The 122,390-nt window shown below is 36.4% G+C and overlaps 1 protein-coding gene and 1 long non-coding RNA gene across 3 annotated transcripts; both read left to right on the top strand.

Annotated features, from left to right (window-relative positions):
• The first annotated feature begins 20,283 nt into the window (after positions 1-20,283).
• Positions 20,284-55,155, top strand: LOC149786502 (uncharacterized). Its single transcript, XR_016424933.1, has 3 exons — positions 20,284-21,067; positions 25,103-25,143; positions 53,634-55,155. It is a non-coding gene; the product is annotated as an uncharacterized LOC149786502 (long non-coding RNA).
• Positions 55,156-62,959: 7,804 nt separating this feature from the next.
• LOC149786501 (putative inhibitor of apoptosis) lies at positions 62,960-100,068 on the top strand. Of its 2 annotated transcripts, none has more exons than XM_089976978.1 (11): positions 62,960-63,370; positions 68,818-68,898; positions 70,799-71,193; positions 72,400-72,557; positions 74,523-74,565; positions 75,848-76,027; positions 78,884-79,059; positions 80,959-81,055; positions 81,191-81,295; positions 85,074-85,205; positions 98,132-100,068. In XM_089976978.1, the coding sequence occupies exons 3-11, from the start codon at positions 70,806-70,808 to the stop codon at positions 98,329-98,331; spliced, it is 1,479 nt and encodes a 492-aa protein (XP_089833104.1). In that variant the 5' UTR covers positions 62,960-63,370; positions 68,818-68,898; positions 70,799-70,805; the 3' UTR covers positions 98,332-100,068. The 2 variants fall into 2 exon arrangements, with proteins under 2 accessions (XP_089833104.1, XP_089833103.1); XM_089976977.1 differs by having other exon boundaries at positions 62,964-63,092.
• The last annotated feature ends 22,322 nt before the right edge of the window (positions 100,069-122,390 follow it).

Below are 122,390 nucleotides of genomic sequence, written 5' to 3'. Positions count from 1 at the left end.
AACTGGAACCCATAATGGGGTAGTAGCTTTATTTTGATACGTAACACATGCTTTGCATTGGGTGTGAAATAGCTTTTGTGTCTTATGAAATAGTATAATGCAATTTCTACCAGCTCCAGGTACCTGGGAACTAATTGTCTGCTTCCGCCAATTTTGTGATCAGACCATTCGGTTTCATGTACAAGAAGGATTATCATGAAACACTCTTTCTTGCATTGTCAGAAGTGTAGAGGGACGAAGAAATAAAATAGTCTGGAAAATATGGAGATGATTTATATGACTTTGTACGAATGATTAACAATACTTATTGTATCAGCAAACTCGCGAATCCAAATAATTAACTAAGTTTGTTCCGAAGTCATGTCAAATATCCCACCACGAACATTATTTTGATACCAAGCTAGCATTTGCAATACTGACTGGCAAGAAAATAAAGAAATAAGTGTTGGATTTTAAGCATATTTGTAATTCTATCGTCCGATCATAAAACTTTAGTTCAAGCTCCAAAGTAAAAAGAAACAACAGTGTTGTAACGTCGCCCTGTTAGTAAGAGGGATGGTTAATTCTGTTTGGCTGGCGTTATCTAGAGGATGACCTCCTCGATAGTATAGCCCGGCGGGAGTGAAAGAAGAATATAATTTTAACAGAGAACCAAGCGAGAATACTGGGAAGAAATAAAGCAATACGAGCCCCCATTGACAAGAAAAAACAAAACAAGTTTAATCAAAATAATTTAATAACGGCAAATCCAATTCAAGTTATATTATGTCAATATAATTTCATAACGAGAGGTGAAAAGTGTGCAATGTCCACGATTCATGTGCATCACCTGCCTTCCCTTTGACCGTATATCAACGTATCCTAGCTCATCCTTCCTAAGCTCTATTCTTTGCCCCTTCATGGACTCCCTGGCACTTTCCTTCTGACCTTGTCCTTCTTTTCCTCGGATTTCTGTCTTCAGACTGTCCCGTCTCTCTCTCAGAAAGGTGTTCCTTACTGCTGTTCTCTTTCAGAACTTGTGCGTCCTAGCACTAAAACCAGTCTTTCTTTTTACGAGATGGCCACCTGGTCCCTTTCTTGTTTAACGAAGAAAAAACTATTCTCTTTAGGCTTTTCACGGTGTCGACTACGTTTCCTCTTCCAGGAAATTTTCAGACTAAAGAATTTCGACTAAGGTCGTTGTACTCCTTAATTTATTCTGCCCAATCGTAGGCAGTGGTCCCTAATATTTCCCAAAGAAATAATTCCTTTTTATCAGGTTTAGACAGCTCTATATCTGTGAATGACATTGCGTAACAATTTGCCTTTGATAAAATAACAGGACATAGGTTCCTACCAAGAGGTTAGAGTTGGTATCTCAAATATTTAATTTCTAAGGACCGTGTTAAGATATCCTGGTCAATTTGACTGAGTTGGAATTCTGCCCCTTTGAAGTTTACACTGACATGGGGGCGATGAACGAAGAAAAGTCGAAGTGACACTTCCCAAAGACTTTTCTGGCTTAAATGCGATAAAATTGTAATGCATTCAACCTTAAAGTTCACTGCAATCTAAAATTCGACACTTCAAAAGTGTCTACATTTAAAATATTTAGAGTATGCGTTGTGAGCCTCGTTTCACTAGGCATCTCAATATGTTTTTCTCAAACTAAAATGTTTTATGTCTTTCTTACTGCTTGGTCTAAAAAATGGCGTTTTCACATACGATATAGCATGCATCAGGATCTAAACTACAGCCATACATTCTTGCTTTTGTATTTTGAGGAACCTTGCCTTATTGCGCAGGAAATTATAAGATCTAAAAATTTGAGGAATTTCTCGATTTCTTCTTCTAAATTAAGAATGTTTCCATGTAGTAAATTAAAAACAAAAACTAAAGCAATGTTGCATCCTTTATATATCCCTACCAATAAAATAAATATTTATATTGTTTTAAATAAAATAAGCAAGATAATGGTAAATCCCAGTTGGAGCAGAAATGTTTAGATTTCTAGTCCTTTCCTTTGATGTTTGCATTTTATTATTTCAGGATTATAGTGTGGAGCTTGTATATAAAGAAACACAGGATCCAGACAACCAGCATTACAATTGATTTTAATCATATTATGAGCAACCTATTGAGAACATTATGGATGTAGAATATAATAAATAATAAAATCGTCAAAAGAGAATATTCATTTGTACTACTTTATCGTGCTTTCAAGAAATGGAAATACTGATTTTCAGTATGAATGACTACTAGTCAAGATTTTCCTGTGGGATTTCCATTGTTTCAATTTGACATAACACTGGCAAAATTTAAAAACGTTTCGAACAAGAATGTAGCTTCCATTTTGAATAGTTTATCAGCGGTTCATGATACTGTGTATGATCAGTTTTCATGTGCATATATTGTTGAATGTACTATCACTATTAGTCTAGATTTAACTCGAAAAGGGTCGAAATCAAATGAATATTTGTTCACAGTTCATCTATCAAATTATCAACATTTGTCAAAACTGATAATTTCTTTATCCCTAAAGTATTGCCTTGTTCCGTAAAATGGACCATTCTTTTCCAAATTAATCACATCACCCTCAGAAGATTCGTCTGTATCCGTTGTTATATATATTTATATTTATTGTAACTAGTGGTACGTGATTTTACCTAATTGTTTAAAAATAATTTTGTATTCACGACTGTAAATTCTACAGATTATCTTTAGTTAAATTTTGCATATGTGACCCGAGTATGTTTAATTTAATAGTACATATGATTTATAAATAGATGCTTATATATGTATTGACAATTATAAATAGTAATATTTATAATAAAACCTGAACAGTGCTTTTGGCTGAATTTCTCGGTGGCTGATGGGGTTTCGATATTTCTAGAACAATTCTGTAACTTCCCATTTGTTGGGATAAGTCACATGAATAAGCCACTTCGACGCAAAATGAGTAGTCCATTCTGTCACTTTGGGTCTCTTGCAAAAAGGAGAGAATTGAGAAACCATTCCGATTTTGGAGTTTTCCGCATTTATTATGTTCCTGTTTGAACTCTGCAGACATTTTCATAATGTATTTAGATATTATTTGAGAAGAAACCATTTGTTTAGACTATTCAGTGGACATAGAAAGTGCTCATTATTTTGACTATAATATTATTCTAGAACTGTTATAAATTATTCGAAGGAATTTTGGACAAAGCCATCGTGACAACGACACAGTTTTTGGAGGACAAATACATCTCACGTTTTGAAATATATTAGGAACTTTGCATTCATTTAGGACTTTCATATACCGTTATAATGATTAATTTGGATTCACGTCAAAATCCTGTATATTCCTCTCACACTTCATGTATAACTTTAGTAAATAAATTGTTTGTTAAGTTTGACAAACCTTGTTGTTTTGCTTTTATCTGTTTTTTAGTTTGTGAAACCATAGAGTCGTAACACCGTGCATCCAAAGTCTTGCAAAATTTGATTGAAAATAGAATCGCCATTTCGGACAACGTTCAAATTTGCACTATCTAACTTTGTCTCTGCATGCTTGGTGCAATTTGTCTTAATGTACAGGGGATAGGATGTCAATTTTGTCCTTCGATTTTCAGTGACAAACTGTTTCCAAACGTTTACTGCTTGCAAGTCAGCTGTAACTAAGTTGCACCGACAGTGGAAAAGGTTCCTTATTCGTCTTAGGTTGCCGAGACCTATTGTTGAACAAATTATTCACAAAGTTATAATCCACTTAGCATTACCACCTCTCCTTTGTGGATGGTTGAAATGTCAAAACATTGTGAACAAGTAGATTTGTCGTCAGACAGAAAAGAAATATCGTTAAAATCAAAATTTCTCTGTGAGTAAATGAAGTTCACCGTGCACGAATCCATCCATATTATTGATTCACTAGCAGTACGAAATAGTAACTGAGCCGCATATGAACTGCGCCACCCAGTAGTCTAGAGAACAACTGAGGTAATTTGGCCGTGTAACAGCACAACGTGTTCTTGGGAAACACCTCTATAGAACTGTCACTGGGTAAGGGAAAGTAAAATTGGTTGTTATTGCTCATAATTCCAGAGTTATGTGACTGTCCGAGGGGTTACTGGACGTCAGAGGCGTGTCTCCGCTCAAAATGGGTTGTTGTTGGAATGGTGACTGGCACTGGCACTGGACACAAGGTTCCCGTTGTTCCCGTTCGAGGTGAATTTCAGGAAGGGATTAGGAAGCAGGTAACCGATGCAACTGCTCAATAAAATGGTCCACAATTGTTTGTCTCCTTGTTGCAAACTCAAATTGGCAATGGCTGCCCCGATGACACAATACGCCACAAAGATTTGGCAGAAAAAGACGATTTGCGTTTTAGGCACTCGCTCTCCACACCACACCCACAAGGGTTGTTTCTGTAAATCTTGCAGAGAAGAACTGGGTGAAGGAGTGGTCGCTACTGTGTGAAAGGGAATGATGGTCACTTCTTTTTATAGTCGATGACATGCGAAGTGTCGATCCAAGAATCAAAACTGGGTGGGTATCCTTTCCAACGTACTTTGACTTCTTTGACACGTCGTTTTCCCACTTTACGGATTCTGCGTTCGAGAATGCTTTCGATGTCGTACACTTCGTCTTCTATTTTTGGTGACACGTTGTAACTCTGGCGAACAAAAACGTTCCTTTGAGCACTTCTTCGTTCATGTCTTCCAATGTATAGACCACAGGATCACGACCATGCACTCGTCCAGTGACACGAAACAATTCGGTGGTCCAGTTAGGTAAGTAATCTTTGTCGAAAGTGCGTTTGATTTTGCCAATGCGTACCCAATCTCCTACGAACAACACTCCACTTTTCCTGGGGACAGATCTCGTTGGGGACGTACCCAACAGGCGATCAGACACCAGCACTTCGTTCTCGGGAGTCACCTCTTGCGGGGCACGTCCAATGCTTCGATGCTAAGACTGGTTGTACGCTTGCACCATGTGCGGTCAGATGTCGATGTACTTGAGAGTGTGGTGATGCGTAAAATATTTCCACATGCGTTCTTTCAAAGTGCGTTGAAAACGTTCCGCGATGCTGGCTTTGGTTTCAGGATTCTCGGTGGTAAAAAAATGAATGTCACGTTTCTTTAATTCTTTTTGGAAAGCTTGGTTCAGAAATTCGGTACCTTTGTCAGTTTTCCATCGAAGAGGGTGACGACCGCTTTGTTTCAACACCCGTTGCAGGGCTCGCACTAACTCGCTGCTCGATTTGGAAGTCAAGGGCACGACCCAGGCAAATTTGGAAAAGACGTCGATGACACAAAACAAATATTTGTAGCCGCGATTGTAGCTGGCCAAATGAGAGACATCGGCTAAATCGGCTTGCCATTGATGATCGATGCCTTCCACTCAAGTGCGACTTCTGGAAAACTTGCGTCGAATGGGTTTGTGTAAAGTGTAAGTAGCTTGTTCTTGTAACCATCGTTGCACTTGAGGTAAACGGAGACTTTTCAGTCGAGTTTTGGCAGCACGATATGATTTTTGAACTCCTGCGTAACCTGCAGGATGGGAGGAATCGTAGTAAAGGCTGGCGAACACAATCTCCATTTTTTGTGTCAATAAGTCACCCACTCTTCGGTGATGCTACTTTGGTTGAGACGAAAGGTTGGTTTGGAAACGGATTTACGTGTCCGATGGGCTACGGGAGTAGAAGTCGAAGGTAGTGGTGGAGGTGACAATGGCATGGCTTAGGTCTTCTTTTCTTTTTTCACTTCTGGTTTCCCTTCTTTCTTTTTCACTTCTGTCGAAGGAGGAGTGGACATCATCTTTTTAACCCAAGCTTTCATTTCTTCTCGTTGGGGTGTGGGGGACGGGGTCAACAAGGATGCTGCAATCTTACTAGACATGGGAGCTGCTGACGGTGTTTGAAACACTTCTCGTATCTCTTCTTCCTCAGGCCTTCGTGGGGAAGCATCTCTAGTGACCGCTGGGGATGGTAGTAGTGGTGGTGGTGGTGATGGTGTGGGGGATGGACTTTCATCAAGGTCTTAAAATCTTTCAGAGTGGGAAGAGCTGTTTCGTCTAAAGCTTTTTGGTGAAAGAGTTGCAGTCGTTGCAAGAGTTGGTCGCACTTTTGCGATTTTTCTGTTTCGGACAAATCTTGGCGATCCATCAAGGACTGCAATTCGTGTTGTAACTGGGAAATCTCGCTCAAATGGGGATTGGGAGGTAAATGCGGGGTGCGTTGTTCTTGCCAAGGATGGCATTCCATCCATCGTTTGTAAGGCATTATAGCTAATTTTCGTCCTTCCATGGGATGTCAGGGGTCAATTCTGAGATCTTGGGACTCTAGAGGGCCTTTTTATCTTGCTCCCACCAGTCCTCCCAACACGGTTCCCAAGACTCCTTTCAGCAATGGACCTAACAAGAGGGGTAAAATTCCTCCACGTTGGACCAACATCTTCTTCTTTTGTCCAAGGGGGATTTTCTTTTGAACCATTTGGCGCAGAACGTGACGATGTTTGCCTAAGCATTGTTTCTGGTGTTTGGACAAAGGGATCGTGCCTTTCAACACGTTTAAACAACATTCGCACACGGTATCGATGGCCTCTTTGGAGGCCGTTTGAATGAGTTTTTTTCGCAGGGGTGGAGAAGCTTTGGACAGGACAGATAACATGTCCCCATGTTTGACTAAACGTGGAGGCAGTCCTTTCCTTTTCTTTCCATGGGGTTTAGAAGAGGAATGTTTTTTGGAGGGGGACATCTTTGCTTGTGGGTTCCTGGACATTCACCAAACATATACTAACGTCGATGACTTAGCACACACTCTTTTATCTTCTTTTGTGAACTATCGCTTTGTCGTAAAGGTGACAATGTTTTTTCCAAAATCGCCAAGGAATCCTCCCCTTTGTTGACGCCACTTTTTCTTGGAACGATTGTATCTTTTCTTAGGGTAACGTCGATGCTTGGCTAAGCGCTTTGTCGGATGACGAGTCTGCCTTTGTCTCTTTCTTTCTTGACTTCTTGGAGGTGACATCTTTTGGGAGTTCACTAGTACCCCTACTTGGTTGCAGACCTTTTTTATACTGGAACGCGTCGCCACTGATTGTCTTTGCGTCGTATCAACTTGAGGACAGGCATGACACGTCGTGCAGGGGTACGCAACGGATTAAATCGAGCCAGTTCATGCTTGGACAAATCCAGTAAACTTTGTAACATGCCCGATCTTACTTGAACTTTGATGTTGGGAGAAGGTACTTTGTGAGCAGTGGCCACTGCCGCTAAATTGGAGGGTCCTGCCACTGGAGAAGTTCTTTGGGTCATCAACGGAGAAGTTCTTGGTGTGATCAACGTCTCCAAGTACTTCTCAGTTCTTGGTGTTATCAACGGAGAAGTGACTGAACCCGAGGCTACCGGAGACGCGGTCACCACCGTGGAAGGTCGTGGTTTGCGAGCGTAAGGTTGCGTCCTGGCCGAAGCGCCTCTCTTGCGACTAGTTTTCTGTGGGCTTGTCTTTTTCTGGGGACTTTATCTCTGTTTCTTTTTCTGGGGGCTTTTCTTTTTCCGGGGTGGTGACTGGTAAAAGGAGGGTCCCGCCACTGGAGAAGTTCTTGGAGACACGGGTCTCCTTGGGGACCTGGTCTTGCAGCCGTGGCTCTTTTTTTTCTTCTTGGAGCTTCGTTTGACTTTTTTCTTGGTGAGAACTTTGGGAGCATTAGGATCCCATCTTAAGAGAGAGCGAATGATAACCTCTCCTAGAGTACCACTCCCTCCAGGTTTCAAAATGATTTGATTTTTGGTCTGAGTGTCGATGCATGGATCGGCCAATTGGGTCAAAGCGACTTTGTTTCGATCCAAAAAACATTTGGTTTGATCAGGAATCTGAATGATCCCTTGTAGTAATTGACGTGCTGTCACCGTGAACCATCGTAAGACTTCTCTGAGACTAGCTTCTAAGACACGTGCCCGTATTTGTGGATTTTTTTCTCGACTGATGGTATACAAGGCACGAATCAATTTGACGGGAAGATGCGACTGAAGGGACGTCATGTTCAAACTGTGTGAGACAGCGAAAAGTGTCTGAGGATTTTATAGATTTTTTTGGTGGGGTTAAGTCGAGGACGGAGACGTGTACAGGACAGTTCCTCCGTCTTGGCACCAGTGGTGAAACAAGTGGGTACGAAATCGCAAATCATTGGGAGTTGTCGGTTTCAAATCGACGAGTAAATAAGCGTGTGGAGTTTGAGTGGCATCGTCGTACGCCTGAGTCAGCCAAGGTGTTCCTAACTGTTTGGCTAAGATTTGTACTTGCGATTTATCTCGATGGCTTTTAAACAAGACCACGTAATGCGCATTGAGACTGATGGTGCGATGGACTTTACTTTGTTGAAGCAAATTTTGAGTGATGTAAACGACACTGGCATTACGGTGATGCCCGTTGCGCGTGAGCCACAGTTTAATTTCTTCTTCGTCTTCTCCTAACATGTCGTCGAAAATGACCAAATGGGTTTGACGGGAGTCAGAGACGATGCCGTCGTCTTCTTTAGAAATGCCTTCACAAACACGATGGAAGCGCCTTGACTTTCTCGCAAGAGACTGTACGCCGATTGCCACTCTTTGTAACACCACACGACGCGTTGAGGTGGATGATCGATCAAATGATGTTTATGTTCGATCAAACGTTTGACGAATTCGGTTTTGTCTGAACCGCTAGGTCCAGTAATAAGCATGTTAAAGGGATGGCGAAGATACAAAGCCTCCCAACTGGCAAAATCTAAGTGTTCGTCGATGACTTTGACAGTAGAGGAAGAGGGAGCAGAGACCGCAGAGGTAGCCATAGTGTTAGGAATGTCACTTGTGACACGAAAACAGACAAGACAAGAGTTTTTATACTTTTTTTCAGGACACGTTTATTGAATGTTTTAAACATGAACACGAAAGACAAAATTACATAAAAGCCAAAGACTTAAGTATAACGATAAACGGCAGATGAAAACAATCAACGTGGAATAAAAACAAGTTTCTCTACAACATGTTTTGGGTAATGTTCTGACCAGTTCTATAGGGGGTAAGGTCACACAAGTGTCCTCCCGAAAGGGTCTTTCAGGCATGTTCACGATGGTCCCGTCCTGAGTGACGAGTTCTTCTTCTTCTGGCACTGTCACTAACACAGGTTGAAAAGTAACTTTTTTCCTTGAACAACTCTCGTGCATACTGGGACACTTCTTGGGTCCAAGCCTCAAATCCCCCTTTTTTCCAGGCACGGACATCTGTCCAATGGGGGTGTAAGTCACAAGCTACACACACATCGTCATACATGTCTTCGGTAGTTAAAAGTTGACGAATCTTTTTTTCCCGTAGAGGTCGAGAAGTATCCAGATGAAAACGCAAGGCTTTAAGCAAAGGAGTCTTTCGCGACCATTTAAGGATTCACGGTATTAATTCCACTCCAATGGTAAACATATGTGATACCAATATCTATAGTTAAATTGCATACGCATTACATGTTGCTGTGTTGTACTGTACTTATTAGTGGCTTATTCTTGTTATTAAAATAATTGTTTTCTGCCTTTGTATCTTCATGTCATCTTTCTATAGCATGCATGCTATACAAAAGAAACAAAGCATGCTGGCATCAGCAAGTATGACATCACAGGGTATCAAATTACATGACGCATTGTATTTTCATCTCTCACTGGCTATAAGACAAGTTTTAAATGTTTTAAATTTCAAAATTGCATTTCTTTTCTTGCTGACTTTCACAGAAATACGATGCAGTGCGTCCGTATTTACATCAATCAAACAAAACAAATAAGTGTGCCACATGACAGGTCAAAATGATAAGAGGCCATTGCCCTTTTGTGACTAAAACAAATACACACACCCATGAAGCATCAAGAGATGCTGACATTCCAAACTTATTTAAACTATCATTACATGTGATTCATGACCCCCAAATGTTAATAAAAAGGTATAAAAGCCAAGGAAGAGTTCCATAAGCTTTATTAGACTGAATAATTAAATAACATTGTGGGTGAGGAAGCAAAGAATAAACACAGTAATTTCTTCAAGCCTGGTAATGTTCCCCACAACGGAGGGGGGGGGGGCAATTTGTATCAATCCAAATAACACATCAACATGAGGTATGTTACATAAGGACAACAAGAGACAAATTTTAAAAAGCTATCCAAAGTTCCTATAATGCTGACATTGATGTTGGAGACAGAAAGTGTATGCACAAACTGTTATGACTCAAGCTATTAAGTATGGAGAAATGTGTGAAAAACTTTGCTATGCCAAGACAAGTTCATGTCTCTATGCAATATGCAAACACTGATAAAACTTGTCACTGAATAAACTACTTGTTAAATTTAAGTAATAGAACTTAATTGCATATTGAAGTTGTCTAATACATAAATATATACCTACATTTACCCAAAGCTCATAAAAAGTTAAGAAAAAGTCTCAAAATCATTACTGTGGCTACATTCCACTATAAGTAGTGTTAAATTACTTACTTTTTAATATAAAGCTGAAAAAATGCATACATTATTGAACAAAAGAGAACAAAGCAAACATTGCAATCACTCAATTACAGTCAAAGGGGAGTTAATACACCTTGATTTGGCAAACCAAATAGCAAGCTCTAATTTACAGCTAAATGATTCCTTACTATTACTTGATGGTAAGAACAGAGCAATGTAGGTTTTATGAATAGCTTTTGTTTCAAATATGAAACCATATTTCTGACATGAAGCTTGTTTTCATTTATTCACAACAACATATATGGTGAACAAAATACATATCGCTTAGTGCATGCAGTAGATTTGGAATAATGTGTTCTGAGACCAGCAGTTGCAACACCCTGAGTATAAAGGTTTTCTATCATGGGACTTGGTACATGAAAAAAAGAGATCTGGTTTGGCGGGAGAGAGCAGTATGTTCACCATGCAGTTATACATCAAGAATGTTTCAACTGTATGAAGAGAAGTTGGGGAAGAAAAACTGCCTGTGTAACTAATGCAATACAGATAGGACTTTTGCAGACTTATATTGGGAATGAAGGGTTGAAAACTATTATTTTAAGTGAAAATGTCCTCCCTGGTCCCTCAACAAAAGGGATGCAGAAAAGTTCCAATACTGTTTGCCCAAAAATGTAATGTACCAATATGAGAAACATGCTGAACATAGAATAGGTGTCAAGGAGTTTAATTCTAGGATAAGAAATAAGACAGGCATAATTGATATTCAATGTGACTCGACATATAATATTTCAATTTACAGGTTGAGGCAATGAAGCATGTGCAGTTTTGTGCACAGTCCTTATTTTTTATAATGTTCTCTGCTTTGATCTGCTGAGTGTGTCTCTAAAGTTAAATGATCAGTACTGATACATAAGTGATTGTGACATAAGTGGCTTACATATAAAATCTCCCCACCCCCACCCCCTTTTGGGGAATTGTTGCATGTGTCAAATGGTATTTGACCATATAGGCCAATCTATGGGTACCATCGTATTAAATTCTGCCATCAGGCCATACTATGCTCTTTTCCCTATGGCTTGAGCTATCTACTTCCACTCTCCAGTGTATAAAACCATCCCCATTTGTCTCTTGTATCGAATGTTTCTCCAAAATCACATGCAAACCATGATAAAAAGATTCCATTATGATTGTCATATGTAGAAACTACCAAATTGATACCCTGGATGCACGTGGTAACCATGGAAACAACAAGCTCCTATTATGGTATAGGTCGCATATAGAACTCACGGTACTAATTCCACTCCAATGGTAAACATATGGAAACACTATCATATTCAAAATTCAATAACTTAAAATTTCTGGGTGCTGATAATGGCATCTATAATTCTTCATGCACATCTAACCTTGGTGCAAGCTTATGTGTGGAGAACACCATATGACCCGCGGCACTTTGTTTACATACATGTGCATGAAACACGTGTTATTGATTCTGCACCAAATGAATCAGGTGCTACTTTCAGTATTGAGTACTCCTGAGTCAAGCCTGTAAAAATGCTAAAATTGTATCAGTAGAAATTTGTCAATATTTTTTGTTACTTTACATATATGATAAGCTCTCAAAAGATATTTTTCCTAAAATTTTAATTTTCATTATTAACCAATTATGGACCACCAAACCTGTAAATACTCTATTATTTTTTCACCCATTTCTAGACTGGTTCACAGTTCTTCCGTATAATTAGTACCGTGTGTCCTTAAGGTCATTTGGGTGGTAAGTACTTTTCGTAAAGAGTCCACAAGGAATCGGCTGGTAAACGAAATCCCAGAAAACAAGTCACTAAGACACACACCACTTGTCGACCCAAACTGATTGGCTTCAGTTTGTCTTGGCAATGGTGAGGTAACACGGGATGGTACAAGTCCGTGGGAGGCAAAACTTTATATTTGATCAAGCCTTCGTATTGTCGAATGTTTCTCAGGTCGATGTGTTCCGTTAACAATTGCGGGTGCCCTGCAGGAAAGCGACAATATTTGCACACGTAGGGATACAGCGAACATACGTCCAAGTATTTGATTTCTTCTCCATTCTCTTCGTCGGCTTGGTACAGCAAACAGGTGGCATTGGTCCTTTCTCCGTACAAACTATCCCTCGGGTTCAGGGGGTCCATGAACAGGTAACTTTCCACGAGGCGTTTAAGCTCGGAATCGGTTTTCAAACGGTGATCGTACTCGTGTTCCCACATTTCCACCACTTGGTATCCTTCCTGTTCTGACAAGTGGCCTGGTACAAGTCTTCCATGGTTCTTTGTAAAAACTGATTTTTAGTGCCACGGTCAGGGTAACAGACGGGGCATCCGTGAAATAAGCAACCGTTAAACTCGTACACGATCTTGGGGTTTTCTAAGTCTCAGCCATCGACCGAATGCGTTCCGATGGTCTTTTTACCCCCTCCGTTGCGGGCATGCTGAATCCATTTGTCTTCTTTGTCGCACAAGTAATGTAACCAGCGTAGGGCTTTGACCGAGTATTGACGTTTCAGGCATAAATCGTTGTCGGTACACTAAGGAACATGCTTTGGCAATGGTGCAAGCTTCTTTCAAAGGATCGACCCCTCCGTGTTCTATGAACAGTTATCGAAATTTTACACAGCATCGCCGTAAAATGTCCACATCGGAACGACAATACTTTAGCATTTCTTCCCGAAAGTCAAAATTGTCTGAGGCGTGAGCCTGGTACCAAGCGTAGAAAGCTTCTGGTTGTTCGGTACGCATGTTGTCGGGGTCGTAGTCTTGAGCCTCAGGCAAATCGGGTAGAACGGCATGTTGATTGGCTTCGGTGTTGAAAAAGTGAGGAAAATACTCTTTAGCCGTTTCTGTCATTCCAAACGTTTTAGGCGTTCGACTCAAAGGCATGGCCAAGTAACTCATCGAATCTTTAAACTGCACTTGTCCCACTTGCATGTAAACGATTTTGGCTCCGTTCAAAGTGACTTTAGGACGCTCGGTGCCATGTTCCATATAGTATCTCAAAAGAAACTGTCCATCATATCCAGAGAAATTGTGAGCCATCACCGTGGCATGACGATGACAATCTCCTTAACGTTCGATGTCCTCTTTACTCCACGTCTTGTCGATGGGGTCTAAGACCCATCGGGTGAAATCGGCTAGCGTGTTCGGACCCCGAAATTTTTTTTCACGTCCTCCAGGAATCTTACTGCAGTGAGGGCAATGACTGAAGATAGGTTCTTGAATGCACTTTTCGCACGCTCGATCAGCCACGCAGAAATTAGGAATGTGAGTGCCAGTCTCTTGCATGCATTCGAAATCGAAAAAGATGAAATTGCCTTTATTCTTGTGTCCATCCTCTTTCTCTGGTTGGGGTTGGTATTTTTGCACGTAGCATTGGTTTTCCAAGTCCACGGTATGGTGAGAAACGTGACATTTTTTCTTTCCTTGACATACGTGTGCCTTGACATTATTGGTACGTATGCCTTGTCCACAGGTAGGGCACAATCTCAGCAGTTGACAAGCACATTTCTGCTGTAAACCTTGCGTCTTCAAATGTTGTTGGTAACAGATAGGGCTGACAAACGTGCGCAGACAAGCTGAATAATGCATTCGTTCTTGTCCTTCGTTCAGACAGGGTGGGGAGGCCAAACATCCTGAGCATTTCGATCCACAATGTTTGTGTTGCTCTCGATTGTTATAGCCACAGTCGCATTTCTCACAGTAATATTTGTATCTCAGGAATCCAGTGATAGTGGTAATGGTATCGAAATGGTCATCGTGATGATAGAGGTGAATGTATTTTCCTTCCTTAAAGTCTTGGCCTCGAAACAACAGAGGTCCGCGCACTTCTTGAGGGTGAACTTTCAAGGTGTAACGTGGAGCTAGGACATTTTGCAATTTTTACATCTCAGGAATGCCACAGAGTGTGTCTTTGGACAGTCCGGCTTGTTGTAACAGAAGTTCTGCTTCATTTCGTTGTTTGGCTCGGTTCGATTTTCGAATGTTCTTCCAGTCCCTTTTCCATTCTACCGTGTCCTTCTTGTCGGCATAGGTTCCTCCCATCACGATAGCCATGGCTAAACACATGTGGTCTTGAAAATTGTTAATTTGGACGAGACTTGTTTTGGTAATGCGAAGGTTGTTGTCCAATAAGGTTTTTTGCGTTGTCCGGTCCCTTGAGGAGGAGAGACGTGGGTCATGTCCAGTGTGGCTTTTCCATCGGTGATGTCAAACTGGTCATTAGATTGTTGCACCTGTTAAATCTTGTCCATGACTTTGGAAGCGGTCAATTCTGCAGGGCTGCTAAACTCGATCCAAACAGGGGAATTCAAGCCGTCGTGTTGTATGGAAAGTCTCAAGCGATCGTCTCCTTTGGGTTGATATTGTCGCTTGAGTGTTGTGAGCAAAGAATCACACATGCCGGTGATGAACCCTTCTGCTTTCTCTAACGGTACTTCGGACTTGAAATCTTTAAACTTCACCGTGTATTTGTAAGCCGTAGTTCTAAATTTTCTAGAGGGACACTTTTCCGTTTCTCGAATGTCATAGTACTTTTCAGGGTTGACTAAGGGTGGTGAACTTTGTTTAGAGGGTTTGGATTCTGGTTCACTCATGTCCTCTTCAAAATCACTGGCATGAATTTGTGCCAAGACTTCAGCCCTTGTACGAGACGACAGATCACGTTTCTGCCTCTTACGTTCTTCTTCTTCTTTCTTCTCAAATGAATTGGATCGTTTCATCTTGATAGCAAAATGTCAAATGTCTAAAGTTTAATCACCATGGGCCACTTTATAGTCATTGCAGACCAGCGTATATAAAGGGTATGTGTCTTGTCCTTTCACTATTCATTTCACTCTCAAACCGAGTAGAACGATGGAAGAGACTACCCCGATCGAACGTTTCATCAGAGCTTTGCTCGGGGTCATTAGAAAATTTTCTTCAGACCAGCCGTCGGACTACTCTCCTTCCTTTCGAGATAAAAGTCAAGATGCATGCTATATCTGTCAGAAGAAAGGGCATTGGTCTTCAGAGTGTCCAGACCGTCAAAAAAGCAAAACAGGGGCTAAAAGAGACAAAAGTCAAGATACCTCTTATCATTGTCAAGAAAAAGGACATTGATCTCCAGATTGCCCTAAAAAACAAGAGGAGCAAGAAGAAGAGGGGGATTATGGAGAGGAAGAAGAAGAGGAAGAAAGTAGACAGGTGAAGAAAAAGAAACAAGAGAAGAAGAGAAGAAAGTGAGGATGAAGGAGAGGAAAAGACTGTGACTGTGAAGAAATTCAAAAAAATGAGAGAATAAAAAAAGAGACAGAAGAAGTCTATGAACTTTTTTAAAGTGCTTTGTTGTGAATGGTGAATTGGATTGTAAAAATTTATAAAATAATAAATTAATTATGAAAGGTAAGTGTCTTTGGGTTTTGATTTTAAAATAAGAACCTATACTCACGCACTCATACACAGACACGTACTATAGGGTAAAATGGTTGTTTGTTTTTTTTGAGTTGTTGGCAACTGAAAGTCTATCTCTTTTCGAGAGACATGGGTGGCCCTGAAAAGGGCCTTTTTGGTGTAGGGGTGAGTTTAAGCAATCAACTTTAACTGCCTTAAGCCTTTGCCACGGCCAAGGCCTACTTCTGATGATGATTTGGTTGTAATCACTAAGGGTGGTACGGTAGGCTTAGTCACAGGGCTGGAGTGTTTAGCTCGGGAAGGTCGTATTCTCTTCGGTCGTGATAAAGAAGTCTGATACATTTGTTTCAGACTTCTTAACTCCGTTAAAATGTCCAACAGTACCGTGACGGTTTGACTTTCACCCTCTTGTTTCTTTGCTGCTTCTTCTTCTTCTTGTTTTTTTCTTACCTCTTCTTCTTGCTGTTGTTGCTGTAGGAGAAAAGCTTGTTCCGCTTCCTTTTGCTGTTATATAAATTTCTCCAATTCGTCTTTCTGTCTTTGTTTAAAATTCTCCCCGTGCGGTAATGAAGGAGAAAGTGGCGAAGGTTCCGGAACAAATTCTTGCGAGGTAAGAAAATCCACAAAATCTCAGTTCGCCTCTTCTGAAAGTAAGTCCGTTTTCCCTTGAGTAGTCTCCACGGCTGGTGCACCCCAATTTATCGTTTTCTGAGTTTCCGTCACGTTGTAAAACTGTCGCATGGATTGACAGTGCACAGATGCTAGCAAATCTACATAGGACATGTGACGTCACAGACTGTTCTCTTCGTATTGGACCTGAGCTGACTAAATTTTGTAAGGCGTGTTTGGATTGGTGAACCATCTCAATCTGTTTCAATCCTTCCTCTCCCTATAAATAAGCGACGTTTGCTGCATTCCTTCACCTGTTCTCGGCGCCCCAACATGTGGATCGACGTGCAATCATCAACTCTTGTATCTTCCATGATGTTACGGACGGACATACCAATGTATGTCCGATCAAAGTGGACAGTTGTCCAAAGGACAGACACCAGCCTGTGGATAAGAAGAATATATGTGGAAAGGCAAGGATGCCTAAAAAGAGTATTAATATATGGCCCTGCAGTCAGGCGCAGCTTGAGGACAAGAAGAAGACCAATGCGGTGCCCTCTGTGTTAACAATAGGGTATGTTAACATAAACCCAAAAGCCCTTTTCAGGGCCACTCATAGGTCTCGAAAAGAGATAGACTTTCATTGCCTACCCTTTTTTATTTATTTTTAAAAAAAAAAAAAATAGAGACCCTCACTGTTTCAATTTTCCCATGTTCCATTTCCATAGACCCACCATGTTCAATTTCCCTTGTCGCTATATAGTCCCAAAATCTATATCCCATGTTAAATTCCCCTTGTCCCTAGACTGGACATTATTTTCTCCCATGTTAAATTCCCCTTGTCCCTAAAGTGGATAGTTTTTTCTCCCATGTTAAATTCCCCTTGTCCCTAGAGTGGATATCATGTGCTTCCCATGTTAAATTTGCATAGTCCCCAGAGTGGATATACCCCTTTTTAACATTAAAGTCCCCTAGTCCCTAGACCGTCCCCTTTCACTACTCTTGTCACTGACAACTAGTGACAATACTTGCTGTCTAATGCATAATCATCCATGCCATACATATATAAGAATTCTGTATAATCTGAATATTTACCTTACTTCTTGTTACATACATACATGCATACATACATATATATATATATATATATATATATATATATATATATATATATATATATATATATATATATATATATATATATATATATATATATATATATATATAATTAAACTGCCAATGTAAACTGCAGATTAACAGTAAAATTGAAGTACATATGGTTGAAAGAATAAACAGAATCCTCATCTCTGTAATGTAAACCCTCTATCTCTCTCTCTCGTGACTAAAGAAGAGATGAAAGTATGGCCTCGATGTGCAATTATCTGAAATTTGCTAAAACAGTATGAGGTCTTTACTGCTACGAAAAGCAGAATTTGCACTGCACTCTAAAATAATAAATGAGCTCTAAACTGATAACAGTGTGAATGAGAATATATAAACAAATTAGGGCCTTAAATCTTGCTTGCAAACGTCTACCCTATTCTGCCACCGTGCGGCAGTGATAAATTAAACAGACAAAATGTTCAAAATAAAATGGGGTGGGAAGGGTCAGCGGAAGAAGAAAAGAAACGTTGTGTAAATACATCTAATTGTATACAATTTGATACATTTAATTTGTTTTGTGCTACTTGCAGGCTACCTCTCTTACGAATGTTAATACTCTGAGACATCAGCTGCTGTCATTTAGTTCGAATGATATTTTAAATAAGACGCCCAAACATCCCGTAAAGTGGTATAACCTCTTGTTGCTAGGGTCAGGGGAGTAGTTGTATTGTAAGAAATTGACATGTCACAGCGCCATCTATTGTTGTAATGAAACATTATTTTATGCTAACATCCTTGATTCTAACTTGCAACGTGCTTGATGCTACAGTATAGTCATGATTTTGGTGCAGTTTGTATAACTTTTGATATAGCAAGTTTTTTAATAGAATGTTAAAACTTGTAATACCTGACATAGGATTGTTCCATACTACAGACTACATAATCAGTTCAATAGCTGGCAAATTGCAAGATACAAGGACTCAGAAGAAAAGTAGATCTAGGCACTTTCAAGCAGCCATTTACAGCTTGCATCAATGAAGAATATAAAAGTCATGATTAGAATTATGAATGTAGCACTTGCAAGCAGCCATTGTCAATAATGCAGAAGGAAAGTAGCACTTGCAAACTGTCACGTACAATCTGCATCAATGAAGAATATAATATTCATTGATGTAATTATGAAGGTAGCACTTGCAAGCAGCCATTAACAATAATGCATCAAGGAAGATTAGAAAATACATGCATACAATTATGACGGTAACCCCCCTCCATAAAGATAAGAATATCTTGGATATAATGTTTGACAATAAGTTACCAGATGAAGCTGGTGCGCAAAGTGACATTAAACATGCGAGAGAGAGAGAGAGAGAGAGAGAGAGAGAGAGTGTACTTTGTCACTGAAATCTTGTACTGAAGTTTACAAAAATCCAGACTATTAAGAAAGACTCTTGGAGTCATGTAAAGATTCAAGGTATGCTTGGAAATGCCCCACGGTTGAAAACAAACTTTACCCAAACACATTTAGTTTTATCTATATCTTAGCATCATTTAATTTTAGAAAAGCTTTCATTCCATCGAAAAAGCGACATCAAATTGTAAGGATTTACATATATTGAAATATCAAGAGAATATAAAAGACAAAAGAAATTAAATGTAGCCGCTTGTTTTCTAACACATGGCATTATCAAGTATGGATAATATGAAATTCTTGTAATATTGAACGATACTCGGAGACATTAGATACATACACCAATAACAGCATTTCCTGTAAGAAGCTTCCAGAAAACCATACGTACATTAGTTCGGTACGGCATCCATAATATATTATGACACTTACGAACGATAGCAACTAATACGTACCCGCATATACAGAACAAAAAAAAATACAGTTACTGTAATCAATGGCGTTCAAATAACAAAAAACGTTTGATTATTTAGCAACAGATAGTTTGTTCGCGTAATGTACACAAATGCTATTCTGAAATTGCAAGAATCATCAGCTTGGTTAAACAATCGCAGACTTAGGTGCAAGTTAGCATTCTTGTGAATACTGTCATTACTTTATTTGATTTTGCCGTAAAAGGATACGCGATTCTTAGATTCATTCACAGCTATTAAATCCCACAAAAATATAATTCCTTCTCTCGAAGGGAAGACGTTTGCTAACACCATAATCAATAAAAAAGGGTTTATAAAGTCAGACCGTCTGTTATAACTGAAGCGTAGACATGTTTAAACTTAAACCGAGTTCAAGCATTATCTGTATAAAATAAGACTGTATTTCCATAGTTGTGTACAAATACAAAGGCGAAATTATTTTAGGTACCAATCTTAATCAAATTTTATGGTCACTTTTTTGCATTGTTTTATAATAGGAAGTCACCGCACTTTCAACTCCTACTCAGTAGTCTTATCCGATTACAGTTATTAACACCAAGCGTCAAATAACACTTGCCCTAGTTACCAAGTGACATGCTTAAGCGCAGAGGTTTAATAACAGACGACTGTAAATAGTGTGTGTGTGTGTGATTTGGATATTAAACGTAGCGTAAACAATTTTTCTGGCAGCCATCCATAATGTTCAATTAGACAATTATTCACTGCCATGTCGACTGAAAGACAGCTACTTCACACTGACTCACGATATTCGGTTTTAGAATTAATATCTAACTACCTTAAAGCAATCAAACGCGGGTTGTCCGCATTATATCAGACTGTCTGGAGTTACTCTGCATATAATGGATATTTTTAGTGTTAGGCAGTTGTGATATGGTTTAACTGGGCTAAGGCCCAGCCGGTTTTCCCCTGGCATTCCCTTGGTTTATTCTGGTATTCGACGAATTAAGTATTGGGTAAATGGACTATATTTCGAACTGCTTAACCTCTGCTGTGCATATCTATGATAGCCCCCCTGTTGATAGTACACAGCAATAATACGTAGTTTCAGTAATCTGGGTAAGGAAAATTCCCACCGACGCAACCAAATGTGTATTTAGATCATGGACGTATGTAGACCAATTAAATTCACTAAAAGTGACATGCTAACCTTCTATCATGTTGACAATAAGAAAACACAGTGTCTGGTTGTAAAGGATATCAACTACGTGATAAATATTTTTTTTTATTATTTGTTTTATAAGACTCTTTATGTGGAAAGGATACGACAGCTCTTGAACAGACTGTGGTATGAAAACCACGAGGTATTCTGTTGTTTTGAAAAGCACGTGTACTCGGAAATTCACATTCCAAGATACACATGTAACATTTAAAAGTGCAGGTCACAATTGTATTTTCCAGTTAATTATCGTACAGGTAGGAAGTGGGAATATTTAGGTTATCAAAATAGATGGAGTATTTTCTTTTTATGAGATTCAAGACTGCATCGAAGCAGGTGGATATATAATTACTAATGGAACTTTGGCTCAGATTTGTTTGTTATGATGACTAAAACTGATGACAAGACTCAAACATCTGACTTGGCAGTGTACACACTCCCAGGTAAGAATTTTGAATTTTTACAATGGCATAAGTATTTTCTTGGTAGTCACTGACAACTGAGATTTTCCCTATTAAATTGTATGTACGTGTACTTATGATGTCTTTACAATGATATTATTACACAGAACAAATCATATTTGATTTTCTAAATAGGCCGATGTGTTGAAAGCTGCTAACAGTGATATCACAGTAATTACTCAGTGTTTGTTTAATATGAATTCAAGGCTCACTCAGCTGTTTCAACTCAGAGATTCATGTACTATTTCCACGGGTATCTTTTTTCGTTGGCGATAAAAATTCCTCTCGCATGCACTCTTCGTGTTCATTAGAGGAAAAATATATTTACAAACAACAGAGGTATGTTTTAGATATTTTAAAATGCAATCGAGAAAATTGTCCGAATATGAATGGCAATTGGGATGAATTTTCTTGACGATAATGACCTGCATATAATATACATTCTATGAACCAAACAATTTTATTTTCAGCGGACAAGTTTCCAATTTATACTGGTAAAGCCTGTATAGAAACTGAAGAAGATGATGAATAACGTCCGTTATGACATGTGTTCATTATATTGAGGTGTCCCCTGGGTTTGGTCTCACAACTTAAAAAATAAATCATTATGTATTTCGAACTTGTAAACGTTGTCACGCTTCACTGCGTAAATTCGAGTATGAAATAAATCTGGACGCACACATAATACATACAGGAAAGAAAAAAGAATAGGATATATCGGTGAAGTTTCTCTCGTATTAGTGATAAAATCCCTAATAATGAGTGGGGTGGAGGATGCTATAAACGTCTCTAACCTCATGGGATAAAGTCAAAAAATGCGCAATTGTTATTTTTCAAGGTCATCAATTCAATGTTATTTACTCACATTTTCTAAGAAATCTTCATGTGTCTGAATTCAATATAGAATTTATTTAACATTATACTGTATTTCCATTTCACATGTCTGTGTAACAAACATGTAAGTACTTTTCAACTCTAAACATTGTATAATGGAGGCGAATCTGGCACTTGTTATTATTGGTGGTATGCACCACCCGCAAATCCCACCCTCCCCACCACCGGTTTAACTTTTCCTCATCATTGTAAGTTTTACCGTAAATTATGTACGTATTATACTTTATTTGTCAATGTGTATACTGCGTACATGAGAACATTTGATTCGTTATAGCTTAATTTGTTTTGGAGGGGCAGGGTTTGTGTTGGATAGTGGGAAGGGTGTTTGTAGAAAAGTACCTGTTTAATCTTCATGGGAAACTAATGTCTGATTATCGTGAATCTCATTAGATTGTAAGTGATGAAAAAAATATGACAAATTCAAATTTCAAAACTGATTAAAAGAAAATAATACACTGTAATTACATATCACGATCTCCAGAAAAGGATATGAAGATGGAAAGCACAATCAAAACCTTGTGTTGATATTTTCCAGCGGGAGTACCGTTGTAAGGGGGCGTAACTGTGCCACTATTTGACGAGATTCGTTGCAGAAAACTACTTCCCTTTTGAGAAAAAAAAACAACAAAAAAACAAAAAAACAAAAAAAAAAAAACAAGCGGTTCACATTAATCGTGTATGTTCATAGATCGACTATAACTCGTGTACTTTAAAATGTGTTATCACAATGGGGGCTAAAAGACGTATTAGTTAAAATTCAAAAATTAATTCCGAGAGGATGGGACAGATACATGAAAACGAAATAATGTCTTTGGTAAAAATAAGAATTACTTCGAAGAGGATTGGACACATGCATGAAAATGGCTTCCCGTTCTCACTTTGTCTATTCTACATTATGATGAAGTAGAAAATAGAATCCAGATGCATTTTGCGAGAGATTTTTTTTATTTGGAAACAGTACACAACAATCTTACCATTCGTGTTGAATTATATCAGTCTGGAAGCGCGTGCTTACAGGGTAAATCAATAAAATGTATTTTGTTCAAATCATTATTTAATGATGACCATATGTTTTGATGTGAACATAGACGTATGCTAATTTGTATAAAGTATACATGGCAAAGTCGGTTAAAATCACATTTCTGGGTCGATCACTATAGCCCCAATGCATGAATGTTAAATAGTTTATACTCAATACATTAAAGTGTACGTTTATTCAACATTAGACTGAGACATTGACAAAGTTCAAAGAGACAAATGTATAATATTTTAAAGAATGACTTTGAATTAGAGAATTGTCTTTGTTACATTTATCTGTTAAATTTAGAGCTAATTCGCGACATTCAGAACTTTAAATCACAGGTTATTGATAGAAAAGGGAGGATTAAAATTATTGGTTGTTTTCACTGTGTGCTTGCCAATAGAAATGAGACACGCATTCCATTCTCTTTCAATAAAGAACGTAATTTCTTTTATCCAATTTGTTTTATAAACACTGATACACTAAAGATGAAACAGCTGTTTAATGCTACAAAAATATGACTAACCTATGAATCGTGCATGTTTATCGACCGTATGAAGAAATTTGTTTTAAATGCCTACCAACATGTAAATATTACATATTGTATGACGTCCGAGTGAATATAACATTGTGTTTTTTTTATTTCTTTCTGTCCTTATTATAAGATTAAATTGGCTGCTCGGATTTACTGCTATATGAGTTTAAAAAGGGTGGGTTCTCTTAGATTGTCCGAGTATTACAGTTTATTACTCCTTTGTTAATCTGAATGCGCATGCAGAGAGAGAGAGAGAGAGAGAGAGAGAGAGAGATTTCTCTGTATGATGATTTATAGTATGTATTAATAAATTCATTTTTATATGGAAAATTAGCTTCTATAATTATGCAGATATAAGGAAATAACCTTAAGCTAATTATATCACTTTGAATGCTTTGACACTGTTATTATCCGTAATTTTGTCTCCTCTTTTCCGCTGAATTCACTACAACTTCATACATAGATACATATATTGCCCAAGTGGTGACCGTAAGCAAGAGGAGTATAATATCTGGTTCTTCTCCCCATGTGTCCCTAGAAAGGGGTCATATGTCAAATATACATAATTTGAGATACATCACATTTTGAACTAGCGAGATTTATTACCAAGCATTATATATGCATTCATATTTCCTACCACGAGCCAAAAAAAAGTATTAACTGCATTTTGGGTTTAGACCCATCCCCACCCCCACCCCCACCCCCGAGTTCACGACCCGGAAGAGGGATAGAGGTGGTAATATTTGATAAGAGGTCTTAAGAGTGGGCGTGTACAATGACGATGAAAATAACTTTGTTATCAAATGCAGTCCGCTTGAACATATTTAAGTAACACGTCATCTAGGAACATAAGCAATAATATAAATAACATTATTTTAGGAGCAAGAACATTGATTTTAATAAGAGAACAAGCCAAGAAGTGTGGTGAAAAATTGGACTTCCAAACGAATTACTAACACTTGCAAAGTAATGGTATTTATGGAAAGTTTGGTTGTGATAATCTAGGTGATCGTCATAATGAAAAGAAAGGAACACATTACCTTTTCTTCGGGTCGGACTTTTATGCTGTTTGTAAACATGCCACGTCCCTTACCCACCAATATTTTACTCTGTGTTAAGCCAATATTATTAAGAAACTGTCATCATCTGTTCTCGCCGTCTGCCAAAAGTCATCATCGTCATCATTATCATCACCGGCATCGTCAAAATAGTCTTCATTATTAAGACGAAGAACAATAACATCACTATACTCATAAATCAAAAATCATCATCATCATCATCATCATCATCATCGTGTGTGTGTGTGTGTGTGTGTGTGTGATTTGGATTTGTAACGTAGCTTTAACAATTTTTCAGTCATATCGTTACAATTTATGTAGTGTTACAGTTTATAGTGATGTAACAAAATGTCCCACCCGGTCACATTATACTGACACCAGACCGACCAGTCCTAACACTAACCTCTTAATACTGAGCACTAAGCAGCTGAAATTACCATTTTTAATAGATTGTTCTTTTGGAAATATAAACGCTTACCCGTCTGAAGTGGGCTGTTTTTTATTCTCAGGTACACGGATTACAGCATGACGGAAAACAGCTGGTTTTACCGTAAGCCATTTGCAATTTAATTTGTTATATACTGAAAATGATCAACGCGTTATAGGATAAAATTAAATTAGCTTCTTATATGTGATTAACATCTATAATTCAGCTCATGGGTCAAACACATTATTTTCACCCACTCGACGAAATATATCGGCTATTCACTCAGAACAAGCAAATGTCCTCTATGTTTGTGTTCAATCTCTCTCTTATTTAAGCTCTTTTGCTCCAAATATATGTTGACGCGATGACCACATATACCAGCAATACATCTAAATATAAATTTTGAAAGAAGAAACCAATGAGTTTTCTAATTATGTTTCTATAGATACTTCAAAGAACATCAGGAATAAGTTAAATCGTGCTTCTAAATTACACTCTGTAACTGTGGCAAATATAAATCAAAGTCTCTTGAAATGATACGGTCAAAAATGAAAGCAGCCATGGCACAGAGCTGTTATTTTTAAGCCTCGTTTTGTGCAAATCCAAATCCATTACTTTCGTAGGCCTTCGTGTACTAGTGCCATAGTTAAGTAATATAAAAGGTTTTGTCGTTGCAAGAACCAAAATAAAATGGGAACACTATTAGGTCATCCTAGGCTTTGTGATACGCTTGAAGAAAGGTTCTTATTATCTGTCAGCCATTTTTGGTTACTTACTTAAAAGTCAAAAGTTCATATGTGTGGGCGCCATTTTGAGCGAAGTTTTATTGAGATTTAATCCAGTACATGCACTGGTATTTTACGACATATACTATAGCCCTCGAAACCCAGTTTCGAAAAAAAATATATCAGAAGACAAAAATATTTCGCCAAAAAGATAACTTGAACTTGCTCTTCATGAAAGCAACGTCGAGACCCCATTTCTCCCCTGCTTTTTAAGATTTTATTTTGTTTGTTTTGTGTTTGCTGCCTTTTAAAGATCTAAAATAAAAAATGAATTAAATATAGCAGAGCCTTCATGCTTATTGAAAATACGTGTCCTCTCACTGATTCAGGCTATGTTATAAAGTGTACTTCAATGACTATGAGAACAATATCTTTGTAATGTGTACACACTGACTAAACTTTACATAAGTGCTATTTGGTCTCTACACTTGTCTGACCCCTTGAAACAGAGTGCAATCTGATCAAAATCAGATGACAGCTGTAATCTACTTTTAATCAGATTAAATCATATTGTTGACTTTGACCGAGTATTAGTGGGTATCCCAGCGAGGAAGTAATGTAACCTGATCGTGACTAGTATAATGCCTGGAAGTTTAAATTTAGTAACATATGCTATTTTATTAATAGATCAGTGTAATGATCTCGTCCTTATGAGAATTCAGTGAGATTGAAAATTAAAGGACTCAAGGTACTTACTCAGTTCCCATAGTAAACCTATGCAAACACCATGATATTAAAAGTTAAATAACCTAAAATGTTTGAGTGCTCATGATCAAACCTATATTTATCAGTATAGCTGAAACCTGGATGTCAGCTTCTGTGTAGAGAAAAGGATATGAGCCGCGGCATTTTCTGGACCTGCATGTGTTTAAAACACATGGTTTCAGTTCCGTACCAAAGAGTCAGGTGCTATCGCTCTTCAATTTAATGCTAAAATGTATTACCAGCCTTGTCATATTATGTAATTAATGGCTAAAAGATCAAGGTGACCATCTATATGTACATGTATTATTACAGAAAAAGATATTTAAATGACAAAAGTACCTAATCTGTCTCCCAGAAGACATATAATTGAAAACTAAAGTATGGTAGAGATGGGTCCATTAAAATGCAAAATATGAACTTTCAAAACATTCACTGCAAGAAATTAGTTGGATGCAAAAGTCATGAGAGTTCATCATTATTAAGCATGGTGGAAGAGACCTAAGTGATCATATCTGAACCATTATGTTTCAAAACACAACTAGGAAATATTATATTGCTTACTGTAATTATTCTATAAATGGTAAATTGTGTCAATGTTTTAACTGTATTGCTTCGATATAAACCAAAGTGCAAAACACTACACCTAACATAGTCAAATCTACACACTGTTCCCCCTTCCCCCTTTTTGGCAACAGCTGATATATCTGAATATGTGTTTAATATCCCACTGAACGTCACTATGCGGTTTAAAAAAGGTATACATTTTTCTTGTTATCCACAAAGAGAACCATATGATCGCATTTACAGAAAAGTTAATTGCACTTGCATATGTAGAGTCACTGTATTGCTGTGGTTGTTTATAGGACTCACGGTACTAATGTAGTTCCCATAACAAACCTATGCAAACACCATAATATTAAAACTTCAATAACTTAAAGGTTTTGAGTGCACATGATCAAACCTATAATTATCAGTATAGATGAAATCTAAATGTCAGCTTCTGTGTAGAGGAAAGAATATGAGCCGCGGCATTTTCTGGACCTGCATTTGTTTCAAGCATGTGGTTTCGATTCCGCACCAAAGCGTCAGGTGATAATTTTAGTAACAAGTGTTTCAAACTCAAGACTGTTAATGGACTGAAATTCCATCAGTAAAACAATGTCTCTATTTTTTCACTTACAAATAGGATAAGCTCTCAAAATATTATTTTTCCTAAAGCATAACTTACATTATTAAGCAATCTTGGCCAGCCAAACCCTTATATACTCTAGTTTATGTTCACCCATTTCTAGACTGGTTCCCATTTTTCCATATCATTAGTACCGTGTGTCCTATAACCACATCAACGTACATCTAGATCTCTTCGAAATGAGGACATGCTAAGAAATATACTGAATAAACAAATGATTATACTATCTCTTTTTCACATTAATTGATAAGTGTGCTGTAGTTTTCAAATCATTCACAAAAGTCTTTAGATATATGTAATTGTTAACCAAACCTATGTTGTTTACTTATCTTCTTTTGCTGATAGCATTTCCTCTCATTAAGCGTTAACATGGAAGTTCCCGCTGAACACCTCTCTATATACTTCCTGTCAAATCAGCAAACAAAATTTTGTTATTTGAAATTGTATTATTAAAAAGGTCTTTTAAAGAAAATAAAAAAAACACCAAACCGCCCTCCCAACACCACCCCCATCCCACCCCAAAACCAAACACACAAAGCAACAACTGATTCTGAAAACGGGCAAGACCTACTTGTAAGGGAGTCTTTATTATGTACTGGGAAGGAAATTAAGGGTTTAGGGACCGAACACCCGTTTCGGGTGGGTGGTGTGCTTGAATTTTATTTCGAGCCGATATATATTGTTTTCCTTTGTATTAAGACAAAATGTTTCAAATAATACTTTCTCTCTCATCACACCCACCTCCCGGTTAAATGGTTCTTTCCTCATAAATATTGTTTTCGCTGAGACTGATTCTCCACAACATTTACAAGAGTTTGTTGAGTGGTGCAGACCAGAATTGACCGGAAACAACCACTTGTATGGTCATTACAGTGGGACCGAAGATATTTTCAAGAAAGACATGTACCCAAAGGTTTGTGTGACATGTCTTTAAAGTGACTGGCGTTTATAGGAGAGTAAATGGTCATTACATATTTGACTTGTAAGGATGGATGTGCTGAAAATGAAGGGATAGTCTGTCTCCCTGCTTCGTATGCTTACTGCGTTCCACTCCGCTTCAGATAGCGCAGACTAGTAATACAGCGTAAGACAGCACATGTTGTATTTGTTGAAGTGCTATCACCCCCAGAACAAAAAAAATAAATAAATAAATATCGGGTGATGTGTCTTACGTTGTAGGACTAAGCGCAGAGCCATGCAGGGAGTATGCGAAGCGGGCAATCAGACTAATAATGGGATCTCGTGGAAGATAGTAGTATTCATATAAATACATTTAGATGTTATGTACCCCAATTAGCAATGGGGTGTTAATTTGTTTAGTTGCCTTGTATCGCAGCAGACTTCAGTGTATTCTTATTGAACATTGCTGGCTTTATTCAACTCTTTATTGATGGCTTATCCTCATTCTTAATTTTTGCTTTTTATACTGTTTACATTGTTACAAGTGTTTTTCCGTACTAACTGTTTTGGATTTTCTAACCAATAGGCAGCTGCGGATAAATGTCAATGTTATCCTTAACGGCAAGTACTCACTACACGTATGCCCATTGCTACCATTTATACACTACTATATATAGCGTTTGGTTTTCCTGGGGACTATCCCAGTACCAATTTTAGCTATTATCACATACCTTTGTATTCTTCAAATATCGTACACTACTGATCGTCAATCACGAATATAAATTATTGTACTGTCTTACGTTGGATTATCTTACTTTAACTATTGGATATATATCTTGGAGACTGTCAATTATTTTACTGAAACCAGGATCTATTCTAAATCAACGTTCCTTTTAACAGGTTTGTCCATCGATATAACAAGGCTTGTAAATGTTTGTATAACTGAGTGTTTATTATATTTCAAGCAATACATGCAGCTGGAAATTTAACTTGTGCACAAACTCCTACAAGAATGCACATCAAAAATTCATCCTTGTACACCATTAGTGTCTGGTTTTTCTCTCTCTCTCTCACTCTCTCTCTCGTTTTGTTTTGAAATGTGATCTCCATACTAATTCGATATCACCGGGATGGATACAAATAACTCTAAACCCTTCTTTGACATGTATTGGTGTAGGGAGTGGTTATAAGAGTGAGGCGTGTCATTTTCAGACACCGTACTATGGCTATCAATCATCGTAACTCCGCCTATTGTTTGACATTTCCTGTTATAGTCCGTAACTCCTAAGCGCAAGATACACAGATCATAAATGTGAGCTAATCTCAAAGACGAATGTCCTATTGAACTTCTCGCACTTTGTATCTTTCGCCCGTAGTCTTTTAAAAAAAAATTTTGACGAGACGAGATGAAGACTGTTAAGCCGATGAACACATTGAAAATCTTATTTTATTCTGTGAAGAATAAGTAGTACAAACAATATATGTTATTTAGAAGACAGCAAAGCGTCGTGTGACTGCTTTATAAGGTAATAATATGGAAGTGTTACCCAAATATACCGATTGAGAGGTAATATTTCCACACAACAAAATAGAAATGAATTCAGATTTAAAAGACGTTTAGGATGCCTATCACATATGAGCAAGAAGAAAATTAGGAAAGGAGACGAACTCATTTTGTTTTGAACATCACATTACAAATTAAAATATAGAGAAATGAAGAAAAAAAAACACACACACACACATACACACACACACACACATATATATATATATATATATATATATATATATATATATATATATATATATATATATACACGCACGCACACATATACGTTTTATGGAACACTGAAAACAGCATGGACAAATCAAGTATAGTATTCATTTATACAAAATATCATAGAAGCATAACCTGTGTTGGAAGCAATGCTCCACGGAATATTTTTGTGATATTATGTCATCTCTTGCAGTGACAGTTTCACGTTGAAGAGGTTTTTAATACTGAAAAGCTGGATATGCTCTAATCATGTGCTTTTGAGATTTTTCATAGTAGTAAGGCTAATATGTATTGATTATATTACTAATGTTTTCTTTTTAACTTCGATCTTATGTGCAACTGTTTGTGTCCCCTTTAACAACTGGCCTATATTCCCTTCAGTATTTGTATCCTTCTCAGATTCAACAACTGTTGCCTATCCCAATATTTTGTAAATTTTAGAGTAACGTTCATCTATGTCGCTTGTGATCTGCTGATACTTTGTCTAAGTTTTATTTCCTTCGATACTCTACTTGTCTGATATTTGAATACAGCAAAAATTTCCGCTAAAAGATTAAATACGATACATATACAATCGCTGAAGCAAACAACACAGTGTCTATTATTGAACACTCCCAGTCTGTTACAACTGATATGTGTAAAGTTGCACGAAAACTACCCTAGATGTCAGAGTTAAGGTTATACTGACATTTGTGCATTATTGCGCTATTAAACCGTATGCATTTGATTTTCTCTTGAACTTTGTATTGTCACAACTAATGTTTTATTTCAGTAGCCTGGATATGACAGTAGTGAAGGGGGATACTCTACGGACAATGGGAATTAGCATTACAGAACCCCTTGGGACAATCTACGGACAAGGGAAATTTAACATGGCGAAAAATCGTGGGACAATCTACGGACAAGGGGAATTTAACATGGGAATAAATCGTGGGACAATCTACGGACAAGGGGAATTTAACATGGGAATAAATCGTGGGACAATCTACGGACAAGGGGAATTTAACATGGGATTTTTTTAAAAAAAATTTTTTTAAAAAGGGGTAGGCAATTCAAAAGACTATCTCTTTTCGAGAAATATGGCTGGCCCTGAAAAGGGCCTTTGGGTTTTCTTCTTCTTCTGCTTCTAATTTCTTCTTTTCCTCCACCAACTTCTTATTTTCTCACCTACACTCTTTTTCTTCTTTTTTTTCTCCTCCTCTTCTTTCTTCTCTTCCTCCTCTTCTTCTTTCTTCCTCTTCTCATTTTCTTCTTCTTTTTCAATTTTTTCATTCCATGCTCTCATCCTTGTCCTTTCTTCTTCATCCTCCTTCTCCTCCTTTATTTCCTTCATTACAGCACTTATCATATCCTTTGCTTTTCTTAAATTATTAATTTCCATTTTTACTCTATGCGGACTATAAGAATAGTGATCTTCAACTAGTCGTACGAGCATTTGTTCTATCATTCCCAAATTGTCAAGGACGTCTTGCAATGATTGAAATTTATCCAGGTGGTTTGAAGCCATCTTCTATGAAGAATGGTTTGAACGACGAATACTGTGGGTTCTTATACGAAAAGCGCGAACGTGAAGGAAAACATCCCCCTAAAACATAAAATGGATCTTACCTAGATCATGGCCCAACATCGCGCGTACGTGAAGGAAAACATCCCCCTACTTTCTCATTTTATATAATATAACCCTAACTATACTCTCCACATTTGCTAAGAAACCCATAATCTACTATTCACACTAACATACCTGAGCTCTTACAAACACAAACACACTAACACACAAACGCATACCCTCACACTATCTTAAAAAAGAGTTAGTGTTTATATACACACTACTCTACCTACACACATTGGCAAATCTATCGTTATTTCTTTTCTAGAGTATTGGGTAGCCCTGAAAAGGGCTGTTTTTTTTTGGAACTTCATGGGCACCTGGTTAATGGTGGCACCTTCCAGGCCTGGCGCCACATACACATCTTATCCCCCAATTACTTTTTACCTTTTGGGGGGGAGAGAGCAGAGGCAGGATATGTCGCTTCAGAATCCCAATTTTCACTCTCTGGGATTCTGAAATTTTTTCTTCTCTCCTTTTCCTCCTCCTCTTCTTTGTATCTTCTCTCCTCCTCTTTATATCTTCTTTCCTCTTCTTCTTTATATCTTCTCTCCTCCTCTTCTTTGTTTCTTCTTTCCTCCTCTCTTATCCTTCCCTCCTCGACAATGGCTTCAGCGGCCAGTTCATTTAATATGCGCCTGGCATATTCCAGATGCACATGAAGTTCCAACAGTTTCTCCAGTCTCGTGTTCATTTTTGGTGTTGATCAATCAACAAGGGTAGCTGGACTGCCGAACGAGTTTCATTTTATACTGAAAGCGCGTACGTGAAGGAAAACATCCCCTAAAAACATAAAATTCATCTTACCTAGATCATGACAAAAAAACAACAACAACGCGCGGACCTAAAAGAAACACTCACTCACGTTTTTATGCTACCCATCACTTCAATAGACTATCCACATACGCAAGGCAATCCAATCTAACCCCAAATATACACCTCAAACAGCCAAAAAACTAACATCATTTTAATCTACTATACACATCAATCTATTTTTTCACTTACAAACACAATTACACAAACACACAAACTCATACCCTCACATTCTTTAAGAAAGAGTTAGTGTTTATTTTCACACTACTCTACCTACACACACACACACACATTGGCAAATTAATAGTTATTTCTTTTCTAGAGTATTGGGTAGCCCTGAAAAGGGCTGTTTTTTTGTTTTGCTATGGCATTCTTTTTTTAGTTTCTAAGAATGCGATGTCCTCTGAGGATAGACTTTCTGGCGATAGGTCTGCTTCTTCGGAAAGAGAAGAAGAACTCTTTGGTGTCGATACGGCAATCGACAAAGCCTCTGTCAGCTTCAGGTTGCTGCTGCTGCTGTTGTTGCTGTTGTTGCTGCTGTTGCTGCTGTCTCTGAAGTCTGTACTTCTCTGTCCATTCTTCTTTTTCCCTGTTCATTTCTGCTCTGAAGAGCTCTTCTATCAGGTCTTCAGTGATTTTTAACATTCTCACATTCTCTATTTCTTCTGGCTTCGGTATCAGACTGTGTCTGACCCTATGCAAATTCACGTAGGCTTCGTTGAGCTTAGCTAGTTTGGAGCACATCTTCGTAGGAGGATGAGTCGACAATGGATGGTTAGACTGGGAACAAACCGGTTCTTAAAGTGAAAGCGCGGACGTGAAGGAAAACATCCCACACACGGTTTTTTCGAGCCGCAACGTTCATGAGAGGGATAGTAAGAAATGAAAGAGCATCAATCCAACATTCTTATAGCTAAACAAAAGACAAAGGCATTTTTTTCAAAACACAACATTTTTTTATTCAAAAATCACTTAACACTAACTAACAACAACTCTAACAATAATCCAACATGATAACATTTAACAATTTTTTCAAATCACAAACATTTTTTTCTTCAAATACTAACTACTTTAAACAAGGCTGACAACGTTGTGAATGAAATTGTGATTTCCACTGTTGGAAATCATTAGGCCATTGATGGACACTACGTTTCCTAGCTTGAGACAAAAGATAAGCATAATGGTCACAAAACCATCGATCTACTTTCACATCGTTTCTAGCAGAAGAACGAGGATCAAAATGAGTCACTAAATGTTCTAAGGAATAGCCCAGGCTGCGATGATGCAGAAAATACACACAATATTGTCCACACACCAAGGAATCTGTGCCTTGTAATTTCACGTTATTGAATCGGGTGGTTTGAGCATTTCTTCTCATAAAGTCGATGATATCGTCTTCCAAAGGGGGCAATCCGTACGAATCGAAATATTCCACACAGCCTTCTTGAGGAAAGTAGACGGCTACCCAGTGGGTTCCTGGGAGATGACTGTCGTCCGTGTTGATCACGTAAGCTTGATGGTCTTTAGGTTTGCGATGAGGGAGTTCATCTTTAGCACAGACGACGGGATTCCAAGAAGCCGTATACGAACTGTGGTTCAAAAGGTAATAAAGTTCCCAGGTATCCATTGATTTGTGTTTTTTTCTTCTTCACAGGTAATAATACGTCGTCAATTCGATCCTGACTTTTTGCTTGAAAATGTCTGACGAATAAACGGTTATTCGTTCTGTTTCCTCACTCTGATTCAGGAGAGTTTCGATACGATGGATCTCTTGAGTGGTTAATGGTGGACAAGAATGTTCACGCAAGTCTTTATACCACTGGTGCAACACGTCTTTGTTCGAGATGAGACTCCAAGCTTCGTCCAGATACTCGTCCAATTTTTCTTCTTGACTCAACATCAGGCATTTATCGTGTTGAATTTGACTGGGATGATCGTTTTGACATCCATAGCAATTTTTCTTGATCAATTCTGTTATTTTGTCGACCAAGTGTTTGGCAAAACAGGAGACTAAATGGGCTTCTTGTTCTGGCCATCTCGACTTCATCATGATATCTTCTTCTCCTTCCACGGTCTCCTTACATTCCATCTCCAAAGTTTCTTCACTAGGTAAAGAGGGACAACAGTCTTCCATGGCTTTCTAGTAATCTAGGATGACTTCTCTCAAACTGTTGATTTCTATGGTATTATCGAATTCTGCATACAGGATGACGTTCACCGTTACATCAGGGTCTCGGTTTGCAAACTGAATTTCCACACGAATCTGGCCTGATTTTATAGGGTGGAAATGTCCCTCGTCGCTGCCTTGGTCTGGAGTGAAATCGAAAGCCCACAAAGCATAGCCTCCTACATAATCCTCGTACGTAATACCGTGACTGGTGTTGGTTCCTAACTGACCGGTGGCTTCGTACAGGGACAAGTACGATCTCAAGTAATTCTTCTTCTCAAAGTTAGGCTCAAAGGGTCGGGTACACAAGGTCTTGCCATCTCGACTGACTTCGATCTTGGACACGCCAAAGTGTTGAAAGTAGAAAGGATTTTTAGCCAAAGCTCCGTTGAAGGCTTCATTTTCGACGATACCAATGATTAAACGCTTGGGTAGCTGTCCTTGGAACAGATGATCTTCGATCATGGATCGTTGTCCCTTGGGAATGGTGAAGGTTTTCACTTCCACGCGTCGTATGGGATACTTGGCTGTCGTTCTGCTCAACGTTTGACTGATGTCGTTACCCACTTTAGGTAACACTTCCACACGACGTACGTAGAGCCTGGCTTCCTCGATGACAGTTTTGCAAACAGTATTACCTATCAAATGGAAAGCGGCACTGCTCCGATTCAGTCTCAGGCGGACATTGACCCCGTTTAGTAAATATTTCTCTTGCAACCACATGTCCAGATGTAAACGATCCATCAGTTCTAAACTCTGTCCATCTTTGATTCTCTTTCTTCGTTCTATAAATCCGTCATTGTTTTCTTTCTTTTCATCAGTTTCTAAATTTTCAAACTTTTCAGCTTCGTCAGCTTCCCATACCACACAGGCATTGAGATGAGTGTTCTTGGCGTCTATTCCGTACGTCAAGAGATTTTCCAGGTACGCTCGATAAGGGTAAGTATCCATGCTGCTGCTGACCAGTTTGTTGTTCAAGTACAAGTCCACTCCGCTAAACAAGGAATGCATGAAATTGTTGACGGGAGCTATTACCTCATCGCCATCTAGGGTCGAATTGTCCTCATCGACAAGTTTGACTTTCAAGTACAAGTAACTGCTATTCAGATCGATGTAATCTTCGGGCTGTCCTTTGATTTCAAACTCGATGGGAGCTGAGGCTGTCAATGAGGAGACGGGGTGAAATTCCACCCATTGGGATTCTTGCATGGTCATCATGGTGGGGGGCATGGCAAACAGATCCAGTTCCGTCTTGGAACAGGCGCAAGATTCTCGGTGCATCATTTTTTGTCTCTTTTCTCAATAATCGAAAACGTCTAAGTCTCGTACGGTTCTTCTTTTCTTGGCCTTTCTCGCTTGAAGTCTGGTGAAGGGGTGTTTTCTTCTTCGTCTCTTTCTGCCTTGTCCTTGCTGAATGCTTGACTCGGTATCGTGCAGGGCATTTATAGGTGTGTCTCGTCGGCCCAAAATGTCTTTACCCGTTTGCAGCAAGACATTTTTGCCTGCCCTCATGAAGGCTTCTTTAGGGTTTTGTTTGTCGATGATGACATTTTGGAGAAATTCTTTGCCTTGTGTCAGTGCCGCATCTTTCAAGGCGTGCAATCCGCGTGTCACCATCGGTTTCAACACCGGGGCCACCGAACGAAAGGCCGATTTTAACATGTCTCCTAAACCGTGTCCTCGCTGTCGAGCCACCCCTCGGTACACTGGATACATGACTTACTTACGAATCGTGAGAGAACCGTTTTTGAAAATGGAGTTTCACCGTGACTTTTCCTTTGGTGAATGGAATATTTTGTCCCAAATCTCCTTTTATAGCAATGTTGACCGTGTCCAAATACGACTTGCTGACGGGCAAATAGTGAGGATGGACAAATTCGCGGTGGACGTGATAAGTGTTTCCACCTTCTTCGTCAGCGTTCGTGGCAGAATCCACTTTGAAAGGAATGACACGCAGTAACGGTACGGAGGTGTGTCCCACCACGTTGTACTCCACCACATCGGAGTACACGAACATCAAATTCAGTCCTTGGTTCAGTTCTACCGGGGCACGAAATAACTTGCTAAAAGACTCGTTGTCGTAAACGATGGGTAATTCGTTTTTCTTGAGCATGGCCTTTCTCATGTCCATGTCTCCGCCCAACATGTCAAACAATTCAGGACAAAATAAAATGGACAGGATTTTACTTCTTTCAAATTTCATCAAGAAGCGACGAGCTGCTTTGTGATACTCCAGGGTGACACTTTTGTTGACATGCTCTAAAGCTTTCAGAAACACGACATTAAACCTGGAGGTTATGGTGCTGACCAAATGTTGACCACTAAAATAATAGCCTGGGGGAATGAACAAGTGATAGATGGTGTACTTTTGTGCACGGGTTTTCTTGTCATATTTGACATTGCTATCCATCCACTGTTGCATTTGCTCGTCATGAACTTCCACATCAAAAAAATTTTGATTGGGAAGGACATTGAGGACTTGGGTTGGGTGAATCATTTCCACTAAAGCCACTTCCCAATGGGCTTCGTGATCTAAGGGGATGGCTTGAGGTAATTTGGCCGTGTAACAGCACAACGTGTTGTTGGGAAACACCTCCATGGAACTGTCACTGGGTAAGGTTAAGTAAAATTGGTTTTGGTGACTCATAATTCCAGAGTTCTGTGGCTGTCCGAGGGAATATTAGTGGATGTCAGAGGTGTGTCTCCGCCCAAAATGGGGTTCTGATTGTGGTTGGACTGGTGACTGGCACTGGCACTGGACACAACGTTCCCGTTCGAGGAGAATTTGAGGGAGGGATTGGGAAGTAGGTAACCGATGCAACTGCTCAATAAAATGGTCCACAATTGTTTGTCTCCTTGTTGCAAACTCAAATTGGCGATGGCTGCCCCGATGACACAATACACCACGAAGATTTGGCAGAAAAAGACGATTTGCGTTTTAGGCACACGTTCTCCACACCACACCCACAAGGGTTGTTTTTGTAAATCTTGCACAGAAGAACTAGGGGAAGAAGGACTGGTCGACGTAGCTGCGTCTGCTGCTGTGTGAAAGGGCATGATGGTCACTTCTTCTTTTTATAGTCGATGACTTGCGAAGCGTCGATCCAAGAATCGAAACTGGGTGGATATCCTTTCCAATGTACTTTGACTTCTTTGACACGTCGTTTGCCCACTTTACGGGTTCTGCGTTCCAGAATGCTTTCGATGTCGTACACGTCGTCTTCTTTTTTGGTGACACGTTGTAACTCGGGCAAATAAAACGTTCCTTTGAGTACTTCTCCGTTCATGTCTTCCAATTTATAGACGGCAGGATGACGGCCATGCACTCGTCCAGTGACGCGAAACAATTCGGTCGTCCAGTTAGGTAAGTAACCTTTGTCGAAAGTGCGTTTGGTTTTGCCAATGCGCACCCAATCTCCTACGGTCAACTCTCCACTTTTCTTGGGGACAGCCCTCGTCGGGGACGTACCAAACAGGCGCTCAAACACCAGCACTTCGTTGTCGGGAGTCACGTCTTGCGGGGCACGTCCGATGCTTCGATGGTAAGATTGGTTGTACGCTTGCACCAGGTGCGGTTAGATGTCGATGTACTTCAGAGTGTGGTGATGCGTAAAATATTTCCACATGCGTTCTTTCAAAGTGCGTTGAAAACGTTCCACGATGCTGGCTTTGGTTTCGGGATTCTCGGTGGTAAAAAAATGAATGTCACGTTTCTTTAATTCTTTTTGGAAAGCTTGGTTCAGAAATTCGGTGCCTTTGTCCGTTTGCCATCGAAGAGGGTGACGGCCGCTTTGTTTCAATACCCGTTGCAGGGCTCGCACTAACTCGCTGCTGGATTTGGAAGTCAAAGGCACGACCCAGGTAAATTTGGAAAAGACGTCGATGACACAAAACAAATATTTGTAGCCACGATTGTAGCTGGCTAAATGAGAGACATCGGCTAAATCGGCTTGCCATTGATGATCGATGCCTTCCACTCGGGTGCGACTTCTGGCAAACTTGCGTCGAATGGGTTTGTGTAAAGTGTAGGTAGCTTGTTCTTGTAACCATCGTTGCACTTGAGGTAAACGGAGACTTTTCAGTCGCGTTTTGGCAGCACGATACAATTTTTGAACTCCTGCGTAACCTGCAGGATGGGAGGGATCGTAGTAAATGCTGGCTAAGACTTTTTCCATTTTTTATTTTGTGTTGGTGTGTTAATAAGGCACCCACTCTTGGAAGAGGCTACTCTTTTTCTCTTGGGGTATTTTCTTGGATTGCAAGGCTTTGCGTGTGCGGCCAGCAATAGGTGTCGAAGAGGAGGATGTCTGAGCGGGGGATATCGGTTCTTGTTTCACTTCTGTCTTCACTTCTGTCTTCACTTTCTTTTTCTCTTGTGAGGAAGAAGGGGTCGCCATCATCTTTTTAATCCATCCAATTCTGGAGGTAGGTGGTGTTGTTAACTTGCGTACTTTTTCTGGTGGAGTTTGAAACCCTTCTTCTTCTTCTTCTTTTCCTTTTTCTGTCTTGGTCACGGGTACTGGTGGTACTGGTACTGGTACTGGTACTGGTGATGGTGCTGGACTTTTCATCAAGGTCTTAAAATCTTTCAAAGTGGGTAGAGCTGTTTCGTCTAAAGCTTTCTGGTGAAAGAGTTGCAGTCGTTGCAAGAGTTGACCATACTTTTGCGATTTTTCTGTTTCGGACAAATCTTGGCGATCCATCAAGGATTGCAATTCGTGTTGTAACTGGGACATCTCGCTCAAATTGGGATTGGGAGGTAAATGCGGGGTGCGTTGTTCTTGCCACCGATGGTATTCCATCCATCGTTTGTAAGGCACTAAAGCTAGTTTTCGTCCTTCCATGGGGTTGTCAGCGGTCGATTCTGAGATCTTGGGACTTCCGAAGGCCTTTTTATCTTGCTCCCATCAGTCCTCCCAACATGGTTCCCAAGACTCCTTTCAGTATGGGGCCTAACAAGAGAGGTAAAATGCCTCCACGTTGGACCAACATCTTCTTTTTTTGACGAATGGGAATTTTCTTTTGAACCATTTTCCGAAGAACGTGACGATGTTTGCCTAAGCATTGTTTCTGGTGTTTGGACAAAGGGATCGTGCCTTTCAAAACGTTCAAACAACATTCGCACACGGTATCGATGACCTCTTTGGAGGCTGTTTGAATGAGTTTTTTTCGTAGGGGTGGAGAAGCTTTGGACAGGACAGATAACAGGTCCCCATGTTTGGCTAAACGTGGTGGCAGTCCTTTCCTTTTCTTTCCTTGGGGTTTTCTGGAGGGTGACATCTTTGAGTCTTTAGGAGCACCTAAAAACACTGATACCCTACTCGGTCACAGGCCTTTTTTATACTGGAACGCGTCGCCACTGATTGTCTTTACGTTTTATCAGTTTGAGGACAGGCATGACACGTCGTGCAGGGGTACGTAACGGACTAAATCGAGCCAGTTCTTGCTTGGACAAATCCAGTAAACTTTGTAACATGCCCGATCTTTCTTGAACTTTGATTTTGGGAGAAGGTACTTTGTGAGCAGCAGCCACTGCCGCTAAATGGGAAGGTCCTGCCACTGGGGAAGTTCTTTTGGGGGTCATCAACGGAGAAGTTCTTGGTGTAATCAACGTCTCCAAGTACTCTTCAGTTCCTGGTGACATCAACGGAGAAGTGGACAAACGTGAGGCTGCCGGAGACGTTGTGGCAGGTCGTGGCTTGCGAGTGTAAGGTTGCGTCCTGGCCGAAGTGCCTCTCTTGCGACTAGTTTTCTTCTTCTTCTGTGGACTTTTCTTTTTTTGAGGACTTTTTCTCTGTTTCTTTTTCTTGGGGCTTCTTTTCTTTTTCCGGGGTGATGGTGGTGGTGTCTGGTAAGAGGAGGGTCCCGCCACTGGAGAAGTTCTTCTTGGGGACTTGGTCTTTTTCTTTTTCTTCTTGGGGCTTCGTTGGACTTTTGTCTTGGGGATAACTTTGGGGGCATTAGGATCCCATATTAAGAGTGAGCGAATGATGACCCCTCCTAGAGTACCGCTCCCTCCAGGTTTCAAAATGATTTGTTTTTTGGTTTGAGTGTCGATGCGGGGATCGGCCAGTTGGACCAAAGCGACTTTGTTTCGATCGAAAAAGCGTTGGGTTTGATGAGGAATCTGAATGATTCCTTGGAGTAATTGACGTGCCGTCACCGTGAACCATCGTAAGACTTCTTTGAGACTAGCTTCTAAGACACGGGCTCGTGTTTGTGGATCTTTTTCTCGACTGATGCCATACAAGGCACGAATCAATTTGACGGGAAGATGAGACTGAAGGGACGTCATGTTCACACTGTGTGAGACAGACGAAAAAGGGTCTGAGGTTTTTATAGATTTTTTTTCATGGGGAGTGAAATGAAGTCGAGGACGGAGACGTGTACAGGACAGGCCCTCCGTCTTGGCACCAGTGGTGAAACAAGTGGGTACGAAATCGCAAATCCTCGGGGGTCGTAGGTTTCAAATCGACGAGTAAATAGGCGTGTGGAGTTTGAGTGGCATCGTCGTACGCCTGAGTCAGCCAAGGCGTTCCTAACTGTTTGGCTAAGACTTGCACTTGCGATTTATCTCGAGGGCTTTTAAACAAGACCACGTAATGCGCATTGAGACTGATGGTGCGATGGGCTTTACTTTGTTGAAACAAATTTTGGGTGATGTAAACGACACTGGCATTACGGTGATGCCCTTTGCGCGTAAACCACAATTTAATTTCTTCTTCGTCTTCTCCTAACATGTCGTCGAAAATGACCAAATGGGTTAGACGGGAGTCAGAGACGATGCCATCGTCTTCTTTAGGAATGCCTTCCACAAACACGATGGAATCGCCTTGACTTTCACGCAAGAGGCTGTACGCCGATTGCCACTCTTTGTAACACCACACGATCCGTTGAGGGGGTCGATCGATCAAATGATGTTTATGTTCGATCAAACGTTTGACGAATTCGGTTTTGCCTGAACCGCTAGGTCCAGCAATGAGCATGTTAAAGGGATGGCGAAGATACAAAGCCTCCCAACTGGCACGATCTAAGTGTTCGTCGATGACTTTGACAGTGGAGGAAGAGGGAGCAGAGACAGCAGAGGTAGCCATGGTATGAGAAATGTCACTTGTGACACGAAAAAACAAACAAGACAAGAGTTTATATACTTTTTCAGAACACGTTTATTGAATGTTTTTTTCAAATATGAACACGAAAGACAAAAATACATACAACCCAAATAGTGATGTACAGGAATATAAAACACAGCAAAGCGATCAAAGTGGAATATAAACAAGTGTCTGTACAACATGTTTTGGGTAACGAAGATGTCCTAGGGACAGTGTGTAATGTTCTTACAGTCTCTACATGAGGTATTGTCACACAAGTGTCCTCCCGGAATGACCTTTCAGGCATGTCCATGACAGTCCTGTCCTGAAGCGAGTGGTTGTTCTCGGTGACGGGTTCTTCTGGCACCGTCACTAACACAGGTTGAAAAGTAACTTTTTTCCTTGAACAACTCTTGTGCATACTGGGCCACTTCTTGGGTCCAAGCCTCAAAACCCCCCTTTTTCCAATCACGAACATCTGTCCAATGGGGATGTAAGTCACAAGCTACACACACATCGTCATACACGTCTTGGGTCGCTAAAAGTTGACGAATCTTTTTTTCCTGTTGAGGTCGAGAAGTATCCAGATGAAAACGCAAGGCTTTGAGCAAAAGGAGTTTTTCGTGACCATTTAAGGCCATGGAGGTGGTAAGTACTGATCGTAAAGAGTCCACAAAGAATCGGCTGGTAAACGAAATCCCAGAAAACAAGTCACTAAGACACACACCACTTTTCGTCCAAAATTGAATGGATACAGTTCTTGTAATAATCGATGGTAATGATCCACGGTTTGAATATGGTCATTGAGTTCCTTCCACGGAATCTGTTGGATGACATGTGACATAAACCGTGGCATGGCAGCCTCTTTTTATATTCTCTTTTTTTCGGATGCAATAGACGTACTTTCTAGCCAGAGATCTTCGTTCTCCAGTAGGGAATCTAAATCTTGCATACTGTAACCGAAACGTCAGAGTTCGTTTAGGTGTTTCCTCTTCCTCTAAGTAGATTCCACGTAAAATATGTTGGTAATCCTTTAACTTGTCTTCCTCAATGTATTGCTGTAGGTGAATCTCGAAGTAACCATAATCATGAACATGTCGATCATTAGCAACCTCAAAGTGTTGAACAATGTCTGACCATTGAAAGAATTTCTGACGAATCAGTTCTTTTATACCATTCAAGTACCAGTGGTTAAAGATCTGGTGACGTATCGGATGCAATTGTTCTTTACGTTTCACTTGTATTTTCACCAGCTCTCGGTAAATGCGTTCTCTCAACTCCACAGGCAAAGCACGAATGTTCTCTTGTAAAGTATCCATGAATAGGTCATACTAAATCCTCTTTGGTCTGACACAAGAAATGTACTCTTTGCACAAACATGGTTTCACTTCAGTGTCGAATTTAAATCGTTGAGTCACTAATCTACACATGACAATTCGTTCAGAAGTTTCCTCTTTCACCAAGTTGACATTGTGTGAAAGATGTTGGTAATTCGTTAACTCTTCCTCTGGAATTCGATGCAATACGTTTACAATGTAGTAAATAGAATCGTCAATACCAAACCATTCCTTTTTATAACCAGGAGGTCGTTGATCAATGTCTGTCCAATGGAACACTTTCAATTGAATCAGTCCTTGTATAGCCTTCAGGTACCAGTGGTTCAAACACCGGTGACGTATCGGATGCAATTGTTCTTTACGTTTCACTTGTATTTTGACCAGCTCTCGGTAAATGCGTTCTCTCAACTCCACAGGCAAAGCACGAATGTTCTCTTGTAAAGTATCCATGAACAGATGATTATGGTAAGAAGTTACTTCAATGTCTCGGCCCCACTAAAGGTAAGTAATGACAATTCGGTGACCATCGAGCATGTTCTACGTAGGCCGAATCTTGCGGTTCCCAGTGGTGAAGTGACACACCGCAACTGAAGCACTTGACTTTATCTCCTTCGCCCAAGTAGAAAAATCCGGCTCTGGCTAATTCTTCGGGGGTCGGTCCTCCCAGATACTTTGGCCATTTTCCTTTGAACGATTGAAGACGATTTTCAAAGTCGCAGTATTCCGACGAACGCACAGGAAACGAATATTCGTTTTTCACAGGTTCGTTTCGATGAGGGTTGAGTGAAATGGGTAGGAGTTTGCTCAGGGCTGGATGACATCCGTAGGGAGGTAAACGTGAAGGTCGACATTCCCCTTTAAAACGAAACCCAGTAAAATGTCCAAGAGGACGAGCAGCATCGCTTTCGCATCCCACAGGTTTGACACGCACAGCATCACTTTCCATGACAGGGGTAGGGGTACTAAAGTTCCCATGATGCTTTACGGCATCGCTCAGGTCACAAGGTACAGCATCGGTCCCATCGCAAGGCTCACAATCGCACTCGTCTGCAAACTCCGTTACGCAATTACAATGGTAACCACATGGACAATCGCAGTTTCCTTCCGGACATTTTCCGTCGCAATGCATGGGTCTTATCCATCCAGTATTAGTCACACTAGAGGAAGATACAACTTTTTTACAATCCCCAAACTGAAACGATGTCTTTTTCAAAGTATTCATCTTGTTCGCTCGGTCTTGGTAGTCACAATGAACTATCGATCTTGACCATAGCCCCTTTTTTATACTAGTCTCAATGCAGTCTCCAACTTGTACATCTTTCCTTTTTTACGTTTTTTATGTCCTGTTCTGGAAGGTACCGTCTCTAAGGTACCGTCAACATTGTACCGTAGTGTGATGGGTGGAAAGGCCATAGAAAGGTAAGGGCAGTACGGAGACTATCGAGTATGCTCCAGAATAGCTGAATCTTTATAGATACATAGATCCATTCGTAACTTCAGTCCGCAAGCGAAACACTGTACCTCGTATCCCAATCCTGACTCAGGTCCCAAGTAGACAAATCCTGTTCTAGCTAAAACATGCGAAGAAGGTAATCCTTCCCTATTCGTAGGCCATTTCTGAAACGTGTCCAATCGACGGGCACAATCACAATAGTCAGGTAAGAAGACTGGAAAATGGTAGGGTTTGAACTTGGAGTTCTCATCGGGTTTCTCACTCGATTCTTGCTGTGGCGAAGTCATCTTTCTGGTGGGGTAACTATCCTCTTACAACCAATGTTTTATACCAACGTGTCCATACGGTAAGGTGAAATGATTGGGAAGTCGAACTCGCTTCTGGTACACGATTTGATAGACTTTTTCCAAGGGCCGACTGACGATGTGGTGAGTGGGTAAACGTACAATCTTGTTCGGTTGGTGAGTGGTCACTTTAAAGTTTCCATCCTCTCCCGATTGCAAGGCTTCTTTCAATACCCCAAAGTTGACCACTCGACTGGTACGATAATTCAGAGTCAGTCCTTTCACTTTGCACGTCGTGTGCACTTCTCCTTGTTTGTCCCGGTATTCGTAGCCGTAATTTTTGGGACCGCCACTGACGAAACTTAGAATCTTGTCGTCGGGATGTTCGTCTGTCCAGGCTCCTAAACGGTCTCCTTCGATGTTAGGGTGATGTTGAATCGGGTGATGGATGTAAATGCAACTGTCCGTGTCAAAGTACAGGACGCGTTCTTCTAACAGTTCTAAAGCTTCGTACAATTTTAAGCGAGCATGGGCTGTCACGTAAGCCGCAATGATGACATTTCCAAAAGGGTCGTCTTGCACAAAGTCCAGATCTTCTTCGTAATTGACCAAGATCAAATTCTCTCGAACAACGTCCACGTGTTTCATGTATTTGGTTTTGTCGTGAATCATCTGGAAGTAGCGGGAAGGTTCTGTCAAATATTCCGTCTTGGGTAAACACGGTCGTTGTGCCATTTTGCCCCACAAGCAATTTAACATCACTTTGGCAAACGATCGCCTGCCTTCGTTTTTCTCGATGTGGTCTAAAGTGATGCCTTCTTGTTCGTAGTATTTCTCTTTGAATTGTATTTGGTCTTCGGGAGTGTGACACCAGGAAGGATAGCCGCTGGCTTCTTGCTTCAGTTTCAAAAAGGCATCCACGTAGTCGGCGAAAATGCCTTTCTGCGTGGGGTCACCCTTGCGGTATTGTTGTGTCTTGGGAAAGTGGCAAATTTCGTACACTTCTAACAGTTGGTATCCCATGTCCATAGCTTTGAACAATTCTACGCTGACCCAGGTTCCCGTCAAGGCCCGTTCTTCCTGGCTGTGCTGACAAGCTTGGTCTTGGTTGCACGTTTCGGCACAAGTACGGCACAAGGGAAACATCAATTTGCCTTGACAATGGTGAGGTAAGACGGGATGGTAGAGGTTCGTGGGAGGCAAAACTTTGCACTTGATCAAGCCTTCGTATTGTCGAATGTTTTTCAGGTCGATGTGTTCCGTTAACAATTGCGGGTGCCCTACAGGAAAGCGACAATATTTGCACACGTAGGGATACAGCGAACACACGTCCAAGTATTTGATTTCTTCTCCGTTCTCTTCGTCGGCTTGGTACAGCAAACAGGTGGCATTGGTCCTTCCTCCGTACAAACTATCCCTCGGGTTCAGCGGGTCCACGAACTGGTAACTTTCCACGAGGCGTTTAAACTCGGGATCGGTTTTCAAACGGTGATCGTATTCGTGTTCCCACATTTCCACCACTTGGTATCCTTGCTGTTCTAACTTTAGGCGTCGCTGACAAGTGTCCTGGTACAAGTCTTCCATGGTTCGTTGTAAAAACTGATTTTTAGTGCTACGATCAGGGTAACAGACGGGACATCCGTGAAATAAGCAACCGTTAAATTCGTACACGATCTTGGGGTTTTCTAAGTCCCAGCCATCGACCGAATACGTTCCGATGGTCTTTTCGCCCCCTCCGTTGCGGGCATGCTGAATCCATTTGTCTTCCTTGTCGCACAAGTAATGTAACCAGCGTAGGGCTTTGACCGAGTATTGACGTTTGACAAAGTGGGTCGTTTGAGGACTGATGACAGCCACGGTGTTTTCAGGCATGAATCGTTGTCGATACACTAAGGAACACGCTTTGGCAATGGTGCAAGCTTCTTTCAAAGGATCCACCCCTCCGTGTTCCATGAACAGTTCTCGAAATTTTCCACAGCAACGCCGTAAAATGTCCACGTCGGAACGACAATACTTTAGCATTTCTTCCTGAAAGTCGAAAGGGTCCGAGGCGTGAGCCTGGTACCAAGCGTAAAAAGCTTCTCGTTGTTCGGTACGCATGTTGTCGGGGTCGTAATAGTGAGCCTCAGGCAAATGGGGTAGAACGGCGTGTTGATTGGCTTCCGTATTGAAAAAGTGTGGAAAGTACCCTTTAGCCATTTCTGTCATTCCAAACGTTTTAGGCATTCGACTCAAAGGCATGGCCAAGTAACTCATCGAATCTTTAAACTGCACTTGTCCCACTTGCATGAAAATGATTTTGGCTCCGTTCAAAGTCACTTTAGGACGCTCGGTGCCTTGTTCTGTATAGTACCTCAAAAGAAACTGTCCATCGTATCCGGAGAAATTGTGAGCCATCACCGTGGCATGACGATGACAATCTCCGTAACGTTCGATGTCCTCTTGGCTCCACGTCTTGTCGACGGGGTCTAAGACCCATTGGGCAAAATCGGCTAGCGTGTTGGGTCCCCGAAAGATTTTTTCACGCCCTCCGGGAATCTTGCTGCAGTGAGGGCAATGACTGAAGATAGGTTCTTGAATGCACTTCTCGCACGCTCGATGAGCCACGCAGAAATTAGGAATGTGAATGCCGGTTTCTTGCATGCATTCGAAATCGAAAAAGATGAAATTGCCTTTCTTCTTGTGACCGTCCTCTTTCTCTGGTGGGGGCTGGTATTTTTGCACGTAACATTGGTGTTCCAAGTCCACGATGTGGTGACAAATGTGACATTTTTTCTTTCCTGAACATACGTGTGCCTTGGTATTATTGATACGTATGACTTGTTCACACGTAGGGCACAATCTCAGGAGTTGACAAGCACATTTCTTCTGTGAACCTTGCGTTTTCAGATGTTTTTGGTAACAGGTAGGGCTGACAAACGTACGCAGACAAGTGGAACAAGGCACTGGTTCTTCGCTCAGACAGGGTGAAGAGGCCAAACATCCTGAGCATTTCGATCCACAATGCTTGTGTTGCTCTCGATTATTATAACCATGGTCACATTTCTCACAGTAATAACCGTATCCCAGGAATCCGGTGATACTGGTAATGGTATCAAAATGGTCATCGTGATGATAAACGTGAATGTATTTTCCGTCCTTAAAATCTTGCCCTCGAAACAACAGAGACCCGCGCACTTCTTGAGGGTACACTTTCAAGGTGTATCGTGGAGCTAGGGCATCTTGCAATTTTTGCATCTCAGGAATGCCACAGGGTGTGTCTTTGGACAGTCCGGCTTGTCGTAACAGGAGTTCTGCTTCGTTTCGTTGTTTGGCTCGGTCGGAACGTTGAATAGTGTCCCAGGTTCTTTTCCATTCTACCGTGTCGTTCTTGTTGGCATAGGTTCGTCCCACCACGATGGCACGGGCTAAACACATCTGGTCATGAGGGTTCTTAATTCGGACGAGACTTGTTTTGGTGTTGCGAAGGTCGTCCACCAATAACATCTTTTTGCGCCCTGTCCCTTGAGGAGGAGAGACGTGGGTCATGTCCAGTGTGGCTTTACCATCGGTGATGTCAAACTGATCATTAGATTGTTGTACGTGTTGAATCTTGTCCATGACTTTGGAAGCAGTTAATTCTGCAGGGGTGCTAAACTCGATCCAAACAGGGGATTTCAAACCGTCGTGTTGTATGGAAAGTCTCAAGCGATCGTCTTCTTTGGGTTGACATTGTCGCTTGAGTGCAGTGAGCAAAGAATCCCACACCTCGGTGATGAACACTTCTGCTTTCTCTAACGGCACTTCAGCCTTGAAATCTTTAAACTTCACCGTGTATTTGTAAGCCGTAGTTCTAAATTTTCTAGAGGAGCGCTTTTCCGTCTCTCGAATGGAATAGTAATTTTCAGGGTTAACTAAGGGTGATGAACTTGGTTTAGAGGGTTCGGATTCTGGTTCACTCATGTCCTCTTCAAAATCACTGGCATGAATTTGTGCCAAGATTTCAGCCCTGGTACGAGGCGATAGATCACGTTTCTGCCTCTTACTTTCTTCTTCTTTCTTCTCGAATGAATGGGATCGTTTCATCTTGAAAGCAAAAAGTCAAATGACTCAAGTTCAAACACCATAAACTACTTTATAGTCATAGCAGACCAGCGTATATAAAAGGGTGTGTGTCTTGTCCTTTCACTATTCATTTCACTCTCAAGCCGAGCACAACGATGGAAGAGACTGACCAGATGGAACGTTTCGTCAGAGCTTTGCGAGGGGTCATTAGAAAATTCTCTTCAGACCAGCCTACGGACTATTCTCCTTCCTTTAGAGATAAAAGTCAAGATACTTGCTATATCTGTCAGAAGAAAGGGCATTGGTCTTCAGAGTGTCCAGACCGTCAAAAAAGAAAAAAAACAGGGGATAAAAAAGACAAAAGTCAAGATACCTGTTATTATTGTAAAGAAAAAGGACATTGGTCTCCAGATTGCCCAAAAAAGAAACAAGAGGAGTCAGAAGAAAAGAGGAATTCTTCAGAAGAAGAGAGGGATTCTTCAGAGGAAGAGAGGGATTCTTCTGAGGAAGAAAGAAGACAGGTGAAGAAAAAGAAACAGGAGAAAAAAAGAAGAAGGGAAGAAAGCGAGGAGGAAGAAGAGGAAAAGAGTGTGACGGTGAAGAAATTAAAAAAACAGAGAGACTAAACAAGGAGAAAAGAAGAAATTAATGAACTTTTTTATTAAAGTGTTGTGTTATAAATTGTGAATTGGATTGTAAAAAATGGAGAAAAGAATAAATGAATGATATAAGGTAAGTGTCTTTGAGTTGTGATTTTAAAATAAGAAGCTACACTCACGCACTCATACACAGACACGTACTAAAAAGGTAACATGGGTGAGTTTTTTTGAGTTATTGGCAAATTGAAATTGTATTTCTTTTCGAGAAATGTGGGTGGCCCTGAAAAGGGCCTTTTTTAATTAAGGTGTAGGGGTGAGTTTAAGCAATCAATTTTAACTGCCTTAAGCCTTTGCCACGGCCAAGGCCTACTTCTGGACTGCGTAATGTTGATGATGATAATGATTGGGTTGAAATCACTAAGGGTGGTACGGTAGGCTTAGTCACAGGGTTGACATGTTTGGCTCGGGAAGGTCGTATTCTCTTCGGTCGTGATAAAGAAGTCTGATACATTTGTTTCAGACTTCTTAACTCCGCTAAAATGTCCAACAGTACCGTGACCGTTTGATTTTCACCCTCTTGTTTCTTTGCTGCTACTTCTTCTTGCTGTTGTTGCTGTTGTTTTTTTCTTACCTCTTCTTCTTGTTGCTGTTGCTGTAGGAGAAAAGCCTGTTCCGCTTCCTTTTGTCGTTGTATAAATTTCTCCAATTCTTCTTTCTGTCTCTGTCTAAAATTATCCACTTGCGGTAATGAAGAAAGTAACGAAGGTTCCGGAACAAATTCTTGCGAGGAGAGAAAATCCACAAAATCCCAATTCACCTCTTCTGAAAGTAAGTCCGGGTTCCCTTGGGCAGTCTCCCCTGCTGGTGCACCCCACTGGATCGTTTTCTGAGTTTCCGTCATGTTGAATCACTGTCGCATAGATTGACTGCACACAAGCGCTAGCGAATCTATATTGACTACGTGACGTCACAGACTGCTCTCTTCGGATTGGATGCGAGCTGACTGAATTCTGTAACGCGTGTTCGGATTGGTAAATGAACTCAATCCGTTTCAATCCTTCCTCCGCCTATAAATAAGCGCCGTTCACTGCATTGATTCACCTGTTCTCGTCGCTTCAAGATGTGGACTACAGTTGAGTCATCCACCCTTGTGTCTTCCATGATGTTTCGGACAGACTTGCTCATGTATGTCCGATCGAAGTGGACCGTTGTCCACAGGACAAACACCAGCCTGTGGATACGTAGGATCTACGTCGAAAGACAAGGATGCCTGAAAAGAGTGCTGATGTACGGACCAACAGTAAGACGCAGCCTAAGGACAAGAAGAAGACCAATGCGGTGCCATTTATGTTAATGAATACATTAACATAAAACCCAAAGGCCCTTTTCAGGGCCAGCCATATTTCTCGAAAAGAGATAGTCTTTTGAATTGCCTACCCCTTTTTAAAAAAATTTTTTTAAAAAAAAATCCCATGTTAAATTCCCCTTGTCCGTAGATTGTCCCACGATTTATTCCCATGTTAAATTCCCCTTGTCCGTAGATTGTCCCACGATTTATTCCCATGTTAAATTCCCCTTGTCCGTAGATTGTCCCACGATTTTTCGCCATGTTAAATTTCCCTTGTCCGTAGATTGTCCCAAGGGGTTCTGTAATGCTAATTCCCATTGTCCGTAGAGTATCCCCCTTCACTACTTATGACAATCTGACTTTTGTCGTACTTAGTTTAATCAGTCATATTTGATAAAAAGCGTTTGGTTTCACCAATCGGCAAACGTTCATTAATCACTATTTTTTTTTTCTGACGCGCACAATACAAAGAAATCCCACAATCTACTGATATCAGATTATCAGGAGTCCATAATTAAATTATAAATTTTCTTTTGAATTTTATCTCAATTCGTTGATATTGAATGCATTAGGTTTAGGAGGCCGTTAAACACTTAGCTGCTTATTCCGATATATCGAACCGCGTAAGTCTCCATTTTGAAAAGATTAAAACTAACCACATAAAATCAATAGTGATTTTGTTTCTTTATCAAAGGTTTCCTTAAAGATGAACTATTAAACTGTCAAGTATTCTGATATTTGGGTTGAAGTGAATCAGACAATTTCTACTCATTTCCGTAAAAAATAACAGGATATCACGAACAACTATTAAAATCAATAATGACTCAGTCAGAAAAGTGACAGCTATGTCTCGTATCCTAAAAGAATGAGCTCGAGACAAACATTTTGTGAAAAGCATATAATTCGGTAAATATTCAGAAACTGTATTCTTGAATATTAAAAGGAGACCCGATTGTGGCTGAGATCGCTCACTTAGCAAACGTTGGCTTCAAAGTAAATTCCAGGGCATCTAGCCAAGAAATTTAGGTTATTATGAGGGTTTCCAATAATTCAAGTATTTGATTTTGTTGCTTTCTCTTCTTAAGACTGACAGTGCTACTAGATGTAATATCAGCATTATTTATTTTACAAACTCAGCACAATTGCAACATTTTATACCAAACTTATAATAGAGTAAATATTCAGCAACTGTACCCATGGACGAACAAAAGTCCCAAGTGGGCGTAAGATCACTCACCTGCTAGACATGGGACCTGCAAATCAAATGCCATTGCATATTATCATAATATTTGTCTAGTATGATATTTTCCGATGTAAACGTTTATTTTCTTCTTTTGTTTGCAATGGTAGGCATGTCTGATGGGATATAACCATCATTTGTGTAAACTTCAGATACCTTATGCCAAGTTACTTCCTATGAAATGTGGCCTATTGGTTATGGCCACGTTTTGAGAAAAACGTATTTAACGGCCTTTATATTTTAACAACTTGGTTAGTTGTGGTTTTTGAAGCTTCTTTCAATACATTATTGGTTATATCATGACTAAATGGGAGACACAGGATCAAGATATAAGCTTCTTTCAATACATTATTGGTTATATCATGACTAAATGGGAGACACAGGATCAAGATATAAGCTTCTTTCAATACATTATTGGTTATATCATGACTAAATGGGAGACACAGGATCAAGATATAAGCTTCTTTCAATACATTATTGGTTATATCATGACTAAATGGGAGACACAGGATCAAGATATAAGCTTCTTTCAATACATTATTGGTTATATCATGACTAAATGGGAGACACAGGATCAAGATATAAGCTCGTTTGCATTTGTGTCAGGTGCTGGTTACTAGTACAATAATTATAAATATTGCTGCCCGTCCATTCATTGCAGACATTTTTCTTGGGGTTGATTTTATGATGTCATAGTAACGTATGTGTCTTTGTGTGGCCGTTTTTTCATTGACCCCTACTATGTGGTTGTGAGTTAATGAATTTAATGCCTGGTTTCTGCTCTATATCAGTTCGTGATGTCCAGAACATATCTTTTATAGACTGAAGGAGGGCGCTTAAATGAATGAATATATATATATATATATATATATATATATATATATATATATATATATATATATATATATATATATATATATATATATATATATATATATATATATATTCATTTGCCGGTTGCCATTGACAGATAATGCTGACCTGTTTCTGATACAGGAATTGCACCATATAAACATTCAGGTATTTTCCCCAAAATAGCTGATTCTCCATTTTTTTATCTTCATATTATTCACTTGTTTATCCCTGCTAGAATGTTTGTGCACGTTTATAAACCCGGACGATACACAATGTAAATAGTTTGCTCAAGATTTCATTTTTTAGTATCATATGCCGTTAAATAAATTAATAATTCATGATGGTATTTAAAATTGCATTCGCACTAATATCTGATCTAGGTTTACATATTGTTTTAATTGTCTGCTGTTATCGTTTCAGAAGTCAACCATGATACAACTGAACTGTAAACGAGTACAGCTGGAGAAGACGGGATAATATAATGTACAATGAACGCATCAGTTGGTTGAAACAAAAAGCTGAATTTGAAGCAGAATCTAATAAATGAAGGTGCAGAAAGTAAATCCATATTTGCTTGGAACAAGCATTTTTAATGCATTAAGAAACCAGGAATTATAACATTAATGGAGTTGATTCGGGGTATGATATATATTCACACTCTGGAAACATTTTTATGAACAAGAGAAACATAGAATAATTCAGGTAGAACAACGTTTTATTTGTAAGTGATTTACCAATCATTATCTTTCTTAATTCCGAATGCAAAATGCGAAATTACTGGAAACATCAATACAGAAGAAATGTATCAGGACGGACAATATACATTGCTCTCGCACATAATGTGTCTTGAGTAACTCGTTTTGAATCATAACTCTCAATATAATTGCCCAGTTACAATCAATATAGATCGAGTGTTGCTTGTCCACTTTTCGTAAAGTCACCTCGATATTCAAGATATCGTAACATTATGTAATTGCAACAGTGACAATACAGAATTGAAAGGAATATGGATGTATTTTGCAGATATTTATGCTGTCATGCCACTGGTATACTCGACCGAAGTTTTCTTTTTGTGATACACAAAGGTCATCATAATCTGTCAACTCCTAGAACCAGTGAATCGCTTTATTCTTCCTAGATGTAAATATATTTCTTGCGGCAAGTCAGAGATTTTTTATAAAAACTCTAGAACAATAAAATAAAATGTTATAATGACATGGTATATCAGGTTAAATTGATTTGTAAATTAAACACGTTTTTCCCAAATGTATGTGGAAGATGAAGTTCTTTTTAGGGGCTTTTGCTACATACATGCTATTTTGAAACCAAGACCATATAGTGGAAGATTTCTGATCTGAGTATTCGTGAAGATTTCAAGCTTTCACTGGAAGATTTCCAATTTCAAAGAATTTGTGCAATAGGAATGTATGACGTGCTGGTGAGGGCGTTGTGTTTCAAGCTTTCGATGGAGATTTTTAGAATATATTCTCTTACAAGGAGTATTTCATGAAGTTCTAACATGTAAGCAGTGAAATTTCCTCTAATGATTCACCTGCATTTTCAGCTTTTTAAAGGAATAATTCAGTAATATTTGGAATATGTGCAATTCCACCCGTGGGATCTTAATGTGTATGTTCATAATTTGCGCCTGATATGTTACTTATTCAAGAAAATAAGAAAAAAAGGAATATTTCCTATAGTGGTAAAATTATTGTTTCCAAACGTCTCAAAGGAAGAGTGTGTGATATTTACAATTTCATGCAATATAAAGGAATACTTCCAAGATTTAATACATTTAAAGGGATTTGTGTTTGTGTGGTATGTATTGGATCTTTTCTTGAACCAGGTAAGGTATATCGCATAGTTCAGAATATATAAACAAAGCGTTTAGATATACGATGTATGCAAACATCACAAGAAATACAAAGAAATTAAAATTTTCTTTCTGAATCTAGCAATAAGAGTATAATATGCGGCCACTGTCGCCGTCATTTCCCTAATAATGAGTACAACGTCAAATAATCAGTTCAGTTGTTGCTAAAATCTCTCTCTCTCTCTCTCTCTCTCTCTCTATATATATATATATATATATATATATATATATATATATATATATATATATATATATATATATATCTATGTATGTATGTATATATATATATATATATATATATATATATATATATATATATATATATATATATATATATATATATATGTGTGTGTGTGTGTGTGTGTGTGTGTGTGTGTGTTTGCGTGTGTATTCCGTTTGACCCTTCATTTGAATTATAACAGATTTTAATATAAATAATTGCCCGTCCATGGAAGAAAAGGTATAAAGTATTATAAATAGTGACTGTTAGTGCCGAATGTGGTATGAGATATTCCTCCAGACTTTGCTGGTAGGATGAATGCGTATTAATAACTACTTTTCGTGTGGCTTCAATCCTTGTAAATGGATTTTATACCGAAAGCTTAACCGGGAAGGCCATACTTGTTGACTCCAAGTTATGTTTATGCATCTTTTGCTATCACCCTTTGTATGTATGTAAGTATGTATGTATGTATGTATGTATGAATCAATTTAGTACATTGGTACATACCTAAATTCCTACTTGGATATCAATACTTCATAAATTTTAAAGTGTTCATCCTAAATCCCCAAGTAATATTCCATATTGTTACTTCATGCTTCACCCACGAATAGAATTTTAACACTGTTTTGTTTTTCAACTTGTAGCTCAGAAAACGTATGCAGCATAGCTACTTCTAATCTTACTAATTATATTTGACTAGTTATCAGGATTGTGCTTGCATTACATCTATTTGTCTAGTCATTAGGAGTCTGTTTGTATTCCATGTCTGTTACTAGTCATATGGATTCTGTTTGTATTACATTTATCTGGCTAGTCATTAGCATTCTGTATTCTATGTATGTTACTAGTCATTTACTAGTCATGTATCTAACTGTTTATTTGGATTCTTTTTGTATTATATTTATTGGACTAGTCATTCGGATTCGGCTTGCAGATAATACAGCCAATAAGATGACAAAAATGTTTTGCGATTCAAAGTAAAGTTCAAGTATTATCTACGTTATTTTGCCATCTTTGTCCTGGTCACATATATTTTGAAGATAAAACCAGGACATTATACGGTTACGGTCAAAAGTAGGAACGTGTTCATGGGACACGGATGCCATGCAACAATACCTTGCAACTGACCTATAATACAAATCCCATCCAAGGTGTGAGGGACGACCAAGGATAACACTATATGCTGCCACCACCGTCATTAAGGGGCAACCAATGATAATGAAACTGTGCCTATGGACCTATTAGCCATTTAAAAATAATACAATTTCTTATAGTCATTTCTTTTCGGTTAGGGGGAGTTACAAGATAAATGACCAATCCTGTGGCCTAAGTGGTAATAACGTCCTAGTCGGAAGGAGGTCACGGGTTCGACCCCCGGTCGAGTCATACCAAAGACTTATACAAATGGTACCAAAAACTGCCTCGCTAGGCGCTCAGCATTAATAGGTTAGTGTTAGGACGGGCCGGCTTTGTGTCAGCATAATGAGGCTGGGTGGAAATTAATGCCACTTGTCCGCGACATGCTGTCCGAGTGCTAGACATCCCCATAAACTGCCTGACTGCAGTCATCGCAGCAATATGACTGGAGGATTTGTAACGGTGCGTTAAAATTCCAGATCATACACACGCACATATAAAATAAATTTAACTTTCTTTCCAGTTTGGTTTCTGTGCAAGATCATGTACATTTAATTACAGATTTGTTTACACATCCACACACACACACACACACACACACACACATATATATATATATATATATATATATATATATATATATATATATATATATATATATATATATATATATATATATATATATATGTATATATATACACACACACACACACACACATATATATATATATATATATATATATATATATATATATATATATATATATATATATATATATATATATATATATATATATATATATTGCTATAAATTATGTATGTGGTCATATTTATAACAAGTTACTCCATTCTTGTCACCACTTTTGTAGATCTCTTTTACCGCTGATGTAATAACTACCTCTAGGGATTTTACCATGATATACCTGGCTTTATATCATTGTCAAACATGCTACAACTTGATAACCTTTAACTCTAATCTGAATATGTTTTCGATTATAATGTCGAACCAAAATATAACCAATGCAAACGTATTTGTTTAGAAATGTATAATCAATTTTACAGCTTTACTTTTTTATGCCGTGTCACGTATTACGGGACATTACCTTATATGTACGTTTGATATAACATTTTAAAGGAGTATGAAGTCTGAAGAGTTTATTGTAGGACAACTAAATGTCATGGGATCTTCCATGTATGTACTGCTTTCTGCAGTTGTTTAGAGTTTAGCTTGTAGGTTGTTTATGCACATGACACTTACTCCAAATCTTTAAATTATTTATACAGTTTTCATCTTTTGTCAAAGGCGTTTAAGAGAATTTGTCTCTCTTGTATGCCATTGAACATTGGATGGAACTCTCACCATTGTGATATTTGTTCTTGCAATATTCTATCCTCACTATTAGAGTTAATACTTAAAGTAAATGAGTCATATCAAGTGATTTTAAATAATTCCATTCCCGTGGTACATTTGTTTACTTCGATACCCGCAGCAAATCAGAAAAACTTTGATTCTTCAATTGGGTCATCAATGCATGTACGTTCACAAAAAAAATATTACCAACTCTATTTGGCATCAGATGCAACACTGTTTTTATATAGATTCTTCCTCTCAGTAAAATAGTATGCAATGCCCAAAAGAGTTTTAGTCAAGCATTTTATCAGTCTTATATTTTATAGTTTACCACCTTGCCCAGACTACTCATAAGCTGGTAGGTGTGACTCAGTTTATAAATCTTTTAGAAAAGTCAATTATGTTTAAGCTCAGCTGTATATGATTTTAGTGCCAAATGAAAAGTGATTCAGCTATTGGTATTGCATTCCATTTTGGAACAAGATCAATTAATGGGAAATATTGTTTAACAAAAATTATGGTTTCACTAGGAGTTTTGAAAACGTATGTTAATAAATATTGATTTTCCTTCGAAAGAGTCACTGGTAAATGAATTATAAATGCAAACTCCTTTTAAAAATACATAAATATGTATTTCAGCTGGTTTTGGGAAAAGTTGCCATGGAAAAAATAACTCATACAGAGTGAACGCATGCAATGCCAACTACGACTTTCATGCAGTTGTCTAAATTTTATCGTAGCTAGTTTTTATAAAAGATACTTTCACTATGAATGTTTGACTATAAGTACAATTTCAAACCATTCCTAACATCCTGCTCAGTTATGTCGACACGGGTGATTCTTTGGAAGGACCTTCTCTCGTTAATGTTATTTAGGTATCTATGTTATTTTTGTTGCTGTTCACAGCACGTCATTAATCAACATGAGCAAGTTTTATCCCCTTCATCAGACGTATACTAAATAATTTGGGCACTGTTTGAATATAGGTATATAACGGAAAATTGTTCATCAGGATTAATAAAAGGGGTAGCCATCCTTTTAATTGTAAGAAAGAGGTAATTATTTAATAAAGACCTATTTTGTTGAGCTGCTTTCTCCTTGTATTTGAGTCAGTAAGAGAGGATATGTTGGGACAATCAGTACTCCACCAATCATTTCAACCTTTTGTGTCAAACAGATGTTTCCATTGCACACGAAATCTTTACTTTTTTGTTCGTACTCAACACAAAACAAAATAGGGATTCCATTATCTTTACGTTTTGCTTCACTGCGTTTGTTGACCAAAAGCTAATCATTATTTAGCCCAAGTTCTCACTGGAATTTTTCAAATATCATAAACCACTTAATGCTCTATTAAGTCATCGAATGTATGTCTGATCTCTGGAATGTGAATGCATCAAATAACTTTAAAAGGGAAAATATGAATAAGCACGTCTGTTTCTACTCTGGCGTAACATAAACAAACGTTTGTGCTTATAATGTTTTGAAAAGCATTGTGTTACCTTGTATTAACAAATTATATTATTTTTCAAATGCCGTCGAAATGACAATTCGAGGAAACGATCTTTTGTCTCTTCCTGGAACTGACGCGTCAGGCGTTAAACCGCGGTAGAAGCGAGATATATGGATGGGTTATTCCAGTAACATTTGAAAAACACTTCATGCCAAATGACATTGATTCCTTAAATATTCTAGATCGAAGATTTCCAAGAAACCCAAGAAAATAGTTCAAACAGAGCCAAGGATTTCGTGGAATGGGTTGATTGTTTTGAAGATGTTGGATTTGTCTAAACATTTCGATCATGCTTCGTAAATATGCCCCTTGGACTCTAAATACTATAAATGTCTGTCTCACAATCCTTTTGTTTTGTGCAATCAGTCTCTAACTAATGACCTCACTGAGGTAATATCACTAATGACATCACTGAGACAAAATCAGTCAATAGTAATGACCAGGTGTTCTTGAAAATGATGTCTCTGGTTTGCAGAGACTAAAGTCGGAAATACCAGAGCGCCGAGCATATACCAATTGGCTTTTGAATAGTATCACGTAAATATGTCGACTGCCAAACAATAATATTTTTCCAAGTTCACAAAGCCATCATACACTTCTTATGCATTTAAACACCGAAATATGACCGATGCGAGCTTCGAAGAACTAAACTTTATTGATGATTTGTTTCTTAAGACATAAAATCAATTTTCTTTCTTTCTTACCATCAGAGTATACACAAACCTACGACCAGAAAGTTCGTATTTACTTTCTAAGCCATTATCACATATTTTGCCAGAAACATAAAAAGATATTCAGAATCAGATAAACAAGTTTGACTGGCCAAATTAATATCCATTAAATGGTGGACTTCACATTTAGAATAATAACAAATACATAGCCATATCCTTGTCATGTAGCTAAAATCTAGCGCTACTAATGGTCAGGCTATTGGACACATACTGAAAAGAGAAACTCCATTAAACTAAAAAAGATTATTTTTCATATACAAAAAAATAGAAAGAAATTTGTTTTATAATAGCATCTTAACGGTTGACAGTAATAACTCTATGAACAGTTATACAGCACAGCGTGATATGAGATAATGACTGTATCATTTAAACGGGGCAGTTTGAATGACAACTGGATACGCAATAGATCTTACCAAGTATCAACAGACCGAAAAAGTACCAGAGCTAGTACAATCAGTATATAGGGTTCGCCTTTATTTTCCTGTACAAACAATGATATCTGAATCTACAATGCCTTTGACTATAAACACGCATTTAATGAACAATCAACAATGAAGAGCTTAAATAATTTAACATAATCAATAATAACTTTACATTTCAGTCGCGATCCAGAAATGGAGAAACTAAATACGTCATTAACACTGGACTTATAGATCATGCAAACGTACATCATGGTTTTGGAGAGCCTATACCTTCTAATGTGCTAAAGGCCTACAAATGTTTATTGAACTATAAAGCGATACTTTTGAATGCTGTATTAAAACTTGCTGTTCAGTCTTTAAAACAGAACATATTTTCAATAGTAAAATTGTTATCTGAGAAGTTAATTATAATCTAGCAATGTTAGGACTATGATAAAAATTACTCAGTGAGATTTCAGAAATATATCAAAAATTAAATAAGGTTGTGGTGATGCATAATTTGTGTTATAGAATGATAGGGTTAAAACAGTGGTAGCACCGGTGAAGCCAATGTCAATTTGCGAAAATCTAATTACTCGTATAAAATTATATTAAACTTTTTTTTTACATCTTAACAATATATCACACAAAGCAGACAAATAGAGTAGCGGCGATGTATTGATATATTTGGCTAGGTTCCATTATACAAGCAAACAGAAATTATATATATCGCCTGTGCAAGTCAGGGCTTCTGCTAGATTAGAGGTTCATATTCGATATTTTCACATTTCCTTGACTGGAAAACTCTTGATAGATCTTGTTTAACTTTAAAAAAAGAGGTGTCTGCACATAGAAAGTGAGATTTAATAGGGATTTGTACGTTATATCCTTATGCAGATCGAAACTTAAAACAATACAAATCAAACTCTTGAATTCTAATTCATACGATGTCAAAGTAGGATAATAATAATAATAATAATAATACGAATAATAATAATAATAATAATAATGTCTACATATTTTCATTCTTTTAGAATATTTGCTGGTCGATTTCATGTGGAAAGAATGTGATTGGAGATACTGTATTGTAAGACCGGATACAATATGCACAACAAACTAATCAATATTTCATACAATATTAATTTAATACTGTATTAACACTATGTATTAGATATTACAACTTACATTGTTATCAAATTTGAGCTAGGCAAAGACAATTTAAATAGCAGACTTTTTGAAATGTGTAATTTAACAATATGTGTATGCATCTTATTAAGCAATGAGTTCGGCGGTTGATTTTGTAATTGATCATATCAGTCATTCATAGATTGCTTCTTAATTAAATTAAGTACGCATAAAGTTATTGTGCAGAGCATATGAACTAGTCGTTTAAAAATTGCTAGAACGTCCAGTAGCATTAGATATATATTTTAATCATATTTCTGGATATGTCATGAGTCTCCAAATGAACGAACGAATGCAATCGAACAGAACAGGAATTGTGCAGAAATAAGCAAATCGTCGCATTGTTAGAGTTACTTCTAGCACCACGTCCAATAATACATGCTGGAGACCAAAGGAATAATGGATACATTACAAACTTTCAGTTATTGTCCACTCGTGGGTATGAATGTCAAAGTACAGAATTATGGTCACAAGTACTAATGGTTAATTGGAAAAGCTGACCAATAGCCATCTAACTGACTGACAGCTCAAACGACATACAGTAGAACTTCGACTATCCGTCAGGGTGCGGGACTGAGACCATGACGGGTATAAGAATAGACGAATAATATAATATGTACATTAAATATATTAAACAATAGACCAGGTCATCAAAAAAGTATAATATCTACATATGAACATGTACCTGTTTTTAATATTTTAACGTACATTGCCCTAACGGCTAACATAAACTGACGGTTAATCGGGTGCCGGATAATCAAAGGTCTACTGTAGATGGTTTATGTTTCTAAGTTATTTCATCTTGAGACTTTTAAATACAATTATATTAATACTAGCTGACACCTTGAAACGGTCAGCTTTATGCAGCTTCATGTATAATTTGTAAACGTCAATGTCTTTGCAAATGGAAAATAGCTGCACAAAGTTGCTTCAAATATAAATTAAGTAAACCATTTGGAAAACGTAATCCAATGCTAACAGATTTACGAACATTACATTTACAATACATTCTTAATCCTGTATGTTTTCTGTTTTAGACACAGCTAGCACTTTCGCAACTAACTAGCAACTAACTAGCTCAAATCACAGGAATGCTTTTCTATCAGTTAAATACCATATCCTGTTGTTAGTTTTTAGATAAGAAGAGAACATGTATGTATACGTTGTAATTGGGTAAGCCAAGTTTACCAACATGTGTTGGTCTACAGTGCTCAATATACTGTGCTGTACAAATGAAACAGTGACTTTATATGTGTGACCAACAGCCAATGGTTGAAACCCATTGCTCCGCCTACAGTATATCTAACAATCCATATTGATGTGCTATTACACTGTTTCGTCGGTGAATGTTCGTCTCAGTTCTTTATCGTATATGACTGCTTTGGTGAATCTCTAAAAGAAGATCAAATTTGTCTGCTAAATTTCGAGAAAAGAGATTAGATTGGTCCACACAGAGGGATTTAAGGTATACCAAAATGAAATGGAAACTATTGAAAGGAATGGTTATTTTCACAGCTTTGGAACTAAATATGGACACAGAAAGAGACAGAGACAGGATACCGGAAGAACTTCGACATTGTGCTTGCCTATTTAATCACAACTAATTGAGTGATAAAACACAGAATGTGGCAGCTGAGTTTTGAAATAGTAGAAGCACTGAACTTCCCATTCAATTATTGATTTTGAAGACTAAACAAAATCCAACTAATGGAAAACACAGAAGATGCTTTAGCTATAGAATAGGTATTCTGAGAGTGATTTGTCAAGTTTAGCGACCATATCGCTTTTTATGTTCTCATTTATGTGTTTGGTAACGCGTCTGGCACGTTCATGGTGCCTACATTATGATGGAGGTACTAAAAAAGCGATATGTTACCAAACTACCCTGCTAATTCTTTGTGAAAATCTATAATACAATTAAAGAATCTACATTTTGGATAATAATTATTGTACACAGTGCTAATATAATAACCGAGTAAACAATGAATTACTCATATACTACGCCTATGTACTGGCAGGATTTTATAAGATTCTTCGTGTCCTTCAGTGCTTCCGTCTGTCATACAATCTTGTGAACACAAAAAAACTCGCAGAATTAGATGGATTGCAGTGAAACCGGCTTAATATTTAAATGTTTATATTCACACAAAAGTATGTTCCTGCAAACCTATTAGAGTTGTAACATTATTTAAGTAGCAGCTGCATATAGTTTGTGACAAAATCTTATGTAGACTCAGAGTTTTCAATGGATCGCCGTGACCATTGATGCATGTTGTGGCCATCATCTGAAGATATGCATGTGGAGAAATCACTTTGCTCACTCAGTTGTTGTCAGTGCTATTACCCTTTTTGTCTTGCGGCAGAACGAAGTGTACTTCAGAAACGCATGAATGCAACTAGCCTCGCGTGTTTTGATGGTGCCTTGCAAAACTTAATACATATTATGGCCATAATCCGAAATTAAGAATAGTAACAATGCATTGCTCTAACACGATTTGAGGAAGAATTATTGATATTTTTACTTATGCTGCAGCTGCATGCATGACGTAATTGTGTGCATTTAGCTAGTCTTGCGATTATTGGCTGATTTATCTCATACGTGCCTCATATTATGATTTGAAGATGCGCTTAGTTACCGATGACTGTACACTCGCCGTCTTTGTGTGATATGTTGACCTTTGTATATATAGGTGCAATATACTGCACGCGTATTTGCAATTTTGCTGTTGGTGATAGACACTTTGTATTATCGTGGTCATATGCCGATATGATTTTAAGAATCATATGAGGGCAGCTAGGCTCACACCTGTTTAAAACTGGGACTCACATCCAGGGGCGAGGCAGGGGATATTTAATTGAGCATATGCTTGCCATTCCTCTAGTTTCCTTACTTTGTACAAATCGCTATTAGGCGACCAAATACATGCGAAGTACACAAACATACCGGTAGATATCCTCAACCATTTACTAATTACACCTGTAATGATGTTTTAATACCAGGGTTATACAAAGCTTTGCTGCCATCTCTAACTGATGTATATCTTATACGTGATAAATACATATTTCTCTCAGGTGTTCTTACAGGGATAGTAGCCGATTATTTTTTTTAATTCACAAATAAAAACTAGCAAAGAATTTTATTTGAATAGATACATACCTGTTTTCACTGTTGCCCGATATCATTAGGAATAAAGAGAAACATATAAATTACATATTATTTGAAATATATAATTATTTTTAAGTCATTATTTCGATTATAACATGAAAAATATTCACAGTTATACTTCACGTTTACATCGATTGCACTCTGTTGAATCAATACTGCAACACCCAACCAATGAATGATATTTGAATGCAGTCTAAGTTAGAGCGTTAAAAGCTGCCGGTAACACACACCTCCTAAAGAGACACGATTTGTGTTATATTGATTAATATCCGTGTCTCTTCCATGTGTTGTATAGGTAGACAACACGGTTCAGTGTTAGAGGCCATCGATCTCCTTTCATGGTTGTCTGTAAAACGGGGCGTTATGCAAATGCTTTCAAACCGTGCTATTTTGTATCACATTCAGTTATATAACACCGCAGAGTAGAAATGTTGACCTTGGTACTTCGATATTTTTTGTCATAACGTTCTTTATTTAAACCATTAGTCTCAACAGTAACTATCATTATTATGGTCTCAAACGATCATTTATAGCTTAACGGGTCTCACATGCTTGTCAGTAAGTTTAAAACTCTTTATAAACCATTGTTGTGTTCTTGTAAGACCTTTCTGTGACCAAGGTGTGAGACGGTGTAAAAGAAAAATTAGCCGACCATTCACCATTTGTTGCAACCTTTTATGCCAGTGTTAAAGATAAAATATGACAGATTTCAGCCGTAAGCTGAGGTCTCCCAATGTATTTATACCAATCTTTAAATTCTTTGAATAATATTTAAATATTTGAATAATTTTTTATATCATACTTTTAGTAATAATCGTATTTAATCCATCAGAAACAGGGAATACCTCCAGAGATTCATCTTTTTACACTGTACATTTTAAGTGTACAATTCCAGGTCTAAAGAACCAAATATAGTTCTGCTTGCAAAACTTTGAAAAATCATGTAACCATTATCTTGTTATTCATATAACAACATTTGATGATTTATTCCGTTTCAATAGTTTCCTAAGCTTATATGTCGTGTCTCTAGTAACCTATTAACTTCACGTTTTATTACTGTATATTTAAGTCCGAAAACATATTTCTTATAATTCTTTTTCATTGTATATCAGATTTAGAAAACAATATTCCTGAAAGCAGTAATGTTTTTGATACGGCTATTGTTTTAAACACCTTTCAAATTCAGTTTTCACTCATTCTGTATAATCTGGTGTAATTAATGTTACGTCAATATTACTTTCATTTGCATGCTTTGCAAATATATCTTCCATGCCATTTGCACGTCGAAATATACATTTTCAGTTCATCGTTTGTTCGCTGAAATAACAGTAAGCTTGAATATATGTCAGGTCGAAATGTTTGTTACTGCCGCTAAACGGCATTGATCTTTCTGTCTCAATTTGTCACCATGCACTGTTTTAGGAAATTTTTGTATGATTTCAGATATCATTAAACCATATAAAGTGGTCAACATATTCTGAAGCTGATCTTAAATTTAGTTTGTGAAAAATGGTTATCGGCAGAACTAATGAAAGATTTGTTACATTGTTACATTGTCAAAACTAAGTAAAAAAATTGTGTTATATTAAAATAATGGAGGACTTGCATCGCTGCTGGAAATGGTCACATTAATTTAATAATTAATTATTAATCTTTGTGTTCAAAAATCGTACAAAGACGGCAACATTCGTAATATAATAATTTAACGAGCAAAGCGACGACTATCAGAATATAAATTTGCTTATTTTTAGAATATGGTGTGCTCATGTAATTTCCCTAGTTTGCTTTGCTGAAAATGGGAGCAATAAAAATTCCTGTAGAGTTTGAATTGATGTCGGTTTTTGTTGTTGAAAAGCTGAACAGTATAATCTTTTTCAGGTGTCGAAATAAATGGTGATTGCATAGTTCTGTTCCTTTAAATAGCTATGACCTAAGTTCTTTCATTTATCAAAGTCTTGTAAACAACACATTTTTGAACGCAGTACGGAAATGATCGCTACCAAAAGTTACGAAATAATTCAGGGTTTATTTAAAGTAATTATAACAACATAAAATGTAATAAAGTCTCATTGTATATGTCCCAAATATTTGTTTCAGATTCACACGCATTTTCTTATTTGAATTACGTCTGGCATTAAAATGGTTACTCATTGTCGTTTCAGCCACAATATACGTGGATACAAAAATGTTGCTATCTATTTATGTAAATCATTGCTTAATTCAGAAAGGAATATAAATGTCCCTAATGCATTATTTAATATGCCGACTATAACATGCATATATCAATCAGCATACAGTAAACATACTATGCATATGTTAATAAGCATAAAGTGAAATTATTCATTTTCGATGTAACGAACATCTGTTATGATAAATGAAATTTGCCAATGATTTATTGTAGGCTTAGATGAATATTTCACTTTTAGCAGCCATCAGCCAATGAATAATCATATATGATAATAAATAATATTTTACTGATTGTGAAATCCTTTTGGACTTTCAGATTTTAATGAATTTTATATCATAAAACAATTTAATAAGAATGGTGACTTTGTTATTTCCTTCACCACTTGATTGCACCAGTTATTGAGAATGGCCTGATGCCTTTTTATAAACTACATAAATTCAGACATGTTCATTACGGTATTTAATTTCAAAATATACATTTAAGCCCGCTTCAGTTGTAATGGTTTTATTACAAGCAGCATATGTGTTGTTTCTTTTAGCAAAGTCGTAAAACACTGGAAACGGGCGTCTATAGTATTATTAATGTGACAAACAAGTTTTCCAATACGCTGACGTATATTACTTAGGTGCACAAAGTAGTGTGCTTTTAAAGTTTATAAATGCTAATTTAATTTTCATTCTAAAACTTTATTTGCCTGAGTCAAGATATTACTTTTGCAAATCCAGCTACTTTTAAAGATGAGTGATATGAGTGATAAAACAGACAACACAAGACAGTCATTAACATACAGTAGCCAACATTTTAAAATTATTATCCATTTTTTTGTATTACACGGTTGAATTGGTGCACTACGCAGTTTGATAAAAGTAGCCTAGCTTACTATTGTCTCTAGAACAAAGGATCAGATAACCCTCAAAAGAATACCACAAAAAGAGAAGACTAACCTAGACTGAAGTCAAAGTGGCGCAGTTGTTAGGATGCCTGAAACGCAACCAAAAGCGTACGAATCCTCTGTATGTTTGGATGTCTCCTTGGACTGGGCACTTTGCTCCAACTATGTTGTAAAATACAAAATACAGCACTAGTAGAACAAAATGGTTTCTACATAATGTATTAGAATAATTTATATGAAATATGAAAGTAAAGTTGGCGTATTTCGAAGGATTTTTTAGATTGCCTAGACTTCTTTAATTCAGAATTAGTGCAATTTCAAATGATTCCAAACTATGTTCGACATTAATGAGTTAACAAATCTAAACATGTCATATATCTATGGAATATTCCATTTTCTATTTATTCAATGTCAAGTAACGATTAAATGATCATCGAACTGTTCAGATCATCAACCTTCTCGCACGGGGCTTCAAAAATGGTCACACGTTTCAGTAACAGTAGCTTGATAGGGAGTACGCAGATCATTCAATTATTGGTTTATGTCCGACTCTCATACTACGTACTAAATCAAAATGAGAATGCAACAGTTGTAAGAAGATCGATTTATTAAATTTCTCAGCTGAAGACTTCACTAAATACTAGAAAATATGCATCTCTATAAATTCAGAAATGTTTTACGAGAACCTGTTCATCTCCAAACCATGAACTATCTCTTTATCAGTTTACTAGCAAAGAGGAACAAAACAGCGAGACACTATCAAAGAAACAAAAATACATTTTTAATAAATGTCATTGAGTTTTGGAACTAATAATTGTTTGGACTTTTTTCGTTTATCCTGTTTTCTTTGTAGAAATCATAATAAAGAACTTTAAAGACTCACCTTGTTGGATAAAATTATTGTAATGCTTGTATTTATTCTCTGTAATTGTTTCATTATATAGGTCATTGGAGCCCATTCATATTTTGTATTACTCCCGACGTTCCATTTGAAGAAAAACATTGAAAATAGCTGGAGAAGTGAGGTAAGTCAATGGTATATTTAGTAATGTAAGAATTTCAACCCCTACATTCCATAATATTCCCGACTTCTCCGGTGTCCTAGTGGTTAGAGTTTCCGCCTCTGATATGGCAGGTAACGGGTTCGAACCCGGGCCGAACCATGTCAAAGACTTTCAATAATGGTACTAGCAGCTGCCTAGCTATGTGCTTAACATTATGAGCTTAGTGTTAGGACTGGTTGGCCTGGTGTCAGGAAATTGTGACTGGGTGAGACATCATATTACAAGTATGTGACATGATTCCCCAGTGCTAGACATCACTATGAACTGCCATACTGCAGATATCGTATCATTTTGACTGTAAATTTATAAAGCTACGCGAAGGGTCCAAATGACACACAAACACCCACACACACACCTACACACACACTCTCATCATAATATTCCCAGACAATAACTGCATACTTTAACTAAAGCACACCATATTGCATAGTAGTGAATATGGATAGTGATACTGTCGAAACATAACTATTTTAAGATAAAGAATATCTTCTTTATGACTTTAGATACATTACTTATAAATAGCCACCGTGCAGATACGCTTCATGTTAAGTCATTGCATTATAGCTTTTAAGCGACTAAGGGTGCACCACTCATGCAAGAGTATACAAATATAGCTAACCATTTATTGACTTAAACTATTCTGAGCGTACAATCTTGTCAAATATTTCAATCCAGATACAATAATGCGTTCAAATTTCGAAAATATAATGCATTTCTTCTGGCAAAGGATCATGCTAATTCGGTCATTAACAACTTAGTCTTATTTCAGCATAAAAAGCGATCTACAAAATTAATCAAGTAGGCTTTACAAAAGTAGTCAAGTTGGGTTGACAAAGATAATTATATAGGCGACTTATACAAGGATTTAGAGGGAACGTTTTGATACGATAATAGCACACTTTAAATGACTAATAAGACGCGTCGTCTAAATGAAACACGTATCTTGGCAAATCAGGAATGTATATAATGTTTTGGTTTTCCATCATATCAACACTTTGTTTAATCTGAAAATTCATAAACTGTGAATATTTTGTATTCACGGGTTCCAATATTTAAATGCTCTTTTCGTGTTGAAACTTGCCAAATGAAAATATTAATATCCATCCTCAGACAAAACGACAGTGTTGAAATGACTTTTACAATGATATCCATAGTTTCTCAAACGTGAAAGATCAAAGTGAAGAAGATAAAATTGAACTACCATGTTTGGGGGCAATGGAATTTGAGGTAAAAGAAAATCTGGGTAGATTCTAAATATTGAAAATAATTGTCTTATTAATAAAGTCAATCGGGATCGCATGGATTATTAGTCGCAAATATGTTAGTTTACTAGCATTTGCTAAGGAATACAACTTTAAAATCAAGGTAGCGTAAAGAGCTGATGGACGTTTAATATTAGTGATTAGTAAGGTTTAGAAGCTCGGGAGAGGAGCGTCTTCTTACTTGTTTTCTTAACATTATACATAATTTATTTACGGTCTGCAACCTGAACTTTCGTCCTTCGTAGGTACACGATGATTTAATTTCAATTCTCATATATCTAATAACACACTGATTTAGTAATTTCTAAGGAAAGAAACAGAAATTCTCTTTTGTTTAAAAGAAATGCATAACTAGATTATTTTCCTTTTAGCGCATATATACCTCAATTTCAGTTTAAAAACTGGAGGAGTATTGTATAAATACATGACCTTTAATTTCGACAAGAGCTATATAGAATTAGTGGAGTTTTAAATAATTTTATTCCTGAACCTTACCTGGAATATTGATATGCCAAGTCGAACAAAGAGAACAGTATAATTATATTCAACAGAAATAATGATGAGTTACTAGTATTACATTCAGCTTTATTATTGTATAGATTAGAAATGCTCATGTCGCTTAAAGAACAGCATGATAGAGGACAGCTATCAATCCAGTGCTGCTCTGATCAGCGAAATGGTTCAGGGAGAGATGATGACGCCACTCTAGAAGCTGATGCCGCTAATTTTGATATCAATATCCCTCATACAGACCTTCGGCTAAATTCAGAATATGTCGTTCAACACGGGTTCGCAAAACCCCCTTCCTATTATAGTGGACTGTGTAACTCTCATCAGCTTAACTGGACTAAGTCTGCCGGCGAAGATAATACTCCAAGGCCTCGTCATCCCTTATATAACTGCTTAGACGTTCGCATGAGATCCTACGCCACATGGAGACAATTTCAGCAGTTTGACATCTCCGCCTTGGCTGAAGCAGGATTTTTTAACATAGGTAAATTGACAGTGGTGAGGGTATGAGGGTAACGCTCAGCCTGAGCAAAAATCAATTCAAGTTTCTTCTTGCGTAGTTACGAAACAATTACTGTAAACGTTGCATACAATTTTCTGCGTTTAAATGCAGCATTTATTCGTAATTTGCACTTATGTCTAAATGTAAAGTTCAAGTCTCAGCTATGCTATATTCTCATAATGTCCTCGGGTTGATAGGTTGAATAGTTTTTGTTTTTGGATGGTAAGGGAATTTTTCAGTTGGCATCACGGTTTATCTGTGAAGAAATTGTGAGTAATTCCTGAATTCTTTTTTCAAGTACAAAGGATTCCTAGTGTTTAAATTTAAGCATAAAATAACGACTTTGCCTTCTTTTCATAGTCTCGAACTCTGCCAAAAAATAATATGCGAAACATTATAAGCAAAACATAATGTGAAATCTCATTTGAGGAGACATTTTGGAATAAAACAGGTCTGAGGTATTAGGAAAGGCATGTCTACTTTCATTCTTTTCTTTTGCACATGCTTTAATGTTTTAAATCTGCACGTTCGAGGTTTATATTCTAATATTTTCTCCTATAAGCTCCTTTCTAGAAGAAACTTCTCAAACAAGGGCATTCTCAGAAATGATTTTCCTAGTCAGATGACCTTGTTGCACAAAGGCAGCATGACATATGGAACAAACAAAAAAGAAACATTTTTACTGTAATGCTCATTGACAAGGAAATGTGTTACTATGAGAGGAAATTCTACAACAGAATGGATTACACTGTTGCATAAAACTATATTTGTCATGATTATGTACATCATTTTGTTCCGTTTTTAAAACATAGATTTCATGTAGATAATTCATTACATAATGAAATGGGGGCCCCCAGTAGCCGATTGGTCTAAAGCTCTCTCCGTTACGGATCACTGCCATCTTACTTCTGTCTGCGTGGGTTCGAGTCTAGGATTTGGCTAACGTGGGTATGTGAGAAAGCTTGCCAGTAGTTTCTCGTGGGTCGGTGGTTCTTCCCGGGGTTTTCCAGGGTTCTTCTTCCACCATTAATACTGGCCGCCATGTATAGCCTATCGTGCGCTGAAATATGGCGTGAAACCCCACAACAACAACAACAACGACAACAACAACTTTCTGAAATGCTACTGACGTTTATCTAAATCATTACGCAATTTGTTGTATTATAAAGCACGATTTCTTTCTTATAGGAGAGTTTAATGGAATCCATATTAGGTGTTTCTTCTGCGGCATTGAGCTCGTCAATCCAGCGTTCAATGATAATCCATTTACTGAGCACATAAAAAAGTCGCCTAACTGTGAATACCTTAAGAAGACACTAAGGGAACAGGAAGTAGCTGCGTACCAGGTACTGACTATGATAGGTCAACTGCTCGTAATACTAAGTGATCTTGTGGTATTTTCATGTTTACGTTGTGCAATGTGTGATGCCGTTACGATTTGTTTTCTACTTCGACTAAACAACTAATGGACAGATTATGAAAATGGCAGAGCTGAATCAAAGTGAAATTTACATTTGTACAATGGTTTTTTTTATGCATAAATTTAAAATACATGGATCAATGTCCAAAACGTCACGTTTCTGCTCTGCCATTTTTATAACTACTCCACATGACAAGTAAAGTCCTTTCCAAATTCATTTATTTTGTATAAATTGAAAATAGCCTTAACATGCAGGAACAAGGGAAGTGCACTCTTCTGCCACGCGATTGTGATGATGTTTCATACATGGATTAGTCATATGTAATATTAGTAAACAAAACTATAATCTTGTTCCAGAATCACGGTTATAACTCTTCCTTGGGTATTGGATATATGGCTCAAAAAATAATATATATAGCTAACGGAATGCATAATGCACCACTTATTGAATTTTAGTTACTAATAGGCCTCATTAACGAAAACGTTCATTCATTTAAAATAGTGATTTGATTGAATGTATACATTTAGAAAGCAAGGCGCAAATCAAAACTAACGTAAGGTACAAACTTGTTCTGTTTGAGCAAAAGTCTTGGCAGAAATCATCAATATAACTGATTAAGCAAACACTTCAAGCGATTTAGGCAAGATTTGTTCAGATTAATACCAAACGCTGTATTCGATTAGCATATGGACCATTAAGAGAAAACATATGTAGAAATCTAAATTAATTTCAAATTCCTTAATAATCTCTCATTCGCAAATAGGCAATTAATGAAGATGACTGGTAGTCAATCAAAGAAACAAAAACAACAAAAAAAAATCAAATCCATCTAAGCAGGATTTACAGTGTTAGATTAAACAATCGGTTTTTCATAAATTCAGTTATATAGAATTAAAACTAAATTAGGTGATAGAATATTATTATTAATATTGGCTGAAACAATTTCATTTTGCATTCCTGTTTCGAGAGAAAATGTGACTAACGAACGAACAATTAATTTGGTTTCCCACCACTGGATAAAAATAATAACAAGTGTTTTCAATGTTAACCTAACATACATTTTACTTTTTCTCTGAAAATATAATTTTCAATATTTTGGGAGACTAGTTTATTCATTTAGTTTCTCACATTAATTGGTCGAAGATGAGAAAAGCCCCTAGTCCATTAGGTCTTGAGAAAACAGCTGATACAATCAAGCATACCCACACTGTTAATCAATATTAATGAAATAAATCTGACATAGCAGAATGTATGCAATATAGAAAGTTCTCTTGTTGACTAGATAACCATTTAACAATATCATAACGAAATGAAAACGTTTAGGTACCTAATTTGTTAAGCTCAGAATTATCATTTTGATAAAGATTGTCATTAAAATAATCTTTTCTATCAGTCTCTTAAGACAAACAATACTACAGAACCGAAATCGAAATATAATTTAAAATGTTGTTAGTTCGGTGGTTCTTGTCTAGTAAGCGGATATTTTAAAAAGTAAACACCTTTTACTTTCGAGCAGTCCTATTTCAATTTGCATACAGTCATACACACGTTAGTATGAATATGTCTTCAAAAAATGACTATTCACTTTTATTGTACTACACAAGACATGTTTTTGCATAATTAGTGCTAATTGTTCCTGCAAACTAAGTCTTATTGACTATCTTTAATAAAAACTGTGCATTTTAATACTTGTATTTCTTTCTTGGTTTAATCTTTTTGAACAATATAATAAGAATAAACCATATTTCATACCATTTAAACTATTTACCATACAGTTTGATCTTCACATGTTTTTTTATTTGCAATGTTTTCTGGTAAATGATTTTTTTATATTTTAGTATTTTTGTATATTCGGTTATTTTACGTATTTCGTTTCATCGGATATTTCAGGCTGGAATAGCTAACACAGCACAGAACTCTCTGCAAACTGATGGTATGCCGAATGTTAGCTTCAATTTGTTTGCTTTTTTTTAAAGTGGCATATTTCTCTTCATTTTTATAGCAACCGTTTATAGCGCGATCGTGAGATTTAAGTTCAGTTTTAAATTGTCAACACTGCCGCCATTCAAAGTATAACTCTTCTACCTTTTCATTTTTTTTGGTAACTCTTGTTTTGTTTAGTTAAACGTGTTCCATGAATATTGTTGCAGATATGGTCAGAGAAAGCACATATGTAACATAAGATAAATTGCAAAATAAATTATACGGTTAGGATCTCCTCTACCTCTTCTAAATTCATCGAGATGGCACGAGACTTCATCGTTATTAGCCACACAATAAGACACCAAAGAATTCAGGTCAAACAGGCACATGTGCATATAAAAAATCTAATTCGATCCTGGAGTAAGTGTGCATGTCATTCTCGTATTCATAACGTTGACATAATTTTGTAACAGCGAACAACTAAAGGAAGGAACCATATATAGTCACATATAGAGAATGCTTACTAAACGCAGGCATGTCAATCAGATTATTTTCAATAAATACTTAAAAATATCGACCATCAGTATCAAGGGAAAAACCTTTCAAAGACAAAGAACACAAAGAACTCCTTGATAGTACGTACTGATATATTAAATATTTAAAAAGTAAATTTGTTTACAGTGACGTGTCACAATTGTATTGCACAAACTGGTGGAATATGTGTTGAAACAGAAATACAAAATATGTGCGTACATTAAACCATAAAATGTAAAGGTATTAATACATATCTATGATTCTTTGGAAATTGATATCCTCTAATTCACAATTCATGATATTCACGCAAAGATAAAGAAGCATCCTGTAATCAGCAGTACGGGATGATCACCTATAATGCTAATACTTGTACTGAGGTTCGATTGATACTTGCAAACATGACAACTGACTCTCCTGGTTTGGATGATATGACAATATTGTTTCACCCGCAGGCAGGTTAATTTCAATATAATCAGCAAAGTATAATTACCCTAATTTGTTTATGTATCATTAATCAATTTAATTACAAACATTGCTAGAAAAGTTTGTTTTGGTTACCAATCAGAATTGAAAATAAATAAAGCTGAAACTATTCTTAGTGAACTATTGATTTGTTTTAGGTTACTTTTGCTGTGTCTCATCCTTGCCATTATTTATATTTTTGAACAACATACCATCTACTTAAACATTGTCAAATTTATGATGAACACATTCATTAAATTTGTATTGTTCCATGATTATTAATTTTATATAATTAGGTTGTGTTGGATACACACCTAGCGCAAGCTCCAGAAATCCTGTGTTATGGAGTTCATCAGAACATATCCGAAGCCCCCATTATCAGGCATACAGTGTGAGATTAGCATCATTTGCCAGCTGGTCGAGTGATATCAAGCAAAGACCGGAACAACTAGCTGATGCTGGTTTCTATTATACAGGTAGGGAGCGCACAATATTCAACGTCTTCTTACTTCTTTGTTTCTTTTGATAAATAGCTATGTAACTATAAATAGTAACCTGGTTACTGATAGGCATACATTAGACGTAAGGCTGACGTTGCTAACGGTTGTAGTAAGAAGTGGTTGGGTGGATAAGGTTTATTGCATTGTAATTATTTGTCCCTCACATGCCATCTATGTTATGCCGAGTTGTCATTACAGCAAATAACCCAATACGTCATTCAAATGGTGCCATGCAGCAGTCCTGTTTCGCATGTTACGGCCCACACGCGTAGCAAAGCAAGGTTTATGCACCTTGGTGCGTAGATGGAATTGTATCTTTACATTCTACTGCATAATTCAAAAAACGGAACTGTTAAAAAATGTATTTCTCTTGTCTATATGGCAAATGTTATATTCCTAAATTAAGATTTAGAACCTGGGTATCTTGACCAATACAATCCCGAGAGTTATACTTCACATTGTTAATTAACCACACAGTGAAATAAAGTACTAAAACAAACCCTAGAAAAGACCAAATTATATCTAAAATGTGGTTTATAGTATGCACATTCGAGGGATAAAATACATTAAGGTTTATACTTACTTTGCGATGTGTTGTTTGTTTGAGGAGATTGCGTTAATATTAAACGATTGTGTTTGTTTCTAAATTCGTTTCATTTCATTTGGTTTTCTTTATGAAATAATTTGTTTTGATTCATGTCTTTATGCGAATACATTTAAGTCCAATATTATGTCAGGGGAAATAACTCAACTGAATTCGTCCCAAACGTTAGTCAATAAACATTGCATTGGCTATGGCTTGTTTTGAAATGTCTCTGATTTATAGCGAACATAATTGGCTATGCAACAGGTATATCTCATATTGGTTGTGTTTAACAAAATGTATTTATTACTAGGCATGCAAATAAAGGCTTTTCCTCTCTTAATGAACGTCTGATTATCTCTCCAAGATAATTATATAATTTTGGTGGTCCTCTAAATGTGCACGAGTGAAGTATGCATAAAATGTATAATCATCGAATATAAATGTATGTGAGCAAAGTGGATGAAATTAAGTAGAAATGAATGAAAAAGAACCAAATAATTAAAAGTTGCATGTAAACACGTACTTAAAGTAAAATGAATTGTTGCCAATGAAAATAGGAATTTAATTAAGTGTAAACAGTAAAAAGTGATGTAATATAGATATGAAATCTGAGGACACTATGAAAGCAATTTAGTTGACTTACAAATAAGTATTTTACGTAAGAAATGGTTAGTAATTTCTAGGAGGAGGAGATAGATTTTTGAAATTGTAATCGATTTTGCATAGACTGTCTGTTTGATCCATCACTGGTGTCTAAACATGTCAGACCAAGTCAAATTTACAGTAAAAGACAGAGAAAAGAAAGTTGTGAAATGTGTCATGGTTAGTTTGCAACTATCGAATTTAACAGTGACAACTATTAGCACGTTTCAACCACTAAAAGTATCATTTCATTAAAATTCCGTGGTAAAACATATTTTCCATTCTGATTTTAGTTTTTTTATATTATTTCGTGATTCTTATCTGAGTATCTTTTCGTTTTCAATTATTCGTTTTCATTTACTTTCATGTTAAGAATTTTGATACATCGTCTATATTGCCTCAACTGTCGCTATTAGTTACCAAACTGATGAACTGACGTAAATGTGAAAGGAGTATATTTGCTCGAAATGAGTGGATAACGGATATATTTCATCCAGTGGGTAAAGATACTAACGTTTCCTAATACAGGAAATGAAATATGTCCATTATTCTCTCCAGGAAAGAAAAAAGTTTTATGTTCAGTATGAAAGCATGTTTAACAGATTGAACAGGCAGATCATTTTGCTGGATCTCTTGTGATGCAAGCAGTTTACCGTTGATGTTCTGCTGTGCTTTGTGATTATTCAGAAATATTTACGTTCTCGATTCAAAGCAAAATAACACATCAAGAAAACAATAATTCGCATCTTATTGGATTTAAACGTTAGTCTTCTTTCACGTGAATTGACCATATTTATCACTTGGACATGTCCAACTTCGAATTTCACGATTAAATTGTTTGCTGTTGCGGAAGTGAAGTTATTTGCAGTAGTTCACTCTACTCATAATTATTTTACTTGGAACATCTAGTAACTCACATCCTAGAATAATGTAAATCGTGAATTAAACACTAGGCGTTGTTCCTGTCAGTGGATTGTACAAGCAGCCCTAGACACCTAGTTGAATGGTGGACGTATCCCCCACAATGATTATGTATACCAGCATCATCTGGTTCTTTGTGTTCTTAGTGTTAGTTAGGCTACGTTGTGACAGTCGCGGCAAGATTCGTCAGTATAACAAACGCTGTTGATAGCGACATTGTTCAAAATTATTAGAACGTTTTATTAAGGAAAATGTCTGCAGAGGAAGAACGCAAAGCTATTTGAAAGTTGTTTTTGATGTCAGATGTACGTATTGAATACACTGGAGCCTATATTTTGTGTCAAAAGTATCTGGTATATTTGGGCAAGGCACTTTACTGTCATTTACAACGATACCTTCAAAGCCAACGGAAAACACTAAATATAGAGGACAAAACAACGAAAATAAAATGCTGTAGTGTGCCTCTGATTTATCGAAAAAGTTCTTTTCTTATTTCAGGAAATAATTTGTTCTGCAATTTTGCATAAATATGGCTAATACATTATTATTTCACATTGGATATAGATCTTATATTATCTGGTTTACACGTGTATTAGTTCTAACAAATTTTGCATCAATTATGCATTCACATGTATAGATTGTTTTCACTCCAGACAATCTCAATTTATGTTTTATGTAACTAGGTTTGCATGATGTGGTCCGTTGTTTCGCCTGTGACGGCGGAATGAAAAACTGGGATCCCGAGGATGATCCTTGGATTGAGCATGCACGTTGGTTCTCTCAATGCCCTTTTGTAAAACGCGTGAAAGGTCAAGGTTTCATCGACCTTGTACGGAGAATGACAGAAGAATCAGATGAGGTACTGGTTCTCAAATTTAAAGAAACAATATTTTGTCGAGACAATTGATAGCAGAAGCATACATTTGTATATTTCTTTAATTGAAATAATTTATTATGCCTTGAGTCAAGATTGTTTTCAACTGAAGGGAATACGTGCTATAAAATTAATTGAATTCCTTGTCCAATGACTGCTCCTCTCTAGTATATCATATTATGTATGTGTTATAACAGTATATAACAAACTTTAAGAAAGGCCATACTATCATGAATTTCATCTCTTGATGAAATAATTAAACGAAACTATCATATATATAATTACTTGAAATAATGGACGTCATGTAACAAGGTGCAGATGAATGATGATAAAACTGAAGCCATTCTGGTCACAACACAGAAACTTTCTCATTCACATCCATTACCTCCAACAATAAATTTTAGCAACACCAATATTAAATTCACACAGTCAGTACGAAACTTAGGTGTTACTCTGGACAGTACTCTCATATTGCACCAACATGTCATGAACATATGCAATGCTACATATCTTGAGCTGAGATGCATTAGCTCCATTCGGAAATATCTTTCAGTTGATGCTACTAAAACATTTGTGTGTTCATTAGTACTTTCAAGATTGGACTATTGTGACTCAGTTAAGTCTGATTCATCTCAATATCAACTCCAGAAACTTCAAAATGTTAAAACCACAGCTGCTCGGATCATAATTAGAGTACCAATATCAGAACACACCTTCCGTTGCTCTGTACCTTATATTGGCTATCAGTTCGATCCAGAATCAAACACAACACTTGTTTTCTGTGCTACGTTTCACTGACGGACTCTAGTCCAACATACCTATCTGACCTCACTCATGTATGCAGACCAGCAAGATACTTACGCTCCTCTTCTGACAATCGTATACTCATTCTTCCCACTATGAAAACAAAGTCATATGGACAGCGTTTTGTTTGCATACCAGGGCCCAGGAACGTGAAATGAATTGTCCACTGAACTTAGACACATAAACACAGTGATCCCATTCCAGAATGCTCTCAAAACTCACTTAGTTCGACTGCAAGAACAAACTTAAAGACCGAATAATGTTTCCTACCTTAAATACTCTCAACATGGTTTTTATGTTTTCTAATTTCATGGTATTTGTTTTTGTAATCATATCACTATATACGTTTTTTATCTTATAGATGTTGTCTAATGTTGTAAAGCGCTTACAGCTTCTGAAGATTATGCGCTATACAAAGTCCTCATTGTTGTTATTATTGTTATTATTATTATTATTATTATTATTATTATTATTATTATTATTATATTAATGTAAAAGCAAAGTGATGTAAGAGTGATATTTATCACGTTCTTATTCATGTATGGTTCGATATTAAATTTTACAATATAATTGTAAGGATTAATCTTTTCAGCATAAATTGTCCTGTGATTTTCTTCAGTATATCCCTTTATCTTTATTAGTATGCTTAATAGTATGGTCATAATCATTATCTTTGAAGGCAGGTAACTGGCAAAAGTACTGTTGAAATACTGTGCATAGTCAATGAATGCGCAATGCTGTTCAATACATTTTTGTCACATAAACAAAACTGTATTTATAATTACAAACCAGATAACATCTAAATAACCTTATACGACCAAGATAAGCACATACTATGAAATAATGTAGAACACGACAATATGAAAGCAGTTATAGCATGTTTAAAGGCATTCTACATTTGACGTATACTCTGAACCACTTTTGAAGCAAAGACATTGTACAATATAAACAAAAAATAGATACTGTTGTAATACTTTAAATTTATTATAAATACAAACTAAAACAAGCATTACAATGAATAGACGCATATGCATGTGTAGATTTGACAATTAAGTTATTTTGCCAAGTTTAATGTTAAAGGAAGAAGACGCAGTAGTACACTCGACATTCCAACCGAACAATCCGATGGCTGATGTGCCAACGTTGAGGAATGAAAGGAATCTCCAGATAGATCAAGGTAACACTCCATGCTTTTAAGAAAATATTAATTATATATCATCATTATCAATATTTATTTATTATTTGACAATGTCATATATTCTACAAAATGTAGATTATACGTGATCTTCACACATTCATAAATTCTTTGCAGTAAATGAATCAAGTGTGCTTGAAACTGACGCTGCAAAGAGTGTGTTAGAAACAGGTTACTCTCGTGCTGCTGTTGCTAAAGCGATCAACGAATTGCTTACAAAAGGTAAGTTCCTATATTTGGAAAATATTTTATTGGGTAGAATTGTGCCATTTGTATCATGAAAAACCTCTCAGAAATGTATAAATAATATGCAAATATCTACTACGCCGAATGGTTCAACAAGACTTGGCGCTATGTCGAAAATGTGTTATCTGACTTTTGTTTATTTCTCTTGATTTTATTACAATATAGAATTGAAACATTTGCTTATTATTATAAAACTATTTCTTTCCTATTAAATACATGAGACAGGTTGTTGCAAAGTCTATCTATAATTGATGCTTAAGTTATGTTTCAGTATGGCATTAATTGGTAATAACACATATCATATACCTTACTTCATGGAACTGGTCACTTCATAATTAGGTTAAATTGGTTCTAAATGAAAAGAAAGTTTCTTGGACATCTAATATTGCCGACACAGCGACTATCTTCAAAATGTTTTATCGTTATGACTCTTGAATGCCTGGGCATATCAGCACGTGGTTTGAAATGCCTAGTTAGTACTGAATGAAAATGGTGTACTGAAATTCAATATAGAAACAAAGGCAGACATCGTGAAAACCTTGATATTATTCTGAATTGGTTTACATCAACACAGGCTTTTTATTAAAAGACTTTTGATGATGTCTTGTAAATCATACATGAAAGTGATAACTATCTGACTCGCAATGTTGACTTTACGGCAGCCATCTCGATAAATAGTACTGTCATTTATTCCTTCTGAATGGATGATCATATCTACAAGGAGGATTCACAGATATAATTCGTCTGATGCCCATTGCTTGTTCTTCGTGAAATGGTACTAATGTGACGTCATGTATGGTCGTCACAACATTCAGATTACGGGGTTTCACTAAAATCCATCGTGACAATTTTGTTATTGTTGCTCCTCCTAAATCAAAAATCATCTCTTAGAAATATCTCTACTCCTCACCAAATGGATATTTATATCAACATGGGGTTGTAACCAATATGCTACCTAGATTTTTATAAATAAAACTGGTGGCAGTCGCAAATCCGATATGGTTGATGACGATGATGTATTAACAATCTTCTCGTTTTGTCTTCTACTCATGAATGGATGAATATTATGAAAGGTGGTTTCACCAAATATTAGATGAAAAGTGTGTTCTAATCATATATTCTATATGCATATGATGAAAACCATCTTAAATATATCGTCACTACTAACCCTGTATTGATGATCATGATGACATGGGGGTTTCACATTGGTAGTTGTAAAGATGTAGATTTCTTCCTAAATGACAATCGTACTAAAGCGACATTCAACAAGTGTAACGCAGTAGCAGCTACTTTGAAAATCCTTTTATCGCTGACGAACATACGCTTTCCGCAGTTTAAATGAAGAAATGGTCTTATCATGAATTCCTAGAAATTATTTTAGCCCAGTAGAGCATCACGCCATTCAAGGTACTCTTGTTTATGACATATTTAGTTTTATTTAGTTAGACCTAGAGAAATGTATAGTAGTTTTCGTACATATAAATTAAACAGTATGTACATTCGCAATTATTTTAACATATATTTAATAATTTGTTTTGTACTTTTCTGTGTCCCTAAATTACAGCGAGCTTTTACCAAATAACATGAAGACATTGATGGTCGTGTTGTAAGAAAGTGGGAGGTCGATACAAGAAAAACGAACACGCTGATGGAAAGAATCTATACATGCCTGAATTAATTTAAATCGAGCTTGTTTGTGTTCAAAAATATCGCTTGTATGCATATGAAAGACCATTTAATAGAGACTTTTTCGTAATCGCATCATTTCTCTTAGCTGGTTTCTGATTATTAAAGAAAGGAAACCGTATACGGTAAAGACAATTTAGGTCGCATGTAAAAAGTAGCAACGGTTTGTAGGAGATATTAGTTTCGTAGACGCGAAAATAATTTAGTTGCTCCTATCTGGCCTGCTTGTTTGCTTCTAGTAATGTATTCTTGCGATGTCGTTATCAGTGGAGTTAACGCATGATCACTCGAAACTTCTAACATGATATAAATAAAACTTTTGACAGGTGGTCAGCTTTGAGACCCTGCAAATCGGGAACCAGTTTCGTGGCTGATAGCATTTTACCGCCGGTGCGATGATTTTCATCGAAGCGATGGCTTTTATGGATTGTATGGATAATTTAGATTTTGACACGATAATGGATAGTTATTTTTGTATAAATCGTATTTCGCTGGTAAACAGTAATCGATACTATTATATATTATCTACATTCTAAATTTACTGAATTTTCTGCCATATCTTGTAGTGACGTTTGTCTCGCTGTTTTCACATACATAAATGTAGATGAAAACTAAAGACAACAGTCATACTATATGTCATGTGTTATGTGATTGTGGTGTTAGTTACATTTGACATAGAATGTTTGTAGACATTGTTACATTATACATTTCAACGTTACAAAATTGAAAATAGAAGACGTTCACGTGTTTTGTCAAACTTTATATACAGTAACACGCGTCCTTGATGTTAAATCAAGCATAGTCAATTTGATATTTGTAGTTTGGTATTTATATTTTAAAAATGTTAAAACGTCCACAACATTTTTTTGTAGCTTTGTATTGATATTTTTTAAAAATGTGAAAACCTCCACAAAAGCAATCACCTATTATACTACTACTACTACTACTACTACTAATACTACTAATAATAATAATAATAATAATAATAACGCCTTTTAAGAATGATGTTTTCAATTTACTTCTAGAGAATTGTTACTAAGAGCCTAATGAACTACTAGAAAAGGTGTTCCTGCGCCTGCATCTATCATGCATAGGACCATGTCTGAATTCTCCAGTGGACTAGGTTCTAATAGTTATTCTAACGTATAGACACAAGTTTAAGTCTTGTTGAGCTATACTATTGATATTAACAAATGGAAATAGAGAACAAATAGGAATGCACAGCATCAAGAAAATATTTGCAGGTTTACGCATAGTCTTTCCTCTTTTATTGTATTTGCATAAATCGTTGTTTGCTTGTATCCCCATACCGGCTTCAATAACGAAAACGAAAATCTTTAATGTATAAAAAGTGCACAGAACTTAGTCATTCCATTCATTGATTTATAACTTCTAACCTGGCTGTGATAAGGGTGGCCCTAAAACTGCATTCGTGTGTGCGTTTGATGCTTAACAGAATTCCCATAACAAGTAAGGCACATTTTGCAAAGGGTACTGACGAGCCTTTTTTCCTCAGGGAAAATAATGACGTAGCTCATACTATTCGGTTACTGTAGGATAATTTCGTAAATTACCATAAGGCGGAGATATGAGAGTTGTAACGTTTTGCATACATTTACGAAGAAATTACACCGCTTGTTAAATCATCTGAAAGCACGTTTGTAGTTGTCATTCTTTTCCTTTTCTTGATTCGACATTGTAAATAGTGAAGGCAGACGACTTAGTATGTACCTTATATGTGCATCTGCTGGAAAAAGACTTATCCAGGAACTGAAAATGACCGGCGAGCAGGGTCGTCTTTTACAATGATAAATTCCGTTTTGGTACGAAATGCGCAGACGGTAACTGTTTTAAGGCCACTCTGGTCAAAATCTGGTGTTAAACTATAACTCAGTGAATGAACTGAGTTCTGTGTAGTTTGATATAATTTTTTATTTTCACTTTTTCAATCGGTTGGGGTGTACAAACCAACGGAGAGGTATATTCAGGCCATAGACATGGATGGGTAAATACTTGATTTTAAAGTACATCATTGGATCTCGAATACTAAGTAATTTTGTGATTCTAGGTCAAACTGAATACAAGGCAGATCACATTATGGAAGTCATTTTTGAAATGGAAAGCAAAGACCAACTCCTTATGGAATATAACGAGACTACAGATTCACAACCTGGAAGCGAACACAGAAATCAAAACAATGGTGAGTGAAGGGCCTTTGACACAAAATATTGTTTTTTTAAAATGAAATATCTTAAATCATGTCCACGTCTTTTATATGTTTTATGATGGCTCTATTACAATGACACATCGCATAACTGTTACTTATAATAGTGTTACGTGTTTCAAAGCTACGGAGGAATCTGAAAAAATATTAAATATCTAACTCAAGTTTTTCTGTGTTTGTTTTAGTCCCGCTCCTCTTTCCTTTAAAGCATTGTAACATGCAATAAAGAAAGAAAACGGTGATTACAATGCTCGAGCGTCTTACTATCTATATATACAGCCTTTTCTACAGCATTTGGTAGATCAAAACGTATCTTCGTAATTTTACACAGCACACGACTATTTCTCAAACTGGTTTAAAACTAAATAACATTTATATCCTTTCAGTTATTACGTGAATTCAAGGATATACGCTATAATTAAAAGTTTATAAGATGTGCGTTCATTAACGGTATTATTGAGCAGAAGGATTAAATTCTAGCTTAAAGAAGACTACGAAATACAAGCCCGAATATAAAACTTGGGCTCAGTATGAAGATATAAACTGTAAGATAGGAAGTTATAAATTGTAAAAGGCATATAAATTAAATTTAGTTGGAAACAATCGTCAGATATATATGTTTTATATTATATTGTTACGAATATAAATTGCCTATTGTTGCAACGTAAGGATGGACCACTTAAAGCTGTGTTTAGAATCATATAAATTTAAATCAAATTTGAAGAAGACTGATATACAGCTATGCCGAAAACGCTTCATTTGGGTAATTATACACTGCAGGTATAATCTGAAAAAGCACATAAATGTTGTTTATTATGAAAAAGTCTTTAGAGATATTTCAGTGCGTTGTATTTTTACGAAAACACGTTTTGGTCTGCTTAAAGCTGCCAATTTGCCGTTCGTTTTACTATAATATATATATATATATATATATATATATATATATATATATATATATATATATATATATTCTAACCTAAAAAGGGCGATGATATATATCTATGCCAAATGGCATCATTTGTGAGACCATCATCAGAAAATTTGAATATCTTTACATTTTTTAACTGCAAGGATAAGCTTTGCAAGATTGCTATGCATGTAATGAGCAAAGTGGTGGAGCCTTGTGAAATTATTTATAATACACGGTACCAATGGGATGCGTTGAGGATAAATAGATGTAATCTGAGTTATATAATCCAACAAATATACAAACAATGAAACCTACAAGTACTCATATGCCAACAAATTTAGTACAAGCTTTCGTTTAATCTATCCAATTTTATCTCATTTCATGATTTTATTTTTTATAACATAATATAATAATAAATGTTCCTAATTTAAACAGTAAATGTCTAATTCAGGTTCAGAATGTGTTTCTACATATAAATTCATGAATTCAAATGTTTGCCAAAATTCAAGGATCTTTTCAAACACATTCAGACGCTATTCACGGTAAGCCCTTGTTAATAAAACGGTTGTTTTCAAGTCAGGCAATCAATATCAAGGATTTTCCAAGGTTCTGTTAATGAACCTTTATCATTAATGTCTAAATGACCTACTATTCTGGTGGTGGTCTAGTGCTCTCGAAGATGCATTCAGTCATCAATTAGACCATGATCAGAACCTTAGAAACCCGCTTCACCATCAACAGACGTTATATTATGGAATACAGGTCACAGTGTTATTTTCAGAAGATGATATAATCTAGGTATAGAGCCAACACAAAGAATCCTAACTCTACCATTATAAGTGCCCAAGATATAAACTGGACCGAAAACGTAGTCAAAAAAACCATGGGCTGTAGGTTATGGCGACACATATTCATAATGAATGCGTACTGTATGACCGGTGTTCTGTGGTAATTTTCTCCGCTGGCACAAACCACGTTACCTTTTCACTATACCGGTACTTTGGTAGATGTTATCAGAAAAGAATGCACTTAATATTGTTACGTTATTGATATTGATGTTATTGACAGCGTGTTTTCTTGATTCATGACAAAATAACTTTTAAAAAATAGCGTTTTTCTTTACAAAAGAATAGCAGCTGTGATACATTAATGGTGAATATTATAATATAATCATAATTCCGATCCGTTGTTGTTAAGTATACCAAAGCGGTGGCGAAATGAAATGGTGTTAAATATATTCGGACGAAGCCAACCTTCGAAAACATTTCGTCACAAAAAGTCAAAACAAAGGAAACTCACAAAATCTATCATGTTTTTTTTTGTATTTTCTAACGTGTCTAAATGCGTTAAGTATTCGACAAAATAGTGTGCTTGGTACCCAACCGAAATAAACATGGTGCTCAAAACTACCAAGCCTCATTGAATGTTGAATAACTATACCTAAATCATTTTCGGAGAAATCAGACTTCCCAAAAACGGTTAATAAATGCAGGGATTTGATGGAATCAAGTTTCACAAATGGCATATATCAAGACGTTGAACAAATACAATTCCATCACATCAGCCTTGTCTTTCTAGCTGCATCAGTACTGGTGGCATACATATGCCTTCATCATACAAGAAATTGTTCTACTTGATAATATTCCTGAAATCAAATCATACGTACGTTTGTTTAGAATCTGAAAACCAGGTCATTGAAATAAATGAATTGGAACAGAAACAAAATTCAATATCGCTTTATCAGCCAAACATCCCAAAATAAAGTTTATGTTAAAACAGGACCACATTTAATAAGGACAAGGCTGATGACAATAAGTAATGATTTAATTCACAACCTTCGCATTAAATACGGATATAGTGGAAATAATATACATTTTCTTGTTTTATAAATGCTTTGTGCAACTTAACATTTTCTTATGACACAATAAGGTGCCAAATGACAGAAAGTATCCTAAAGAAGCATTCTTGAAAGCTTGATTGAAAATGGTTCCGAGTTACTACATAAAAATAGAAAATGTTGAATAATGAAGTTTTTATATGGTTTATATAAAATTCGGCGAATTTCACTGGACATAAATTTGATAGAACATTGTCCTAAGCAACTGTATTTTCTAGTTTATTAAATTGTGATCTGAAGGGCCAAATGTTAACTGTTCTCAACATGTATGTATGTAGCTGAATGTTCTGCACATGCACAATTTTGAATTCTTTGTTGGCTTGTGACCTTTCTTGACAAAATCAAAAGCTTTTCTCTTAACCACAAGCCATCCACAATATTGATCTGTGTTTGTGATATTGTGTTCATTTTGTTATTCACTATGCCCTTATTAGCTCCATATTGATAGAGTTCTTTCCTATCTCAACTGCAAGAGATCCGCTACGTTTGGTAAATATAGATGACGACAACCAAATTTATTGTATAGAATACAAAATTGGTAACATACATATGGATGCACAGATTGACGTAATAAAATAATACGCTCTGCTTTATGGTGGGTACATCCATAGTTGCGCATCTGATCGACGAAGTTAAACATGTGTTTTCAAATGTTAAATATGTTTATTAATTAAATGTCCAACACGGATATAATAAAGAGCAGCACATTCATACAATATTTTATCCAAATTGGACAAGCAATTTTTAAGAAGTCATTAGTAGTAAATGTGGACAGATGGACTAAATTGATTTGTATTGTTGATGTAGGCTAAACACAATTTTGTATCATATGATATGTTAAACATGGCAGCCATTATATTTGATTAAGGCAGACAGTGCGAGAGCCCGGAAATAAAAACAAACCAATTAGCCTTAATCCCAATTTGGTATTCAACAGCATGCAAGCATATAAGGACACTTGAATATCACCTAGAGTCCAGACATCGCAAGCAACTCACAAACCATATTGACAAATTATAATACTAAAATTTACGTTTTGACTCTTAGCACGACACTTGACACATCACCATTAATTAAATCACATCACATTACATAATTAAAGTATGCAGCTTGTATTTGGCTGATGATACGAGCTTATACAATGCATGCCAACACTCCTAAAAACAGGTAAGGAAAGAATATATAGGTTGTGTAGGAAAAGGTGTAATGCACATATAAAGAAATGTAAACTGGAACAGACAAACTCAATCCAGCACAGCTTGCCCTAATTAATTGGTGAGCCCTGTACCTATATTTTTAAATGGTGTGTCAACTCTGATGAGCTAAGGAAACGTAAAAAACGATACATTTTAACATGGCTACATTGACACCTCTCCATCTAACACTGACGTGATCTTTTGACCCAACAAATCAAAAGGGATTTATTTTGGTTTTTCTTTGTTCTCATTGCATCTTGCGAACATATGGCTTGTCCTTAGACCATGCGATCCACATATACCTGGCGATATTCAAACTACATGAGTTACCTGTAGGCAATGCCATTCCATGAAAACATGACATACGGCCAATTCCCGAAACTTTAATTGATAAATGCCAGCTTCCTTGACTGATCTTTCATACAGTCTAGAATTCGAGATACATTAAGCCACCACACGAACATAAATACCTGTTGTATCCACATGAGAACGACTAAACAACGAGACATTGGCTGAATGACAAATGGACATTGTGATTATGATAATTCATCTTTTCTGACATTTGTAACAGGTAAGACAAAATGAATCTCTGATGTAATCGTATTGGTTGAGGGAAAAAAACAACTCAAAAGAGTACCATCTAAAGAAAAGATCATAAAATGTTCATAAAACAGATTGACAGGAATCTAATATGCAAACGTACATTTTATGTCAACACTCTTAAGAGACAAATACAATGGAAAAGCCAGTTAGAACCATGATGGGAAATATTTCTGTCACTTAAATAGTTTCAGGGAAGAGTTAACATTTTCATATCATTTGGTGGAGTTGAAAGATGGTAAATTAGTACTATGTTCAAGGCTTATAATTGTAGGGACACGATAGCATGGGACTGTCACTGGATTAATGCTTATAGACTGAAAGATATGTCTAAATCAACACCATGTGATGCCGCGTTATATTCTATCTCATTGCCTTTCTCTCATCGAGTAATTTTTTCCTTGCTTTTTATAAGCAGTATACATTCTCAAGAGCTCAAAACTCTGCGGAATGTGATACTTCAGGACGTTAAATATTTCTCCCTAATGTGTATCAAGAAAACTAAAAACGCCAACGAATACAAACAGCACTTCACACCCTATGTGACTGTTCGTCACAAGAGGATGTTGTTAACTTGAACCTTTTTATGCCCATCTTAAGAAGAAAAAAGATGATATTTAAAATGATTACTAACTCATTTTTTTAAACAGTTATCATAACAAAAACAAAGAATGTATATTTATTTGTTTACCTGGTGTTTAAATGTACATCAGAACAATAAAGACTATTTAGTATCAAGCAAACTATCGTGCCCAAAATAAACCACTACCGCATACCAGGGATGGTTATGGCATGATTTAAAACTGCTATGATTCTGGGACTATTATACTGATCACTCGGTCATGGTAGTTTTTAGACACATCAAAACAAAATATGTGATAAAAACACATTAAAAAACTGGACTGTGAAGACACAACCATGATCATGGACTGCAAAGATCAGAAGGTTTGCGCTGGAAATGATAAAATGTGCATACGTTACTGTAATACTGGTTAGTATGTGGGTTTGAGATAATTTTTCAACAAATGTTCGGATATAGTTAGCCAGGGTATGTGGTACAGGAAAAAGCAAGGAAGATCCTGGGAAGAACCAAACACTTTCAGGAACAAATAGCAAACATTTTTATGTAGATGAGATTCGAATCATCTCATACCGATGTGAAATGTCAGTGATCTGTAATGGTGAGTGCATGGACCTCCCAAACCTGTCACAAGAAGCACTACACTCGAAATCCAAGGTGAAACATCCAATCGCCTCTCAAACATATTGAGACTTTGATGAAATTAATACGCACGTAATAACTGGAAATACTTTGTTCTTTATATTTTCCCCTGTTAAAGTCAGAGTCGGATACACTGACGGTGAGATGGTGAAGAAGTCTGTGAAGTGCATTTTATTGCAGTTTCTTCTCTGGACCAGATTACTGAAAGGATTTATACATTTTCAATCATAACGTTATGTCGACTTGAACTCATAATAAACAAATATATAATCTGGAGTGAATCTGACACTACCAACCAGATTTTAAAACTTCTTTACAGAGTAACTGTACTGGAAATGTAAAGTATGAAACTAGACGCACGTCAATCAGAAAATGATTTAAATAAAATAAACGTAACTAAACAATTGTAATGAATCAAGCACAACTGTATTACGTTCATTCATATATCTCATTTTTACTTGTTTTCAGTTTTTGAAGTCAGAATCAGACAAGTAAATTTTAATAAATTATTGGCAAAAACTAGATCAAGATCATGATCAATAATCAAATTGCATGTAGCCTTTATGTTCTCCAACACCTAAGTACAGCTACAATGTTGTGCATATATTACCGCTAATGTTAAAAGCAAAGATGAACATTACCACCATGTATTTTCATATTAGGTATCCTTCGCAGACAATTGAATGACTAATTGCAACGGATGCTTTCAATTTCTAAGCTTTAAACATAAGGATATGCGTATGTGCTGTATGGTCTAATAATAATAATAATAATAATGATAATAATAATAATGGGCTGATAAAAAGCATTATCATCATCATCATCATCATCATCATCATAATAATAATAATAATGAGGACCTTGTATAATCTGTATAAGCTCTAAGCGATTTGCAACATCAGACAACACCTAAAATATAAAAAATCTATATAATGATATGATTAAAAATACAAACACCACGAAATTAGAAAACATAAAACATGCTGAACATATTTAAGGTAGGAAACATTATTAGATTTTTAAGTTTGTTCTTGCAGCCAAAATAGGTGAGTTTTAAGAGTACTCTTCAATGAGATCACTGGGTCGTAGTGTCTTAGTTCAGTGGACAATTCGTTCCACATTGCTGTGCCCCGGTTTGCAAAAGAACGTTGTCCATGTTACTTCGTTTTCATATTGGGAATAATGAGTATAAGATTGTACGACGAGGAGCGTAATATCTTGATGGTATGAACACATGGATGAAATATGTCGGGCTGGAGTCCGTCAGTGATACTTAGATTCTCGATCTAATGGATATCCAGTGTGGGGTACAGAGATTGGGGGAGGTGTGCTCTGATCGTCTTACTCTAAGGATGACCCGAGCTGCTGTATTTGTAACTGTTTGAATTTTTGGGAGTAAATATTGAGACAAAACGGACGTAACTGTGTTAAAATAGTCCAGTCTAGAAAGTACTGATGAACACATACGCGTTTTAGTGTCATCAACGCAAAGATGTTTGCGAATGAAACTGATAAACAGCCTTGCAGATGTTCATGATATGTTGGTTCAATGTGAGAGTACTGTCGAGAGTAACACCTAGGTTTCGTACTGACTGTGTGAATTTAATTGTGGCGTTCATGATATGTATTGTGCGTGCAGAATCCATATAGACAAGTTCAAATGCTGCTAACGGTTGCCGCTGTAATTATGTGTCGTACCTGTATAGTGACTACGAGTCAATTGACAAATTGTGCTGTCAAGCTGATCTCTAATGGTTTGTACTTTGTCACGGAAGAAATTTGCAAACAGGTCCGGAAAGTCCACTGGAGAGGAGGCAGATGGAAGTGGTTTCCATTTGTTCCTTTACGTTAGCTTGTTAGTAATCTCGATGAGCTCTTTGCACGTGAACATGGATAAAACAATATACGAAATCAACTAAACCTACACAATTTGCACAAGGACATAACACAACCTTGTCACTGCACCACCTGATGTTTTGTGGAGTATTCGACATCTTCTAAATACATCAGAAATGCACTAAATAAATAAATGTAAACTCGCTAATATATGAAAATGTTGCAAACTCATTTAATGTTTCTCACAATGTTTGAGAAAGTAGAACGAATCCAGAAAATACGAAAACCTGGAGCACATTATACCTTACATCCATAGCCCATATTCATGACTGGGCTATGAATAATGCCATTAAATGAACCGATGTCAAAACTACTGCACCAATGACACAGTGCATAAATAAAAGTCACGTTGACCTTCACTGATGATGGCAGGCATACTAATTAAGGAAATGCATTCTCTTACCGTGTTTCTTAACTGTAATAGTATAAATTCCTGAAAAGGAAACTTCTTCAACATCGGTCACCAAAATGGTATGTCAATCATGAAACGGCTACATCTGTTTGATGGTGAAGTTAGAAATAAGGGTTCATACCGCTGCCTTAATCAATGTCTCAGAAACTGTTTTTCCACAAACTTAAATCAAAGCCATGTGAAACAAACTAATGGTCACAGAAAGCTACATGTATGCTGCAAATGGTCAAATTTGCATACAATCATCAGATTATATTACCTCGTTATGTTTAGTGTCCGTGAAACAAATCTGCCCTAAAACCTTTAAAATCAGGATCCTTAAAATATATACCAGTCTGACATACATTCATACGTTTTTGATGATGGTGTAGGAATGTCCATGTCATGTTTTAGAACTCTAGTACTGAGAAACAAAGTGGACCCTCAACTTGAATCTAGCGTGATGTAAATAGTCGTGCAATTGTCAAGCTTGAATGAATAGATTACATCTGTCATATGACTAAACTTGGTTAACCATGGCAACAAAACATTTATTTCCAAACCCCATCTCCCAAACCCATGACATTTGGTTTCATTCTAAGACAGCGGTATTTGACAGCAGAGCAAGGTGTGGTTTTTTTGCTTAATGGCACAGCAACACGTTTACTTCTTTAAGGTGATGTGGCAATTTCAGTAAAATGCTTTGCCGAAGGACACACCACGATAGCCAATCCTGGGCCCATGTCGCATTGGGCACGATTCCAATTCCTCAACCAACATAAAGCTATTTAACAACGTGAATATAATACAATTCTATTCGGTTATATAGAATGTCCCCGATTTTAAAGATACACATATGCATTTTCCTTTCACAAGATCAAAGCGTTTAGTCAAATTTAAGTACCATACAATAAGGTTAATCTTTGCAAGACAATGAATTATGCACGACACAAAGTATAAAGTTGTGTGAATCCTCAATTAGTAAAAGCTAGTAATGTACAGAATGTAGAAACTTTGCATGAACACTTCATTGAGTCATCCACATATGAATCGAACATGCACGTCAAATTTAATTTTCTACATGATGTGGGTAGTTTCAGTTGTGTCACAACGTTGGTTGTGGTGAACAAAACCAAACGTTCCAATAAATTAAAACACGTGCAAAATGAAATGGCATGAAAATCTAACCAGACTATATAAAATAAATACAAATATGAAAACCAACTCTTATTTGCCCATCTTACATTGTTTTTGGTTAATCATACTTATTGGTTTTAGCTTTAAAAAGTATATACTCCAAAAATTCCAAAACGTGTAAAATAAAACATATACATTTTGTTCTACGGCCTGCAAATTTATAGATTTGTATCTAAGTATGACACAAATCGGATAACTATAGACTGAGACCGAACGTTTTAATGAAATAAAAGCCTATTTGTGTTTATAATACAATGAAGACGGCAAACAGTCACAGTCTAACAATCAGAAGGCATCGTATTTTAAACAAATAGATGCACGAGATATGCTACTAGACTGTTTTTGTACGTTTTCAATAAACTTTGAAAATAACATTTTGGAGAGAGTACGACACGTGTTTAAATGTACGGTGTAGTGCATTGACTAATGCATTCTAACAATAGCAATTTAGGTCATGAACAAAGTGTTTTCAATTTTTAATAAGGTTCTGTCCCAACTTCTTTGTTTTAAACGGAGCTAATGAAATAACTCGTTAATTGAAACATTATGATGAAACAAAATTCAAGAGAAACATTTTCAGGTCAGCAGTATATGCAATTGTAAAACCTTCAAAGGAACAAGTGCAGATATCCAACAGGTTGATGACCACCTAGACACCATAAGAAGTAAATAACCCGCTGTCATGTCGCTTCCATTGCCACGATCAGCATACTGGAAGCTTGCCATATTAGTCCGCATCGGCAAATGCACAAGTGCATTCAACTGTGTTTTTCATGACACGAAATAATTCCAAAAAAACATTAAAAACAGCAATTATGTATCATGTTTCACGCATTAATAAAGACGACAAGGAATAAGTATTTGCTAATTTGTTTTGCATTTTGAGCAGAGCGTTTTGTCTCAAATTAGTGGTTATTATCTTGAGTTTGTAAGACGGAAGTTTAGGCAATTATTGAAATATACCGCCAAAATGTAATACGTACAAATTGTTGGTAACATTTCAATGACATTCAAATAGCTAATTTAATATTTAAAAAATTATTCATGTTGAAATAGAAGAGAGCGAAATTAACACATTCATGCTTTTACAACAACCTTTCAAAACTTAGGTGGAACTGGGTTTGGTCGCCCTAACATCATGTCGTCTGCTTTAGTCTGAAGCTCCTCCGTAGACTGTCTCCATTATATATATATATATATATATATATATATATATATATATATATATATATATATATATATATATATATATATATATATATATATATATATTTATATATATTTATATATATATATATATATATATATATATATATATATATATATATATATATATATATATATATATATATAACAAAGAGCAAATGGTTTATTTCCCCAATTCGACATTTACATAATTTGGATTTATGATTATTTGGAAGAAATTCATTTTGCTTTAAACCGGCATGTTCCAAAGAAAAACGTTGGAGGGTTGATGTTCAGATAAAAATTAAAATGACTGAAAACATTTAAATGTAGGTTATTGTTTCATATTGTGGTATCAAACTTGAGTGGTTTCAAGTTTCCTTTTATTTCACATTCAGTACATAGATGGCTGAAATTAAACTTTGGGTTTTTAACGTGATCTTGCCTAAATTATCAGTGCAAGGATATTAAGAACTGTTTTCTGCCATGAAAATCAATCAAATCATCTCAAAGTTACAATAAGTATAACATTTGCAAATATTTAAAACGTTGACATTTTATTGCAGAATACTCATTTAATATATACATTTTCGTATTTTGCATCAGTATAGCATTAATGTTTTCTATTAAAATGTGACATATATCTGCAGTGTCTGAAAATGTATACTACTTATATCTGTTTCACATTTATTACCAATTCTTGCGTGATTTACTTGAGATGTATTAAAGACACTGGGATTTTACATTTAGACAAACTAAGCATTTTGTATATGTTGGCCTTTGTACATAGTACGACCTTATAGCGGGGTGTACTAATCATTTGAATTGCGATTTAGAAGAAACGTCTAATAATCATTGCTGAGTGATGTGCGTGTGCGTTTGTGTTTGTTTGTGTGTGTGTGTTTGTGTGTGATTTTGATATTTCAGTCATATAGCTGCGATGTCTGCAGTGTGGCAGTTTATAGTTACGTCTAGCAATGGAGCATCATGCCGCAGACATGTACCATATTGCCCCATACAGTCACATTATCCCGACACCAGGCCGACCACCCTTAACACTAATCTAGCGACGCAGCTATTAGTGCTATTTTTATACGTCTTTCATATGACTCGGTGGGGGTTCGAACCCGCGACCTTCCGCATCCGCTGTAACCACTAGGCCACCGGAGAGGTTTCATTGCTGATGTTTAATGTATTTACAGATTTTATTAAGTTACTTATGACTTCCTTTTATAAAATCCAAATAACTTCTTTTGAATTTGCTGTTCACCTTCATGGCATATTATTCACTGGAATATAACGTTTATTTCTATATTCAAGTCAGCAAATATGAAAATTATATATGCAATTAATATGTGTTGACCACACCAACACAAAGGATAGTTTGTCTCTGTCCGTAGCTTAATACTTCTTGATGTAGTCATTTAATAGAAGTATTTTGTTTTTAAATTTCGCTTTACTTAAAGCTTTATTGCTTGTTTGCATGATTTCGAACATAGGGCTTATTAATCTTAAAGTTGGTTTTTAAATGGCAAGATCAATGGTACGTTCGTGTCACAGCATGTGACTTGTCGTCATATAGAGATGACACGTATACTAGTAGTTTCAATATTTTATTCGCTTTACTTACCTAAGACTACATTTACTAATAATGAACAAGAAAATAACTGATTGTGAAACATAAAATAGTTTTTCTTTGTTTGTCACAAGGAAGGGCATCATTCATAATCTGCTCCCACTTGAGGTGTTAATGAAAAAGATCAGTCTGTAAGCAAATTTGTGTGTGCGACGTCGCTTTGTGTTAAGGTATATTTTAATCCTCTAAATACTAGTAAATCTTAATACTGTTTGGCAAAAGCGTGAAAGTTGTATAACAACACGATAAATTATGTCGTATTGACCTATACCCCATGCGTTAATAAGGTAGTTTATAAATATCAAAATGCATATAGGTTACAATGTGTAGTACATTTATCTAGACCATTTCATCAATGTGGAGTATTTATTAATCATACATATCAAACTATTATCTGTCATGTGCATGTTCATCTTTTGATCCACATTTCATGTTGTATATTGTATAACGGACAATAAAGGTTGCCAAACATAAATCGAACAATTCTCTCAAAATAATATATTTTATATCATCACAATAGCGTTCCCCAATTGTTTCATGCAGCTGATGAAACCGCATAAACATTTACGCGTTTAACTTGATTGGAGTAGAGAGTTGACTTTATTTCATATCAATATATGCACCTATCCATCGTAAAGCAATTTCACAGGACAGCGATACATGTTGTTTTCTGTCCTCAATAAATTTAGCAGAATATAGAGGTTTTAGAATTAGAATAACATCTATCCTAGTTTTAAGAGGTTTATTTGTAATTTGTATACATATTTTGCAGGTATGGTTCCGTCTCTTCAGCAAGAAAATGAAAGGTTACGGAAAAGCATTCACTGCGTCAGCTGCAGAACATTTAAACGAAATATTTTGCTGTTACCCTGTACGCACTTCTGCTTGTGCGTGACATGCGCTGAAACATCATCCATTTGTCCCGTTTGTTATAAAAAAATTAGAGAAAAAATTAAAACATACATGATATAATGAATTTGATAGTGACCCCTTCAGTTATGAAACTTTGCTAGTTTTCAAATCCTCTCATCAAGTAAAATACCGCATCTGTGCATTTCGAGTAGGATGTCCACATCTAGAGTATGATTGGTTACTCGAAATGTTGAGTAAAGTGTTATGACGAAGGGATCGCTTCATCAGTAAAAAAATATAAAAATGAAAAATAGCAGGCTAAAAACAACAGCGGGCTACAAAACCAAAAGCCAAAACAGAGCAAAAATACGACTGGCATCTTTGAAGCTTTGAAAGGCAAAGGCTGAACATGGTTTTAACGCATGAAAGAATCAATTGCGCCTCAGTTTGCCGACTTGATTCGCTGACTCTTGCGATGTGTGTGCGCTGTCATTTACACAAGGTCAGGTCAGCTCAGGAACAAAACGTTGGGGACACGGATATTATTGCCATTCGGAATAAATCAGTGACCATGAGATGTATAATGAGTGACTGGCCCAGTGATAAGACTGACTGAATGGAATGCAGACATGATCTCAGATGGCAGGATGAACGCCTCTAAGCCAATATGGACTGGCAAGAAAGGGGAGAATGAACATAACGTGTATGATGGTGATGAAGTTTATATACTGAATTATTGTAAATTATATACATACATGGCGGCCAGTATTAATGGTGGAGGAAGAACCGGGAAAACCACAGAAAGACCCACCGACCAACGAGAAGCTACTGACAAGCTTTCTCACATACCACATTGGCTGAATTCGAGACGCGAACCCACGCAGACAGAGGTGAGATGGCAGTGATCCGTAACGGAGAGCGCGTTAGACCACTTGGCCACTGATACCGCTAAGTAGAATGTATTTTCATTATATGACTGAAATTGGTGTCATGCTGTGATTGTGTTTCATGTCTTCGCGCATCAATAATTTTCGGGAAAAGAAACACCGCTTTAGTGTTAAGTTTGTTCTCACAGTTAGGAAAGACTATTTCGTTATATATGGATTACATATTTTAGGCATTTATTGACGGACAAACTGCATTTGCCAAGTAGGTTTTCATAGAATTCTTGCAAAATCATGAAAATATTCAATCTTGTCAAATGAAGGACCTACACTAATTGTAGATTTGTGAATGCTTTGCTGTAACTGTGACTCAGCAATTTTATCACAAGATTGTTATATTAAATAATCTTTATAATAATGTTTGATTTTAGGATTGTTTATAATAATTGTGGGTTTTGGATTGCTTATCATAATAGAGATTATAATATCTTTACAATGGCGGTGTCATTACAGATTCTTTACAATAAATGAAGATGCTAATATTATTTACAATAATTGTGAATCTATTAATTCTTATATTGTTAATTTTCTTGTGCAAATAAAGTATAAACTTGTTAATGTGCTACCAATGACTCCATTACCCACCGTGGGTAAGGAAATCAATATTATTCATACAACTCTGCCTTAATTTTATAGAAAACGTTAACATGTATGTAATCGCCATACTTTTTATTTGTCATTCCCTACTCGATAGATTAAACGGTAGATGGATATATGGATGGATGGATGGACGGATGGAAAAGATGAATGGACGGATATAATGACTGATTCCACGTAATATTTAATTATCTAAGAAACAAGTACAATTAATGTTTGAAAATGTATAGCCCAAAATGAAAATAAATAAGAAAATGATAATCTGGGATACACCATCGGTGGAATTTCAAAATAAAGTTTAGCTTCTAAAAATTAATCCAGAAGTGTTCATTTTTCTGCTATCCACTTCTTTGATCGTTGGAAGTTGTGCTCAATACCAGTCAGTCTCAAATGATCTTTTTACAACAGTTCGCACTAAAATGTTTAGAAACATTTTACTTTGCATTTGTATGTTGGATAATGCCACTCCATCCTAACCCATCCATTTTATTTCGTGTCCCATCATCCCGTATTTTACATCGTATACACTTCATCACAAAATTCTTATTTTGGGTATCGATGAATAAGAAAATCACACAGCTAGTACTCATTAAATTAGGTTTTGTGATGTGATGTGATGTGATTTTGATTTTTAACGTAGCTTTAACAATTTTTCAGTCATATCACTACGATGTCTGCAATGTGGCAGTTTATAGTGATGTCTAGCACTGGGGCATCATGCCGCAGACATGTAGCATGATGTCCCACCCAGTCACATTATCCTGACACCGGGCCGACCAGTCCTAACACTAACCTCTTAATGCTGAGCGCCAAGCGAGGCAGCTGTTAGTACCATTTTGTAAGTCTTTGGTATGACTCGGCCGGGGATCGAACCCACGACCTCCCGCATCCGAAGCGAAATTCGGTTTTAACTACCTGGGTTTTCGATATTTAGACGGTTTGTAGCATACAACGAACGTCATGAAAATCTAACTCGTAGTCGCAAACATGGAAAAACCCGATTATTAAGGAGTTAACAATACTCCAGAAGCAATGCCATGGATGAGATACATATTTGAATATATATATATATATATATATATATATATATATATATATATATATATATATATATATATATATATATATGCAATTCATAAAACGTTTGCACAGTAGACTTAGTAGCAAGTCGAACTGTAAATTCTCTCTTGATGTCTAGAATTAAGTATATATTTTAATCACTTTTCTAAAGCCAGTCTTATATAGAGCCTAGAAACCATATATATGATTATCTTGTGTCCATGTTAATTTTATAAGTGTTTTTGAACGTGTGTAAGTTTTAAGGAGGAAATTCAATACTTATTATATGACCTATTTTTGTTTAAGGTATTATTTTCTATTGCTTTTCAAATTTAACATTAACATAACATACTATGATCTTTTTATCTTCAAAGTTTTATAAATGCAGCTGGTTTTTGAAGTCCAAACAATAGTATTTGGTTGTTAACATACTTTTTCGTTACCACTGGATAGCAAAGTCTGGCTCATTCTTCTTTTTTGTCGAGAAGTCAACGAAGACGTTACCGTAGAATATCACTCTTGACAGACTGAGAATAAGAACAAGCTGAAATTGCCAGCACTCTAGAGGCAAGTCAAACACCCTATCTGAGTCCATTAAGATTTACAAAGTACAGCAGATACAAGCGTTATATGAAAGTTAGAGAAGCTTAAATGCATGCCTATGTGGTCAGTAGGTAAAGCAGAATATGTTGTTGAACGCTGAAGAGTCGAGCTGTTTCATATGTCTGAAACACATTTTCTATATTAATGTGGTTCTTTCGCTTTTAGAGCATGCAAATAAACTAAAAAATATTCGCTTCGCTAGTACGTATGAAAATGGAACAGTGCAAACAATTGGTCTGACTCGGAACAAATAACGCTGAAAACAGCTTATTTTGTATACTGAACTCGTTAAATTACATCACCGTGACATGCATACCGTCAAACGAGTGTGAATTATCTTTTTCTGCGCAGTGCCTGGAAGCCTAAATTTATTTTGTACGTTTGTAAAATACACGCGAGGAACATACGTTTTATCCAGTCAACAATGCCATTACGTGCTAAAGTACCCAAATGGCGAGTGTTCATTCCAGCAAAGCAAGAGAAAACAGATACGAAATCATCAGTACTAATTTACGAAAAGCATACATTGAACTAGCCAGACATTTCATCGCAATATATAAAGTACATTCTATCTGGACCATCTCGGTTATTTCTACTAATGGATTATGTCAATTCTTGTTTTGTAAATAATGGGAATGGTGTGTTATTGTATCGCCATTCGAAATTGACCTCGCTGTACAATGTCCATCAACACTTGGGTAACTTCCTGAATAATGAATAATTGCAACAGAGTTATATTCTAAAACGCACGGCGCGTATTGTTAGTGTCCAAGGCGGTTTGAAGTGATCGACATTTTACAGGTATTTTGATCCTGCAGTCGGGTCATGCCGGTTTATGAAAGAAAAATCAGTTCTCCATCAAAGCTGAATCGATAGCTATATCACTAACGTTCCTGTCTCGTTTAATGGTTGATATATGAAAGGATTTTTTTATATACCTGTTCACGTTTTGACATTGCACAAGTTACCTTCAGTACACAAGTTGGATGCCTTTACGTAAACGATCTCGAACACGGTCATGTGAAAGATAAAGTATATTTCAATGTCATTTACCGTTGACCTTGAATAATTTAGTGTAATTGGCACATTTACAGCATACTTAAAATGGATGTTTATACTCTTATAAAGTTATATAGATATTGACAATACATATGTGTGTGTGTGTTGCGCTATTCAAATAATGCAATATTGCCAACATCACTCTTTATTCGCTGCAGAAATTATCCTCTATTTAAGACAGATAAAAAAATAATAAAAGCAACAAACATTTTCTATGTATCGAACAAAATCACGTTCGAACTGATGGCTTTTCTTTAGAATTTGACTATACCGAACTTAAAAATAATGTTCGTGCAACAAATGGATACTTCCACAAATACATGCAGATTTAAAAAAGCGTAGTAAATAAAATCGCATACCTGTATACTTTATAAGACAAATACAAAGCCAAGACACATATCAGGAAATAATTTATTATGAAAATTAGTTAATCTAGCTAGATATAAAAAATCTTACGATTTAAAAACGAATTCAGTTACTTGAAGTAGGATTGGCGAGTTCATCCATTTATAATATATTCTAAAAGCTGTTACTCAGCACTCATTCTTTAACAAACATTACAAAACTAAGAGACGAAAAACGGAAAATACAACCTACAGCCAATCTCCAGGAAGAAACATGAAAGCATCAAAGGAAAATTGATTTATGCATTTAAAACTAAAACATTCAAACAAATAATTAAGAATTCATATCACAAAAATTGCGTGACGTTGATACAAATCTTGCGCTTTCGACTCGCTCACTTCTATGGTTGTCGAATCTGTCTGTTTCCTTAAGGTCCAGTTTCCCTCAGCTTCCAGACACGTGTTCCCTGGTCAGTTTATAACCAGAACATACTTTCTGCTGCACCAGAGATAACAAGTTTTTGCCAATTCGCAGATATGTAGACTAGTTTCTGGATCGCAAATAAATAAAGCATTGCATTCGTCATGGAAAACACCCCCCTTATAGAGTTTAGCCAAACAAGATTAAATTTCTATCACTGCCAATGTTAACACACACCAATCCGGATTTGATAAACACCCCATATTTCTACCTATTCTTAACAAACCAACGTCTGGAAGGTCTCAGTTTCTGACCTTATTTCAACTGGCGCAAAACTGTAAATGCATCATTTCAACACTGTCATTTTTCTGCTACTTAAATCCACATTCACCCTGCGTCACTATCTGTCTGACCTGTATCAAATGGACCTAATTAAATATTGATAATTCACCGAACATGGGATGTCAAAATCGCGACAGTCTACAGACTAAGTGATTTAATACGGTACCTAGCCCATTAGTCAATATAATATGTTACGTGTCACACTGACAGAGACAAAATGTGCTTCGAGAAGAGCTACAAAGTCAGTCCTTGATAATATATAATACATATTCTCTCTGATATTCTTTGTATTTCTCTCTATTTCTCTTGCATAAGGATCAAAATATGGAGAAATCTGAAGAGTGAGTGAAACAGATAATTTGTGCCTGATGAAACATTGAAAATTACCTCCCACCAAGAAGAGAAGAAATATGTATATATAATACTTTGTTTCGTTATTTTATGTTTTCTCCAATTTTACTAACCTCTGAAGGTTTTACAAACAGATCAATTAATATCAAAATGTCTAAAGGCAGTCCTCCTCGCTCCGTCTCTGTCTCTGTCTGACAGTCTTTATCGCTACCTGACTCTATTGTTTTGTAAGGCAGCAAACTAATCGGCCAACATCCACAGCTCTCTCTCTCTCTCTCTCTCTCTCTCTCTCTCTCTCTCTCTCTCTCTCTCTCGCGCTCTCTCTCTCTCCATCTGGACCATCGTAACGAGATACTTGCGAAACTCATTGAAAATAGGAACATATATGGTTTCGCCTCTTTCATGCAACTATGTCTCTTTACATAATCATGACGGTACAATTTACAAACAGCCAAAAGGAAGGAAACATCTGGCAAACAGTTTAGTTTTCGCTATATAACATATACCGTATTAGCTTTATTATCCATTAATAGCAACTATTCAGTTGACGTTAGTGCAATATTCAATGCATGTTTCTCATTTTGTCAAAACATTTATCTGTAAAGCATTAACTAAAAATGATAGAATTTCACAGAAACTAGTACGCTAATAGGTCTTAGGAACACATCCAATTTCCAATTTCTCAAAATCAGTACACAAGGAGAGAGAAGGAAAACGTCTACCAAAACTGTTAATATGAATTTGCATGTTGGAGCTGAAAATTGTAAATCACATCAATAACTTCACTGGTACACATAACGAACGTAATGTTTGACAGATAAACCTTCGTACATTAATTATAATTCTTTCTTCATGTTCAAGGTTAAATCCAAGCACACAAAGAACATGGAGTTCAACTAATAAGAAGTATATATGGCACTTAACATTGAATGTACAATGCGTAGTGTTTAATTGTACCTGTAAAGCCTTGTACATTGTTACGAGCCTTGGACAATGAAGTAATGCGACGAGGAATAGACGACCTAATACAATTATAATTACTTTTAGTATACGGTTAATTCAAGTACAATTACATAATTTCTGTTCAGACTGTCACAACTCACAGTTCGTGCAACAACGTTCTTCAAAAGTAGAGTTCAACGTAACGTAGAAATTATTTCACAAAATTTGTAAACACTTTTTTAACAGAGCAGTTTCTAAAATGCATAACTTTATCAAAACAAATTCAAAGATAGGCCAGTGCTTGATCTGCCAGAGAAGTTACTGTTTCTCATATGTGTAATCTACCCGTATGTTGCAGTGTTTGCACACGATAATAGAACCGGCACTACAATGGTGCACTATTGCACCATAATCACTCAAATACGCATGCCACTGGCTGTCAGCTGATGACTGATGTTAGATTGAAGACATGGTCATTAACATTCTAAACTGATGACTCTTAATGAAGACTCAACAGCGTCTATTGAGAAGTCTTATCGTAACTATTACAAATAGTAATTGTAATTTTAAAACTATTTAAAACATAACTTTGCATTAAGTTTCCGAAATATGTAATCACTTGAAATTACTGATTGTTTTATGTTGCAGGGATCGATTACCAATAAAATTGTATATTTGCTCTCATATATGTCAGTTGCTTAATTGATTACCTCAGTAATTCATTAGTGTATAACACTTCATTTGCCTAGGTCAATAGGGATGAAAATGAATCCCGGTATCAATGAAATTTGTATATCTAATTTATGTTTTGTTTGTTGTATCCATTACTTGTATATTATTGTACGTTTGGAAGCTCACTTATAAACCCAAACAATTTGGACGTAAATCACCTATCCTAGGGATCTCGTTGTTATACTTGTTGACAGTAGGGGTCATTTGTCACAAACGTCCATTATGAAAAATGTGAAACGACTCAAATGTTGGGTTAGTTAGGTATTTTCAAATTTATTCATTTTTCAACCCCGTCCTTAGAGACAAGATCACTATTCCAGAATATAGCACAATCTAATACTATAAATAGGCAGTAAGTTACATGTGTCTAAATTTTACATTTCGAAGGATTTGAAAATATTTAATACGCTTTGAACATTTCAACATCATCATGAAACTTTCTACAGATTTTCTATGATTGCTTCAAAATGCAAAAACAATATTCATGCTTTATGCAGAAACTTGAAGATAAGCATTTACATTTAAATTGAAACTGAACGCATTCAAAAATTGGTATAGACTGATAATTGGAAAAAGTATTAGTACATGCAAATCATAAATAACATGTAATGTCAATGCTAAATGTAACGTTATATTCTTTCGCTTTACTTTATTATCCTCATTTGCCATATTCGTGACCTGAGCGATTGTCATTGTGGACACGTGCCAAATGCACCATTACTCATCAAAGTTGTTTTGTCTTGTGTAAAATGCAATGACACTGAACAATAATTGGCTCAAGTATAGTGCAGACTGCTTTTGCTCTTCCTTGTATAAAGTGGATTGCATGATGGGGCATGTCTTACAATGGAAGTTTGAAAAATTAATACTATGTAGCCAAAACATATCTACCACGCATTCTCTATGTTTATAGTTGTTGCAACACCGATTGAACGAGCTACTTGGACTACAAAGTTTCCTGCTCATTTACAACTTTCACGTACTAAGAGGTTTGCCTACAAAGGTATGTACCATTCCTGTTTCAAATTTCGAAGTTGGCAACTTTCACTAAGAGCTGTTGAAAATTAACGAGGACGCATTTTCGAGCTGCGATCATCATTAATCAGCATTCTTTAGAATTAGGTGGAACTAATCTTGATTGTCCATATTGGTTGGATTAGCTAATTTTATGATTGCATCAATTCATCTTAGACATGTTGAGTCTTTGGATACATATTTATATAAAGTAGGATTTTTGTTCTCAACAAACCTTGTAAACCCGTAATGTAAAGATCTGGTGTAAACATTTTCTCCAGTAAGTTATACTGTATCCCTCAGTGGCAGATCAATGAATAACGCTCAGGTAGGGAGGAGTCTAAAAACAGGAAGGAGGCTGTAACATTGAACTCTTTTGTCGGGCGATACTCGACGTTTTCTGAGTACAATTTTAAGCATCGAATTGTAAAAAAGTGAATATATTCTAGAAAAAGTCCCGGTTGTATCGTGTTAAATTTAAAAGGTTTCATGTTGACTGGCCTACCAAACCCGTTAGCCTGGTTAAAATAACGTGAAAATGTGCGTCAACATCGAATATACCCATCAAGCTCAAATTGTAATTTAATTCTTCTGTAATTCAAAATTAACAGTTACGGCGCTACTAATTTTGATCCCCATTATTATCGCCTTAAAGCGAAGGATCTATAAAGGATACTGACGTGAGCATAGCTGTATCCAGTTTGTAATGTCCTCTCTCCCTCTCTCTCTCTCTCTCTCTCTCTCTCTCTCTCTCTCTCTCTATATATATATATATATATATATATATATATATATATATATATATATATATATATATATATATATATATGTGTGTGTGATATGTGTGTGTGTGTGTGTGTGTGTGTGTGTGTGTGAGTGTGTGTGTGTGTGTGTGTGTATGTAAGATTTGCAAGCAAGAAAGGATAAGCCTTATAAATTGGAGTACTGTACGAGCAGGTGTTTATATAATGGCATCCGCCAATGTAAGCCTCAATACATTCTTTATACCACAACTTGCGCATGCAATCAATTTTGCTTCAGATATATACCCATATATTAAGTTTCACTGAGTAAATAAAAGGTTGGAGTATATAACCTGTCCACCTACACAAAACATATGAATGGAGGAGATACGAGAACAATCACACCTGATATTTATAAACAAGCTAGTTCTCGAAGTCTTTGACGCAGTGACAAAATTAACCAAACGTATCAATACACAGTTCCAATTACACTTGGTGCAGAAAAATACTATAACACCAATACAACACATGAAAATTCCACGCTTTAACTATTCCATTGCTATTGATATCTAAGGGGTTTATTTGCGTTCATTTTGAATCATTGTTTCTATCTCTCGAGGCTGTGCAACTTTTAAAGGAATATGCTAGTACTGCTAAGCTCGAGGTATTGCAGAATTGAGGTGGGCGAGGATATCTGCTGTCAAATCAGTAGTCCTTGCGTCCTCCGACTAGTTTCATGTCTTATTCGTCTTTGTTAGTTAGTTGCATTGTAAGTATATCTGTCAGCGAGTGTTCACGAGAGGGGACCAGACTCCAACGTTTTTACAAGGCAGGAGTAAAGAGTAGTTCAGTGTTGCTAATGGAAGAAAACTGTTGCGTTAGGTTTACAAGAAACGCTGATTTTCTTTTCTAGTTTGTAACTTATTATCTCGAAGATTCCTTTTTGAAATTAGTATACTAAGCGGTTTTGTAAACAATCCGACTCCGACAAGGAATTCTGATTAAATCCAAACGTTTCAATTACTGATTCATGCTTTCATAACATATAAATATTCCTTGGAGGCAAGCCGACCAAAACTCGTATAAACATTTTGACAACAAATATATTTTGGAGCGGTGTATTTTCCAAAGGGACTTGTATCTATTATCAGTTCTCAGTAAAGTATCTGGCTGACACAACCCTAGAAAGGCAATATTTGCTTTATATACCAGTTTTCTAGAAAACCAATATTTGATATAAATATACCTTGACTATATTAATAGTCACGAAATAATTCAGAAATCTGAATTATCATTACATCTTCATAAGTGTTGAAGAATGTCAAAGATGTATGTAATTTTTTTATGATAAAAGTAGATGTTAGATGCCATTGAGTATTATTAGGAATAAAGATATTGTTGAGTATGTTTGATTTAATTTATATCTAGTTTAATTTAATTGTTTGTAAGTTTGAAAACCTTTCATTTTTAATTTCATTATATGTCAAAATAATGTAGTTTTGTTTGCTAGAAACTCAATACTTTGATCTTGACTGTTTATTTGTAAACACTTAAAGTTGGCCTGGTTTCCGACCTTAACTCAGAAATCAGTGCGAGAAGTAAACAACGTTTTATTCTTATCTTAAGCTTAGAGTAAAATGATTGGTTCTTGTCAAGGTCATACTGGAACTACGTGCTTTTATACGTAAATACTTCTCAGAAGTTTTGGAAAGTTGACACTCATCCTGGAATTTGTTTTGCGTTTCGAGTTACTGTATAATAATTTTTTATAGAGATATCTCTCAATCGCACTTCTAAACATTGGGACGTATCGATGTTTCTATTGTTGTGTCAGTTCGGAATTATTTTTATGTTTATTCGAATTGTTTTGTATTCAAAATGATTAATTCATTTTCCTTTCAATATTTGAGTGCTCATACAGAATTCTTGGACAAAGACGTTTCATTAATTCAAACACCTGATTAGTGTTTGTGAATAACACAGAAATGTAGATATTCCAACACCACAAATGATACGGTATACGTCATCGCCTTCCATCTTTGATTCTTCGTCGGGAATCAAACATGGATTCATTAGAACATTTCATTATTATTACTTCTAAAATATGATTCGTGGATTATTCTTGGGTTATTTTTGGATTTTATTATTAAAACCATAATTTCTTATTATTTTCATTTTGCAGAATTTTTCCAGGGAAATAAATTATTAGTTAAATTTTACAAAGCTTGTTGTTTTCACTCTTTCTTTTGCTATTGTTTATTCGAGCCTAAACAAGTAACATAAGAATATTACCGAAACTGTTACAGTAGCCAACCTTTAAGAACAACTTAATTAAATTTATATCGCTTGTCCACACAATCATTCGTACACAAGCCATATAAATGTATAGTTTATGTCCCATGTATAGTGTCAGTTGTATCTCGACACACACACACACACACGTACACAGACACACACACACAGTACAAACATATGTTTCATTTCGTTACATAACCCATAAGGCACACAAAATCGCATGTGTAATTCTATCCATGGAGTATATAACAAACTTGCATTGGGTTGATTAGCAGTAAAAGCTCAAATACGGTGGATGACTCATTTTCCATTTTCTTATCACTTTAGTCACCACTAATTTTGTATTCTTTCGCTGTCATAATCATCTTTCTCCTCGCCATTGTCAGCATCAGTAGAAGAAAAGTCGATATAATGTACAATGTTAATAAGGTCATGATCGATAGAGAGGTGGAAGACAACTGAATAGAGGAAGTTTATTTTCCATGCAACATTTGATTATTATATCGACCCGTTACCACCTCAGACAAAGCTAGATTATCAAAACCTTCAATTATTATTATTATTATTATTATTATTATTATTATTATTATTCATTGTTTTGGTAACTATTTTTTTAAAAATTTGTTGTAAATATTGATTTCACTAATGTTGTAGCTCATGTGGTATACATTTCTTTCGCCGAGTTTGTTTTCGTAGATTTTGTCTGGGCTTTCAAGGTATAAAACTTTCAGAATCGAGGCTGCGAATGTATTAAAATGTTTAAAACTACTATATTAAAAAGGTGATGATAGCGGGTTGCACAAAATTTTATCTCTGGTATTGGCGAAGTTTGAGAATGTTATATTTCTCTATAACTGTTGTTTTAACGAATGGCCTTGTATTCAGGATCTGTGCTACTATTCCAGATTTTGTCAAGTATTTTGGGAAAAGTCATGTATTCCATGCCAGGTTCCGTAATTGATGCTAAGTCGTATAGTTCAAGTCAGATCCCATATTCCAGGGTAGGTCATGTAGTTTTTCAGGTTAGGTGTATAGTTCACTTACATTACATGTAAGTCCTATGTAATGCAAGTTTTATATATATATATATATATATATATATATATATATATATATATATATATATATATATATATATATATATATAACTAATTCGAAGAAGATGGGGCACACACATGTGCATCCACGGAGACGGATGAAATCACCCCACTAACTTCCCCGAAAAAAAACTTGCGGGCGCACATGAATGCACACAACAATATGCTTTTTTGTTCATATTTCAAAGTTTATCTGTAGCGTTTAAAAAGATGGAAATTCCATCGGCTTTAAATGTATGTGTTCAACGATAATTGGCTAGCTGACCGTAAAATGTGTTACCTCATGTTTTGAATATGGTCCCTGGGATACGGAAAGTGTTCCTGGTGTACATACAGAGAGAGAGAGAGAGAGAGAGAGAGAGAGAGAGAGAGAGAGAGAAAGAGAGAGAGAGGTATGAGATGCTTGATGCGATTCCTTTATTAAATGTCAAAATTATGTAAATAATTTGATGTAAAATATGTATTAATTTTGCGAATCTCTCCGTCTCTTGTATATAACTATATTTCGTAACAAATGACTGAGTGAATATGTACCAAAATTTAGTCTAAATGGTGCACATATTTCATCCAATTCCAAGAGTACCATGCTTTTCGGTCTCTCTTTTATGAAGGAGGAGATGAGTATGAAAATTTGTTTACAAAAATTGCAATTACAGGGAAAAAATATATTGTATGTTTACCAAACCTGATACTTCGCGTCCAGATGATTCGGTTGTGTGACTATTCGAGCATACTGGAGATGTAGAGAAGATCATATTGTTTATTGGAACTGAGTAAGCCATTCGAATTACGACAAGATTCGAGTTATTCATGGTTGAGTCATCAAACCTTTACTCTTTTCTGTATGAATCTTGGGTTATTATGTGACACCGTAAGGGGTGCTGGGTTAATTTGCAATAATTAATCAGCGTTGAAATTTGCCACAACATTTAATGGATGTTGCTATCTCTTATTATATGCAGTTTTCTGGTTAATTTTAAATGGGACAATAATAATAATAATAATAATAATAATAGTATTATTATTATTATTATTATTATTATTATTATTATTATTAAGAAGAAGAAAGAGAATAAGAATGACTTGGTTTAAAAAACATTTACTATATATATATATATATATATATATATATATATATATATATATATATATATATATATATATATATATATATATATAGTTATTGTCAAATATACTAGACTTTCAACTGATCTAAGAGCATTGGAAAGTGATATATTGATCGACATGAGAGATTTTATTTGTGTTTATTATTCTATTGTTACCGTCAAAATAAAGAAATTCATTGCCGTATTCTTGTTGAAAGAGAACTGTTACGATGTTTGAACTTGTTGCACGCCTCTCGCTTACCAAATGTTAGGCCATGATATTTCTATCTTTTTTGCATGTATTGCTTATTAAATTTCTTTCTCGCGCCACTGCAAGTTATCGGCATCAAAAACGCTATAATCATCAAAGACAACTACAATACTATAAGCAGCAACAACAATAGCATCATTGATCTCAACATCATTGGTGACTGTAATCGTGATCAATAGTCACGTTTCTTGCCTTCGTACGAGAGATAATCTACGACATTCTGAATAAAGTTAGACATTATTTCTCATGATAGTGAAGTAGGATCATTGATACACGTTTTATCCTGCATCTTATCTACTATAAAATAGATACACCATTTTGTGAATTGAAGACTTTTTAATGCCCCCAGGCATATCTCAGGAATTTTTGATAATTTTGTATGATAATACTGGTGTGCCAATTTTCCATAAAGAACATTCAAGACTGCGTAGAATTATGTAATGTATGGACATATGTAATGTATTCCTTAATGTGAGCAAAATATTATTAGAAATATAATAAGGGGTTCATCAAATGCTAAATGTTACGAACTTGTGCCCTTTATGTGGTGGCGAAACGTTTGTTGAGTTTCAATTTACTGCGAATATTACATCCTGCTTCTGAATTCGTGACATGTTATGACACAGTTCCATGCAAATGGAAACTATGACTGAATGACCTCTCTACCCACGCAAAATACATACAATGGAGAGATAAAATCAAGATTTTACCTGTGAGGCGTGATACAGCGTTGTTGTGCTAAACCCACGGTTGAAAAGCCCCAAACAGGATCGCATTCATGTTGTTTTTCTATCTGACAGACACATTATCCAGCTCGATTATTATTTTTAAACAACTTTGTTATGCCTCTTGTATATTTCCAATAATGATTCATGTATGTACGGTCCTGAAATTTCCTTCGATATTGTTCTTAGTGCCAGTTTTTTGCATGTTAGCGATTTATTCTGCTGACGAAGAGATTGTTGTGGTCGAATCGTTGGGAAACCGTTTTGAATCTCCACCCTTAGATTATTTTTTGTCAGTATATATATATATATATATATATATATATATATATATATATATATAAACAACAGCTAGACTGATGTAAACTAAACAGCTGTAATTTTTAAGTACTCCGTTATAACCTGATTTTTGCTTTACATTTTGTATACATTCCACCAGTGAATTCATTATTGGCTTTGTTTGCTGCACCATAGTACCATTGAAACTTAGGGATATTATGCCCCTCTGTTGCATGGAGGACCCTTCGAACCAATCAACCTTAGAAATTGTGAACATGTGTTTCGGACAACATAACCTTCAGATACCACTTGTGTAACTATTTTTCCATCGGAATTACTGTTGCGGTTGCTCTACTGAGTACAATATTTTATTTATTTATTTATTTATGTATTTATTTATTTATTTATTGTAACGATTGTTTGTTGTTGATGTTGTTGGTCTTATTGTTGCAGTTGTTCGTACAGAGGTATTGCTATTTTTTCTGAATTCGTTGATAGTTTTTGTTGACTTTTTCCAGATCGTGAATTTATAAAAGGTTCAAGAAGTTACTATGATTGTTGCGTCATAGTTGGATAAACTGTTTATTCATTTTTGCTTTTATTAAATAATACTGCATTGTTTGAAAACATATTTGTCTGTGAACACTATTTCTAATGAACGAGTTTCCAGTGAAAGTCCCAATCATTATGTCGAATATGTTTCTAATTCTAGACCATCAGACGTATTCTAGGTCATTGATCGTATTTCATGCAACGTTTCATAATTCATGGTAAGGTCCCGTATTTAAGACCAGGTCTTATATTTACATAGCTGGTACAGACTTCCAGGTCAGGTCCTATATTTAAATTTAAGGAATGATGACTTTTATCTTGATTCATTAGGTGAGAAGCATATCCATAATACGGGACCCAATACGTTATATTTAATTACTGAAATTTCCTCATGTGTGGCATGCATCTGTAACAAATAACATTTTATTGCTGGCTTTTGAGGATTTTAAAGTCAGTTTAAATACAGTATTGACCATATCGTGCAGAGGAATGGGAGCTAAATGCCTTTTCCAAATCTGGGCGACCAGTGTGGATGTCAAACCTGGGACCCTTGGATTACGATATGACGCTCTAACAACTTAGCTACCCCACCTCCATTGTAGCAACAATATTAATCGGCAGCTGTAATGAATATATAAAGACGAGCAATCTCATCAAAACAAGGTGAATATAAACAGTATCCAATATAAAAATGATCGACAAAAAGTAATAAACTATAAAAATGTAATACAATTTAAGAGATGGAAGTACCAGAGTATCTTCTATATACCCCAGGTGAAAATTTTCCAGTGGAATTTCCATGGCTTTGATGGGGCATAACTCAGACTGCTTTTAACGAGACGAGAAGTAGAGAACAACTTCCCTTTTCCTTACTCACTTAACTGTCAGCTCATATATTCGAAAACAACGTGTAAGTACTTTGTAATGCGAATAAAAAACATCAAGAATTATTTCGAGAAAGATGGGCTACACTCGCAAAAATGTTGTTGTCTTCACACTTTATCCAGCCATAGCTAGATACGGAAATTCCTTGGGCTATACATGTGTGTGTATATATGGGTAACTACTACTTTCAAAAAGTGTCATTTCCTTTAGATTTTATGAATACAGATTATTTATACAGACATCGCATTCAGGTCAGATTAACGGTAAGTCTTAATTAAGGATGGGCATGGAGAGAGAGAGAGAGAGAGAGAGAGAGAGAGAGAGAGAGAGAGAGAGAGAGGGTGGAGAGATTGCAATTCCCCAGTGATATTTTTTGCTTCGTATTTACCAGACTTCATAATGTCTGCCATACTACGAGGAAACAACATACATACGTAATAGGACGCCATGGATCCAAAACTTTGCATTAGACGTTTCGGGTGTTACGCGTGTTCTGCAGTTGTATACAAGATAATGTGATACATCAAAACTGAATACGTCATTCGAATTATGCCGCATGTTAGTCATTCATCAGTGCGTAGTAGAAATTTTACTATTTTATATATATTTAATGTCTCCTGGATTATGCTTTGTGCCATGGACGTGCACAGGGGCGGAATATTATTGCGCTATCGTTAATAATCGGTGGGATTTGCCATGAATGTGATGGTGTCATTACTTTGACGTGATAATGTGTTAATACAGCTGCACAGTCTTGCAACAACTGCTGATCTGGAACAAATTTAACATGTAAGCTCAGACAAATTTTTTACAATTTTTACATTGTCTCTTTCGTAACTTCTCACCTTATCTAACTCAAGAGATGTGTGATATCTTGTTGGAAGAGAAATTATGAAATGATTCACAGTCCAAGCGAATATCAGTAAAATATAAATGGCAAAAATGATGATTTTTATAGATACAAGCTATTGTAACCGTGGGGATGTAATTTTTTGTTATTATCAAAATGTAATACATCTGTTACCATCTTATTGTACACGAAGAAATAATTTATTTTACTTCATCTCGTGCCTTCGGCATATCAGTCGTTAGACCTGAATAAGTCGTCTAACATATTTGTATTTTTCATAAAATGTCATAACCTTTATTCCGGCTCATTCAGAAGTTATCAGCAACAACAAGGTTGTCGTCGTTGTTGTCGTCATCATCATCATCAACAATACTATCAATAGCGTTATCATTAACAACGTCGTTATCATCATCGTCATTATCTTCATATTCATGTTTAGCACAAAGTTCAATGTTCACTTGTACATCAGTGTCGCCATCAGCGCTATTGTCGTCGTCACTTCTGCTGCATTTTTTTATTTACCTACTTTTTGAAGGAAACTGTGTGTTGGTGTTTGTGTATGATTCTGACCAAACTTGTTAAGTTCACTTCTTTGTGAGACTGATAACCTGTGACAGATTGTTTAAATACAGTTAGACATGGTCATATGAAAACTAAAAATAATGGTATCAAATTTGTGTCTACTCTCTTTAAAATTTTAAAGCATAAATTATATAACCTCTAATGTAATAAGATATTTCGCAGCCATCACAGTCCGTACGCAAATGTTTCATCGCCATCATTGCTGTCGTCGTTGACGTTAAAAATATCATCCTAGTTTCTCCTTGCTACTAAATAATCCAAGAGGCTCATCACATATTTGTTTTTAAAAACCGTTTCCTCACAACAAATCGTGTTACGCTTCATTTTAGCTTATTGTTGTATTATACTTTTCATAGTAAACATTGATTTAGAAACCAAACTCATATATGATGCATAAAGTTTTTTAGACAGAACACTTTCCCTAGGAACTTATTGATAAATGCCAGTACAAGACTAAACTTTTATTTGACACAATTATAAATGAATCCAATTCCAATATAATGGTTTAAGATTCAAATGCACTGAATAAAATATTTCCTTTGTATTTGATGTTTAATTATTGGCTCTAATGCGGAAGAACGCATTACAAACTTCCTAGATGGCAAGGTTTGAAACATTTAAACATAAAACTGTATTTTATTAGTTCCAAAAACATCTATTAGCATTACAAAAATTAATTCTCTAGTGAGATGTATTAAACTAATCCATTTTAGTGTTAATTATGTTAAACTACACTGAGTAATTCAATATTCTAGCTTTTCAACTCACTGCCCGGGTCCCAGCGTTTTAACATTCCTCTTAACATATAAAACCAATACCTGCTAATTGCCATACAAATTAGTTTTGCCCTTCTTCATTCTTTTAAAAATATTTTGTTTTCCAAAATATTGTATATGCTCACCTGAAAGATTTATTTATTTAAAAGACGTACTGAAGCTTTATATGTAGTGTTGTGATTTAAAGATTGAATTAGGATTTATCTACAGTGTTCTGATTTAAAGATTTAATGAAGATTCCTATGTTGTGTTGTGATTTACTGATCTAATGAAGATTCGCCCATAGAAACGTGATGTAAATTTACCGCTATTCTTTTCGCTTTTTTCTTTCTGTAATTTTATTTGATTGTACATACATTTTCCATTAGATCAAAGTTTGATAATATATTCTTTTGACTGTATGAGTTGTCCTTGGGGCTACAGTTACACACTGAAATACATTGCAAGTTATCAGGTTAACTGTTTAATACGTTTTTATGCTGCTGGAATAGACATATTAAAACAAAAAATGTTATATATTGGAATGTCATACATCGGAAATCAAAGCATTGTTATCTCAAACTTAATGTTCAAAACATATGTTAGTCTTGCTTCACTTCATATACAAATAGTTCATAATTCGAGACAATATCATGCAATTGTGTAACTTCGTGTTTCAAGTTTTACATTTATTTGTAGCACACATACAAAATAATGTTTAATGATATATATTGAATGTAAATTATCGATAGAACATAAATGATCTCCCATTATTTTGAAAGCTTTTAAAATCCTTGTCGTTTGTTTACACTTTTCGTCGTTACTTTAAATTAAGAGTTGTATGCCTTTGACAACATGTTACTGCAGATCATTTTAGTTACGTTGTTCTTAGTCACACATTGTAGCAATAGAAAAGAAGTCTACTGATTTCAGATCTCTTTGCAAATATTTGTCAGACTGACCTTACGTACTATTATTTGCCTATTATACTGATTAATCAGTGCTGTTGAGGATATATGGACGAAAAACCGAACTGAACGTATTATTTGCTTTTTCATGATTGAAGTTCGATTTAATTTTTTCTGTTGGTGGATGGGGTACTATCTTTACTGAATTTCTTTGTCCCTAACTGCTCCGAAATGTAAGAATATTTTGCAAGTCCGTGTAATCACCCTGATACTGTCATATGTGATTGTTATGCTATTGGTTTGAAGCTTTAGAACGGCTCATGATTCCCGAATGCACCACAGTATGTTTCCCATAACAATTGAAACGCTTTGTGGAAGTTATGAGAAAGTCTTTACGTTTGCATTTGCACACATTTATGTACAATTTTATATATCCATTAGTTAGGATTTAATTAAGTGAAACATGCAACGATACGTTTTCCTGTATCATTAACATAATAATTGTGGGTGGTTTTTTTTAAAAAAAACAAATACAACTAAATCATGTATAATCAGAATAAAGACAACATTGGTACACTTGACATACGATACATTTTTATAGAGATTTTGGGTGTCATTAATAGCTTATCCTCAAAGCTCGCGCGAATTACCTTCTCATAACTGGTAACATTCCAAAGTCAAATATTTCAGTAGTCCGCATATATTTATTCTATAATGTATATTGATAATTGACAATAATGATCTGACTGTTTGAGTCCATGTTTGTCCATTTGGTATTTTAGGTACATGTTGTGAAAATATGTACCTCCTCTCCCTTAAAACAAAGTCAAAACACGAGGTAATGTTGCTATAAGCCAATATGCCAAAACATACACATGATACAGATTAATATTAATACCATTTCTTCCTTTACTTTGCTCCACCCATCTTTAATATTCTTTAGCGATAACAAGCTTTTGAAATTTGTTTCTGTTGCGGACATATCAGATGCAAAATTGGTGCCATGTGAGGTCGGGAAAAGTGTCTTTCAGTGAATATCCCATGTCATAATGATCTTTCATTGGGGGGATGGTAGTCACAAACAAAGTATTCAAGACAGCATTCGTCTCAGCCACATTGTATGCACAGCTGGCGTCATTGTCTCTGTGACCAACTCGAAAGCATAATAAGTCTCTTGGTGAAAATTGATATTGAGATAACCATCAATTTGTGAGAATTAGACATAACAATGTTTTCAAGATAACCGCCATGGTCACCATATTGACTTGAGATCGGCACCAATTTTATTTAGAGCCACCAAGAAAATATAGAAAGTCTTTCTGTGAAAACCTCTTGTGTAATTGGATTTCGGATCAGCACATATTTTCATTTATGACCACTTGACACCAAAATGAGTTTCCTGCAGCAACACCATGTCAACATTTCTTTGTGTTCATGAGTATTTGCAATAATACTTTTTCAAGGTGGGCGCCTTGATGTCCACACTGGACGTTAGATCGATACGTTTTCATTTGGACCGACTAGGCATCATAAGAAGTCTTTTAGAGAAAACCCGATGTCGATGTGCTATCCATGCACAAGAAATAGCGATAGCAAGATTTTCTATTTGGCTGCACTGGAAGCCATACTGAAAGTCAGATTGACACCATTTTCATTTATGTCTAGCTAGATAGTAAAGGACGTCTTTTGGTGAAAAAACCATATTAAAATGACCATTTCTTCAGAAGGTGTGTAGCGATGACAAAATTTTCATAAAGGCCACTGATGTCCCAACAGCGCCATTTTCGTTCAGGACCAACTTGGCTATGGCATGAATGTGTGTATAAATGGTGTTTAGAAGGAGTAGCGATGACAACATTGTGCTAACGGATGGACGTGCTTTATAATCCAAACAAAAAAATTATTATATTGAAGAGCTTTCAAGATTTATGGAAAGCTAATACATCTTTTGGTCGGTTTTAGAATTTGAAACATCATGGTCAGAATTGAAGGGAGGTAAGACACATCCGGAACGAGTAAGTTATATTTATAGTTAACTTTATGCCATAGAAAAGCATACTATTCAGGAGATTCGCAATATGGGGGTCCTAAAGGGGGTCCGTCTCACAATCCCATGTTGACATGCTGATATAGGTTCGTTTGTAACATGTATGTACTAACTAAACTGTACTTAAGGAATTGAAATTCGCTTTATAGTCCTCTGTCACCTTCAAAATGATTTTGACTGACCTAATGTAAGTGAGTTTAAAAAGAAGGAATTTATGCGCGGTGCCCGTGACTAAGATAATGCATTTACGTTTCAATTTAGACTAAAAGTTTATTTTATTTTTAGATCCTTGTAATGATCCGTCTCTTACGAGGAATTTTTACGGCTGCATGTTATGACGTGTTAAAATACCTTTGCAGGTTTTAGTAATGAAGAACTACCACAAAGTATAATGATAAAGCAAAGAGTAAAACACATTACAATAATTACAAAACCTCTTGTTTTCTCTCTGTCTGGCCTTATGTGTGTGTGTAAGAGAGAGAGAGAGACAGAGAGAGACAGAGAGAGTGAGTGTCTGTGTGTGAGTGTGTATGATTTGGATTTTTAACATAGCTTGAACAATTTTTCATTCATATCGATACGTTGCCTGCAGTGATGCAGGTTATAGTGATGTCTAGCACTGGCGCATCATGCCGTAGACATGTAGCATGATGTCACACCCAGTCATATTATCCTGACACCAGGCCAACCAGTCCTAACACTAACCACTTAATGCTGAGTGCCTAGCAAGGCACCTGTTAGTACCATTTTTGCAATTCTTTGGTATGACTCGGCCGCTTCCGAGGTGTACGTTCTAACCACTAGACCATCGGAGCGGTAGAGAGAGAGAGAGAGAGAGAGAGAGAGATTGGCTTCACTATAATCTTATATGCTACGAGTTAATCAGAGTTATTAGCTTGTTGTGCTAAATAAGTATCCTATAGTTTTTAGAACATTCCCAAAGTCAGTAGAAATAAGTAACCTTAAACCCCTTGATGTGGTGTTTTCTCTTTCTTGCTAATTGTAACTACACTCAATACATTTCAACAAGTAATCTTCCACGAATCGTGTTTCCAAAAGCAGCAGAGATGGCGAACATACCCTAATTGACTCACCATCGAATTGCACAAAAATACCTTACTCAAAATTGCAACCAAAACAAGGGATCGCGGTGACTGGGTGCCGAGTATGAGACTTCGCCCTCGTTGCTGCTATCAATTAAAATAAAATTATATCAGATAATGCCCCCAGCTCAAGAATCTTACACAGCTAGATTAGCTTGAGAGCGACAAGAAGCAATTAAGAAATATATTCCACTATTTGATTATGTTAAACAAAAATACAAGCACGACAAGAGGCACAGGTACAAAACAATTATTTAAGCCTACCACAGCAGTTACTGAAAAAGTCGTAGCGGCTACTGACAAAAACGGCAGAAAGAACTAAACAAACATAAAATATTTTACGAGATCTTCCAGCTGATATAGCTGCAGCTCAACTTCAACTTCCACCTGAACCTCGTCCTCAACCTCGTCCTCAACCTCCACCTCAACCTCCACCTCCGCCTGAAGAACCAAAACAGGCAAAAGAAACTAGTTTTATAGAGAAATTTACTGAAGCCGGAATGACAACAATAAAACAAGTTCCATCAATGAAACGTGATGATATATTTAAATTTGGATCTTTTGCTGCCTTAATTTATCCTCAAGAGTTTTTTGAAACCCAAACATGTTAGAGGCGTAGGTCCTGATTTGTGGAATGATTGGGTGTTTAAGATTAACCGAGATGTTAGTCAAATAAACAAACTGGACATTTGTTATTAAACGTTTTTATCCGGAGTGGACAAATATGATGAGCAACAACAAGAACAGCAAAACGTGAACAACCAGAATAAAAAACGAGAACAACCACTACTAGGAGAAAACAAAAACAAAAACAACAACGTCTAGAACGAAAACAACAGGAACAAAAACAACAACAACAACGAGAACAACAACACAAACAACAACAACAAGAACGGGAACAACGACGACTTGAGCGAGAAGAAAAAAAACAACAAACAGGGATTCGAAAAAATGATACAACGACGAGAACGACGTTCTTATTAACTTTCTCCACCTTTGCAACAAATGAAAGAAGAAATGTATTATCCAGAAGAAGAAGAATTTCACGATGCACCTGACACTGGTTTTACAGGAAGCGGTCTTGTTACTTGTCCTAACAATATCCTCGATGACGTGCAACGGTTAGGAGTTCTCATAGGAGGAAAACGTGCTGAAAATAATTCTCCGGAAATAATCAATGAAGCAGTTGATAATTGTCAACGATACTTTCATGCCGGCATCATGGATATTAATGTTCATCGGGAAATCGTGGATGGATACCACAGCGATTAAATGAATAACTAACAAATAAGATGATTATGCACAACAACGGTCACCGCAGACCCGAGATGGTCAGAGTAGTAAACTCACGATTATCCGTTTACAGTGTATATTACAGGGATGGACTCGTCGATGTTGTTCGGGGATTATTCACAAGAATTGTCCCCAAAGCATCACCAATCGCAAAACAATTATCAATGAAAGCCATTGATGTTATTCGTGAAACAGCTCCTGGTGTAATCAGCAACGTTGCTGGTAAAGCGTTCAATGCAATCAAGGACAAAATAGCACGATTAATTCGACGACGAAAGGT

Source organism: Sinohyriopsis cumingii, chromosome 12 (genome assembly GCF_028554795.1).
Source record: "Sinohyriopsis cumingii isolate HCF-2022 chromosome 12, ASM2855479v2, whole genome shotgun sequence".
Classification (NCBI taxonomy): Eukaryota; Metazoa; Mollusca; class Bivalvia; order Unionida; family Unionidae; genus Sinohyriopsis; species Sinohyriopsis cumingii.
This window is presented reverse-complemented; position numbering and strand designations above follow the sequence as displayed.

Coding starts and splice junctions, on each gene's coding strand:
- LOC149786501 (XM_089976978.1), top strand. CDS start 70,806: ATGCTCATGTCGCTTAAAGAACAGCATGATAGAGGACAGCTATCAATC. Junction 81,056..81,190: donor GAATCTCCAGATAGATCAAG/GTAACACTCCAT, acceptor AATTCTTTGCAG/TAAATGAATCAAGTGTGCTT. Junction 85,206..98,131: donor ACACAGAAATCAAAACAATG/GTGAGTGAAGGG, acceptor CATATTTTGCAG/GTATGGTTCCGTCTCTTCAG.